This window comes from Pongo pygmaeus, chromosome 1, assembly GCF_028885625.2.
Source record: "Pongo pygmaeus isolate AG05252 chromosome 1, NHGRI_mPonPyg2-v2.0_pri, whole genome shotgun sequence".
NCBI classification, from domain to species: Eukaryota; Metazoa; Chordata; class Mammalia; order Primates; family Hominidae; genus Pongo; species Pongo pygmaeus.
Window position 1 is genome coordinate 48,873,804 of NC_072373.2, and position 144,179 is coordinate 49,017,982.

At 40.9% G+C, this 144,179-nt stretch overlaps 1 protein-coding gene across 9 annotated transcripts; it reads left to right on the plus strand.

The window, feature by feature from the left end:
- The first annotated feature begins 19,443 nt into the window (after positions 1-19,443).
- Positions 19,444-87,934, plus strand: KIF14 (kinesin family member 14). 9 transcript variants are annotated; one of them, XM_054449739.2, is made up of 32 exons: positions 19,481-19,540; positions 19,703-19,841; positions 20,579-20,701; positions 21,420-22,645; positions 24,651-24,905; positions 25,848-25,935; positions 31,315-31,413; positions 33,474-33,526; positions 34,382-34,412; positions 34,829-34,936; positions 36,129-36,245; positions 36,748-36,863; positions 38,016-38,188; positions 39,581-39,728; positions 39,972-40,035; positions 41,654-41,838; positions 46,253-46,355; positions 47,816-47,976; positions 49,782-49,929; positions 50,701-50,853; positions 53,826-53,952; positions 58,727-58,820; positions 59,637-59,766; positions 64,019-64,119; positions 69,495-69,589; positions 73,847-74,071; positions 74,260-74,444; positions 78,608-78,766; positions 80,028-80,150; positions 84,021-84,095; positions 84,867-85,005; positions 85,721-87,934. In XM_054449739.2, the coding sequence occupies exons 4-32, from the start codon at positions 21,534-21,536 to the stop codon at positions 86,098-86,100; spliced, it is 4,947 nt and encodes a 1,648-aa protein (XP_054305714.1). In that variant the 5' UTR covers positions 19,481-19,540; positions 19,703-19,841; positions 20,579-20,701; positions 21,420-21,533; the 3' UTR covers positions 86,101-87,934. The 9 variants fall into 9 exon arrangements, with proteins under 9 accessions (XP_054305725.1, XP_063503499.1, XP_054305714.1 ...); XM_063647440.1 differs by lacking the exon at positions 19,481-19,540 and having other exon boundaries at positions 19,547-19,841; positions 21,420-21,705; positions 21,790-22,645; XM_063647429.1 differs by lacking the exon at positions 19,703-19,841 and having other exon boundaries at positions 19,445-19,540.
- Positions 87,935-144,179: the final 56,245 nt, after the last annotated feature.

The following is a 144,179-nucleotide window of genomic DNA, read 5'->3' on the forward strand; positions in this document are numbered from 1 at the left end:
GAGGCTCACTCTGTCACCAAGGCTGGAGTGCAGTGGCACAATCTCCATTCACTGCAACCTCTGCCTCCCAGATTCAGGCGATTCTCCTGCCTCAGCCTCCCAAGTAGCTGGGACTACAGGTGCATGCCACCATGCCCGGCTATCTTTTGTATTTTCAGTAGAGACGGGGTTTTGCCATGTTGGCCAGGCTGGTCTCAAACTCCTGATCTCATGTGATCCACCTGCCTTAGCCTCCCAAATTGCTGGGATTACAGGTGTGAGTCACTGTGCCTGGCCTGTTCTAACTACTATTGATGAGTAATTTGTTTAATTCTGATAAAAGTTCTATGAAGTAAGTACAATTTTAAATCATCATTTTACAGATTTCAGAGGGGTCACCTAAGGTGCCCAAGGTAAGTGGCAGAGCCAGGATTCAGACTTAGGCAGTTTGGCCTTTGCACCTGTATACAGAACCACTTCCCTGTGCTGAGTTTTGATAGAGATAGGACAACATACACGTTCCTTCCTCTGTATTTTGGGTATTCCCATTTCTTCTGAAAGCAGGCACTGTATCCTCTGTCCAAAAACAAAACATCCGGGGCCAGAGAGATCACCTGGCCACTCTTCCCTAGAGAGGGAAAGTATGAATGTGTATGAGCCATTGGCAGCCCATAGACCCATTGGTGGGCCCAAGCCTTTGGACTTCTTCCATGACATTATTCTGCCTACTTTGTTAGTCCTCAGAATCCCTAGAACATGTCTGTGCTACGCTCTCAGTAACTGCTTAGAGAACTATTTATATAGTATATAACACAATAAAAATAAAACCTGTTTAGAACATTTATATAGTATTAAAATTTATATAAAGTAACATAATAAAACACTATAAATAATATAGTGTTTCATTTTTAAATTTTTAGATTTATAGTCATTAAAAGGAAAGCGAAATTCTGTAATACTGGGCAATATATAGAAAACATCCTTAAAACTGAATTCAAAAATTTTTTTTTTTTTAGATGGAGTTTTCACTCTTATTGCCCAGGCTGGAGTGCAGTGGCATGATCTCGGCTCACTGCAACCTCTGCCTGCCAGGTTAAAGTGATTCTCCAGCCTCAGCCCTCCGAGTAGCTGGGATTACAGGCATGCGCCACACCACCACACCTGGCTAATTTTTTTGTTTTTAGTAGAGACGGAGTTTTGCCATGTTGGCCAGTCTGGTCTCGAACTCCTCACCTCAAGTGATCCACTCGCCTAGGCCTCCTAAAGTCCTGGGATTACAGGCGTGAGCCACCGCACCTGGCCAAAATGGAATTCTGGATTGATTGATTTTTTTTCCCCTAAAATATTAGGAAGAGAATAGTTATGGACACTTGATTTAGGTTTTCTCATTCTCTTTGTTGATATATAATTCAGAAATTTATAAATATTAAACTCTCTGTTGTGACAAATTAGATTACTACTCAGCAAATAGCCATTTCCTTTTTCCTGCACCTTCTTGCTCCACTGACTTTGGGCTTGGCCAATGGAATGAAAGCAAACATGTTAAGAGCAGAGGTTTTAAATGATCTTGCTCCATGTAGCCACTGCCCCTTCAACCTGATCCCAGAAAGAGAGACCCATGAAGTGGACCTGAACCTCACCAGCAGCCTGAAATAGAGCCACCCCAGCCAACTCTTGGACCTATGACCAAGGAAGTGAATGCTTATTGGAAGCCATTGAAATTTTGGAGGTGTTTGTTATGCAGTATTATTGCAGCAGAAACCAGACTACCATGGAAATCTTTATAGTGGTAAAAAAAGGAAGTCATGTTTACTAACAACTTACATATGCCAACTGGTTTATATTCATTAACCCATATAATCCTTACAACAACATCATGTGGTAGGAACTATTACTATCCCATTTTACAGATGAGAAGACTGAGGCACAGAGGGGTTAAGTAACTTGCCCAAGATTGCATTCCAGGCGTAGTAAAACATGGATTTAAATCCAAGTCTATATAATTATAAAACTTATGCCTTTTTTCCCACTACTACCTCATATAAGTTTGCATTATTCTTTATTTTATTATATTATTATTATTTTTTGAGACAGAGTTTCACTCTGTTGCCCAGGCTGGAGTGCAGTAGTCTGATTATGGCTCACTGTAGCCTCAATCTCCCAGGCTCAAGCGAACCTCCCACCTCAGCCACCTGAGTAGCTTGAACTACAGGTGCATAGTACCACACCTGGCTAAGTTTTTTATTTTTATTTTTTGTAAAAACAGAGTGTGACTATGTTGCCCAGGCTGGTCTCAAACTCCTTGCCTCAAGCGATCCCCCCCTCTTAGCTTTAGTGCTGGGATTACAGGCATGAGCCACCATGCCTGGCCCTACATGATTCTTTGAATCCCAGGTATAAAACAAGAATTTTTAAAATAAAAATTATGTCTGGGCACCATGGCTCATGCCTGTAATCCCAGCACTTTGGGAGGCCGAAGCGGGCAGATCACGAGGTCAGGAGTTCGAGACCAGCCTGGCCAACACAGTGAAAACCCGTCTTTACTGAAAATACAAAAATTAGCCTGGTGTGGTGGTGCGCATCTGTAATTGCAGCTACTCAGTCAGGAGGCTGAGGCAGGAGAATCTCTCGAACCCGGGAGGTGGAGGTTGCAGTGAGCCGAGATTGCACCACTGCACTCCAGCCTGGTGATAAAGCGAGGCTGGATAAATAAATAAATAATAAATAATAAATAAATAAATAAATAAAATAATAATAAATAAATAAATAAAAATAAAATAAAACTTATTTAAAATAATACACAAATCAGTATTATTATTCCAACAATAATAAAATATTTTAAAAGGAAAATAACACCAAAGAGAAGATGAAACATTTGATTCTACTTGTTCAATGTTAAACATTATAAGAATAGAGACTCGTGGCAATTGGAACAAGCTATTAGAATTCAGACACCAGTAGCTATATCTGAGGAGTTAAAATGTTTCTTCGTGGGCATTATTAAAAACCAAATAAACCTGGAAGGGCTGTTTTCAAGTTTCCAGCAACAAGAAATAGAGGGTTTATTCTATTCTGTAATTCTTGTGACAAACTGTACCTACTTGTCTTGAGAGTTATTCATGCTTTTGTTCATCCAGACAGGCCTCGGGTCAGAACCCGCTCAGCAAATGACCCAGATGCTGTGGTAGACAAAGTCTGTGACATATGGTTTCTGCCCTCAAAAGACTTAAAGTTTCACTGGGAAGCCCAGAAGTAGGTTGAAGCATATTGGGTTGCTCTTCAAGCTGCTCCCGTTTATTTTTGGTGGAGGGTGATAGTGGAAGGCAAAGTGCGCAAGCTACGGGAGATGCTGACCCCAAGGGGCCCTTTCTTCAATTTTCCCTCAGCTGCCACTGCAGATCTTTTTCACTCTTTTCAGAGGCAGTGAGAGAACAGGTCTGTTGGCATTCTTTGCTGTCCAGTCCTACAGGGAGGGTAAAAGAAAGAGAAAGATGGGGCAGCAGGGACCCTGGCTTTCCAAGGACTGTGACCATTTTGCCTCATAGCTCTTCATACCTTGGCAGTGGATGGAGAGCCAAAGTAACCCTGGCACCTTCCCCTCCTTGTTCTGTGCCCATCTCCCTTCATGCAGTGCCATCCTCTCCTCCTCCTGGAGGCTGGCGCTCTCCTGCTGTGGCCTGACTGCCCAAACCCAGACCCCTCCTCCAGGCCTGCTTTCCTCACCAGCCCCAGTGCCCCATACCATGTCCTCCGATTCCTCATGACTAAAGTTTGCTCTCACTCCCATCAGAATGTCTCTGATGAGTTCATTCATACTGCGACTTTGGCAAAATGGCTCCCTTTATTTTTTTTCTTGTTTTTGTTTTTTTTCTTGAAGGAACAATTAAATGTCCTATTTGGATAAATCATAAATGGTGGGATTTCAGGAACCAAGAAATATGAAATGATAATAGCTAAATGTATAATACTATATGTCAGGCAAATGTACTATCTCATTGAATCCTCATAACAACCCAGTGAGATAGGCACTATTATTATGTCAATTTTACAGATGAGGAAACTGAGGCACAGAGAAGTTAATTCAGTTGCCGAAAGCCATGCAGCTAATAAGCGATGGAGCTGGAATTCAAGCCCAGGCAATGTGCCCTGGAGCCTCACCCTTAACATCTATGTGAAAGAGGCGAGAGATATTTCTGGTGTGAGTGTTTTCATGGCAGCCCACAGACCATATCTCTTGGGTGACACTATGCCATCCAAAGCCTGACCAAAGTCCTGAGATCAAATCCTAAGTGATGAACATTGCCTAACGCTGTCTACTTGAGGAGAATGAGTACAGACAATGAGGAAAGCCAAGGAACTCTGGTTCTAGCACATACCTGACATTATTTTGTTCAACCCCATCAGTTCCCACATGAAGAAATAGAATCAAAGAAGTTTAACTGATTTGACTGGACCTCCTGACACTTGTTCTGTGACCTGAAAGTGCCAGCCAGTCACCTCCGTCTTCCCCACCCCCACCATAAAATCAGTTTGCCAAATTATATTGATCCTCAACCTCAAAATGTCTGTCACAGCAATTGCCTTGTTTCTGCCCCTGATGCCAGTCAGGTTGCTCATTACCTCGCACTTGTCCCAGTACCTTCTCTGACCTCCCTGCCTGCATCTCTTTCCCCACCCCTCTCTATTTCTCATAACCATGCACAACTGTCGGCTGATGTTTCTCAAAGCCTAGCTTTTACCTTGAATGCAAACCTAGGGTACAAAGGGCCTGGATTCAAATCTCGATTTACCATTCTGTCACTGAACAGACTCAGCCATTGCGGTTAAACACAAAAACAGGCGAGGTGAGACCACAGAGGTTTAAAAGCTCAGCTCGCGTCACTGAACGGGACAGAGGCATCAACCTACAGCATTGGGCCAAAGTAGCAACCTCGATAAGTCAAAATCAGTACTGAGAGACATGTGAGTTATGAAACCCAGCAGTCTTATCTTTGTTCTGAGCACAGTCGGGGGTGGGGAAAATGAGGGCCACATGGAGCGGGTGGGCGGGATGGTGGGGAGAAAGGGAATCCCCACATCCGCTGCCTATTGCACTTCTCAATGAAAACGTCTCCCCTCCCTAGAAACAGAAGCAGAAATGAAACTTTAGCCAGAGCCAAGGGTTATAGCAGGGCAGGAAGACCAGAATTAGGAGAAAACTCTGTCTATGAATATGAAAACCAGCCTCCCCTCTTTACAACTCCAAGGCACTGAGTAGAGACAGCGAGGGAGCTTAGCTCAGAGGAGCCAGGACCAGGCAGCCTGCATTCAGATGCACACCTACCACCCCAGAAAAGCAGGACCTCTGTCCTCAGTGTGCGATTCTAATTACTCCACGCTATGTACCTTTAAAACAACGGGAGCATGGAGTTTACTGTGTCCTGAGGTAGGAAGCTAAGTTTACAGATGAATCTGTGATGAAGGAGTATCAGTTGCTTCATTCTAGGAATGGACCAGATTACTAGAGATTTAAACAGTTTAGGGAAATGGGCAGAAATGAGGCTAGTGAAATTCAGTCTCACAAAGCTGGAAGGTCATGCTTCAAAGTAGCATCCACGAGACATTTAAATGGAGCCCTAATAAGTAGAATTGCAGAAAATAATGAGGAAAGAGCCCTAGGGCTAGATAATAATATCATCAACAGTCTAGTTGCAAACAGGGGATTTCCTTGTAAAGCAAAGTAATAGTTCCTCTCTGTAAATGGTTTCTCACATCTCATTTAGAATCCTGGGTGCAATCCTGGGCTTGTAGCTACCCAGAAACTGAGAATTGTGTTAAAAAGGGAACAGAAGAGAAAAAAGGAAAGGTTGGTCTGGGACTCAGGAACATGCTATAATATTTTTTAAAGGCATTTTTTTTAACCTCTTCTCGAGCTGAGTACAAAAAAAAAAAAAAATCATTCCTTAAACTGTGGTTCAGGGGTCATGAGTATCAAATAAGGGTCCCCGCAATTATTTTATCTATTTATTAATTTATTTACAGACGGGATCATGCTCTGTTGCCCAGGCTAGAGTGCAGTGGTGTGATCATATGTCACTGCAGCTTCCACTTCCCCGCCTCAAGCGATCCTTCTGCCTCAGCCTCCCAAAGTCTTGGGGATTACAGGCTTGAGCTACTGTGCCTGGCCCACACAATTCTTTTTATGTCTTTGGCCTCACCCTTTGCTGACTTGGCACTTTTTACTGGCATATATTTTTGAGATAAGACTTCTAAATTATAGGGAGAGAGTGGCGGGTTTTAAGCTGAGAGAAAGGAAATGGAATAATTTTGAAGTTAGCATTAATTTCAGCACAGTCAGGTACATATAAAATCAGGTTATTGTAGAACCATCAGTTCAGGGTAAGCTCCAACTTCATGAAATCAGAAACGCTTCAAACCACAGCTCTTTGCCAGCAGAGATCAACAAAAGACCAGATCAAAGAACAGAAAGGCCATGGAGTTTGTGGCCAGAGAGACACTAGGAGATGTGGGGATTCCAGCCCTTTTCATCCAGTTAGAATGCAATTCTCTTATGATATTTAATACGTTTTGAATCCACATCCTAAGACCCTGCTATCTCTTTCCTGTATGCAGTGAGAGAAAGGGAGAGGGAGAGACTCCTTAGACCTGTGCCATCCAATATTGCGGCTATCAGGTACTTAAAATGTGGCTGGTCTTGTAAATGCTGTTAAGTGTAAAAATTTAACTGAATGCCTGAAAGAATGTAAAATATCTGAATTTTTTTTTTTTTTTTCCCGAGACAGTCTTGCTCTGTTGCCCAGGCTGGAGTGCAATGGTGCTATCTTGGCTCACTGCAACCTCCGCCTCCTGGGTTCAAGCAATCTCGTGCCTCAGCCTCCAGAGTAGCTGGGATTACAGATGCACACCACCACCCCCGGCTAATTTTTGTATTTTTAGTAGAGACAGTTTTCACCATGTTGACCAGGCTGGTCTCGAACTCCTGACCTCATGATCCACCCGCCTCGGCCTCCCAAAGCGCTAGGATTACAGGCATGAGCCACCGTGCCCGGCCATGAACATTTTTTTAATGTTGATTATGTATTGAAATGATAATATTTCTGATGTATTGGGTTAAATAAATTATTAAAATCAGCCAGATGCAGTGTCACACTCCTGTAACCCCAGCACTTTAGGAGGCCAAGTCAGGAGGATTCCTTAAGCCCAGGAGTTTGAGACCAGCCTGGGCAACATAGGGAGATCCACATCTCTACAAAAAAAAAAAAAAATAGATTAATTAAATAAAATAAATTGTCCCTTCTCTTTCTACTTTTCTTAAAGTGGGTACTAGAAGGTTTAAAATTCACATGTAACTCACACTGTCTTGGACAGTCCTGCTTTAGACTTTCAAACAGTGGAATAAATTCTTTTTTTTTTTTTTTTTGAGATGGAGTCTCGCTCTGTCACCCAGGCTGGAGTGCAGTGGTGCGATCTCGGCTCACTGCAAGCTCCGCCTCCTGGGTTCACGCCATTCTCCTGCCTCAGCCTCTGGAGTAGCTGGGACTACAGGTGCCCGCCACCACACCCGGCTAATTTTTTGTATTATTTAGTAGAGACAGGGTTTCACCATGTTAGCCAGGATGGTCTCGATCTCCTGATTTCGTGATCTGCCCGCTTCGGCCTCCCAAAGTGCTAGGATTACAGGCGTGAACCACTGCGCTCGGCCTAAACAGTGGAATAAATTCTAGGATAGCAGTTTGCATTGCCCTTGTTAAATTTCTGGGATAAGGGAGAAAACTGATAAAATGAGAGTTTGTTTTCATTTTCTTTTTTCAGGAATATAATCTCAAATTGCTCAGGCCCAATTGCTGTCAGTTGGAGTGGATGTTTGGGTTTAATGAATGCTTGTGGTACAGAAACTTATTAATAATATTTAAAGAAATACAGCCGGGAGAAATACAGGACACAGTGAATGGGCTCATTCTTTGGCATAATTTCATGTGAATTAAATGAAACCCATAAAGTCCACATAAACCTACACCATGGCTTGCAAAAACACTGTTTATCACAGAAGACAGAAAAATGCCATCATTTATTCGTCTTTGTATGCTAGAGGAAACTGAGAAAATGTTAGTCCAAATAGAACACTCAACTCTCTGTTGTACCCCAGACTGTTGTATCTGAAAAAGAAAAAAAAAAAGAAAGAGCAGAACTCTTTCTAATGGTAGATGTTTTTTTCCCCTGAGTGAATCAGAGAACAGCCTGTGGTCTAAACCAAAAAAAAAAAAAAAAAAAAAGCCTTATGTAAACGGGTAAAGACATGTGCATGGGTGTGGAATTATTCATGAAGCTACAAGACTGAAGAAAAACTCCCCTCTCTCCCCTCTAGAAAGACTGAGATGATGTATAATTCTTACAATCCAGGTGGCTTCTTACTTGACAGTTGCCCTTTTATATCCACGAACATGAGAAGCAATTACTTGACACAATCTTTTTTATGCTGTTTTTTAAATTAGAAAATTGATTTATGTGAATACACAAACTAAAAATTGATTATAAAAACAACTAAACATGTGTCATTCTAGGCAATTCTAGGCAGCCTAGACACTGCTAGTATTGACATGTACCACTGAAAAGAAATGAGATTATGAACTATTTTGGGGTTAGTACAGACAGCTGAGTGATTTGTACATACTCAACATTCTTATTGAGATCATCTAATACCTCTCTGTAAATTTGTTGAAAAGTAAGTGACTTGAAGCTTTTCATTATCAATTTTAGGAAAATACCTTCAAGTCTACTTGGAGGAATCCCCAACATTTTCAACAGGATGTCAGAATGACCTTGGGCTATGTTGGCAAAGCACAATGGGAAGAAGACAACCGATTGAAGGTCAAACTAGGCCTTAAAAAAAATTGTTCTTCCTAAACGAAACTTTATGTAAGACCCAAGCTTCCTTTATGTAAAAATAGGATACTCACTAGGCTTTGGGGCTGACAATGGTTTTTAAATCTTGCTAATCTTCCTGGAATGAAACCAGCATGACTCAAAGAGAAAAAGAGAGTCTATAATATTTTCGAATCCCTGAGTTCTTTTCTTTATATATTAAAAAGGATTACTAGGTTGGGTGTGGTGGCTCACGCCTGTAATCCCAGCACTTTGGGAGACCGAGGGGAGAGGATCACCTGAGTTCGAGACCAGCCTGACCAACATGGAGAAACCCTGTCTCTACTAAAAATACAAAATTAGCCAGGCGTGGTGGCACATGCCTGTAATCCCAGCTACTCAAGAGGCTGCGGCAGGAGAATTGCTTGAACTCGGAAGGCAGAGCCAAGATCGCACCACTGCACTCCAGCCTGGGCAACAAGAGTGAAACTCTGTCTCAAAATAATAATAATAATAATAAAAGGGATTACTTGCATAACATAATTGTTCTTTTAAAATTACTGGCAGTATTGCTGAATGTATTTAGATTGTTTCACCAAGTGACAACAACTGAATTCATAGAGATTCATCAACAAGACCTGATACAAAAAAAAATGTAAGCATATTATAGCGGATACTTCCAAGACTCTTGGTCTAACACGTATTAGAAAGTAGGAGCCCAGGCACAGGGGCTCCCGCGGGTAATCCCAAAGCTTTGGGAAGCCAAGGCAGGTGGATGGCTTGAGCCCAGGAGTTAGAGACCAGCCTGGGCAACATGATGAAATCCCGTCATCACAAAAAAAAAATGCAAAAATTAACTGGGCGTGGTGGCGCGCACCTGTAGTCCCAGCTACTCGGGAGGCTGAGGTGGGGGGATCACCTGAGCCCAGGGAAGTTGAGGCTGCTGTGAGTCATGGTCATGACACTGCCCTCCAACAGATTGAGACCCTGTCTCAAAAAAAAAAAAAAAAAAAGAAAGAAAAGAAAGAAAAAGAAAATTAGGGCCGGGCGCAGTGGCTCACACCTGTAATCCCAGCACTTTGGGAGGCCGAGGCGGGCGGATCACGAGGTCAGGAGATCGAGATCATCCTGGCTAACACGGTGAAACCTCGTCTCTACTAAAAATACAAAAAATTAGCTGGGCGTGGTGGCGGGCGCCTGTAGTCCCAGCTACTCAGGAGGCTGAGGCAGGAGAATGGCGTGAACCCGGGAGGCAGAGCTTGCCGTGAGCCAAGATGGCGCCACTGCACTCCAGCCTGGGTGACAGAGCGAGACTCCGTCTCAAAAAAAAAAAAAATAATAATAAAAGTAAAAATAAAGCAAATTAGAAGGAAAATACAAAATATGACAGATTTTAAAATACCTTTAGGTTCATGCAGTTTGTTTAACTCTTGTCCTTATTATAAAGCCATAGACATTAGAGATCCAGAAAGAACCTGTAAAAACAGTTGTACAGCGTAGTGGTGCAGAGTACAGGAAATGGTGTTTAATTTCCTGAGTTCTGAACCTAACTCTGTGACCCAATAGTTGTATAATGTCAGGCAAGCTATTTAACTCCTCGGAAACCCACTTTCCCTCATGTGTAAAACAGCGACAATCATAATACCTATCTTATAAGGTTATGGAGTTAAATTAGGTTATTTATCTTGCACAAAGAAAGGACTCAATCCTTGCTGGTTATGATGATTTAATCCAGCACTTTCGTTTCACAAGCGAGGGATCTGCAGTAAGGAGACTTATCTCTGGTCTCACCATTAGGTTGAGACAGATCCTCAGCTAGAATCCAAAGTGCTCTTACCACTTTTCCACAACTTTTGCTTTGTCCTTTGCATTTTAAAATTATTAATTTCCTATTGCACCTTTTCGTTATAGACCCCAAGTGCAACTAGATACAAACACCAGGAAAATACATACCACATCTTAATAATTTAAAAATTGTGAAATTGGCTAAATTGTAATAGATTTAATCTTAGGCCGGGCGCGGTGGCTCACGCCTGTAATCCCAGCACTTTGGGAGGCCGAGGCAGGTGGATCACCTAAGGTCGGGAGTTCGAGACCAGCATGACTAACATGGAGAAACCCTATCTCTCCTAAAAATACAAAATTAGCTGGGGTTGTGGTGCACGCCTGTAGTCCCAGCTACTCGGGAGGCTGAGGCAGGAGAATCGCTTGAACCTGGGAGACGGAGGTTGTGGTGAGCCAAGATCGCGCCATTGCACTCCAGCCTGGGCAACTAGAGCGAAACTCCGTCTCAAAAAAAAAAAAATTTAATCTTAAGAGATCATTAATTAGCATGAGTTAATCATTTTTCTTTAAATCTTACATAATCTAGAAAGCTTCAAACGTGCCAGCTTTACTGCGACTCTTTCCACGTTTTCTTTCTATTTGTCTCCCTCTGGTGGATTTAAAAAAATACTTGCTCTTATTAGGTTGGTGCAAAAGTAAATGTGGGTTTTGCCACTAATGGCAAAAATGCCCTCGACAGTTGCCCTTTTATATCCACAAACATGAGAAGCAATTACTTGACATAATCTTTTGTATGCTGTTTTTTAAATTAGAGTATTGATTTATGTGAATACACAAACTAAAAACGGTTAGAAAAACAACTACATTTTTGTGGATATAACTAATTTATGTGGATATAGAATGGCAAAAATGCCATTAATGGCAAAACCAGCAATTACTTTTGCACAAACCTAGTATTTTCAGAAGTACTGTATGGGTTATTTGGGATAGGTTTTACTCTTTAAGAGTTCACCTGTTGTCTCCTGGTTCACGGTACAGAACCTCTAGAAGACGGCCTTGCCTTAATGGAAGTCTTTGCAGAAGCTCCAATTCAGGGAGGGTAGAAACAGGCCAAGGACACCTGTTCCCTAAACCCACATGAGCACCATGAAGCACATGTGAAGGTGCATATGTTATATTCAGAGAACTTCAGTTGCTTGAAGTGACTGAGAAGAAAGTACAAGAAATTAGGGAGCAAAGGCTAGGGCAGGAGACCAAACACAAAGGGAAGCAGGGGCCAGGTCATGGGGCCTTTCAAGTTATATTTGAATTTTATTTTGTAGACAGGTAATGAAGGTTATATTAGTTAGAATTAGGCTGCAAAAAGAAAACTCAAATAAGTGGTTTTTTGAAAAAACAGATGTTGGCCAGATGCAGTGGCTCACACCTGTAATCCCAATGCTTTGTGAGGCCAAGGCAGGCAGATCACTTGAGGCCAGGAGTTTGAGACCAGCCTAGCCATCATGGTGAAACTCTAGTAAAAATACGAAATTAGCCAGGCGTGGGTGATGCGTGTCTGTAATCCCAGCTACTTGGGAGGCTGAGGCACGAGAATCGCTTGAACCCGGGTGGTGGAGGCTGCAGTGAGTTGAGATCGTGCCACTGCACTCCAGCCTGGGCAACAGAGTGAGACTCTGTCTCAAAAAAATAAGAAATACATAAATAAAAAACAGGTGTTTATTTCTGTCTTATGAAAAGAAGTCAGGAAGTAGAAAGTCCAGGGTTTTAAAGCAAGCTCCCTGTCATCAAGGATCCAGGCTCCTTCCAATTCTTCCCTTCCTAGGGTGTGGCCCTTGTCATCATATATATTTATCTAGTTGGACATCTACACTGGCAAGTGAATTTCTTTTTTTTTTTTTTTCAGAAAATAAACTAACCCATTTCTATCCTCATACCAGTTCTGCCGCTTTGTTCTCTGACTCCTCATTTTACTAGAAGAAAGAACAATGAAATGAGAGTGAGAAGAAGGTGTGGGAAACTGGAGCTTAGGAGAGTGAGTATCTCAGAAAACAATAGAGGAGTGCTTTAAACGATGTAGATTAGTCACATGAAGTCTGAAGCTTAGTTTTTTTTTTTTTTTTTTTTGAGATGGAGTCTGGCTCTGTCGCCCAGGCTGGAGTGCAGTGGCGCTATCTCGGCTCACTGCAAGCTCCGCCTCCCAGGTTCACGCCATTCTCCTGCCTCAGCCTCCCGAGTAGCTGGGACTACTACAGGCGCCCGCCACTACGCCGGGCTAATTTTTTGTATTTTTAGTAGAGACAGGGTTTCACCGTGTTAGCCAGGATGGTCTTGATCTCCTGACCTCGTGATCCGCCTGCCTCGGCCTCCCAAAGTGCTGGGATTACAGGCATGAGCCACCGCACCCGGCCTGAAGCTTAGTTTTTATTAGAGCTAGCAGTGAGGTTACTGGTGACCTTGGAGAAGGTGTGTCGGCACTTTTTTCGTAGAGCAGAACCCTGTTTAATGTTGAAGCTCACTGACTAGAATCATACCTTTCTTGCCTCTCACAATAATGTTAATGATGGAATCAAATCGTTGGGGAAGAAGTTAGCTGCCAGTGAACTGAGGAGTGAAGGGAAGGAACAAAAAGTGGGTAGAGAAAGTAAGAGTCAGCCTTCAAGAAATCTGAATGAAGAGGCAGTGGCCTGTCCTCATCCCTAATGTGCTCTTGACCCAAACAATGTTCCTTGGGATTAGCATCCAACATGAAAGAGCTGTGGACACCTCAGTTGTGTTCATGGAAAAAGTCGCAAACTCTCTTACTGATTTGTACCTTGTTTTTTGTTTTGTTTTGTTTTGTTTTGTTTTGAGACAGAGTATCCCTCTGTCGCCCAGGCTGGTGTGCAGTGGCAACATCTCGACTCACTGCAATTTCTGCCTCCTGGGCTCAAGCGATTCTCCTGCTTCAGCCTCCTGCGTAGCTGGGATTACAGACAGGTGCCATTACATCTGGCTAATTTTTATATTTTTAGTGTAGACAGGGTTTGGCCATGTTGCCCAGGCTGGTCTTGAACTCTTGACTTCAAGTTATCCACCCGCCTTGGCCTCCCAAAGTGTTGGGATTACAGGCGTGAGCCACCACACCCACCTGTACCTTCTGCTTCAGCTGCGTTCCCATGGTTACAGGGATCCTGCTTATTTGGGGCGTTGGTGGCCTCTACTTTCCCCTTGGTTTAATGAGTTTTTACTTCTCAGCACTTTCCTTAGAACACAGTCTTACTGTGTTTTTCCTTCTGGCTGCTACCACATCCAACAGAGCTAACAGCTCTGACCAAGCTTCTCTCGCATGAATACAAAGGGCATCACATCCCCTCTTGACCTGGTGTACCCTCTCTAAGAGGAACCTGAACATGAAGCAAGATAGATAGGGCAGGAGCTGGGGAGCAGGAAGGTGGGGGGTATCTTTTCTTATTTTTTTCAGATAAGAGAGATGCTGAAAATGGAGGGAAAGTAGGGGATATTTGATGCAGGGAAGTCCCTGGAAGACAGAGAAGATGAATCCAGGACACAGGTGTAGAACCGGCCCTACTAAACAAGGGCTTAAGTGAAGGTAAGTTTGAAGCAAAGGTGAATAAGATAGGAAACTAAGAAAAAAATATATTATCAGTAGAGTTATCTTAGATGACTGAAAATTCAATTGGTTCTGATTTAATTCACACTTATGTAGTCTTTATGTTTCATGCAATATACTTGGATGGAACATGAGATTATCATACACGTTATGTATTTTCATATACATTATCTATTTTAATTATCACATATATATAACTATATATAGTCAAAATGTATCAACTTAGATTTATATACAGTAATATGTCACATTTTATTTATTTTTATTTTTTGAGACAAAGTTTTGCTCTATCACCCAGGCTGGAGTGTAGCAGTGCAACCAGGCTCACCACAGCCTCAATCTCCCTGGCTCAAGTGATCCTTCTACTTCAGCATCCCAATTAGCTGGGACTATAGGCATGCACCACCACGCCCGGCTAGTTTTTTGACTTTTTTTATAGAGACAGAGTCACCCTATGTTGCCCAGGGTGGTCTTGAACTCCTGGTCTCAATCCATCCTTCTGCCTTGGCCTCTCAAAGAGCTGGGATTACAGTCATGAACCACCATGCCTAGCCCCATATGTCACATTTTAAAAGGTGTTTCACATATATTATGAAAATTTATTTTTCTAGCAATCACTGCTGTATAGCTGGGATGCTAGCCATTGACTCAGAAGAACTAAGCCTTGAAATGAACTAAGGAACTAAGGAACTAAGCCTTGAACTAAACCTTGAAATGAATTGAGAAGCCTTGAAATGAGTTGAGAAGCATCAGGTTGCCTGCCCTAGGAACCTCGTGCTGGACAAATCTTCATTTTCTAGGTTCCTTTTTCTTGTCTTCCTTCAAAGAGCATGTAAGATCTGAATTTCTAAAAAATTTAAGTAAATTGGAGCAAAGTGGAGATAAGGACTGCTCTCTCTTAGAGACAGTGTTTCATTGTTCTCTCCTGGTTTTTAATAGAGTACAGGGAGACCATTAAAAAAAGACTCACTATTTCATCTTGTTGGTTATTTCTAGGGATTAAATCATAATCCTCATCCTTCATAAAATAAAATATGTCATTATCATTATAACAGGGAGCCCATAAAATGCACAATCCCAGTTCCTCAGCACTAGCTTGAATAGAGCTTTTCAGTGCCTTGGAGAGTTACATTAGGATACAAAATTTAGTAGCTAACATTTATTGAGCATTAATCCTGTGCTGGGTTCAATGCTAAGCACTTTGCATATATTATCTAATTTAATCCTCATTACAAGTCTTCAGGGTAGCTAGTATTACCATCTGCAGTTTCCAGATGAGAAATTTGAGTCACCCAGAGGTTAAGTGACTTTCTCTGCTAGTCAGCTGCCAACAGGATTTGCAGAGAGAAGCGCCATCTCTGTGTAATAAATAACACATCAAAATCCATCTTGTGTAAACTGGAGGTGGCTCACAGGTGACCCTTGATACTATGGAGTATTAATCCTGTGGTTAGAATGAAATTGGGAGCATCTAAGAGAATAAGAATAAGAAGAGGGAAGTGGCCGGGTACGGTGTCTCACACCTATAATCCCAGCATTTTGGGAGGCCAAGGCGGGCAGATTGCCTTAGGTTAGGAGTTCCAGACCAGCCTGGCCAATATGGCGAAACCCTATCTCTACAGCTGGGTATGGTGGCGGGTGCCTGTAATCCCAGCTACATGGGATGCCGAGGCAAGAGAATCGCTTGAACCCAGAGGCAGAGGTTGCAGTGAGCCAAGATCGCGCCACTGCACTTCAGCCTGGGTGACACAGCAAGACTCCATCTCAAAAAAAAAAAAGGAAGAAGAGGGAAGTGTGGTTAGTGTTAGATGATGGCCCTAGGAAGGCTCCATGCCAGGCACTGGAAGGCAAGGGTGAGATAGACAAGGTCCTGCTTCATCCTGGGTTCACAGTCTGGTGGGGCCGATTATGATTTAGTCTATAGGCCAGGCATTGTCTGGTCCTATTTATATTTAATTCATAATTCTAATTTTAATGGACACTTCATAGTTGTAACAATTTATTAGGTTTTCCTCATTTTTATTCATTTAAACCATTCTCTCATGGTTGTGTAGTTCAATTTTTTTTTTTTTTTTTTGCCAGTTTGGGGCCAATATAGGTAGACAATATTCCTACATACTTTTTGGTTTCTACTAAAATATTTTCTTTTCTTTTTTTTTTTTTGAGACAGAGTCTTGTTCTGTTGCCCAGGCTGGAGTGCAGTGGCGCGATCTCAGGTCACCACAAGCTCCGCCTCCCGGGTTCATGCCATTCTCCTACCTCAGCCTCCTGAGTAGCTGGGACTACAGGCTCCTACCACCACGCCTGGCTAATTTTTTGTATTTTTAGTAGAGACGGCGTTTCAGGGTGTTAGACAGGATGGTCTGGATCTCCTGACCTTGTGATCTGCCCGGCTTGGCCTCCCAAAGTGCTGGGATTATAGGTGTGAGCCACTGTGCCCGGCCTAAAATATTTTCTTAGAATAAATTTCTGTAGTACATTTACTAGGTCAAAGAGTATGAATATCTTTATGGTTCTCCCAATATATTATTACATTGCTTCCTAAAAGGGGTTGTTATTTACTCAGCAAATATTTATCAAGCATCTACTATATATCAGGACTTATACTAAGCACTAGGGATACATTATAAACAGACATGGTCCCTGTCCTCAAAGAAGAATACCAATTTATGTCACTAGAAATGTATACTTTAGGCTGGGTACGGTGGCTCACACCTGTAACCTCAGGACTTTGGAAGGCTGAAGCGGGTGGATCCTTTGAGCCCAGGAGTTCTAGACCAGCCTGAGCAATATGGCAAGAACCCTTTCTCTACAAAAAATAAAAAAAAAATTAGCCGGGGCGGTGGTGTGTGCCTGTAATCCCAGCTGCTTGGGAGGCTGAGGCTGAGGCTGAGGCGGGAAGATCACTAGACACCAGGCTGTTGAGGCTGCAGTGGCCTGAGATCACGACACTGCACTCCAGCCTGAATGACAGAGTGAGATTCTCTCTCAAAACAAAAAAAAAAAAAAAGAAAAGAGAAAAGAAAAGAAATGTATACTTTTAAATTTTGGTGCAAATCACCAGCACCAAAATTACAATTTTTAAAAGCTTGTACCTAATTCTTTTCTAAAGTTGCACTTAATGGTCAGGTATGTGCATTCTATTTTTATATAAATTATTTTTATATGTATGTGAACTCTTTTCTTTCTTTCTTTCTTTCTTTTTTTTTTTTTTTTTTTTGAGACAGTCTTGCTGTGTTGCCCAGGCTGGAGTGCAATGGTGTGATCTGGGCTCACTGAAACCCCCGCCTCCCGGGTTCAGGCGATTCTCCTGCCTCAGTCTCCCAGCTAGCTTGAATTACAGGCAGGTGCCACCACACCCGGCTAATTTTTGTATTTTTAGTAGACACGGGGTTTCGCCATGTTGGCCAGGCTGGTCTCGAACTCCTGACCTCAGGTGATCCACCTGCCTCAGCCTCCCAAAGTGCTGACATTACAGGCGTGAGCCACTGCACCCGGCCATTAATTCTTTTTTGTGTGAAATACCTTTGTGCATTTTTATAGCCCATTTGATTTTTTATTCTATTTATGAGCTTATTTTCCTTTTAAAACTGAAAAAGGTCTTTATGTCTTCTGTCATGTTTAATATATATTTCCAGTTACCTTACATTTTATTTTTATTATTTCGAATTATACATATGTTTAAAATTTTTATGTATTTGAGTTTGTCAGTCTTTTCTTTGACATATCTTGCTTTGGTTCTAAATTGAATGATCATTTTCCCACAGATGTGATAATTTTTTTTTTTTTTTTTTCTTGAGACGGAGTTTCTCTCTTGTCCCCCAGGCTGGAGTGCAATGGTGCGATCTCGGCTCACTGCAACCTCTGCCTCCCCGGTTCACGTGATTCTCCTGACTCAGCCTCCTGAGTAACTGGGATTACACGGGCTCGCCACCACGCCTGGCTAATTTTTGTATTTTTAGGAGAGACGGGGTTTCACCATGTTGGCCAGGCTGGTTTTAAACTCCTGACTGCAAGTGATCCGCCCGCCTTGGTCTCCCAAACTGCTAAGATTACAGGCGTGAGCCACTGCACCTGGCCCTGATAAATATTATATTCTATTTTCTGATAGTTTCCTTATACCTTAATTTTAATTGAATTTTAGAATGATTTTTAGAGTAAGATTTAGAATGAGTACTTTATCATCTGTTTGGTTGGTCTATATAATTGGAGCTACTTATGGTCTCTATCTCAGTGAATACTTCTCCAATATCTCTGTACTTTTTGCCTGTTTAAAAAACATTGTTGCTTTACAATATCTATTTATGTAGTCTTTCTCATTTATCTGGTTATTTTTCAGAATGTGTCTCTAATTTTTTTTCAGATTTCAAAATCTTATGGGGGGCCGGGTGGCGCAGTGGCTCACGCCTGGCAGATTACAAGGACAGGAATTCGAGACCAGCCTGGCCAATATGGTGAAACCCCGTCTCTACTAAAAATACAAAAATTAGCTGGGCGTGGTGGTGTGCGCCTGTAATCCCAGCTACTCGGGAGGCTGAGGCAGGAGAATCGCTTGAACCAGGGAGGCGGAGGTTGCAGGGGCCACTGCACTCCAGCCTGGGCGGCAGAGCGAGACTCCGTCTCAAAAAAGAAAAAAAATAAAAATAAAAAAGGGAACTTTTACTGAAACGGAGTTACATTGTAAGGCGGCAAGAACCTTCAAGTTCTAGTTATGCCACTGCTAATTGTCTGATCTTTCACAAGTTTAACTCTAAACCTCAGTTCCTCATCTGTAAACGAGGGATAACATTAATATTTATCTCACAAGATTTTCAGGACTGTTTAAAAATTCATGTAAGACATTTAGCATATTTCCTACGTGAACGCCTTGCGTAGGAAACACTAGAAAAGTTAATTATTACGATTAACTTGGGGGCAAATATCCATTTACAATGTGAAGTCTTCGATGTAATGGCTTCTTTTAGATTAAAGATCGACAAGAGTGTCACTGTCATGCTTTTCGTTTAACACCCACTTCAACGAGGTGCCCGCTGCGCCCGCGACCGCCGCCCCTTCCTGTGGTCGGATTTAAAGGGGGCCAAGCTCCACGCTTTAGCAGAACCCGAGGAGGGGCGGGAGCGTCGCCTGGGAGATGAGGGTGGGGCGAGTCTAGCATTCAGAGAAGGCTACCGGAGGCCAACCACCGGCACTTCCGGGGGGCGGGAGGAAGCGAAGGCGCGGCTCCCGACGCGACGCCCAGCAGCCAATCAGAAGGCGGGGCGCCCATTCAAATTGCGGCCTTCTGGGGAGCCGGCGCTGGAGGTGGTGAGTGGCCTGGGGACTGTCTCGAGGGGGTGCCCAAGGTGCCGGACCCTGCGGAGGGGCGAAGTTTCGGCACTGGGGAGGGCGTGCGGACGCTTTCCCTACAGGCGACCGCTGCTCTGCGGGCGGGTGGCCTTAGCTCCGGTCCCCCATTCAATTCCTTAGCATTCCAGGTCGGCGGCGAAGGGGTCCCCGAACGAAGGGCGCAAGGCAGCGTCTCTGCTGGGACCGGGAAGCCGGACTTCAGGGCCTCTCGGCCCGTGGGCTTCTCCCCGAGTCTCCCCGAGTCGGTTAGCATTAAGAGGTAATTCTTAGTCATAGCCGCTGGTAATGACTAGCAGAGAAGGAACAGAATCACCGGATGTTTTGGTTTGGATTGTGCTTGTTTTCCTTGTGATTCCTTCCAGTCCTCTTTAAAATCTGATGGTGAAACTCTTCAAACAGAAACCGTATTGATTTGTGCAAATCGCAAATGGTTTTTAGTTGCAAGAGAATTTCCAGAATCTTCTTTTTGCCTTTAAATTCATTTTATAACAGGAAAATTCTGTATTTTGAGTTGAAACGTTGATGGGAGATGTTTATAACCTGACGAATTTTTTTTGTAATGACTGTTACTTATGTAAAAATTTAAAAGCCTCATTTAAAAATTACCTTCCATTAATTTGTTCCTCGATAGCAATAATCTTTGCAATAGTTTGAACCAGTGTAATTTTAAAGGTTAGAACGCGGCATGCAAATTTAAAGTCTTGTTTACATCCTTGTAAGGAGTTGGATACAAAGTTGACTAAAAGCCAGGTCTCTTAGCTGTCACTGCTGTTCCCTTTCTTTAAAACGTTAATACCTGATAGATATTGTTGCTGTATATTTACATACACCTCTGTCTAATTTGTTGTCTTACTGCTAAAGGGCAGGTTGTCTGTTTATCTAATCTTGCATGGTTTTTCTCAACACAATTAATTTACAGTACTTATCGTACTTACTGCCTGTGGTACTTGGGAATAATCTGCCTCGTGACACCAATCATTTTAATCTTCTCTATAGGCATTCCTGTATTCAACATACGTGGGCCGGACGCGGTGGCTCACGCCTGTAATCCCAGCACTTTGGGAGGCCGAGGCGGGTGGATCACAAGGTCAAGAGATCGAGACCATCCTGGCCAACATGGTGAAACCCCGTCTATACTAAAAATACAAAAATTAGCTGGGCGTGGTGGTGGGCGCCTGTAGTCCCAGCTACTTGGGAGGCTAAGGCAGGAGAATCGCTTGAATACAGGAGGTGGAGGTTGCAGCAAGCCAAGGTCGTGCCACTGCACTCCAGCCTGGTGACAGAGCAAGACTCCGTCTCAAAAAAAATATTTTTATAAAAATAAAATAAAATGAACCTTCTTATGGAACATTGGCAAAAAAAAAAAAAAAAAAATACATGTAGCAGGTATTTATAAAAATACTTTGCTCCACACTCTGATTTAGGTGCTAGGGTTTCCTTTAGTCCTTCCCACTCCGCACACTGGGAGTACTTGAAAATCTATGTTGGCATGCACTTTTTACATCTTCTAAGTCACTTGACACATTTGGCCTGATATATGGCTTATCAGTATATTTCTTCTAGACTAAAGAAATGGGAATTGTATTGTTGTCTTTGAAGTCTACAGTATCTATCAGAGGGCCTGGCACTAATGGAAACTTAGTCAATATTTGTTGAATAATGATGGTAAGTTCTCTGAGAGACTTGCCTGAAGCTGCTTGGAAGCAGTATCTGAGCTGCAGATTGTGACCTATTGTAATGTATGCCTCTGGGAATTTACTTACACAATGGGATGTTCTCTATATATTTTTAAAGCTTGTTTGTAGTCTATATGATCTAAATCTTTTTTTTCTTTCAGTTTAGCAGATATTTTCAGAAATGGATACATAAGAAATGGCTGGAAATCAAATGAATGTCCAAAGAAGAGCTTAGGGTCTTAGTAACATTCTTTTTTAAATAACTGTCTGCCAAAATGTCATTACACAGTACTCATAATAGAAATAACAGCGGTGATATTCTTGATATTCCTTCTTACCAAAATAGTTCATCACTGAATGCCCTCACCCACAGTAGCCGACTTAAGCTGCATTTGAAGTTGGATATGTCAGAATGTGAAAATGATGATCCATTATTGAGATCTGCAGGTAAAGTCAGAGACATAAATAGAACTTACGTTATTTCTGCCAGTAAAAAAACAGCAGACATGCCCCTTACCCCTAATCCTGTAGGTAGATTGGCACTTCAGAGAAGAACTACAAGGAACAAAGAATCATCTTTGCTTGGTAGTGAGTTGGAAGACACAACTGAAAAAACAGCAGAAACACGTCTTACATTACAACGTCGTGCTAAAACAGATTCTGCAGAAAAGTGGAAAACAGCTGAAATAGATTCTGTCAAAATGACACTGAATGTGGGAGGTGAAACAGAAAATAATGGTGTTTCTAAGGAAAGTAGAACAAATGTAAGGATTGTAAATAATGCTAAAAACTCTTTTGTTGCCTCTTCTGTACCTTTAGATGAAGATCCACAGGTCATTGAAATGATGGCTGATAAGAAATACAAAGAAACATTTTCTGCCCCTGGTAGAGCAAATGAAAATATTGCACTTAAGTACTCAAGTAATAGACCACCCATTGCTTCCCTGAGTCAGACTGAAGTTGTTAGATCAGGACACTTGACAACGAAAGCTACTCAGAGCAAGTTGGATATCAAAGTGTTGGGAACAGGAAACTTGTATCATAGAAGTATTGGGAAGGAAATTGCAAAAACGTCAAATAAATTTGGGAGCTTAGAAAAAAGAACACCTACAAAATGTACAACAGAACACAAATTGACGCCAAAGTGCGGCCTGCCTCAGCTTAAGAGCCCAGCTCCATCAATACTGAAGAATAGAATGTCTAACCTTCAAGTTAAACAAAGACCAAAAAGTTCCTTTCTTGCAAATAAACAGGAAAGGTCCGCAGAAAATACAATTCTTCCCGAAGAAGAAACTGTAGTTCAGAACACCTCTGCAGCAAAAGACCCCTTAAAAGTAGAGAATAGTCAAGTGACAGTGGCAGTACGCGTAAGACCTTTCACCAAGAGGTATGTGACGCCTTTTAAAATCTAAAGCCAAGCAGTTACATGTAATGTACCTTTAATTCCTCTCTGCCTTTGGAAGGTCAGTGTATTCATGCATCTTCAAACTTGTTGGCAATACTTTTATATAGAAAGAACTTTTAGGTCTAGTTGTAGTGTGTTGATAATTTTTGATCACTGACTATAAAATTAAAAAATTGAATCACAATATTTTGTATATTGAGTTTCTCTAGATATATTGCTTTTAAAAAGTCTGAATAAGTCACTTAGGTCTCTAATGAAATCTGCTTTCAGATCTGCAATATATGCTGGAATGTTATACCTATCCCTTAAAAGGAGCCATAACAGGCCAGGTGTGGTGGGTCACTCCTGTAATCCCAGTGCTTTGGGAGGCCAAGGCAGGCAGATCACTTGAGGCCAGGGGTTTGAGACCAGCCTGGCCAATATGGTGATACCCTGTCTCTACTAAAAATACAAAAATTAGCTGGGCATGGTGTTGAACACCTGTAATCCCAGTTACTCGGGAGGCTGAGACAGGAGAATCACTTGAACCTGGGAGGCAGAGGCTGCACTGAGCTGAGATCAGGCCACTGCACTCCAGCCCGGGTGACAGAACGAGACTGTCTCAAAAAAAAAAAGAAGAGCCATAACAAATTACTAGTTCCCTAAAGAGGTCCTTTCAAAACCCTTTCCAGAGTGGTGATTATCATCATCATTGTCTCTGATTACTATATAGTAGTTATAAATGCAGTGATACATTAGATTTGATTTTGATGGCAAAAAATCTCTCTCTAAAAGTGGTTGTGAGTGGGAAAGACACAGATTAAAGATAAGATTGGAAAAGATGGACATGACAAAATGTGAATGTGACAAAATGTAATTGTTTTAAAATATTTTAATGTAGTTGTTTAAAATATTTTAAGGGACAGTGAAAAACTTCACAGGGTTAGTAGTGTTTAACTTGAAGCTGTGTATCTAAGCAAATTAGAAGAGGATTTGGTGACCACTGCATCAGGGCAGGAACCTCCAGTTTGAACCTAAGGGGTCAGTAGTTAAAGGCAAGTTATACAGTACTGTAGAATCTTTTTCGTGCAAATGGGTTAGTATTAAGAGGGAGAACTGAGGGTGAGTTGGTTTGAGAGAATTGGAATGCCTAATAGAGCCTCAAGAACCATGACAGGAAGAGAAACAATAGAAAGAGCTGGTAGGGACAAAACGCAAGATGGATGACTATACTGAACTTAGTAAGGAACCAAGTGCCTGATTCCAAACTCATCAGACAAGCCTTGAAAGCAGGGCCAGGGTAGAGTACTTGTCAAATTGATGAAGCAGGTGTTTTTTCCAGAATAAATTCTGATTTAAAGCAGTCTCAGAGTCAGAGATGGAGCGGGGAGGGAGTGTATATCTGGAGCCAGACAAGGAGTGATGATGTTTTTCTGTAGATCTAAAGTAAATGAAAGATTTCCACCTAAGTCTCAAAGGGAAAAAGGGTATACAGGAAGATTCATGATTTTAAGGGAGAGAATCTAGAGGAAGGAGGAGAGATCTTTAGTAGTCAAGAGAGACTTATGATTCAAACTTATAGTCAACTGAGTTTGTTAAAATTATATTTGTATTTTACGCCAGCTTTATTTAGATTGGTACCCCCCCAAATTTGTATAATAAAGATGTTTCTAGATTTGAATGAAGAGTATAGGTAGATTATAGTAGGTGGGATGGGAAAAGGTATAGTTCAAGAGAAAAAAAAAAAGAGGAAAAAATCTTGTAAAAGTAGGATAGGTTTTCTGGAGAAATCTGGGATTTTCCCTTTGGTGGCACTGGAGCCACAGGAAATATATTTTGGAAACCCACTAGAATTATGTTTGCTTATCTGCATTTTCCACATAAAAATAAAGAATTATCTTGCCTTAGAAGATTGTTTAAATAGTTTTGAGGTATTTATTATGTTCTGTGAGAATAATACCCATGATAATTTTAGTTACTTGATTTTTTTCTTTGTGCTTCTTTCAAGAGAGAAGATTGAAAAAGCATCCCAGGTAGTCTTCATGAGTGGGAAAGAAATAACTGTGGAACATCCTGACATGAAACAAGTTTATAATTTTATTTATGATATTTCATTCTGGTCTTTTGATGAATGTCATCCTCACTACGCTAGCCAGACAATTGTCTATGAGAAGCTAGCAGCACCACTCCTAGAAAGAGCCTTTGAAGGCTTCAATACCTGTCTTTTTGCTTATGGTCAGACTGGCTCTGGAAAATCATATACGTAAGTTGTATTGGAAATGCAATTATCCAGAAGTGTTTAAATATACTTTTGTGAGAAGCAGCATGGGAGTGATAGAAAGAATATAGTTTTGAAACCACACAGATCTTGGCCCAAATCTCATCCATTTTATATACCAGTTCTGCAAACTTGGGCAATTTACTTAGCCTCTGGGCTTCAGTTTACACATTTGCCTTGATACAATTCATCTTGTAATTATCATTGGCCCTATTTTACTGTACTTTATATATTTTACATAAACTGAGGCCTAGAGAGGTTATCTTATAAGTATTTCGGTGAGAATTAAAAGTAAGGCATCTAAGCTAGATGTGATGGCACACACCTGTAGTCTCAGCTACTTGAGAAGCTGAGGTAGGAGGATTGCTTAAGCGCAGGAGTTCGAGTCCAGCCTGGGCAACTTAGTCCCCATCTCTTAAGAAAAAAGGGTGGGGGGGCATCTGATAAATGGTAGCTATGATAATAATACCTGTCCTAGAAGGAAATACTGAGCATTTTAACAGTAGCTAACATTTGAGTTCTTTTTTTTTTTTTTTTTTTTTTTTTTGTAGCAAGGTTTGTTGTGAAGAGTGAAAGAACAAAGCTTCCACAGCGTGGAAGGGGACCCGAGCGAGTTGCCCAACATTTGAGTTCTTACTATATTCCAGACACTGTGCTAAAGACTTTGCTTATATTCTCTCACAATAATTCTCTGAATTAGATAGTTTTATTATTCCCATTTTACAGTAGAGGAAATTGAAGTTTAGTGAGGTTAAATATCTTGGAGTCAAGATTTGGACTCAGGCAGATTTGACTTCAGAGTCCAGATTCTTAATTATGAGATTCAATGAACTTGCTTCCTACTCCCTTCCCAGCCCATTTCCCCAAAAAGAATTTTAAAAAAATGAATTAGTTTTATTTCCCCCTTATTCATAATGTATTTTTCAGGATGATGGGATTTAGTGAAGAACCAGGAATAATTCCAAGATTTTGTGAAGATCTTTTTTCTCAAGTAGCCAGAAAACAAACCCAAGAGGTATGTTCTTATAATACCTGCAAGCTTCTTATCAGAGTAGAAAATAGTCAAATCAAGTTCAAATCAGTCATGGCCACTAAGGAAATACTTAATGGAAGATCAGTTCTAATTTATAGATCACTCTTCTTTGGAACAGTGGTATGGAGAGAGAGGGTGGAAATTCTAAATTCAGAATCAATTTCACCTGGTGGGCAGTGATAGTGAAGTCGTCTCTTCTCCCTTGTCTTCTCTCCCTTGTTTTTGCTTTACTTTTGTGTATATGTAGAGGCTCACAAACATGGTAGCTATGTGCTATTATACATGTCTTTATAGTCAGATAGGTGCACAGCTTAACTAAGGACAGCAGGCATAACCTTTTGGACAATGTGACTCAGAAAGAGTAGTGAAATTGGGATTTGAACCCAGAGTTGACTTCAAAAGCCATGCTTTTTCCACTGTTCTACACCTGAATAGGCTGTACTGGCTTCCTGTTTCACTTATTCATTTACACATTCAGCTACTTTTTACTGAGCATTCTGCTGTTGCCAGGCAGCTTGTTAGATCAAAATTTTTTTTTCTCAAATTTTCTTGGTCATAAGAATCACCAGGGATTCTTGGCAGGGACATATATGTGCATGTGTATGTGTATGTACACACTTGCTAAAAATCTCTTCTGGGGGTTCTGAGTCAGTTAGTCTGGTGTAGAGCTTGGGATTTTATAATTTTCATGCTTTTCCTCCAGTATTTTTTATGATAAAGGAAGCTGGGAAAATTGTGCTAGATTAGGGGTGTGGAGTTAAAAGACCCAGTCCCTGTATTCAAAGGAGTGTAGTGAGAGAAATAAGTCAGTTAATAGCCAAGTACAATCAATTAAATGCTAAACAAACTAAAGTAGATGCTCTAATAGAACATGTAAAAAAGAACATAGAAGGTTGGAGGGAGACATTCTCTCAGAGGAAGGAGCAGCTGAGCTTATTTTTGAAGGATACATAGCATTATTAGCTTGGTGAAGAAGGGGAGAAGGACATTCCAGGAAGAGGGAGCAGCATGTACCAAGATTTGAAAGCAAAAAAGTAGGGAGCCTTTGGGAATCTATAAATTGTTCACTTTGTTTTGAGCATGGAATTTGAGGGTGGAGAGCGATAAGAGAAGAAACTAGACACTGGGCGTGGTGGCTCACGCCTGTAATCCCAGCACTTTGGAAGGCCAAAGCGGGCGGATCACCTGAGATCAGGAGTTTGAGACCAGCCTGGCCAACATGGTGAAATCCTGCCTCTCCTAAAAATACAAAAATTAGCCTGGTGTGGTGGCACATGCCTATAATCCCAGGCACCTGGGAGGCTGAGGCAGGAAAATCACTTGGAACCCGGGAGATGGAGGTTGCAGTGAGTCAAGATCGCGCCACTGCACTCCAGCCTGGGTGACAGAGAGCATGACTCTGCCTCAAAAAAAAAAAAAAGAAAAAGAGAATAAACTAGAGAGGCCTGCAGAACTTGGCTCATGAAGGACAGTCGTCTTAGTAAGTATAACTGGTAAGACTTGCTGATTATTGGAAATGGAGGATGAGGGAGAGAGAAATCAATGTTTCTGGTTGGACAACCGGATTAGATATCGATGTCATTTTTTGAGATCACAAGAGGAAAAGCAGATTTAAGTAATTGATGAGTTCTGTCTCTTCTGTGGATATACTGCCTCTCCTCTGTCTTCTACCCTCATCCTCTCATTCCCAGTAATTAAATTGAAAATAGGAGGAGTATGGGGATCAATAGAAACATGGTGGTCTTGAGACTATGAGATGAAATATGATTCAAGTCCAAGTTTAGTGGGCATAAGAGAGTGAGAAAGCTGTGGGCTTGTGGGGCAGATTCCTCTTGGCTGTCCAGATTTTAGAGGGATAGTAATTTGAAGGTAAAGCCAGGAAGAGATAGATAAGTGAAGTTGAGGCAAAGGTCTTTGGAATGATTTCAAAGGACTGGGAGGCTCAGATTTTGCATGGAATGACTACGTCATTGAATAATATAGGGTAATGAATGCTTAAGAGCATGGTCGGCCAGGCACGGTGGCTCACGCCTGTAATCCCAGCACTTTGGGAGGCCGAGGCAGGCAAATCACTTGAGGTCGGGAGTTTGAGACCAGCCTGGCTAACATGGTAAAACCCTGTCTCTACTAAAAATACAAAAATTAGCTTGGTGTGGTGGCAGGCGCCTGTAATCCTAGCTATTTGGGAGGCTGAGGCGGGAGAATCGCTTGAACCCTGGAGGTGGAGATTGCAGTGAGCTGAGATCATGCCACTGTACTCCAGCCTGGGTGACAGAGCAAGACTCTGTCTCAAAAAAAAAAAAAAAAAAAAAAAAGAGCATGGACTTTGGAGATACATTATTTGAATTTGAATCTAAGCTTCATCACTGCAGTAGAAATGTGATCTTGAACAATTTACTTAATGTCTCTCTGTGTTTCAGAATAGACAATAGAGATGACAATTGACAATATCTCTCTCATAAGTTTGTTGTGAGGATTAAATTAGTTGATCTATACAAAAGGATTTGAAGAGTGCCTGGCACATAGTGAGCCCAACTAACTGTGGTTATATCAACTTTGGAATTACCCAGGATGGTAAAGGATAATAGTATGTGAATGGGAGTAATAGAAGGTGGTATAGCGAGCATGATGGCAGGAGCCTCAGAGGAGAAGAAAAAAGTAGGTCCCCTCCAATGTGGCCCTAACTACCTTTTCCAATTCGTTTCCCACACTACATTTTCATTTCTAAGTCCTCTTGGAGCCTCTATAACATAAAATACTATTTTACATAAAATAAGCGTTATTACATGTTTATTGAATTCTGACAGCCCCCATCCCTGTTCATAGCATTTGTCAATGACCTTGTAATTACTTGGTGTTCCTTTATACCTGGTCTCTTTGGAAGTGTTTTGTTTCTCTCTCATGACACCTGCTATATTCTGCCTTGTATTACTCATGTACTGTATTGCATCTCCAATTAGATTCTGAATTCTTTCAGGATAAAAACTATGTCCAGTTCATCTCATATTTTTCCACAGCTCCTAGAAGAGTGCTTTGTACCTAGTAGGGCACAATAAATATTTGATGGATTGAACTTAAATCTCTTTGACACTCCCTTGAAGCTTCCAATTCTGTTAGATGCTTGCTTACTCACTTCTGGGTCAGTGGATGAAATTTATTTCTCTAATAAGGAAACCATTCCCTAACTGTCAGAAGAGCTGTTTGGAAGCAAAGTTTCCCCTTTTTGGCCTCTACACTGTATCTTTCAGAGTCAAAAGGAGGAGAAGCTCAGCCCACTTAGTCTAATGATTGCTTTCTTTCCCAATGAGGAAGAGTTGTTGATTTAAGGTTCCATCTTACCAGATCAAATGTCAACCTACAGGGTGTCTTTCCTATTCTGAGCACATGCGATGCACAGATGCTGCTGTCCTTACCCAAGAATGCCCTACGCCCTCTTTCTGGTTCAATCTACTCTGTCTCTCATGCCTCACATTCTATTTACTCCTTCCCTGTTCTCTGGCCATCCTAAATTTTCCCCTTTCTGATTAGTCATATTTATAGTCATCTCGTTTTGATTCTTAAATTAATTTTCTATTGCTGTGTTTTATCTATTGGAAGGTAAGTTATATTTCTCTGAGATCTTAGCCTCATGGGCAAGAATCTTGTCTTACACTTCTTTATGTCCTGACAATAACCTAAAGCCATACACACAGTAGGTAGGTACTTAAGAAATGCTTATTGGATTGAATCGAACCTTATGCAGAAGTTAAGAAGAAATGCAAGGACTTTTGATGTTGTTCATATTAATTTTTTTTTTTTTTTTTTTTTTTTTGAGACGGAGTCTCGCTCTGTTGCCCAGGCTGGAGTGCAGTGGCGCGATCTTGGCTCACTGCAAGCTCCGCCCCGCGGGTTCACGCGATTCTCCTGCCTCAGCCTCCGGAGTAGCTGGGACTACAGGTGCCCGCCACCACGCCTGGCTAATTTTTTGTATTTTTAGTAGAGACAGGGTTTCACCGTGTTAGCCAGGATGGTTTCGATCTCCTGACCTCGTAATCCACCCGCCTTGGCCTCCCAAAGTGCTGGGATTACAGGCGTGAGCCACTGCGCCGGGCCAAAATTTTTTTGTTGAGATAAAAGTCACATAACATCAAATTAACCACTTTAAAGTATACAATTCAGTGGCATTCAGTACATTTATAATGTACAACTGTTACTTCTAGTGCCAAAAAATTTTCATTGCCCTCAAAGGGGACCCTCTACCCATTAAGCAGTCACAATCCATTCCCCCTTCTTCCCAATCCCTGGCAACTACTAGTTTGCTTTTGTTCTATGAATTTACCTGTTCTGGAAATTTTATATAAATGGAATCATGCAGTATGTGATATTTTGTGTCTGGCTTCTTTCACTTAGCATAATGTGTTGAGGGTCATCTACATTGTAGCACATACAGTACTTCATTCCTTTTAATTTTTGACTAATATTTAATTGTAGGCATATTGCCAGTTTTGTTTATCCATTCATCAGTTGATGGACATTTGGGTTGTTTATACCTTTTGGCTATCGTGAATAGTCCTTCTGTGAACATTGGTGCATGTTTTGTTTGAATACCTGTTCTCAATTGTTTTGGATGTATAGGAGTGGAATTTCCAAATTTCTATGGTTATTCTTTATTTTTTTTGAGACGGAGTCTCGCTCTGTCGTCTAGGCTGGAGTGCAGTGGTGTGATCTCAGCTCACTGCAACCTCCGCCTCCCAGGTTCAAGTGATTCTCCTGCCTCAGCCTCCCGAGTAGCTGGGATTACTGGCACCCGACACCATGCCCAGCTAATTTTTGTATTTTTAGTAGAGATGTGGTTTTACCATGTTGGCCAGGCTGTTCTTGAACTCCTGACCTCAAATGATCCTTGGCCTCCCAAAGTGCTGGGATTGCAGGTGTGAGCCACTGTGCCCGGCCCAGTAATTCTATTTTTAACCTTTCAAGGAACTGTCAACTATTTTCCACAGTGGCCGCACCATTTTACATCCACTAGCATTGGAGGAGGGTTCCAGTTTCTCCACATCCTCACCCACACTTGTTGGTTTCCACTTATTATTATTATTGCCCTCCTAGTGCGTGTGAAGTATTTTTTCATTGTGATTTTGATTTGCATTTCCCTACTGAGAAATGATGTTGAGCATCTTTTCGTGTGCTTGTTTGCCATTTGTACGTTCTTCTTTGGAGAAATGTCTATTCAAGTCCTTTGTGCATTTTAAAATTGGACTGTTTGTCTTTATGTTGAGGATATTTTTATGTATTTATATATTTTGGATACTAGATCCTAATCACAGATATGATTTGCAAAACATTAAAATAAATTATATGCTGCGTTTCTATTCCTACTAGGTCAGCTATCACGTTGAAATGAGCTTCTTTGAAGTATATAATGAAAAAATTCATGACCTTCTGGTTTGTAAAGATGAAAATGGGCAGAGAAAGCAACCAGTAAGATTAAAACAATTTATTATTTGTTTTGAATTTCTTTTCTTATAAATGCATCTAATTATTTGAGTTCTCTGGATGATATAGCTTAAAGTTTTACTAGAATTATATGATAGCAAATGCTTGGATCTACAGTCCAATTAGATTATTTAGAAAATAAGCAGAACACTGGCCGGGTGCAGTGGCTCACTCCTGTAATCCTAGCACTTTGGGAAGCTGAGTGGGGCGGATTGCCGGAGCTCAGGAGTTCAAGACCAGCCTGGACAACACGGTGAAACCCTGTCTCTACTAAAATACAAAAATTAGCCGGGCATGGTGGCTTGCGCCTGTAGTCCCAGCTTCTCGGGAGGCTGAGGCAGGAGAATTGCTTGAACCTGGGAGGCAGAGGTTGCAGTGAGCTGCGATCGAGCCACTATACTCCAGCCTGGGTGACAGAGTGAGACTGCGTCTCCAAAAAAAAAAAAAATAAAAATAAAAATAAAGAAAAGAAGCAGAACATTATCACTAGTAGAAATTAAATTAGTTATTAGATTTAACCTCTTTATTTTAATGAAGAATTGTGTAAAACTAAAGATAAAATATTTGTTCCAAGATTTAGTTGGACCATGTAAGTTGAACACCAGATCCCTAATAGTCTATAAGCCAAAACGTAGTAAAACTTTTTAAAATTATATTTTTATTATAGAATATGTATTTCAGTGGGTTATTTAGCAAATTCATACCTTGTAGATAATCTGTGAAATAGAAAGTTTCACAATGATATCATCTTTTTAAAAAACTGCTATTCGAATTTAAAATTTTTAATTTTGCAATGGACCTTGGAGCACAATAAACAAAAATCTAAAGAAGACGGCTGGGCATGGTGGCTCACGCCTGTAATTGTAGCACTTTGGGAGGTCAAGGCAGGTGGATCACTGGGTCAAGAGATGGAGACCATCCTGGCCAACATGGTGAAACCCCGTCTCTACTAAAAATGTAAAAATTAGCTGGGCATAGTGGCGCATGCCTGTAGTCCCAGCTACTCAGGAGGCTGAGGCAGGAGAATCGCTTCAACCCGGGAGGCGGAGGTTTCAGTGAGTTGAGATTGCACCACTGCACTCCAGCCTGGCGACAGAGTGAGACTCTGTCTCAAGAAAAAAAAAGGAAGTCAGCTGTCTTCTTCACTTGCCCATGGTTGTGCAGTTTACTATTGGCAACATCAAGAAACTTAAACAAAACTTGACCTTTGCTTCTATGATTTCTATATGTTTAAAGCTTCTGGTCACAAAGTTGAAAATGTATAATGTAACAATAAAGAAAAATTTTAATATCTGAAATTTAATGAATATGTTTTAGAGAGCATTTAAAAGTATATAAATCATAGCTACTGCAAGATTTAACATTCAAATATCTTACTGAAAAACTAGAAAGACAAGCTGGGTGCAGTGGCTCACGCCTGTAATCCCAATACTTTGGGAGGCTGAGGTGGGCGGATCACTTGAGGTCAGGAGTTCCTGATCAGCCTGGTCAACATGGTAAAACTCCTTCTCTACTGAAAATACAAAAGTTAGCTGGTGTGGTGACACTGTCTTGTAATCTTAGCTACTCAGAAGGCCGAGGTAGGAGAGTTGCATGAACCTAGGAGGCAGAGGTTGCACTGAGCCAAGACTGTGCCACTGCACTCCAGCCTGGGCAACAGAGCAAGACTCTGTCTCAAAACAGACAAACAAACAAACAAAAAAACAAAAAAACTAGTAAGACATCTGATGCTAAAATATATTGTTCTAATTATTGTCTATTAGACAATTCTAATAGCAGTTTTTTAAGAATAAAAAAACTAATAAGACTTGATGCTACAATATATTGTTACATATTGTGCTACCATAAACAGTTTTTTATATTGAAACTGTTTCCTAATGCCTTACAGATTTGTTTTTATGAGACCTTTTGTGTTTTTTTTTTTTTCCTGGATAAAATAAAGACAAATCTCTTACCTTAAACTCAAGATATAGAAAAAGCGATCATTTAAAATTATATGAAATATCTGTCATACTCCTAACGATGCATGTATTTGCTTCTTCTAGCTGAGAGTGAGGGAACATCCTGTTTATGGACCATATGTTGAAGCACTGTCAATGTAAGTATTTGGCTCAGCAAGGGCAAAGAGGATAAAACAAATGAATAGAGTGAATATTACTCTCCCATAATCTTTATTGTATTCTCATTGGCCTTCCTAACTTTGAAACCCTGGGTAACTATTTAGCCTTCTACCCTTGATATTGTCCAGTTAGGTTTTCCCTCTCTTTCCATAGAGTGTTAGTTACTTGTTTTTATACTTGCATCTATCTTTCATAGTACCTGTAAAGTGTCTGCCATGGAGTATTCATTATAGTGAGTATGAAGTAAATATTTGCTTTTTCTTTCTTTTACCCCTTCCTTTCATCATTAATTAAATCTTCCCTCTCAACCTGCTTTTTATACCTATGACTCTAAGCTAGACAGGGAAGAAGGTAGTAAGAAGAGTTAAGAGTTTGATACATGCCAGGAGTCATTTACTTTCTTTTTCAACACTCCAAATGCTTTCTTAAAGGAAAGGAAAAGTGATTAAGTATTAACTCAGCTGTGTTTAATACATCCGGGATTATATTGGGACCCATATACACCCACATATAAATATACTTACGCATATACATATGTGTTAAAGTATATCTTTTGGTATTGTGACTTAGACTTGAATATTATGTTAAGATGCTAAGGTGCTTCATTGTATTAAGAAAAATCATATTTTTGTTAAAATTAAAGCATTATTTTATTTCCTGTCCTTTAAGAGTGGGGAAAATAAAAGATTCTGGGAGAATCAGTAAAATAATATTCATGAATTAGTCCATTGTGATCTTCAGCATAAATATGTAATTGAAATATTATTGTTTTATGAGAGCAAGAGTATAATCATCAGTAAAATTGATTTTGTCTTTTCACTTCTTAAAAATAGGAATGTTGTCAGTTCTTACACTGATATCCAGGTAAGATTGATTGTATTTTGTTTTCTTTTCACTAGATAGAAATAGCATAATCCTAAATATTTATAAGAATATTTTTTCTTAATTGCTGTTTTACAAATAAAAGGTTAGTTTCCTTAATTTATCACAAACTGATTTTGTTTGTTAAGTTTTAATCAAAATAATTGCTCTTCTGTATTAAAAATATTGACCTTCATGTAAGCTTAAAGTTATGGAAACAGCCTTTTAAAGTTATTATTTCCTGCCTCAGATTTCTATGACAGAAAAAAAGGCAATGGGAATACAAATTATTAAAAGATAAATATTTACTCACTTCATTTTATAAATTAATTATAAATGTATATATAATATCTCTCTTAATTTTTATACCAATGAGTTACAGTCTGCTGATCTGATCTTCCTTCCTTTTTTCTTGTAAGAGTTGGCTAGAATTGGGAAATAAACAAAGAGCTACTGCTGCTACTGGTATGAATGATAAAAGCTCCCGATCTCATTCAGTTTTCACCCTGGTGATGACCCAGACCAAGGTATTTTTTTCCACAGGCAAGATAGTAAATACATTTAAGCTTCATGTTTTTCTTATTGTCTTCTTTAAATCAAAAGGTAAAAGTACAGTCATATAAATATATAAACTTAATTTGATTGTAGGAAATATACCTTAGTTTCAATGACTTTTGGTCAATGACCAAATGACTTATGGCAATATACTATTTACCAGATTTTTAAATCAATAATAGATGCTTGTTATGATACCATTGATATGATCATACCAATATATAATAGTATATTTTAATATATAGTAATTATGCAGAGTATTTAGAAAAACATCAGAAAGTAAAAGATTTTTAAAAATTTAGCCATAGGTTCCACTACTCAGATAAACCCCTCTAAACATTTTGGTATATAATCTTTGAATTTTTTTACCATCACAATTAAATTCACTTAAAATCACACTGTTAAAATCTGTAACAATTTTATGTTATTAAAATTTTTATAAAATAATATTAATAGCTATATAATATTCCATTAACTATTAGAGTTCCTCAAGTTTTTCTCTACTGTTGGACATTTATATTATTTTTAAATGTTTTGCTATTATAATGCTGGGATAAGCAACATCTTTGTGCATTAAATTTTTTCTTTATTGTTATTTCCTTAATATAACTGAGTGGTTATGGATTTTAATCTCTTTAAGGTAATTTATTTTATTTTGGCATAATCTATCCACTGCTCAATATATTCTTTTCAGTAGACCGTGTGAATATTTTTGTGTTATAAATTATCACAGATTCATGAAGGGATGATTTTAGGCCAGGTGTGGTGGCTCACGCCTGTAATCCCAGCACTTTGGGAGTCCGAGGCAGGAGGATCACTTGAGCTCAGGAGTTTGAGACCAGCCTGAGCAACATAGTGAGACCCTGTCTGTACTAAAAATAAAAAAAAGTAGCAGGTGTAGCAGCACGTGCCTGTAGTCCCAGCTACTCGGGAGCCCGAGGTGGGAGAATTGCTTGAACGCAGGAGATCAAGCCTGCAGTGAGCCGTGATCATGCCACTACACTCCAGCCTGGGCAACAGAGTGAGACCCGTTCTCAAAAAAAAAAAAGGGACGATTTAAAAAATAAAAGAGTGGTGTGTAATCTTTTACAACTTTCCCTTTAAAAAACCCATATTGATTGCAAGTCATAGAACTTAAATTAATTTAATATCATTTTGCTGTAGACAGAATTTGTGGAAGGGGAAGAACACGATCACAGAATAACAAGTCGAATTAACCTAATAGATCTGGCAGGCAGTGAGCGCTGCTCTACGGCTCACACTAATGGAGATCGACTAAAGGTAAATGGAATGCTTTTTCTCCTTTTGATGAAATTTATTCCTGGGGTCATTATTTTAAGGAGAATACAAACTGAATACACTTAGCCCCCCCAAATATATCTTTATCTGCAGTTTGTAGACTGCATTGCTGCGGTTGAAAAATAGATATGTACTTTTTGGTTATGATTAATTTTTAAAGAAAATACGTTTGAGTCATAAGAAAGTTGGTAGTTTATAGAAAAAAGTATTTATAGACAGGCGTTATGGCATGTGTCTGTAGTCCCAGCTACTTGAGAGGCTCAGGTGGGAGAATCGCTTGAGCCTGGATGGTCGAGGCTATAGTGAGCCATGTTTGTGCCACTGCACTCCAGCCTGGGCAACAGAGTGAGACTCTGTCTCAAAAAAAAGAAAATAAAAAAGTATTTACTCAGTAATTATATGAGGGGAGAAATATATTTTGTGAAATAAATTTTTTGCTGAGAAGTATTTTAAGTTAAAAAAATTTTTTTTTTCTTGCATGCAGGAAGGTGTGAGTATTAATAAGTCCTTGCTAACTTTGGGAAAAGTTATATCTGCCCTCTCTGAACAAGCAAACCAAAGGAGAGTTTTTATTCCTTATCGTGAATCTGTTCTTACATGGCAAGTATCTTTTGAAGTATAAAGAATTGTATAAAATTTAGTGAATACTATGGGGAAAAGAATGATAGACTGACTTCATTAACTTTGGGATGGAGAAAGGTCGTAAGCATTATGAATTCTAGAGCCAAACTACCTGGATTTGAATCTCAGCTCAGCATCTTATAAGCTCTGTGACTTTGGGCAAATTACTTAATATTCTAGCCTGTTTCCTCATCTGTAAAATAGGAATAAAATCAATACCTTTTAGGGGTGAGAATTAAATTATTAGTGTACAATTCTTAATACATAACATGTACTATATGAGTGTAAATAACTATTCTTGTGCTTAACTATTATTTGTGCCTGATGTTTGAACATATATGGTACTACCAAACATATTGCTAGTTGTATAAAGAGAAATTGAATAATTTTGTTTACTTACTACACAGTGACTAATACATGGGTGCTCAATAAATGTTTTCATTGTATATTTAATTTTCAGTATGTTACACTCAGATTACATCTGTATGGATTTAATATTCAGTTCTGATAGGCATTAATATACAGTTACGATAAGGACTGCATCTTTACTTGAGGGTAATGTGTCTTTATAATTGATTTATTATAATGTGGTTGCCACCTTGAAACCTATAAGGGAAAATCTGATTTTTTTCATGTCTTATGAAAGTTAAAAATAGTGACATTCATTCTGTACTAATATATGTTTTAAGTCTCATACTCTTTTTCTCTAAAATAGATTTTGCTTTTAGTACAATATAGAATTTTTGTTTCAATGTTCATTCATGATTTTCAACATTTATTGAGCATCTGCTTCAAAAGGTTGTGGTAGCACTGGAAATACAAAGATGACCAAGACACATAGTCCCTTCCCTATGGTAGCTCACAGTCACGAAATACTTGATGATTAACCACATTTTAAAATCTCTGCACAGATTATTGCCTCCTGAAACAATATAAAAAGTGTAAGAGAGAAAAAGTGTTTATGAGATCTAGAAATAGTTGCAAATACCAGAAAAGTTTTAAATGGTATTTGAGTAGAGTATAATAATACTGTGTCATATACCCTATTAGTTTGTTTTGTGCTTTCTAGATAATTACTGTTATTAAGTTGTTGTAGAAGCAAAGTCTTATTATGACTTTTTTTTCTTGCAGGCTGTTAAAAGAAAGTCTGGGTGGAAATTCAAAAACTGCAATGATTGCTACGATTAGTCCTGCTGCCAGCAACATAGAAGAAACATTAAGCACACTTAGATATGCTAACCAAGCCCGTTTAATAGTCAATGTTGCCAAAATAAATGAAGATATGAACGCTAAGTTAATTAGAGGTGAATATTTTCTCAGAATTTAAAAATTGTTTTGCCGCAGTTTAGTCTCGGATATTAGTTGCAGTCTTAAAATATGCAATTTATGAACCTCAAAGACTTTTTTCTATACCTATTTTAATAGATTCTAGTCATCAGCCTATAGTGATGGAGGATGATAGGTGGAAGGACAGAGAATAAGTAATAAGGAGAAAAACAATTAGAAAAAGAACATAGAAAACAGAGTGTGGGTAAGGGGGAAACAGTAAGCTTTAAACAATAAATTTACACAGTCATAGATGTGTGCAGCAAAATACCAAGAAAACTATTTACTATTTTTCTTTTATGACCTCTCTTCCATTGACATTTTATGTACTAGCTCTGCTCATGCTTAGTTCTTTGATCCAAAGGCAATTTGAGCTTGAGTTTCTAGTGTAGGCTGAACTTCATTTACGCTAAATACTGCTTTCTATTTATCTCTGGGTAATCATCAATTTAGGATAGACTTTAATGCCTGCAAGAAATCTTGATTTGTACAGTTTTATCTTTGCTGATGTAGAGCTATCATCTTTTCATGCCCCTTTGTCCTCTGGCCCTTTTTAGCAGCAGAAGGTGATAGACGCTTCAGATGTATGAGCCAGAGAGGAATCTGTTTTCTCTATCCTGGTCCATCCTTTCCCTTTTGGATCCCTTCTGTTTCACAAGTGGGACTGTTTTCATTAAAAATAAGTACTCTGGGTCGGGCGTGGTAGCTCACGCCTATAATCCCAGCACTTTGGGAGGCCGACACAGGCAGACTACTTAAGGTCAGGAGTTCGAGACCAGCCTGGCCAACACGGGGAAACCCTGTCTCTACTAAAAATACAAAAATTAGCCAGACACGGTGGTGGGCGCCTGTAATCCTGGTTACTCGGGAAGCTGAGGCAGGCGAATTGCTTGAGCCCGGGAGGCAGAGGTTGCAATGAGCCGAGATCATACCACTGCACTCTAGCCTGGGCGACAGTGAGACTCTGTCTAAATAAATAAATGTTCTGAATTCCAGCTTGAAAAATCTTTGATCTTGGCTGTTCTGCCTAGTGAATAACCATTCTTTTATTTCTTTACTTTTTAAATAAACTTTCACTTTAACAATTCCCCTTTTGCCTCTCAAAAGTGTTCCACTTTGGTCAGTACATTATACAGCTTTCCTACTTATGAACAGGGGAAGTTCATTAGTATGGGAGCATATTTTAGGTTAAGACTAAGTAAAGATTTATAGGTTACATAAAGTAGAGCTGATTTCTCCAATATTCTATTTTATTTGGTAATACTGTATTTAAAACTTCAAATGAAATAGAAGATTGGAGGATTATGCTTACTGTGGAAATTATTATATATTAAATGTTATTATTCATGCATCTTTGTATAAATCTTCAGAATTGAAGGCAGAAATTGCAAAGCTAAAAGCTGCTCAGAGAAACAATCGGAATATTGACCCTGAGCAATACAGGCTCTGTCGGCAAGAAATAACATCCTTAAGAATGAAACTGCATCAACAGGAGAGAGACATGGCAGAAATGCAAAGGTAGAGTACAGTCAGTAGTCTAAATGTTAAGTGTGTTGCTCTGGAATCATAGAAATGGCAGGGACCTCAAGAGGATACTGAGTCTTTTCCCCTACCTTCCTTATGAATAGAGCAGCCCACTCCCAGATTATCATATTTTAAATATTACTAGGTAGTTCCCTAATTTTCATTGATTGTCTCTTGACTCTCAATCTTATACATCTGGATGTTTTTAACTCTATTATTTTCTTTGTCTTTGGAAAGAGTGTGGAAAGAAAAGTTTGAACAAGCTGAAAAAAGAAAACTTCAAGAAACTAAAGAGTTACAGGTATTATTTCAACTTTCTAAACTGATTTGAAAATAAAAGAAATATGCCAAGAAATAAATATTGCCAATATGCCAATGCATGTAAATTTAATGTTTCAAATATTTACTGTATACTGACTGTGCAAAGCAATACCATAAGAAAAATTAATATAAAGAAATGTTAAGATCAAGACTGGTTGCTTAGAGCCAGCCCATAAGCTAGTTGGAAAGTTAAAATATGAATAAACCATCTTGTTATATTTACTTTGGTTCTACAAATATATATTAAATATCTATGCTGTGCCAGGAACAGGGGAAGCCAAGGTGATTAAATACAGTTTCCTCCCTCAGAGAGCTTGTGATCCAGAGAGAGATTTGCAAAACGTAAATAGAAGACTGAAATGCAATGTGATTTCATTAGATTGAGCCATAAGCAATTGCCATTTTTGTAGGTAAAGCATGGTTGAACACTGGCAGTTTCATATGGTTGAACCTAATGTAATGAAAAGTATTTCAAGTGATTGATAGTGGGGGAGTACTATAAGAATTCAGGAGAAGGAGGGAAAATTCCTTGGGCATGGCCAATCCAACCTCATAAAAGAGGTGGCATTTGAGATGGCCTTTGAAGTTTGGGTAAGATTTTAATAGGAAGAGAAAAGGAAGAGCACATTCTCAGAAGAGAAAATTCTGTGAAAGTAAAGGTAGAAAAGTTTGAGGTGTCTTTAGAAAGGGTATGTAGATCAGTTTTATTGGAAGCAGTTTATATGAGATCATAAGGAGATAAAATTGGAAAGATATGTTATGATTACTTTACGAAGGACTTGATTTCCAGGCCAAGGAAAGTAAGTTTTATCCTGTAGGAAGTGAGAAGCTGTTGAAAAGTGACCAGGGAATTTACATTTTGAGAGTACCCTTTCAAGAGAATTAACCTGGCATAGGATATAAGATGGATTGAAAACAGAAGCTGTTGATGGTTATCAAGAGGCTGCTTCAGTAGTTTTGGTGTGAGTTGACAGGGGCCTAAGGTGATGGCGATGAAGATGCAACAAAACAAAATGATCTATTCTAAAGACGGTCAGTCAATAAGAAGACACAATTTGGTGATGATAGATTGATATATGAATAGACTGAGGATGGTGAAGGACAAAGAAGGTAGGGAGGTCACAAAGGAGAGATTCTAAGGAAGGAAGAGAGAGTCTAAAAAACCTTTATGGCCAGGCACGGTGGCTCATGCCTGTAATCCCAGCACTTTGGGAGGCCGAGGTGGGTGGATCACCTGAGGTCAGGAGTTCGAGACCAGCCTGGTCAACATGACGAAACCCTATCTCTACTAAAAATACAAAAATTAGCCGGGCGTGTTGGCATGCACCTGTCGTCCCAGCTACTTGGGAGGCTGAAGCAGGAGAATCGTTTGAACCCAGGAGGCAGAGGTTGCAGTGAGCCGAGATCGTGCCACTGTACTCCAGCCTGGGTGACAGAGCGAGACTCCGTCTCAAAAATAATAATAATAATAATAACCTTTAATTTAGTGAGACTTCATATAGAATTGTTCTAATGTTTAATATAGACCATTTGTTTTAGGTGAATTTAACAATTTCATACTGTGATTAAGATTAATTTCTTTTTCTGACTTCTACCAGAAAGCAGGAATTACATTTCAAATGGACAATCATTTACCAAACCTTGTTAATCTGAATGAAGATCCACAACTATCTGAGATGCTGCTATATATGATAAAAGAAGGAACAACTACAGTTGGAAAGTATAAACCAAACTCAAGCCATGATATTCAGTTATCTGGGGTGCTGATTGCTGATGATCATTGGTATGTTAATCCTCTAAAAAAAAGAAAAGGCACCTGTTCTGTATCTTGATAACATGTGGTTTCCTTCATACGGCATACTCATTGATACTGATCGTTTGGTAGAATTCTTCAAACCCATGGTTTAGTCAGGAAAAACATACATTCTGAGTGTGTTGTAAGGATATAGGTCAGTTACTCTCAATATAAAGTACAGTGTAATGCTCTCTCTGTTTTTGTTTTGGCATACTTGATCTGTTGGTTGAAGAATAATTTATTTTCTTGCAATTATAATGATGCACATGAAAGTAAACTATCTATCTTACATAACAGAATTTTTGGTTGAAATGACCAATTTAAAAATGTTACTTTATGTGAATTTTGTTCATATGAATGGAATACTTGTATATATTTTTGGAATGATAGTGTATGTAAACTTTTTTGATTCTGCATTGTGTTTCCAAGATTTGTGTACATTGGTTCCTGTTTTATTTTCAATGCTATGAAGTATTCCATTGTATGAATTTCTCTCTTATAAAGTTTAGGAAGCGCTTTTAAATTGTATGTCTGAGAGTAGAGATACTAGGTTGTAGAATATATGCATGTTCAACTTTAGTAGATAATTTCAAATTATTTTCAAAATGAATTTTTACTCCCATTGGCCTTGAGAATACCTGTTACTCCACATCCTTGCCAGTACTTAGTACTGTCAGACTTTATGCCAATCTGATGAACATTAAATAGTATATCATTATGGATTCATTTTACATTTCTTTGATTAATAATAAGGTTGAACATCTTTTCATGTGTTGATTGGCCATTTTTGTTTACTATTGTGACTTGCCTCTTCATATCTTTTGTTGATTTTTCAACTGATTTGTTTATTTCTTAATAATTTGTAGGAGTTGCCAATCCTTCGTGAGCTTTTTGGTATAAATATCTTTTTTTCTAATGTGTAACATCTTTTTACTCTCTCTGGTGCCTTTTGATTGATTGAAGTTCTTAATTTTATTGTAGTACCTGGCATCAGTCTTTTCCTTTATGATTGTCAGTTTTTATGTCTTAAAGAAAGAATGTTCTGGCTGGGCGTGTTGGCTCATGCCTGTAATCCTAGCACAGGCGTGTGGGCAGATTGGCTCAGGAGTTTGAGTCCAGCCTGGGCAACATGGCGAAACCCCGTCTCTACTAAAAATACAAAAAATTTTCTGGGCGTGGTGGTGCCCGCCTGTAATCCCAGCTACTCAGGAGACTGAGGCACGAGAATCACTTGAACCTAGGAGGTGGAGGTTGCAGTGTGCTGAGATCATGCCACTGCACTCCAGCCTGAGTGACAGAGCGAGACTGTCTCAAAAAAAAAAAGAGAAAGAATGTTCTGGCCAGGCGCGGTGGCTCACGCCTATAATCCTAACACTTTGGGAGGCTGAGGCGGGCGGATCACTTGAGACCAGAAGTTCAAGATCAGCCTGGCCAACATGGTGAAACCTCATCTCTACTGAAAATAGAAAAATTAGCCCGGCATGATGGTGGGCACCTATAGTCTCAGCTACTTGGGAGGCTGAGGCATGAGAATCACTTGAATCTGGGAGGTGGAAGCTACAGTTGGCCAAGATGACCCTGCTGTACTCCAGCCTAGGCAACAGAGTGAGACTCTATCTCAAAAAAAAAGAAAGACTGTTGTACATTGAGGTCATAGAAATGTTCTCCTAAATTTTCTTCTAGATGTTTTGAAGTTTTGCTTTCACATTGAAGTTATTGAATGTCTGGAATTTTTTATTTGGTGTGAATTAGGGATCTAAATTCACTTATTTTCCACATGAATAGCCATTTCTCCCAGTACTAAATAGTAAATAGTTTATTGCTTCTTTTGGAATCTGTAGTGCTCCTACAAAAAATTTCTAAAAATATCGGAATCTGTTTCTTCCTGCTAATACCCCATGGTCTTAATTACTTGAGCTTTGTAATGAATATTTATTTATTTATTTATTTTGATTCAGAGTTTTGCTCTGTCGCCCAGGCTGGAGTGTAGTGGCGCCATCTCAGCTCACTGCAACCTCCTGGGGTCAAGCAATTCTCCTGCCTCAGCCTCCTGAGTAGCTGAGATTGCAGGTGTCTGCTACCACGCCTGGCTAATTGTTGTATTTTTAGTAGAGATGGGGTTTCACCATGTTGGCCAGGCTGGTCTCAAACTCCCACCTCAGGTGATCCGCCTGCCTTGACCTCCCAAAGTGCTGGGATTACAGGTGTGAGCCACCATGACCGGCCTGTAATGAATCTTTATATCTTTTTTTTTTTTTTTTTTTTTTTGAGATGGAGTCTCACTCTGTCACTCAGGCTGGAGTGCAGTAGTGTGATCTTGGCTCACTGTAACCTCCGCCTTCTGGGTTCAAGCGATTCTCGTGCCTCAGCCTCCCGAGTAGCCGCCATGCCCAGCTAATTTTTGTATTTTTAGTAGAGACAATTTCATCATGTTGGCCGGGCTGGTCTTGAACTCCTGACCTCAGGTGATCCACCCACCTTGGCCTCCCAAAGTACTGGGATTACAGACGTGAGCCACTGCATCTGGCCATGAATCTTTATATCTGTTAGGGCATATCCTTTTGTTCTTTAGGTTCTTTTGCTCTTTTATTAATTAATTATTTTCTTTAACAAATAAATACAGTATTATTAACATCTGTGGCAAAGATACAGAACATGCTCTCAAAGAGTTAAGAGTGCAGTAAGGAACTTGGAAGCCTCCTGCTTGCCTCTCTCTACTTCCATTTTTTGTACCTTCCTCAGTTTATCTCATTCATTAGACCATGAACTTTATGAAAGCTGGTTTCATGTCTGTCTTCATTGCTGACATATACCTGGCTCTTGGAGGCTTAATGAATAAAAGAACTTCATGGCTGAGGCTGGTCATGTGAAAGAGAAAAGAAGAACTTCAGTATCTATTAGTGCATATTAAGTGTTATATGAGTACTGCATACTTACTGCTTAAAAGTGAAGAGAAGGAAGAGTTGACTTCTAACTTAAACCCTAAAGAACAGCTTCTTAGAGGACACTAAGTTGGGCCTTCAAGAATGGTTGCAAGAAGGGAGAGGATGTCCTATCTGGAGGGAATGATTCAAAGAAAGGAGGAAAGCTGACATTAAGGCAAATTCAGAGTATTCACATGGTTGACTGAGTGTGAAATGGGGTTCTTATGGGAAAATAGTGGCAGATGAGGGAGGTTGGTGGTTGAAGCCATATTATGGGGAGTCCAGAATGGTAGGCCATGGAATTTTGAGAGCAGAGTAGATAGAATTAGGAGAGGAAAGGGATCAGAACAAGTACACATTATATAAACCTTCACCTGGATAAGACACTAGACTGGTGGGAGGGATGTAGTGCCTAAGGATGAACTATTTTTTTCATATACTTTTCTCTAGATGCTTTAATTAGACTATTATTCTCTAATCACAGATCTTGGAGCCTAATCAACAGCTAAAAAGATCTTTGGTTAGGACTCAGCTTTTGTTGCAGTTTTTCTTTCTATCCAGTTAATCCAAAGATGAATTGGACTTTGGAATTTCTTTCCTATTCTCTGAATAAAAAGACTCAAATATGTAGCACTTATAGCTGATTTTCCACAGTATCACCTTATCATCCAGTTAATTAGATGTCTTAAGGAGTACACTTGATCTCCATGTTTTTCCTTCCTCTGTAGTACCCTACTTTTCAAAAGGGGAAAAATATTTGTTCTTTCTGTTATTAAAGCTCATATGTAAAACCAGAAGCTTAGAAAATTAAAAAAACACTTAAAACTGTTTTAGTCATAAGAAATCACTGGCAATATGTTAATGTTTTTTGCTAGAGTTTTTTTTTTTTTTTTAATTTTTGGGGGAAGGTTTTTGTTTTCAAAGAAGTTATAATAAAAATACACCCAATGAAGAATGTTCCCACCACAGGTGGATCGGATTGCTAGAGGCCAGGCTTTTTTCACCAAACTTCAAAATCTAATTGGAGGCTTGAGGCAGTGGCTCATTCCTGTAATCCCAGCATTTTGGGAGGCCAAGACAGGTGGATCACTTGAGGTCAGGAATTAGAGACCAGCGTGGCGAACATGGCAAAACCCCATCTCTACTAAAATGCAAACATTAGCTGGGCAGGGCATGGTGGTGGGTGCCTGTAATCCTAGCTACTCAGGCGGCTGAGGCAGGAGAATTGCTTGTATCCAGGAGGCAGAGCTTGCAGTGAGCTGAGATTGTATCACTACACTGTAGCCTGGGCGACACAGCAAGACTCCGTCTCAAAAAAAAAATAGTTGGAGGAAAATAAAATAATTTTAAATTATTGTTACATATTGGTATGAACCTTAACACCAAAGGAATAGCCCAAGCAGAATTATCCCATATTGCCTTTTTCTTACTTTCTAGTGTGTTCTATAATTGTAACAATGTGCTTCTTATTTTAACAGTACTATCAAAAATTTTGGTGGGACAGTGAGTATTATCCCAGCTGGGGAAGCAAAGACATATGTAAATGGAAAACATATTTTGGAAATCACAGTATTACGTCATGTAAGTGGATGGGTGCTACAATATAAGAAACTGACTTTGGACAAGTCATTTAATTTCTTTGAGTTCTGGTTTTCTCTATAAGATAAGGGTGTTGAAGCAGATTAAGGACTTTTTCATTTCAAAAATTCTTTTTCCTATTAATTGCCTTCTTGTGCAATGACAAAAGTTACATTTATATGAATCAGTACCTGAAGAGCTGACCACTAACAGCATCATTATGTGTCCTATAAAGAGCTAGGCTTTAGAATCAGACAGACAGGGTCGAAATCCTGGCTTTGCCATTTGCTCTGTGACATTTGGCAAGTTATTTAACTAGGTAATTAAACAATATCACCCAAGTCAGGACACTTTTGAGATCATTATTAATAATTACGTCAAGAGAACAAACATCAGCAGTGTGTTACAGGCAAACCCAGACCTATTGTGACTCTATATATCCTGCCTTTCAGAGATAGTGAAGGATGAACTGAAATGATAATTTGTGTATATAGTTCTTAGAGTAGTATCTGCAAATAGTAAGCTCTCAATGAATGTCTCTTGTTATTATTAAGCTTTGTGCTCTTTAGTTTCCTCATTCCTAAAATTGGGATGAGTATATGTATCTCACTGAGTTGTTGTGAATCGTAAATGAGATAACATAAAGTCTTGCACTTCATAATGATGTTTTGGGCAATGAGGGACCACATATATAACAGTGGTCCCATAAGATTATAATACTGTATTTTTACTGTATTTTTTTCTGTTTAGATATACAAATATTTACCATTGTGTTACAGTTGCCTATGGTATTCAGTACAGTAACATGCTGTACAGGTTTGTAACCTAGGAGCAATAGGCTATGCCATATAGCCTAGGTGTGTAGTAGGCTATACCAATAGGCTATGCCATATAGCCTAGGTGTGTAGTAGGCTATACACATGGAATGTGTAAGTACATTCCATGATATTCACACAACTATGAAATCACATAACAGTGTACTTCTCAGAACTATCCCTGTTAAGAGACATATGACTGTATATGTAATGTGCTTAATGCAGTGTTTGGTATATACAAAGTAATAAATGCTGGGAGGCCGAGGTGGGTGGATCATGAGGTCAGGAGTTCGAGACCAGCCTAGCCAACATGGTGAAACCCCATCTCTACTAAAAATGCAAAAATTAACTGGGCATGGTGGCGCACGCCTGTAATCCCAGCTACTCGGGAGGCTGAGGCAGGAGAATCACTTGAACCCGTGAGGCCGAGTTTGCAGTGAGCTGAGATTGTGCCACTGCATTCCAGTCTGGGTGACATAGTGAGACTCTGTGCCAAAAGAAAAAAAAAAGTAATAAATGTTAATTGCTATGATGTGTATGTTTATCATTAATACTAGACTATATTGAATTGTTGGGCATAATAAATTTTCTCATTTAATTTTTTGGTTGAGACTCACCTCAAGTAGTACATTTTTGTGTGTGCTTTAGGGTGATCGAGTGATTCTTGGTGGAGATCATTATTTTAGATTTAATCATCCAGTAGAAGTCCAGAAAGGAAAAAGGCCATCTGGAAGAGATGCTCCTATAAGTGAGGGTCCAAAAGACTTTGAATTTGCAAAAAATGAGTTGCTCATGGCACAGAGATCACAGTAAGTATTGCTGTTGATATGAAATAGTAAGTGTATGAGAGAGATCTACAACAGAGTTAATCATATTGTGCCAGTCTCTAGTAATTAACTCTTTGGGTGCTGGTTTCTAGTGATATAATTTTTTCTCCTGGTATATATATTAGTTCAGCAAATATATATTGACCATCTATTATGTGTCTGTCACTATACCAAATGCTGGGGTTATAAAGAATAAGGATTGAAATTTAGCTCATGTGCTGAAGGAATTCATCATCTCGAGGGGCTGACAGTTATAACAGTGCTATGACACAGTTCTCTGACAAGAGTCCTGAACTGTCTGGTGTGGAAGCTCACGGGGTGACACCTGACCCTGACCAGTTATCAGGGAAGGTTTCTAGAAGATGAGAAGATGTCCCATAGAGGAGAATCCCAATAGACCATTAGAATTTAGACAGAGGAAGACTGGGAGAGTATACTTTTGTTTTTCTTTTCTTCTTGTGCCCCAGTTTTAGTTCATGCAGTATTGTAGGATTTCTGGCATAAGCAGTATCCTTGTAAGCTAAATGGTAAAGTATATACAAATAAAATGCTAAAGAGTTTGGACTTTATCTTAAAGGATAAGGGAAACATTAAAGAATTTCGAGTAGATGTGAGACACTCATAATCAGAATTACATTTTTAGAGAGATCACCAGCACTCAAATCTGGAGAATGTATTAGAGATAGAGCAAGCTTAAAACCTGCAAATGCAGCTAAGAGACTATCGAAGTAAGGTAAATATAGCGTGATTAGGTAGGAAGGAAACATAAAGGAGATAAGATTGACAAGGCCTGATGACTAAAGAGGGTGAAAGGAGGAGGAATCAAGAAGAACTGGTTATAGGCTAGACTAACTGCTTGGTCACCTTTTAAGAAGCCTCAACCTGCTTTTGCCCTTTAAAAAGAATTTTTTTTTATTGAATACAATATAAATAGCACAAAATTTACCATGTTAGCCATTTTTAATTGTATAGTCCAAAGGCATTAAGTACCTTCACACTGTTTTGTGTTTTTTTGTTTTGTTTTTTTTTTTTTTTTTGATATGGAGTCTGGCTCTATCGTCTAGGCTAGAGTACAGTTGGCATGATCTCGGTTCATTGCAACCTCCGCCTCCTGGCCTCAAGCCATCCTCCCACCTTAGCCTCCCGAGCATGTGAGACTACAGGTGCACACCACCACGCCCAGCTAGTTTTCGTGTTTTTTTGTAGAGATGGGATTTCACCATGTTGCCCAGGCTGGTCTCGAACTCCTGAGCTCAAGCAGTCCACCTGCCTTGGCCTCCCAAAGTGCTGGGATTACAGGCGTGAGTCACTGTGCTCACCCTAGTGCCTTCACATTGTTGTGCAGCCATCACCATCCATCTCCAGACATGTTTTATTATTCCAAACTGAAACTCTGTATTTGTTAAACAATAGCCATTCTCCTCTCTCCCTAGCTGTGATATCCACTAGCCTTCTTTTTGATACTCTTATTCTTTTTTTCAGCAAAATTGGGAATGGAAATTTCTGTATAATGTAGTTACTAAGGCACTGATTTTATTTAAATGTCAGGCATCTGCAATAGTAACTAAGTTAGAAATAAGCAATTTTTCATCCTGTGTGTTTAAATTTTGAGTGTAAACAATGTAGAGCCAGTGAAAATTTTAAAAACACTGTTGATAGAATGTCAGAAATCAAGTTTTATGATTTAAATTTTTGTTCAATGGAAAACTTTTCAGTAGGATTAAGAACTATTATGATGTATAAAGAATTCTTAACATGTACCCTGTAAACATCTTGCTACATTGTAGACTCGAAGCAGAAATAAAAGAGGCTCAGTTGAAGGCAAAGGAAGAAATGATGCAAGGAATCCAGATTGCAAAAGAAATGGCTCAGCAAGAGCTTTCTTCTCAAAAAGCTGCATATGAAAGCAAAATAAAAGCGCTGGAAGCAGAACTGGTAAAAGGCAGAATTAGTTTTTTTTTTTTTTTCCGACAGTGTACCCCAAGTGATGGGTTGCCTATAAAGTTGATTATGTCCCTGTAAGGGAACTGGGAGAGATCAGAGATTAGTGAATCAAAGCCACAGTGAGTCTTGGCCCTCTTTAATTTTACTTTAAGAAATAAGTCAGGGCTGGGCATGGTGGCTCATGCCCGTAATCCCAGCTCTTTAGGAGGCTGAGGCCGGCAGATTACTTGAACCCAGGAGTTCAAGACCAACCGGGGGCGATGTAGGGAGACCAGTCTCTCCAAAAAGTTTAAAACATTAGCTGGGTGTGGTAGCATGTGCCTGTAGTCCCAGCTACTCAGAAGGCTGACATAGGAGGATCATCTAGCCCAGGGAGGTCAAGGCTGCAGTGAACCTTGACAGAGTGAGACCCCGTCTCAAAAAAAAAAAAAAAAAAGAAAGGAGACAAGTTGGTGGCAATAATAGACAATGGCTACTGGAAGAAAAATAAAGAGAGACTTCTGTCCTCTAGCCACTTGAGTCATGGCTGTCTCCATGGTTTATTGGAAATCTTGGGTTCCCAGAAGCCCATTTTAGAGAATACTCTTAAGAAGTTTGACTAGTGATATTTATTTTTAGTTAACCTGAATGAAGTGGAGAAGCTTTAATAGGGCAACTTTTCTATTAGTGAGTAATTTCTTGTATATTGGTTTTAGAAAGGGACTTTTGTACTTTTTTGCTACGGTTTTTGCCTGAGTTATTTTTTATTATCACTCTTTAAAGAGAGAAGCGTCTCAAAGGAAAAAAATGCAGGAAATAAATAACCAGAAGGCTAATCACAAAATTGAGGAATTAGAAAAGGCAAAGCAGCATCTTGAACAGGAAATATATGTCAACAAAAAGCGATTAGAAATGGAAACTTTGGCTACAAAACAGGTAATTTTATTGTATAACCAGTTAACTCTATTCTGAGAAAAAGCTGTATTTTTTTTTTTTTTCAAAGAAGTTGCTTATGTTATGTTGACAGAAGAGAGCCAAATCCAGGTTTGTAGATGTGTAGATGAGAAAAGTACTTCTTGCCTGAAAGCTTATATCCTGGTACTGCTCACAGATCTGCTCACACATCACACAGAGATTTTGAAAGAGACAGAGTTCTTATTTCCATCTAGTTCCACTCCGGTGTTCTCTTTTTACGCATCTACAACTATCTGGTCATCAGTCATGCCAAGTAATTTAGATAAGTGGAATAGTACTAGGTCACATATGAGGAAGGAAAAAAGGCACAGCTCTTATACTGGGTCACATCCTGATGTCACAATGAAACATCTGCCTGTGGAAAGAGCAGCAAGCAGCCTGTTTCCAGAACTCACAGTAGGGCATTCATTACCTCAGTCTTATGAGCTCAGGCACCTGACTGCTTTTATCATGTCATTGAGGATAGAGGCATCTTTCATGGGCTACCTCAACTAATCAATTTCACAAGCCTAAGGGATAAAACCAGAATGTTAATACCTTCAAGCACCTTACTGTTAATATTTTGGGCCATTCTTTCTATTAGTGGTTCTTGAAGGGTGGTCCCTAGACCAGCAACATCAACATCACCTTGGGAACATGTTAGAAATGCAAATATTTAGGCTGGGCATGGTGGCTCACACCTGTAATCCCAGGACTTTGGGAGGCTGAGGCGGGTGGATCACGACGTCGAGATCGAGGCCATCCTGGCCAACATGGTGAAACCCCGTCTCTACTAAAAATACAAAAATTAGCTGGGCATGGTGGCGCACGCCTGTAGTCCCAGCTACTCAGGAGGCTGAGGTAGGAGAATCTCTTGAACCAGGAGTCGGAGGTTGCAGTGAGCTGAGATTACGCCGCTGCACTCCAGCCTGGTAACAGAGCAAGACTCTGTCAAAAAAAAAAAAAAAAAAAAAAAAAAGCAAATTTTTAGGCTGCACTCCAGAACTACTGAAGCAGAAACTGAGAGTGGGGCACAGAACCTATTTTAAGAAGCCCTGTGGGATGTTCTGATGAACACTAAAGTTTGCAAGCCACTGTTTTGATTCCTTATATCTTAATCTTAAGGTTTTACTCTCTCAAATGGCAATTTTATTTCTCTTTTTTCCAAGTTTGTGGGGTCAGGGAAACCAGGGTGGGAGTTGGGGGTAGAATAAAATACTCCTAGTAATTGTAAAGTATTGGTACCATAATACAGTTATTATACATCTACTAGTCAACTCCTGGACACAAAGTGGCTAGTGAACCACCTCAGAGAGTTTTAGGAGAAAAACATAGAACTGTTTAAATCTTGAAAAAATATTATTATTATTATTATTATTTGTTTTGTTTTGTTTTGAGACGGAGTTTCACTCTTGTTGCCCAGGCTGGTGTGCAGTGGCGTGATCTGGGCTCACTGCAACCTCTGCCTTCCGGTTTCAAGCGAATTCTCCTGCCTCAGCCTCCCGAGTAGCTGGGATTACAGGTGTCTGCCACTACGCCTGGCTAATTTTTTTTGTATTTTTAGTAGAGACGGGGTTTCACCATGTTGGCCAAGCTGGTCTCAAACTCCTGACCTCATGATTCTCCCGCCTTGGCCTCCCAAAGTGCTGGGATTATAGGCATGAGCCACCGCACCTGGCCGAAAAACAATTATTATTACTGGGCTTATAATGCTTATTTGTACTAAACTAGATTTCTTGTATCTTTTAAATTTAACTTCTTTATTTAGTCAACAAGTGTTCTTGGATATGGCCTTTTTTTTTTTTTTTAAGTTTGTCCTTTTTTCTTTTTTTTTCTGCCTTTTTTGGGTTTTCTTATTTTTAATTTATTTTTATTTCAATAGCTTTAGAAGTACAAATTGCTTTTGGTTTCATGGATGAATTACATAGCGGTGAAGTCTAGGATTTAGTGCACCTGTCACCTGAGTAGCTTACATTGTACGCAATAGGTAGTTTTTCATTCCTTGCCCTCTCCCACTCTCCCTCTTTCTGAGTCTTCAATGTCCATTGTACCAGGAGTGCACACAGTTCACAATTTAGGTTGCACACTCCTTATGAGAATCTATCTGATGATCTGAGGTGGAACCGTTTCATCCTGAAACCAACCGCTGTGCCTCTGTCCGTGGAAAAATTGTCTTCCACGAAACCAGTCCCTGGTGCCAAAAAGGTTGGAGACCGCTGCATTATACCACTCTATATGCTTTTGCATACCCATAGCTTAGCTCTCACTTTTAAGTGAGACCATGCTGATATTTGGTTTTCAATTCCTGAGTTACTTCACTTAGAATTATTGCCTCCAGTTCTATTCAAGTTGCTGCAAAAGATATTTCGTTTTTTATTGCTGGGTAGTATTTCATGGTATATATATATATACCATATTTTCTTTATCCATTCATTGGTTGATGGACACTTAGGTTGAGTCCATATCTTTGCAATTGTGAATTGTGCTGTGATAAGCATACGCATGCAGGAGTCTTTTTGATATGACTTCTTTTCCTCTTTTTTTCTAGTTTGTTTTTTAATTTCTATCAATGGGAAGAAAAAAGATTAATTTATTTCATCAAAAATTCCTAATGATATTGTTGTGGGGAAAAATTATTTTGTAAGGAAATTTTATAAATCATTTTTAAAAGCTTTTCATGTTTAATAAAACACATAAAACATGTTAAGTATATAGGCTTAATAAAACATGTACTATAAAATGAGGTTTACTGTAATGTGTTATCATTATCAATCTGTTTTTTTAAAATAGGTTTTGTTGTGTATATTTAAGTTATACAATGTTATGGGGTATATAAATTGTAAAATAGTTACTATAGTGAAGCAAATTAACATATCCATCATCTCAGTGTGGTGTTATAATTTCTCTCTTTGCATATTCTCACATGTGGGTCTGTATGAATGAATATCAATTAGGCTTTAGAAGACCATAGCATCCGCCATGCAAGAATTCTGGAAGCTTTAGAAACTGAAAAGCAAAAAATTGCTAAAGAAGTACAAATTCTACAGCAGAATCGGTATAATAGGGATAAAACTTTTACAAGTAAGTGTGTGCTGATTTTAGCAAATATTTTCTAAAATTGTGCATGTTATATGTAATATAATTACTAAAATATTAGCATTAGTTGCCTTTACATATTCAAAATATTTTATTCTAATTGTTGACTTTTCTGGATCTAAATAAATTTGTATGAATGGTTGTTTTTGAATATTCAGCTTTTAGAATATTTATTATATCAATGCTTTAGACTGAATGTTTGTGTTCCCCCAAAATTAATATATTGAATTCATAACCTCCAAGGCAGTGGTGTTAGGAAGTGGAGGTCTTTGGCAGGTGAGTAAGTCATGAGGGTAGAGCCCTGATAGATAGAATTAGTCCCCATGTGAAAGAAATTGCAGAGAGTCCCCTCTCCTCTTCCACCAAGTGAGGACATAGCATGAAGATGGTAGTCTGCAACCCAGAACAGGGCCCTCACCAGAACCTGACCGATGCTGGAACCCTGATCTCAGACTTCCAGCCTCCTGAACTGTGAGCAATAAATTGCTGTTGTTTATAAGCCACCCAGTCTGACAATTTGTTAATTGTACTGCAACTGAGCAAATAGTAAGCAAAATTTCAATGTGCAGCATGTTTTTAAAAAATATATCTTATTCTAATTCTTAATCCTTGTTTTATATCTGTTAATAGTTGTGCTTAGTCATGGATTACTTTGTTTTCTTTTTCACTTAGACATTTTTTTCTTAAGAGATTTTTTTTCTAGCTTTACTGAGGTGTAATTAACAAATAAAAATTATTTATATTTAAGATGTACAACATGATGTTTTTACATATATTGCAAAATGATTACCATAATCACCTCACCTAGTTTTTTTTTTTTGTCATGAGGACACTTAGGATATACTCTCTTATTTCAAGTATACAATACAGTATTATTAATTATAGGCAACTTTCTGTACATTAGACCTCCAGAGTGTATTCATCCTGCATAACTGAAACTTTGTAGCCTTTGACCAACATCTTCCCATTCCCCTATCCTGTATTTCCTGGTAACCATCATTCTACTCTCTGTGCCTATGAGTTCAACATTTTTAGATTCCACATATAAGTGAGATCATATAGTGTTTATCTTTCTATGTCTGGCTTATTTCACTTTTGGTGGTGTTATTAGAGTTTTCTATATATAAGATCATGTCATCTGTAAACAAACAATTTTACTTCTTCCTTCTCAGTTTGGATACCTTTTATCTCTTTTTCTTGCCCAGCTGATTTTGTTAGGACTTCCAGTACTATGTTCAATAGAAGTGGTGAGAGTAGTCATCCTTGTCATGTGCCTGATCTTAAAGGAAAAGCTTTCAGCTATTTGCCATTGAAGATGTTAGGTGTGGGCTTGTCATATATAGCCTTTATTATGTTGAGGTACATTCTTCTATACCTAATTTGTTGAGATGTTGAGAGTCTTTATCATAAAAGGATGTTGTAGTTTGTCAAAGCTTTTTTGCACCTATTGAAATGATCATATGATTTTTATCCTTAGTCTGTTAATGTGGTATATCACATTTATTGATTTGTATATGTTAAACCATCCTTGCATCCCAGTGATAAACCCCACTTGATCATGGTGTATGATCCTTTTAATGTGCTGTTGAATTTGGTTTGCTAGTATTTTGTTGAAGATTTTTGGATCTATGTTCATCAGGGATATTGGCCTGTAGTTTTCTTTTCTTGCAGTGTCTTTGTCTGGCTTTAGTATCAGGGTAATGCTGGCCTTGCAAAAGGAATTGGAAATGTTCCCTCCTCTTCAGCTTTTTGGAAGAGTTTGAGAAGGATTAGCATTAATTCTTCTTTAATTGTTTGGTAGACTTCACCAGTGAAGCCATTAAGTCCTGTGAGACCTTTTTTTTTTTTTGAAACAGAGCCTTGTCTGTTGGCAGGCTGGAGTACGGTGGCGCGATCTCAGCTCACTGCAACCTCAACCTCCGCCTCCCGGGTTCAAGCGTTTCTCCTGCCTCAGCTTCCCAAGTAGCTGGGAGTACAGTTTTTGTATTTTTAGTAGCGATGGGGTTTCACCATGTTGGCCAGGATGGTCTCTACCTCCTGACCTCGTGATCTGCCCACCTCAGCCTCCCAAAGTGCTGGGATTGCAGGTGTGAGCCGCTGGGGCCTGGCCCAACTTTTTTTTTTTTTTTTTTTTAAAGTCTTTTTGTTGTTGTTGCCCAAGCTGGAATGCAGTGGTGTGATCTCGGCTCACTGCAACCTCTGCCTCCCAGGCTCAAGCGATTCTCCTGCCTCAGCTTCCTGAGTAGCTGGGATTACAGGCATGCACCACCATGCCCAGCTAAGTTTTGTATTTTTAGTAGACAGGGTTTCACCATGTTGGCCAGGCTGGTATCAAACCTCTGACCTCAGGTGATCTGCCTGCCTCAGCTTCCCAAAGTGCTGGGATTACAGGTGTGAGCCACCATGCCTAGCCAAGTCCTGGGAGACTTTTGATTGTACTTTTTTTGGTACATTTCTATGTAAAACACAGCATATTTTTAATATAAACTTTTTTATATATGGAAAATTTTAAACAAACTATAAAAGTAGAGATTGCTGCAGTAAGCCTTTATATATTTATCCAACTTCAATGATTATCAACACATGTTCTGTCTTGTTGCCGCTATCCTCAAACTCACTGCTTCCCTGGACTGTTTTGAAGCAAATTCCAGACATCATATCATTTAAGGTGTACACACTTCACTGTGTATCTCTAAATTAGATAGGACTCTCTTTTCGCTCTCCCTCTCTCTCTTTCTCTGTCACTCTTTTAAGCATTGCCATAACTATATTAATAATAATTTCTTACACATCACATATTTACTCCATATTCATATTTCCTGGATTGTTTCATCCTTTTTTTAAAAAAAAAAAACTTGATTTGTTTGAATCAGGATACCAACATGATCTACACATCGTGTTTGGTAGATGTGCCTTTTAAGTCTCTTTTAATCTGTAAATTCACTCTTCTCTTTCATCTAGTAATTTGTTGAAGAAATCAGATGATTTGTCCTGTAGAGTTTTTTTGGATTCTGGATTTTGCTGATTGTGTCTCCCTGGTGTTGCTTAACAGGCTCCTCTGTTCCAGTATTCCCTAGAAAGTGGTAGTTAGATCTACAGGCCTATCAAATTCAGGTTCAGTTTTTTAGCAAGAATACTTGGTAGGTATGTTGTGTACTTTCTATAACTTCTTTAAAATAACTTTTAAAATATTAATACTCTTTTTTTTTTCCTGAGACAGAGTCTTGCTCTGTCACCCAGGTTGGAGTGCATTGGAGTGCAGTAGCGCAATCTCAGCTCACTGCAACCTCTGTCTCCCGGGTTCAAGCAATTCTCCTGCCTCAGCCTCCTGAGTAGCTGGGACTACAGGCATCCGCTACCACGCCTGGCTAATTTTTGTATTTTTAGTAGAAACAGTGTTTCACCATGATGGCCAGGCTAGTTTCAAACTCCTGACCTCGGTTGATCCGCCAACCTTGGTCTCCCAAAGTGCTGGGATTACAAGTGTGTGTCACTTCACCCAGCCAATACTCTTTGTATCTATTGCCAGGAGGCAATACTTTTATTCTTCTGAGGGCCTAGACAGTGCCTTACAATGATTACTTGATTTTTTAATTCATGTGAATAATGAGTTTATCCTTCCAGAAAGCTATTTTTAGTAGATTACTGGTTATAAGTTTGCCTGAACAATATAGAAGATGTTTATGATAAAATCTTTTTTTTTTTTGAGACAAAGTCTTGCTCTGTCACACAGGCTAGGGTGCAGAGTGCCATCATAGCTGACTGCAACCTCAAACTCCTGGGCTCAAGTGATCTTCTTGTCTCAGGCTCCCCAGTAGCTAGGACTACAGGTGCATGCTTCCTTGCTTGGCTAATTTATTTTATTTTCGAGAGATATGGTGCCACTATGTTGCCCAGGCAGGCCTTGAAATTCTGGCCTTCAAGTGATCCTCCTGCCTCAGCCTCCCAAAATATGGGGATTATAGACATGAGCTACTGTGCCCATTCATAATCTTAAATTCAAATTAGGAGCTGGGTGTGGTGGCTCATGCCTCTAATCCCAGCACTTTGGAAGGCTGAGGCAGGTAGATTGCTTAAGCTCAGGAGTTCAAGACCAGCCTGAGCAACATGGCAAAACCCCATCTCTACAAAATATAAAAAAGTTAGCTGGGTGTGGTGGCATGCACCTGTAGTTCCAGCTACTTGGAAGGCTGAGATGGGAGGATCACTTGAGCCTGGGGAGGTCAAGGCTGCACTGAGCCATGCTTGAGCCACTGAGACCCTGACTCAAAAAAAAAAAAGAAAAAAAAGGAAAGTGAAATTGTGCACTAAATTATTTTCCTTTTTATTTTAATGTCCTGACATATATATATATAAATTTTTTTTTTAATTTTTAGGCAAAATACAAAAGGACATGTTTCTACATAAGTAAGACTATAGAATACTCAATACTTGAAAGAATTTAGAAATGAGGAAGAAAGAAAAAAGACATTAGAAAAAAATTTTTTTTCTAGATATTAGAAAGTAAAGCATTGTCTTTGGCTTATATTTTTAATATCAACTTCCATTTTCTTACATCTTCCCACAGGCAAAAACCTCATTTTATAGGAAAAATGTTTTATTTCACCAAATTACTCAAATATCACTTACCCTTCTGCAATATAGAGTTAAAACCATTCATTTAAAATCAGTAATTTTTTTTTTAGGAATTATTTTGCCTAATGGTATATGTTAGTGCCCATGTATGTATTTTGAATCTTTTCTGTGTGCTTTGTATTAGTGCAGACAACTTGGAGCTCTATGAAACTCTCAATGATGATTCAGGAAGCCAATGCTATCAGCAGCAAATTGAAAACATACTATGTTTTTGGCAGGTGAGTAATTAATTATCCTGATTATAAATGTTTTAAACAAGTTGGCCTTTATATCATTTAGTTTCTCTTTTTTTTTTTTTTTTTTCTGAGACAGAGTCTTGCTCTATTGCCCGGGCTGGAGTGCAGTGGCATAATCTGGGCTCACTGCAACTTCCACCTCCCGGGTTCAAGCAATTCTCCTGCCTCAGCCTCCTGAGTAACTGGGATTACAAGCGTGCACCACCACACCCAGCTAATTTTTGTATTTTTAGTTAGAGATGGGATTTTCACCATGTTGGCCAGGCTGGTCTCAAACTCCTGACCTAGTGATCTGCCTGCCTTGGCCTCTCAAAGTGCTGGGATTACAGGCGTGAGCCACTGCGCCCGGCTATCATTTAATTTCTCTAAAGTCCATTCTACAGCTATGGGAAAGAGCTGGTATCAGAATCCCCAGAATCCCCAGTGAGACTTTACCCTTTCAGAGGTCATTCTGGATTAAGAGAGATTTCAACAACTAACATACTAGCATATTTATAAATAAAATAATTTTAGTTGTTTTAGGAATTTGCTAATTTTCTTTTGAGTTGAAAATGTATCAGTATTTCATTGTTCAAAAGGAACATACCTTATTAGAAATTTTTGATTTTAAAAAATTTTTATGTTATTTTTATATGTTTTATACTTATATGATTATTACTATAATAAAAATACTTAACTGTGGAAAGACTTAATCAGTGGATGGAATTTTTAGGGAAATTATTCTACCCCAGAAAACTGTTAGTATAAATGGATGTGTATGTTTCAGGATAAGCTTTTTTTTGTTTGTTTTTCTTTCAGACATGATATATCAGATAAAAGTAGTTCTGACACTTCTATTCGGGTTCGTAACCTGAAACTAGGAGTCTCAACATTCTGGAGTCTGGAAAAGTTTGAATCTAAACTTGCAGCAATGAAAGAACTTTATGAGGTTTGGAATATTATTAAAATCTCTACAAATTTTTTAAAATAAAAAAGTATAAAAGTTCAAGTACCTGCTTTTGGTGAAAAAAATATATATAAAAGTGACATATTCTCCGTATAGAAAATTTGGAAAATAAAAGGCAATCTATCAATTACCTAAACCAACCAGTATTAACAATTATATATATTTATTTTTACATTTAAATGGAGTTTTATTGGATTGTTTTAATACAGTTATAGGTATAATAGAGAAATTTGAGTGGAATCTATTGTCATAATTGTATATTTTTAAAATTTTTACATTTAAGCTTAAGGAAAGAGGAAATTTGATAGACATAAATCATATTACATCATTTGAGATGATCTTTCTATGCCTAATGTACCTTTTTGCATATTTACATTTCTCCGATGCTGTGCTTTGAGTGCTTCCAACTGCCTGCGGCCTGTTATAGTCACAACTAAAAAATCTCTGTACATAGTAGTTTTTAATATCTTATTTTGTCATCTTTTATTTTCCAAAATGAAACTAAAAATATGAACTTTTTATTACACTTTGATGCTCACCGACAAATTGCTTGCTAGAAATATTGCCATTTACTGATGTTACCAGTTTGCATTTTATACATATATATATATATATATATATATATATATATATATATATATATATATATATTTTGAAACGGAGTTTCGCTCTTGTCGCCCAGGCTGGAGTGCAATGGTGCAATCTCAGCTCACTGCAACCTCTGCCTCCCGAGTTCAAGCGATTCTCTTGCCTCAGCCTCCTGAATAGCTGGGATTACAGGTGCCTGCCACCAGCCCCAGCTAATTTTTGTATTTTTTTAAAAGAGACAAGGTTTCACCATGTTGGCCAGGCTGGTCTCGAACTCCTGACCTCGGATGATCCACATGCCTTGGCCTCCCAAAGTGCTGGGATTACAGGTGTGAGCCACCATGCCTGGGCTTATTATTATTCTTTTTTAATAGAGACAGAGTCTTGCTGTGTTGCCCAGGCTGGTCTTGAACTCCTGGCCTCAAGCAGTCCTCTCACCTTAGCCTCCCAAAGTGTTGGGATTACAGGCGTGAGCCATTGTGTGCAACCTATACTGTAATAACTAGTAAATCTAGGGATTTCACTGTTGTTTCTTTATGGGTAAAGTATGCGTTCATTCCCTTTGAATTTTTTTTTTTTTGAGATGGAGTCTCACTCTGTTGCCCAGGCTGGAGTGCAGGGGCACAATCTTGGCTCACTGCAACTCCACCTCCTGAGTTCACGCCATTCTCCTGCCTCAGCCGCCTGAGTAGCTGGGACTACAGGTGCCCGCCACCACGCCTGGCTAATTTTTGGTGTTTTTCGTAGAGATGGGGTTTCACCATGTTAGCCAGGATGGTCTCGATCTCCAGACCTTGTGATCCACCGGCCTCGGCCTCCCAAAGTGCTGGGATTACAGGCGTGAGCCACCGCGCCTGGCTGAATTTTTTGTTAAATGAAATGTAGGAAATTAATATAGCTATAAAAGTTATTTACATATTTTGATAAGCCTTTATATTTATCATACATCTTTTTTCCTGATTATATCATCTTTTTGTTGGTTTCATTTTGTTATACAGGCATTTTTAATTTGGTAAATTTGAATCCATCTATTATTCCAGAGATCTTACTTAAACATTGTACAACCCCTGCATTTTCTTTTAATTAAAAAAAAAAAGTTCACATCTTTGAATCACATAGAATTTATTATGGTGTTTTGTGAGAGGTATGAATTTAAAGTTTAAAGTTCATATTATCTAATTATCCATAAATTATCCCTAAAATAGTTGCAACATGTATTGTTGCATTGCTACTATTTGTAAAATATACTACCTTTAAATAATGTGACTCCATATGGAACTATATACTACTTAGATCATTATAGTAATGAAGGTATCATATGGAAAAACTTAGAGGATGCTGCCAAATTGTAGCCTAACACTTGAATTGTTTAATGGAAAAATGAAAATAAAAACAAAATAAAACAAAGGAAAGCAATGAAAGGAATCATGAGATAAAAGCAATAATGAATTAGAAATTAATAAATATAAGCTCTTGTTCTTTGAAAAGATAAATGTGATCTTAGAAATGAGAAGTGGCATTTAAGTAAACATAGAACATTTAAAAATTATGTTACCTATAAAACTTTATGCTAATAAATTTGACAATTTCCTTCAAATAAAAGACTTTAGAAAAAGATAAATTATGAAAGTTGACTTCATAGGTGAATAACCATGCAATAATTTGAAACGTTCATCAACAAACTGGCCTCAAAAAAAAAACAACAACAAAGTATAGGAAAAGAAGGTGCTAATCTCAGACACTCTTATGGGTAAGCTCTTTTAAACTGGCAAAGAACAGATAAATCTTATTCTGTTTAAACTATTCTAGAACATAGCAATAAATAGAAAGTGTCACAGTTTATCTTATGCTAGAATAACTGATTAAAAACAAACAAACGAAAACCACAATAACTGAAAAGATGACTCAGAAGAGAATTACCAACCAATCTTTTTTTTTCTTCTTTTTTTTTTTTGAGAGTCTCACTCCGTCACCAGGCTGGAGTGCAGTGGTGCGATTTCGGCCCACTGCAACCTCCGTCTCCCGGGTTCAAGCGATTCTCCTGCATCAGCGGTCTCAATCTCCTGACCTTGTGATCCACTTGCCTCAGCCTCCCAAAGTGCTGGGATTACAGGCGTGAGCCACTGTGCCTGGCCTACCAACCAATCTTAATATCAACACAGCTATAAAAATCCTAAAGGAAATGTTAGCAGGGCCGGGCACGGTGGCTCACACTTTTAATCTCAACACTTTGGGAGGCCAAGGCTGGAGGATCACTTGAGCCCAGGAGTTCAAGAACAGCCTGGGTAACATAGTTTTTGTTTGTTTGCTTATTTGTTTGTTTGTTTTGAGACAGAGTCTTGCTCTGTTGCCCAGGCTGGAGTGCAGTGGCACAATCTCCGCTCACTGCAACCTCCACCTCCCAGGTTCAAACGATTCTTGTTCCTTGGCTTTCTGAATATCTGGGATTACAGGCACATGCCACCATGCCCAGCTAATTTTTTTTTTTTTTGTATTTTTAGTAGAGTCAGGATTTTACCATGTTGGCCACGCTGATCTCAAACTCCTGACCTCAGGTGATCCGCCTGCCTCAGCCTCCCAAAATCCTGAGATTACAGACATGAGCCACCATACCCAGCCGACCCTGTCCCTTTTACCAAAAATCTGAAAATTAGACAGATGTGGCGTTGCGTGCCTGGAGTCCCAGCTGCTTGGAGGGCTGCAGTGAGAGGATTACTTGAGTCCAGAAGGTCAAGGTTGCCCTGTAATCCCAGCACTTTGGGAGGCTGAGATGAGAGGATCACTTGAGCCCAGGAGTTCGATACCAGCCATCTCTCTACAAAGGAAAAAAAGAGAATTCTTACACCATGAAGAAGTAGGGTTTATGTCATAAACGTGAAGTATATTCATAATAGAAAATCCAAAAAGGCTGAAAGCAATCATACCAAAGCATTGACAATGTTTATGTGAAAATGATGGGTTTATGAGTGGTTTTAACTTTTTTCTTTGTGTTTATATGTATTAATAATTTCCAAATTTTCTACAATTAATATGAATTGCTTGTGTTTTTAGAACGACAAAAGTAGTATGGAGGTCATTTGATTATTCTTGCCTTGATATATACTTTAAAACCTAGTGGTTGAATTACCCTAGGTTTAACTTACCTCCTACTTTTAACCATTCATTGCAGTTTTTAACTTATTTTTCTGTAAAATTATACTGTCTCTGAATCAAGTTCTATGTAGCATTTTGCTAGAACTGTAATTGTTATTACATTAAATTTGTAAAATATAGACTATAATCCTGATCAATATATTCAACCAGGAAGTGACTACATCTTAACTTTGTCAGATTATTCTTTTATGTTTCTCCTGCGGATTTTATTGTTTATGTTTTTACTATTCTTATAAATCTCAAGTTTATTATTCCTGAATTATTTAATGATTTCTATTGTTTTTATTAAAAGTAGATGTCTTTTAATATCATTCCTATCATTGTGTGATTGACTTTTAATTTGATCAGGAATGATTTTTTAGACTTATCAGATAATATATAATCTGCTAATTTTGTGGTTTAAATGTAACAAAGGATTTAATCTTTTTTTTCTTAGTTGCTAAACATTTTTTCACCCCAAATTTATTGAAACTATATATTATATTTTTCTTAGAGTAATGGTAGTAACAGGGGTGAAGATGTCTTTTGTGATCCTGAAGATGAATGGGAACCCGACATTATGGATGCACCAGTTTCTTCACTTTCTAGAAGGAGGTAAAGACATTTTTGTTACTGGTTTTCTTGCTTTTTGTGTGTGCATGCATGTGTGTGTGTGTGTGTGTGTGTGTGTGTAAATTGTATATTATATATATTATTTCCTTATTTTAAAAGAACCATTGTCATGATAGATGTCTGGACAGGAAACCCAGAACTATAAGAGGAATAATATGTTATTGGTCAAATTACAGCACTTAGGGCATTAAATTGTTTATTAGTTAGTTAGAAGAGAAACCAGTTTTTCAGTGTTTCATCACATAAATCTTAAGAGCAACTTAGAGTAGCATAAATTAAATTTTCCGTAAAAATGAACAGTATTTATTACTTTTAAATTATTTTCTCTGGCCGGGTGTGGTGGCTCACGCCTGTAATCCCAGCACTTTGAGAGGCCGAGGTGGGTGGATCACGAGGTCAGGAGATCGAGACCATCCTGGCTAACACGGTGAAACCCCGTCTCTACCAAAAATACAAAAAATTAGCCCGGTGTGGTAGCAGGCACCTGTACTCCCAGCTACTCGGGAGGCTTAGGCAGGAGAATGGCATGAACCTGGGAGGCGGAACTTGCAGTGAGCCGAGATCGCTCCACTGCACTCCAGCCGCTGCACTCCAGCCTGAGCGACAGAGCGAGACTCCGTCTCAAAAAAAAAAAAAAAAAATTACCCTTTCTCAAGAACTTGACATATTGATGATATTTTCTTGTAAGTTACAGAATTTTAAATACAGTAAAGCTAGTATGAACTCCACAAAAGAATAAATCATAGTGATAGACAACTTCTATATATGACAAATGTTGCTTGTTAACTCAAAACATAAAAGACCTCCATAGTGAATAATATATGCTTTTCAAGGAAAAACTAGTTCTGCTTAGACCTCAGATGCTTAGATTATAGAGAGGCAAAATGGTATTATGGAAAGGCCTTGGAGCCAATTTAGCCTCCTAGTTTGGTCTGGTTTTTAAGCAAGTATTTCTTTGATGACTACTGTCTGCTGTGTCCTCAGGAAGCAAAGATGAATACAAAATACCCTCTGTCCTGAAAGACCAGGAATTGAGGAAAGTAGAGGCAGGAGCAGTTGATAAAAACCTGAACTGAGGCTAGACAGAAGGATTTTAAATGCAGTGAAGAGGAAAGTCGAGTTTTATACATACTCAGGATGCAGAATCAACAGGATGCAGAGACTGGTTGTGGGGCTGAAGGTGTGAAGGGTGCAAGGATGACTCCTGGTTTTAAATTGGGTGACTGACTAGGGGAAAGTCTTGTTGCCTGAGATGGAGCGTTTAAGAGGAGTTGAATTTTGAACATGAAGAATTTGAGATTCTCAGGGAACATCCAGGTGTATATTTGGGTTTAGAACTTTGGTGGATGGAGCTGGGGATTTTCAGGATGTAAGGGTCAATAGTATTTATCTGTCAGAAGAAGCATCATTGTTATTAAGAGCATTTATTAAATGCTTACTAAGCCTTATCTCACCTAGTACACACCACAAACCTATGAAGTAGACATTGTCATTACCCTCATTTTACAGATGAAGAAACTGAGAATTTAGAGAGGTTAAGTGACTTGTCCAAAGTCACAGAGCTGATAGGAGGAAGAGCCATTACTCAAATCCAAGTTTGGGTGACTCCAAAGCTCCTGATTTTCTTAACTGCTATGCCATATCGTCTCTCCATTGTATACGAAATAGTAGCATCCTTCTGTTTAAGCTAATTGTTTTTTGTTTTCTTAAACTTCATTGCCTTCAGCTGCAGATCAAAATCCATTTGGGTTTCTAAATCATTTTAGGCCTATAGCCTTGTTTTTGACTTGGCTTATTTTAAACTCTTTTATGATTTTCCTCAAAGAGATGAAACTATTTTATAACAACTTTCCCCCATTATTTCTGCTTTATTGGTCACATGGTAACCTCTAAGCTATGGTAAGAAATTGCTAATACATAACAAACATTATCCTGAATGAAATACAAAGCATATGTTTTACACAGAAATGAGCTCCTTGAGTGTAGGGAACATGTCTGTATCCCCCTACAATATAGCATAGCAAAGAGGTCACAAGGTCTAATATCAGGGTCCTGGGTGCTACTCCATGCTCAGTGTAGTCATGTACAAGTGACATTACATCCCTAGGCTTCAATTTTCTCATCTATAAAATGAAGACAGTAATATATACCTACTTTACAGGGATTTACTATTAAGATTAAGTGAGGTCCTATGTATAGAGCAGCTGCTGCTCCTGCTACTTCTACTATGACCACCATGATTGACAACATCGGGCTGATGATGGTTATGTTGCAGAGTTGTTATGAGGATTAGAGATAGTGCATATAAAGCTCCTATTACGGTGGGTGGGCATTCAATAAATGGCAGCTCTGATTATTATTGGATGCTTAATATATATTGAATAAGATTAAATCTTAGAATACAGAGAAGCTATGATTTCTGTCCAGTACCAGTAACAGATGGTAATATCTTCAAGTGATTTGTCTTGAGGACTTGACAGAGTTGGCCTTTGGCACTGAAGTGAGCTAAATATGGTCCTTAGGTGAAATTGGGTAGATAGAGCTTGAGATATTTAACCCAAAAATTTAAATCAGACCAATAAATTCATCAGAGAATGATTTATGAATATCTTTGGATTTTAGGATTACTAGTTTTGTATTATTTTTATTATAAACAGATTTAAACTTTGTATATTTAGAATTGTAAATCACAATATGACCATTAATAATGAGCATTAAACTTTTAGCCTACTGGGGCTGGGTGCGGTGGCTCATGCCTGTAATCCCAGCACTGTGGGAGGCCGAGGTGGGCGGATCACGAGATCAGGAGATTGAGACCATCCTGGCTAACATGGTGAAACCCCGTCTCTACTAAAAATACAAAAATTAGCTGGGCGTGGTGTTGGGTACCTGTAGTCCCAGCTACTCGGGAGGCTGAGGCAGGAGAATGGCGTGAACCCAGGAGGCAGAGCTTGCAGTGAGCCAAGATCGCGCCACTGCACTCCAGCCTGGGCGATAGAGTGAGCCTCCATCTCTGAAAAAAAAAAAAAGACTTTTAGCCTCCTGGATGTTGGCAATTTACATCTTATTTTTTGTTGACTTTTAAGTTAATAATTAGGGAATCAGCAGAAATTTAAGATGTTACCAAAAATCAAAACATCTCAATGTTTTTTAAGATTTTGAAATTGGATGTTTTCATTTCACAGAGATTTTTGGGTACTTCTAAATTTAAAAGTATCATATTTTTAAAAAATTGCTCTTAGTCTGAGACCTTGTATATGAAGTTTTAGCCTTGTAAGAATGTTTATGACAGAATTCCAAACTCTGAGAATGCCTGCAGGTAATGGAAACACTGACAGATTCTTAATTATAGAACTTCTACTAGGCAATGATATGCCACAGTCGTTCTGCAATAAAATAGACTGGTTTGGCTGCCTATAAATTTTGATATATACTGTTGACAGTTAAAAATAAATTTCCCTCTGAGGTTAAGTAAAAACTCTTTGAAAGGAATATGACAAGCATTTTACTTGGGTTTAAACATTGTTTAACTATGATACTGTTGCAAGAATAACTATTTTCCTAGTTTAGACTTGCTGTAATAATATACTCTTTTTTCACCCCTAAGCAGAAAAACTGTAATATTTGAGAATTGATATTTCCTTTCCCTTTTATCAGTCCTATTTCTGTGTTTTTCTTGTAAGAGTTCATGGGGGAAATTTTATATTTGAAACATTTAGGCTACTAGTGATAGAATGCTTTGGCTTAATAATCTTTTCGACAAATAGTATTTTTCTTTGAGTAGCCAACTGTAATAGAGAGTTCTGTTAGGAAAAATACTTCAAAGGATCCACTAAATTTAGATCTAGATCACTGCTCTGTTAGTTTCATTGACATAGGAATTGGAGTTTGGGTTTAGAAAATTTATAGATGAACGGCAATATGGAGGTAGACTGCTTTCTCAAGTAGCAGAAAGGGTAGCCTCCATTTTCAAGAAGCAAACAGAAAGAAAGAAAATAACAGCTTAGGCAGCCAAGCAAACTCAAAGCAGAAATTGGGGCTTTTTTTTTTTTTTTTTTTTTGAGATGGTGTCTTGCTCTGTCGCCCAGGCTGGAGTGCAGTGGCATGATCTTCGCTCACTGTAAGCTCCTCCTCCCGGGTTTACACCATTCTTCTGCCTCAGTCTCCCGAGTAGCTGGGACTACAGGCACCTGCCACCACGCCCGGCTAGAAATTGGGGCATTTTTATAGGTTGAGGAAAAAGAGGTCAGCAAAAAGAGCAATTGGAGATAGAAACATTTCTTCCATTCGTACCACTGCTGCACTTCACAGGTATTATGCTTTGTACACAGTGTAGCAGATACCTGCTTAAATGTTTATTTACCTAAATCACTTCCCTGTTTAAAATCTTTCCTTGAAACATTGAGTACACATGGACACAAAGAAGTGAATAATAGACACTGGGGCCTATTTGAGGAAGGTGAGGATTGAAAAACTCTTTAATACCATCAGGAATTATGCCTGTTACCTGTGTGACAAAATTATCTGTAGACCAAACCCCCACAGCATGAAATTTACCCAGTAACAAACCTGCACATGTACCCCTTGAACCTAAAATCAAAGTTGAAAGAAAATAAATAAATCCCAACTCGGCCACTTAAAAAAATAAGATAAAATCCTTCCCTGGATAATTTGCTCAGGATAAAATCCAAGCTTTATTGACATACAAAGACCACCTCAAGCTGGCCCCTGTGCACCTCCCAGCTTAATCTCTTGCTGCTCTCTCTCTTACATCATAGGCCACAGTCCTTCTGAACCTTGTTTGGTTCTTTGCATGTACACTACTTTCATTTATCAGGTCTTCTGTTGCTTGTGTCTGAGACACTATTCCCTGCTTCCCAAGCCTGCCCTCTATTTGGCTAAGTTTTACTTATCCTTGAGGGTTACTGCTCAAGGAGGCCCCCCTGACTTCTTGGGCCAGGTCAAGTTCTTTTATAGAATCTACCACAACACTGTATGCTTTCATCACATTCATCACTTTATTGTAATTATTTGCCTAATTTATCTCTTTTGTTCTAGATTTTAAGCCTAGTGAGCCCAGAAACCATGTTTGCCACATTTTACCACAATATCCAGAGCCTGCAAATAGTAGTGCTTAATAAATACTTATTCTATTTAATTAACTATCTGCCTAGAACACTGCCTGTAAATAGTAAAATTCTTGCTAAATTAACCAAATGAATTTTTCCTTTGATGAAAATTTTTAATGAAAAACACACACATGAATGTCCATTTTCTTTAGAGAAGTTATAAATATTCTTAATAATATTATTCCATGTGGTATAGAACTGCTAATCTTATGGTTTGTCTTTTTTCAGGAGTAGGAGTTTGATGAAGAACAGAAGAATTTCTGGTTGTTTACATGACATACAAGTCCATCCAATTAAGAATTTGCATTCTTCGCATTCATCAGGTATTTTTTTCTTCACATTTCCTGTATGGCGAGAAAAGCATTGAGTCTTGGTTCTACCATTATATTTTTTCTTATCCGTGTGCAAATCATTTCATTTCCTGGAAGCTTCTGATTCCTCTGTAAAATGAGGAGGTTGGATCAATGACCCCTTCCACTTCAAAAATTCTGTGCTCTGTGATTTATTTCAAAGCCTTTTAGTAGAGTAACTAATTCAAATGTGGAAGGTGTGTATGTTCCAAAATGTATGAGAATATTACTTCCTTACAAGTGAAAAAAAGCAAAGTGCAGCGGATTATGTATTTTATTCTATCATTTGTGTGAGGAGGAGAAAAAAGAAGATGTGGACATAGATGCTTGTAAATGAATAAGATCTCTCTGGAGAACTACACCAAAACCCCAAAAGTGCTGGTTGTACATGGGAGCTTGGGGATGGAGACAGGACAGGAAGGAAGGCACCCTTTTCACTGCATACCCTTTGGTTTCTTCTGAATTTTACATAATGATCTATGTATCATCTATCCCAAAATAATTTCAATATTTTTTAAAAAGTTAAGGAATTATTCCTCTGAATAATTATTTTTTACCAATATTTATTATAATGTTATTTTAAAATGTAGGAGGAGAGGATACACTGTAAATTTTATATGTGTGACTACCTGTAATAATTACAATTTAAAAATTACTGCCTGCTGGGCTGGGCACGGTGGCTCACGTCTGTAATCCTAGCACTTTGGGAGGCCGAGATGGGCAAATCACCTGAGGTGGGGAGTTCAAGACCAGCCTGAACAACATGGTGAAACCCTGTCTCTACTAAAAATACAAAATTAGCTGGGCGTGGTGGTGCATGCCTGTCATCCCAGCTACTCGAGAGGCTGAGGCAGGAGAATTGCTTGAACCTGGGAGGCAGAGGTTGTGGTGAGCTGAGATGGCACCATTGCACTCCAGCCTGGGCAACAAGAGTGAAACTCCATCTCAAAAAAAAAAAAAAAATTACTACCTGCTAACAATAGACTACTATGCAGCAATAAAAAAGAAGGAATGACTGATTCACACAATAACCTGGATGAATTCCAGAAACATAATGTTGAGTGAAAGAAGCCAGATCCAAAAGAGTATATACTACATGATTACTTTTATATGAAGTTTAAGGATAGATAAACTAAACTATGGTGACAAAAGCCAAAGTAGGTTAGAATTGAATAGTGGTTACCTCTGTTGGGAGTTAGTAACCGGGAAGAGGAAACCTGTTGGGATGGGATGGTGGAAATGTTGTATACATTGAGCTAAGTGGGTTTTACAGACGTACACATATATAAATCAGCTGTACACTTAAGATATATGCACTTTACAGTACACATGTTATACTTAGTAAACAAAAATTTTAAAATAATTATGTAACAATCTATTTGATAAAGATTCTAATGGAATATGAGTAGTCATAAAAGGTATTATATCTCATCTTGACTTTAAATTGTAGAAATTAGGGTTTCTTTTAGGAAGATAATTATGATCCTACTACTTATTTAATCTAAGGTAGATTAAAATATGCTGTGGGTTTTTTATTTACCAGCAAAATAAAAAGATATGTATCTGTGGTAGCAACTTATTTATTTGGTATTATCTGAGTAAGATATTTTACAAAAATAATTTTAAGGGAAGTCAGATAGAAAAGGTCTTTGCTTATTTGCGGTTTTCAAAGACAGTAATGGAAACCCACCTGTGAACTTAGTAGGACCCCCGTCTGGGCAGCTGTGAGTGGTGGAAGGGGGACCAGGCCTGGGGGTGAGGGGCTGTACCCCAGTGTCTAGCACTTTCTAGCTTTGGGAAGTTGAGCAAGTATCTTAACTTCTAAAATTCAGGGCCATATATTTTACTGTATTTTTGCAGGTCTTTCTAAAATGTTTTTGTTGGATTTTAGAATGCATTAATACAATTATCTTCTTAAATAGAGAATATATAGTTAACTCTTCTCGATGACTCTACTATAGTCATTATCATCATAATGATATTGAGTCATCGTTACCTTACTGTAGCTTTGGGTTTTGTAGCTTTTCTTTTTCTCTTTACAAACCAAACTCTTACCTTTGTTCTAGTTTTTTAATATTCCCCACCCTATGCCTTTATTCTACCTCCTTTTAGTTTGCTGCTTTTAAGCACCTATGAAGTAGACCAGAAAACTTAATCTTGTCTATTAAATAAGAATAATTATACTCAATATATTAGGACTCCAGGATAAAGTTATTTCCAGAGGCTCTGAATGAGTCAAGCTTCTCATTTATTTCTGATTTAGACAGTGCTTAGAAAATCCATCCCTCAGAGATGTGCTGTATTAACCGTAGATAATCAGTTGGTTTTAGCCTATCTTTTTTTTTTTTTTTTTTTGAGACGGAGTCTTGCTGTGTCTCCCAGGCTGGAGTGCAGTGGCACGATCTCGGCTCACTGCAAGTTGCGCCTCCCGGGTTCACGCCATTCTCCTGCCTCAACCTCCCGAGTAGCTGGGACTACAGGCGCCTGCCACCATGCCCGGCTAATTTTTTTTTTTATATTTTTAGTAGAGGCGGGGTTTCACTGTGTTAACCAGGATGGTCTCGATCTCCTGACCTCGTGATCCACCAGCCTCAGCCTCCCAAAGTGGTGGGATTACAGGCATGAGCCACCGCGCCCAGCCGGTTTTAGCCTATCTTGATTGTAGTATACCTCAAGGAGAAACTATTGTAAAGTAGAAGTACTGAGACATTACGTTTTTTGTTTTTTTTTTTTTGAGACAGAGTTTCGCTCTTTTTGCCCAGGCTGGAGTGCAATGGCTCGATCTTGGCCTACTGCAACCTCCTTCTCCCATGTTCAAGTGATTCTCCTGCCTCAGCCTCCCCATTAGCTGGAATTACAGGTGCCCAGCACCATGCCTGGCTGATTTTTCATTTTTAGTAGAGACGGGGTTTCACCGTGTTGGCCAGGCTGGTCTTGAACTCCTGGCCTCAGGTGATCTGCCCACCTTGGCCTCCCAAAGTGCTGGGATTACAGACATGAGCCACTGCGCCTGACTGAGACACTACTTTTAATGTAGTTTATCATTGCCTACTTTTCCAGTTTATGAATCCAATTATATTTCTAATTTTATGTAACTGTCATTGTTTTCATGAATTACAGTTCTTTAGGGAAAATTAATCCCACCAGACATAGTGGTACATGCTTGTCGTCCCACCTACTGTGGAGGCTGAGGCCAAGGGATTGCTTGAGCCCAGGAGTTTGAGGCTTAGTGTGCTATGATCACGCTTGTGAGTAACCACTGCATTCCAGCCTGGGCAACAGAGCAGGACCCTGTCTGTCTCTCTTTTTTTTTTTGGAGACAGAGTCTTGCTTTGTTGCCCAGGCTGGAGTGCAGTGGTGCCATATCGGCTCACTTTAACCTCTGCCTCCTGGCTTCAAGCAATTCTCCTGCCTCAGCCTCCCGGGTAGCTGGAACTACAGGCATGTGCCACCATGCCCAGCTAATTTTTTTGTATTTTTAGTAGAGATGGGGTTTCACCACCAGGATGGTCCCGATCTCCTGACCTCATGATCTGCCCGCCTCGGCCTCCCAAAGTGCTGGGATTACAGGCGTGAGCCACCGTGCCTGGCCCAACCCTGTCTCTCAAAAAAAAAAAAAAAAAGAAAAAGAAAATTAATTCCTACCAGAAAGTAAAGGAAGAGATTAAACCAATGGTTATATGGGATATTTGGATTCTCTATTGTCTCATAGTACAGTCAGGGAGCTACTAAATCTATGGATTGATGCTGTTGAGAGGTTAATTGATCCATGAATGGAATTGTGTTTTCACTTTAGCATATAGAAATGAGGCTGAATTGAAATAAGTATAGCCTACTTTGAATTTATTGATCAGTGATCCTATAATATGCTTACATTAAAACATTTGTTTGAAAGTATTATGCCTGAACATTTTTGGAAGAGCAATAGTATACGAGTAATATTTGCAAGCAGCAGAGGGGTAGTTTCTGCAGAATTAACATTATGGAGCACCCTGGAAATCAACATACGCAAGTATAGCATGGAAGATATACTTCCAAGTACAGCATAGCATACGATGTTATATATACTAATAGTTTTGTTTTTCTAATTCCACAGTGAACACAAAAATGCTTTGTTGTTGTAATACATTTCAGTAATGCAGAAGTACATAAAGTAAGGATCCCTTTTTTTTTTTAAAAAAGTATTATTCCTGAAAACAAGCTTAAAATGGCTATTTTCTGTTGATGTAGGTTTAATGGACAAATCAAGTACTATTTACTCAAATTCAGCAGAGTCATTTCTTCCTGGAATTTGCAAAGAATTGATTGGTTCTTCATTAGATTTTCTTGGACAGAGTTATGATGAAGAAAGAACTATAGCAGACAGCCTAATTAATAGTTTTCTTAAAATTTATAATGGGCTATTTGCCATTTCCAAGGCTCATGAAGAACAAGATGAAGAAAGTCAAGATAACTGTAAGCAATCTCACTGCTTTTGTTAACTCACATCAATGATTATTTTCTGCACATTGCACTTTGTTTTGAATGATTATTTGGCACATCTGGCATGCATCTTTTCACTGTGTTAAATGTTTTAATGATGATCATATATGAGTTCTTTTATTTGGATAATATTTCATTCAGTAATTTTTCTTCTTTCAAAGTGTTTTCTTCTGATCGAGCAATCCAGTCACTTACTATTCAGACTGCATGTGCTTTTGAGCAGCTAGTACTGCTAATGAAACACTGGCTGAGTGATTTACTGCCTTGTACCGACATAGCAAGACTTGAGGATGAATTGAGACAAGAAGTTAAAAAACTGGGAGGCTACTTACAGTTATTTTTGCAGGTAAATTGATTTGCTTATTATCATTTGAAGGATTCATTTAATAATTATTTATTGGCTTTCTACTGTCTATATCTTCCCCAAAATTAGCTCTGTATGATTTTCAAAAGTACATTCTATTTTGAAATCCTGAGACTGTAGTTGTCTGTAATTGATTTATTGAACAAAGACTTACATGGCTCTCTATGTACGAGTAGTTCTAAGTGATTTACAGATATTAACTCATTTAATCCTTATAACAACCCCAGCAGTGGGCACTGTTGTTATCACCATCTTGTAGATGAGGAAATGGAGGCACAGAGAAAATAAATATACCATCCAATGTTACCTAACTAGTAAATGACTGAGTTGGATTTGGACCCAGGTAGTCTTGGGCCCAGTTCATGCTCTGCCATTGTACCATGCTGGCCCTCAATAAGGGATACTGGGAAGAGAGACAGAGTCTTTCTCTGGGTATGGGATTGGGTTTCAACTCAGACTGAATTGGCCACAATCCTGCTGACATAGAGACAAGGAAATAATTTTGTTTTCCTGCTTATCTTGTGTCAGATAAGATTAGGTTTGGCTGTAAGAAGAAGATGAAAGCTTATTCTCTCTCACATAAAATCTAGATGTAGACACAGTGGCTGTGATCCACAGAGTCCTCAGGATCCAGGTTCCTCCCAGTGGTCCCCTCCGCCATGCCCAAAGTGTAGCCCCTGATTTCATGACCCACCATGGAGGAGCCTCATCTGAGCTCAGTGCAGCAGGGTGGAAGGAGTGGTGAGAAGGACAGGGCGAAGTTTGCCTTTTTTTTTTTTGAGCTGGAGTCTCACTCTTGTCACCCAGGTTGGAGTGCAGTGGCGCGGTCTTGGCTCACTGCAACCTCTGCTCCTGGATTCAAGCGATTCTCCTGCCTCAGCCTCTCGAGTAGCTAGGATTACAGGCACCCACCACCATGCTTGGCTAATTTTTGTAATTTTAGTAGAGATGGGGTTTCACCATGTTGGCCAGGCTAGTCTCGGAACTCCTGACCTCAGGTGATCCGCCCCTCTCAGCTTCCCAAAGTGCTGGGATTACAGGCATGAGCCACCGCGCCCAGCTGAAGTTTGCCTTCTTTTAAGGGAGGTTTCTGGAAATCACCATATGCCACATCAATTTATATATCTGGCTAGAATTTTATCATTTGACTACATCTAGCTGCAAGTATCATGAGGAAATGTATTTTTTAAAAAAATTCTGGACACCTATGTGCCAAGCCAAAAATCAAGGGATCTGTGGAAGAAGTGGAAAATTGATATTGGAGAATACTTAGTCATCTACCATATTAACAAATTCCTTTATAAAAATTCCTTGATATGCAAAAGGAGCAGATAAGAAATTTAATGGCCGAGTACAGTGGCTCATGCCTGTAATCCTAGGACTTTGGGAGGCTGAGGCAGGAGGATCAGTTAAGCCTGGGACTTTGAGACCAGCCTGGGCAACGTAGTGAATAATAACAAATATCCAACTTGTTAGATACTTTGTCTCTAAAAAAATAAATGGTGACATGTACCTGTGGTCCCAGCTACTTGGGAGGCTGAGGTGGGAGGATTGCTTGAGCCCAGGAGTTCGAAGCTACAGTGAGCCATGATTGCACCACTGCACTCCAGCCTGGATGACAGAGTGAGACCATGTCTCAATAATAATAACAAAAAATAAACAATTTTAAAAAAGAAAATACTAAGAGGGTTAGATTTCACTTTTAAAAAAGGATAATTAGACTGTGCAATAAAATATTCTAGAACAATTGAACAAATTTAATGTTATGGTGCCCACCAAAAGACTTTCCACATTCTATTATTGCTGTAGAATTTTTGTTGTGTCAAATACTTCCTGAATGGGCTATTTACTAGCTGGGATTTGGAAATCTTTAACTGATCTAACTAGTAAACTTGAAATCAGATGATTGTTTTTAATGTCCGTTGTTCTCCCTCGGTAGTATTTTCTAGGTCTCCCCAAGACTTGGTTAGGCACCTGTCTTATTTGCTTCTCTAATAACCCTAAACTTCACCCGTTATGACTTTTAATATAACATACTATTTATAAGCCTGTACATCTCAATGGACAGTTAGCTCTAAGAAGGTAGAGGACAATGGGTGTCTTTTTTCACAAGGCCCCATTATGTGATAGATGTTCGGTTGGATACTTGTTATTGAATTAATTATAAATTCATATGGGATGAAGGATGACTTTGGATATAGGTAATGAGGAAATAGGATGACTAAGACAAGGGGTGGGGGGTGGTGGACTGCAAACAGGTGTGGATGAAGTAGTAGATGAAGGAGAATTTCTGACAGCATAGAACCATGAAAATGAAAGGTAGGATTGGCCAGAGAGCAAAGCTAGAGAGTCAGAAGCGAAGGGTCTGACTTAAGTTTGAGCCTAGAAAAGGAAGCTTGTTGAAGGATGGTCAGTGCTTAGTTGGCTCTCAGATTTTAGAGGCAGTACTAGAATAGTGGGAGAACACACACAAAACAAAAACTCACTACTGGCACTTGAAAAACTGATGTTTGAACCCATGCTAAATTAGTTGTGCGTCCTTGGGCAAACTGCTTAAGTTTTTGAGTCTCCTGTTTCTCACAGGAAAATAAAGCTAGAAATGCCTACCAGGCAGGATCGCTGTGAGGATCAGATGAATTAATGTTATAAGAATGTCTCTCTTAGAGTAGCTGGTGTGTAGTTTCTTTCCTTCTTTTCATTTTCTGAAAAGAATACTTTGAACTGAACTTGTGGGTTTCAACTCATAGCCCTGTGGGAAATCTTATACAAGGAATCAAGGATGGAGAGACCAGGTGACTTGGAGGGGAAGTTAGATTAAGCTCAGGAGAGACTCGTGTTAAGCTAGCAAACCTGAATTTAGTGACTACACTTTCTACTAAGTATGGTTTGAGAATCCTTTTCTTGTAGCAATACAATTAGCATATTCCCCAAAGCAGGCCAGGAGAAATATTTTGAAGAGGCACTTCAGCGGGCAGGTAACAGAAAGAAGAAAAGCTCAAGAGAAGCTTCCTCATTCCTTTTTTATATGTGTACTCTGAGTGCATGTGGGAAGTCTTTTGTTTGAAGGTGTTTGGGTTTTTTTCACCCCTTTTGCTTCCCCTTCCTCTCCCTCTCGCTTTCTTTTCCCCTGAGAAAATCATATCTTTATTAACTGTCAGATGGTTATCAGAACAGGAAAAGTTCAGATGCAAAAGAGCCACCCTTCTTTTTCTTTCTTTTGGCTTTTACTTATTAATTCTGTCTTATATGTAGTTAATTTTATACTTACATTATGTCTCCTATTAATGTGTAAGGTCTTTGAGGGTAGAGACTATATCTTACTCATGTTATCACCTTTAGCAGCCACAGATGTTTTCTGGTTCTGACTGAGGCATTTATGAAGTGAGATCACTATATCAATAAATGCAAAATTTATTTTCTCCGGATGATTTCTCTTTTCTTTTTTTTTTTCTTTTCTTTTCTTTTGAAAATCAGCGAGACAGAGTCTCGCTCTGTCACCCAGGCTGGAGTGCAGTGGCGTGATCTCGGCTCACTACAATCTCCGCCTCCCAGGTTCAAGTGATTCTCCTGCCTCAGCCTCCTGAGTAGCTGGGACTACAGGCGCCTGCCAGCACGCCTGGCTAATTTTTGTATTTTTAGTAGAGATGGGGTTTCACCATATTGGCCAGGCTAGCCTCGAAGTCCTGACCTTGTGATCTGCCTGCCTCAGCCTCCCAAAGTGCTGGGATTACAGGCGTGAGCCACCATGCCTGGCACATTTTTCTTTTCTTTTCTTTCTTTTTTTTTTTTTTTTTTTAAGATGGAGTCTTACTCTGTCGCCCCGGCTGGAGTACAATAGCACGATCTCAGCTCACTGCAACCTCTGCCTCCTGGGTTCAAGCAATTCTTGTGCCTCAGCCTACTGAGTAGCTAGGATACAGGCATGTGCTACTATGCCTGACCAATTTTTGTATTTTTAGTAGAGACAGGGTTTTACCATGTTGGCCAGGCTGGTCTTGAACTCCTGACCTCAGGCAATCCACCTGCCTCAGCCTCCCAAACTGCTGGAATTACAGGTGTGAGCCACTGTGCCCAGCCCTTATCTTTTCTTTACCACCTGTTATAATCTCATATATCTGATATACTTGTCCATTTTTATCTTACAGGGATGCTGTTCAGATATTTCATCAATGATAAAAGAGGCTCAAAAGAATGGAATCCAAATTGTACAACAAGCTGTAAAGTATGTGGGGCAGTTAGCAGTTCTGAAAGGGAGCAAGCTACATTTTCTAGAAAATGGTAACAATAAAGCTGCCAGTGTCCAGGTAATTTAGCAATGTTAGTTTAGACAGACTTCATCTGAGGGAACATTAGACTTTTGATAATAGTACAGTACTAAACATGGCAAGTTATCTTTAAGTTTTCAAAACAGCTTGTACTTTTAGTAGTTTTGCAATAAGATTTAAAACTGTTTGGGCGGGATGTGGTGGCTCATGCCTGTAATCCCACCACTTTGGGAGGCCGAGGCAGGTGGATCACTTGAGGTCAGGAGTTCGAGATCAGCCTGGCCAATAGGCGAAACCCCCGTCTCTACTGAAAATACAAAAATTAGCCAGTCATGGTGGCCCACGCCTGTAATCCCAGCTACTCAGGAGGCTGAGGCAGGAGAATCACTTGAACCCAGGAGGCAGAGGTTGCAGTGAGCTGAGATTGCGCCAGTGCACTCCAGTCTGGGTGACAGAGTAAGACTCCATCTCAAAAAAAGCCCAACAAAACCAACCAAACAAAAAAACTGTTTTAAATATATTGGATTATTTTGCAAACCATATTTTACCTTTCGGATCCTTAATTTGATGCTAGTCATCTACGGTGGAGGGTTTTCTCAGCCAATCAACATATGAAAAACCCTGTAATACCAGATAATTTGTATTTGGTTGCTTTCACTATTTATGCTATTGAAAACATTGTATTATATTAGAATGTTGCTGTGTTCTGGCTGGGGGCGGTGGCTCATGCCTGTAATCCCAACACTTTGGGAGGCCAAGGCTGGTGGATCACCTGAGGTCAGCAGTTCAAGACCAGCTTGGCCAACATGGCGAAACCCCGTCTCTACTAAAAATACAAAAATTAGCTGGGTGTAGTGGCAGGTGCCTGTAATCCCAGCTACTCAGGAGGCTGAGATAGGAGAATAGCTTGAACCAGGAAGGTGGAGGTTACAGTAAGCCAAGATCGTGCCATTTCACTCCATCCTGGGCGACAAGAGTGAAACTCCGTTTCAAAAAAAAAAAATGTTACTGTGTTCTAGCAATATAGAGCCCTGCTTAAAGATGATAAACATTCTTTGCAATATGTTATATATGGGATACTAAATTACAGATTTGCTAATTTTATTTCTTTATAGACTACAGACTGTTCTTATTCTAGCTTTAGTTGAACTTAATAAACTTGGAATATATTATAGTCCTAAAGTAAGCAGAAAACATAACTTAATTACTTGATAATTTAAAATATATAAAACCTAAATTTAAATAAATTAAAATATATAAAACCTAAATTTTCTAGTTAATGCTTAAATTCTTTTTCTAGGAGGAATTCATGGATGCTGTCTGTGATGGTGTAGGCTTAGGAATGAAGATTTTATTAGATTCTGGACTGGAAAAAGCAAAAGAACTTCAGCATGAACTCTTAAGGCAGTGTACAAAAAATGAGGTAAGATGAATAAAAGAATATTCCGTACAGTACTAAATAATATATAAAGTTGATTTTTTCAATCAACAAATTAGATTTCTATAAATTCATATGTTTTAATTTGTTTTGAGTTATTTTTCACTAAGAGGCTGACATCATGATCTTATGCTGATATTTTCCCAAGTTATTCTTAAGTCGCTGCAGCCTCTGTTGTTAATATTTTGCTTGGTCCTGTTGCAGCTATTTTCAAGAATTCAGTCTGTAAACTCCTAAGCAGAGAGTGGAGTGTGGTAGTGACACCTAGTGTTCGCTTTCTGGTTGTCATTTTCTTCCTTAGCTTTGTTTAGTCCTCTCCTCTTCTAAGAATGGAAACTATTAGTAACATTTATTGATTCAGTATCTTGAACTAAATATTTTTCTGGGGCATTCACATAAGATATTTCATATCAAGATACAGAACCAATAAGCATTTCAGTGATTTCCTAAAATATGTGTCCTCCCATCCTCCAGCTAACATTACTTAGTACCTTAGGAAAGATCTGGGTTTTAATATTAGAAGACATGTATTTGAAACCTGGTTCTATCACTTTCCACTTATCATTTAGCAAGTCACTTAATGCTCTGACCCTGTCATGTAAGCATACCTACACCACAGGCTGTAAACTATTTATTGATTAATTTCCTCTGACAGTTACTAGACTAGGTGCTTTACGTGTAACAGTGTAAATCTTAGCCATTTCTATAATGGGTTTCTACTTTGTCAGTAAGAAAAAGCCCTATGAATATCATATTTCATATTCATATCACTTTTCAAGGTAGGAATTTATATTCTTCATTTCATTGAATTGGAGTACTTTGCCTAATTACCCAACTATTAAGCCCTGAGCCAGGATTTTATATTCTGCCTGACTCCAAAACTCAACATGCTACATAAATAAGTTTTTAAAACTATTGTTCATGCATAAATTTTCTTTATTGACAATTACTGTTAGTGAAGTGGGGATTAGGAAGATACAAATTCAAATTCTTATGAGACTGAATTTTAGAGACTTGTCTGTTTTAGAGTCTTGTAACAACATATTAAAACCATCCCTCGCCAGGGATGGTGGCTAATGCCTGTAATCCCAGCACTTTGGAAGGCCAAGGCAGGAAGATAGCTTGAGCCCAGAATGCGAAACCAGCCTGGGAATCATAGCGAGACCTTGTCTCTACAAAAAATACAGAAATTAGCCAGACATGGTGGCATGCACCTGTAGTACCAGCTACTCTGGAGGCTGAGGCAGGAGTATCACTTGAGCCCAGGAGTTTGAGGCCGCAGTGAGCTGTGATTGCACCACTGCATATCAGCCTGGGCGACAGACCAAGACTTTGTCTCAAACAAACAAACAAAAACCATCCCTGTCCATTCCATTGCTCTTGCTGGAGTCAGGTGGCTGGGGCAGTGCTACCTTACCTGGGGACGTTTAGGTTCCTGAGATCTTAGCTACTAGGATGTCTCCTCATTTATGTACATATTGATTGATCTAGAAAAGTAGATCATGTGGAAGACTATTGGCTTCTGTCCCTCTGGGTGGTTGTTTCTGGGAAGGCATGGAGTAAGTTAGTTTTTTTGTTGTTGTTTAGAAAAACTTTGCTATTAATGTACTTCTAGCTCATCTTAGAATCTGAGGTGAAACTATGTGTAAGCCACAGAAGTTCTCCATCCCTTTGCTCATACTACAGGGTTATATAGATTTCTCTCTGCCCAGAAAAACTCTATCTCAGAATAGGGGAAAGACATAGAACATTAAGCTGCTCTCCTACTTCCTATGTAGCCTTGAACAACTTACCTGAGCCTCAGTCGTTCCATTTTTAAATGAGGATGATCATACTTATTTCATAAAATTGTTCTGAGGATCATATGAGATGAAGAAACAACGTATATGAAAATGCTAAAAATGTAGTGCCTGGCAAATCTTAAGTCATTCATCTTACTTGCACGTGTTCTCTTTTTCTCAATATATGTCTGCCTCTCTCACTTTGTTTTTTTGTTTTAAAAAATAATAACACGGCTGGGTGCGGTGGCTCATGCCTGTCATCCCAGCACTTTGGGAGGCTGAGGTGGGCAGATCACAACATCAAGAGATCGAGACCATTCTGGCCAACTTGGTGAAACCCCGTCTCTACTAAAAATACAAAAATTAGCTGGGCATGGTGGTGCACACCTGTAGTCCCAGCTACTTGGGAGGCTGAGGCAGGAGAATCGCTTGAACCTGGGAGGTGGATGTTGCAGTGAGCCGAGATCGTGCCACTGCACTCCAGCCTGGCAACAGAGCAAGACTCCATCTCAAAAATAAATAAATAAATAAATAATAAAAATAAAAACACATTGTTATTAAATTTAGGAGCTCATATTGTCACTAAATCAAGCTTGTGCTCAAATAGGCATGAAGCTGATTTCAGTTCCATAGTGCAACTTTGAAGAAAGGGACATATTGGGCTGTCAAAGGCTCATTCAGACTACCACTGACATCTCAAATTTGGTTTTGCTCAGCAGCAGCACCATTTATCACTAAAACACTTCACCATATTTGCAAAGTGATACCACTTTTGCAGTCTATCACTATTGCAAAGAATTTCTGCTGGCAATAAGTGCAGAAGGGTATAGAATAAATTAACTAAAAGTATAAATGAAATAATATATGGGAATGTGCTTAGTAAGCTGTTGAAGTAGGTGCAGGTGTTAGCCTTGGTATTGTTTTGAGGAAATAAGCAGCAAAAGGGCCAGGCCCATCCTGTATACAATTGACCCTATCTGCATACCCTCCTTTCTCTCATTTTCTTTCTGTAGTATGACAAACCTGTACTTTCTTATTCATGGTAGGGTTTTAGTTTATCTATTCTTTTAAGTTAAAACTTCTCTAAGAACCTATAGAAGAATAATAAAATATCTAAAGAAATAGAAAATAAGCTGAAACATAAAAGGCATGGAGCTACAATTTTAAAGCTGGAGTCAGAAAGGAAAAATAATTTGGATATTCTTTTTTTTTTTTTTTTTTTTAAACCACATAGAGCAAATCTGAATTAGAGCTAGGGAAGCACTCTGTGAGTAAAGCCAATTAAATACTGAAAAAGAATCCCCTGGCAGAAATTGAGCAGGAAAGCACCTTAGGGGGCAGCATTGGATAGAATAAAAGCAACGCTTAGAATTTAGATGTGGGCTCCCACCCTAGTTCTCAGTCTTAGGAGTTAGGAACCAAGGTCTGTTTCCTTACCTATAAAATGGGGTATATGATGGGCAGCATAGGACTATAATGGAGAATCAAATAATAAAACATTTGTAAAGTTCTTAGAGTATAGTATTTGCTTGATATGTTACTCCCTTCCAAGGGAAATTTAGAAATTTCATATCTATCAATATTTAAGTATAACACAAAATCTGTTATTATAACAAATATTAGAGGGTGTCCATATTTAATATAGAAATCAATGTGCAATTTATTTTGAAAGAAATTATTAGTGAATACAGGTGAATTAGACTGATTATTTTCCCATGTCACAGGTAAATAGAAAATACAGACTAAGTATGTGATCAGTGTGTTTAAAAGGAGAGTAATTGCTATGGCTTGAAATTTTTTATGTAAATAAAATAAATGAGAGAGATTATAAAGTTGAGCTCTTAAAAGTGAAATAAACTTATTTGGAAAGAAGTCAATGTGCAATTTATTTTTGAAGAAATTTCACATGTATGATTTAAGTACTCTCAAGCTATTTAATTGCAATCCCAGAAATAGAACTCCAATCTTTGGGCTTCTAGACTAGAATATTTTAAAAGTCTGGTCCCATGCGATTCTATGATTTTTGTACTTCTGAATAATAAAGTATAATAAAATATCTTAACATTCTCTATAGGTTACCAAAGAAATGAAAACTAATGCCATGGGATTGATTAGATCTCTTGAAAACATCTTTGCTGAATCGAAAATTGTAAGAGAAGCTTTAAATTGATTTTAATTTTGCTTATTTTTTATCATTTCGCTTGGTTCAAATGTAGATATTTTTATTTCAGTGTTTATCCTTAGCCAGAGACAACTCTTTTGTATATGTTTAATTGTAGCATGTAAGATCGCTCTTTGTCTTTTTTATGTGTGTCATAACTTAGTAGTTCTAGTAATGGATAAAGGACTGTATAGAGATTTATTAATATATCTGTTTCTTATTGCTACTGGTTTAATAACTGTCAGCTTTTGCTTGGATGGTCATTATAGGCTAAAAAATTGTGTTTAATAATCATTGTGCTCAAAGATTTTAAAATACAGGTGAATTAGATAGATTATTCCCATGTCACAGGTAAAGAGAAAAATTAAGTATATGATCAATGTGTTAAAAAGGAGAGTAATTGCTATGGCTTGAAAATTTTTATTTAAATAAGTGAGAACTATTATAAAGTTGAGCTCTTAAAAATGAAATAAATGTATCTTTTAAGGTATTGAATATAAATGGCACTGTTACTTTATTCCATTCTCATGTAATAGGATGACAGACTTTGAAAATTAATTGAAAATTCTGATTTCTTTTGAAAACAGTAATTACTATTGTATTTTGGTCTTGTTTATAGAAATAGAGTTAAGCACTGGTGAGGAAATTAAACTCTCTTTCTTAAAGAGAAGATTCTGGCAATTAAAATCATATTGACTGAGCCTTACTGCCATTGAGCCTGTTAATGTATTATTTTAAATATTGACTTTATTTATACAGAAAAGTTTCAGAAGGCAAGTACAAGAAGAAAACTTTGAATACCAAGCTTTCAAGAAGATGGTTAATCGTGCTCCAGAATTCTTAAAGTTAAAACATTGCTTAGAGAAAGCTATTGAAATTATTATTTCTGCACTGAAAGGTATATTCTCCAAATGGAGTTTATCATCAGAATTTTATATTTTAAGGAACCTTAGACATCTTTCCTTTTTTTTTTTTTTTTTTTTTTTTTTGAGATGGAGTCTCGCTCTGTCACTCAGGCTGGAGTGCAGTGGCTCGATCTCAGCTCACTGCAACCTCCGCCTCCTGGGTTCAAGTGATTCTTCTGCCTCAGCCTCTCGAGTAGCTGGGATTACAGGCATGCGCCACCATGCCTGAATAATTTTTATGTTTTTAGTAGAGATGGGGTTTCACCATGTTGGCCAGGCTGGTCTCGAACTCCTGACCTCAAACAATTCACCCACCTTGGCCTCCCAAAGTGCTGGGATTACAGGCATGAGCCACAGTCCCTGGCTGACATCTTTCCTTTTTATTTCTAACCTTTTCATTATTTTAGTCATTAACTGAAGCCTACCCAAAGCTACTTCACTGATATTAGTTACCCATATAGGAACTTGTATTTATAATTAAATTCCCACTTAATATGTGTATCAGTACTTCTACCTAAATAATTAGATCATGAAAAACCAAGTGCTTATCTAACAAATAAACACTTCAGTTGACTAATCTTAAGTAGTTTGGAATTGTTTTGATAGGGTCACTTTGACTTGAAAGATATCTAGAGTCTATAAAAGTCATAAATACCTGATGAAAACTGAAAAGGCTAATTAACTTTTCCCTCTCTCTCTTGCACATAGGATGCAGTAGTGATGTAAATCTTCTCCAGACTTGTGTTGAAAGTATTCGTATCTTGGCCAGTGATTTTTACAGTGACTTCAGTGTGCCTTCTACTTCTGTTGACAGCTATGAGAGTAGAGTAACTCACGTTGTCCACCAGGAACTAGAATCTCTAGCTAAGTCTCTCCTCTTTTGTTTTGAATCTGAAGAAAGTCCTGATTTGTTGAAACCCTGGGAAACTTATAATCAAAATACCAAAGAAGAACACCAACAATCTATATCAAGCGGGATTGACGGCAGTAAGAATAAAGGTGTACCAAAGCGTGTCTATGAGCTCCGTGGCTCATCCCCAGCAGTGAGCTCAGAGGAATGCATACCCAGTAGGATTCAGTGGGTGTGAATACTGATGTGTAGGCACTTTTATGACCACCCATGCATGAAAGAGAACACTTGCTGGGCAATTTTCTTTATGCAGGAGAGTTTAAGAGAAATCAGTACAGATATTTCAAAAAAGTCCATGTCTTTTTATCTTTAAAATATCTTTTTATCAAAGGCTGGAGGTGGTGGCTCACGCCTGTAATCCCAGTACTTTAGGAGGCTGAGGTGGGCAGATGACGAGGTCAGGAGTTCGAGACCAGCCTGGCCAACATGGCGAAACCCCGTCTCTACTAAAAATACAAAAATTTGCCGGGCATGGTGGCGCATGCCTGTAATCCCAGCTACTGGGGGGCTGAGGCAGGAGGATCGCTTGAACCTGAGAGGCAGAGGTTGCAGTGAGCCGATATCGTGCCACTTCACTCCAGTCTGAGCAACAGAACGAGACTCAGTCAAAATAAATAAATAAATAAAATATCTTTTTATCTTTAAAGTGTTTAACTTTGGTATACTATCTGTAGTTGGTTCATTAGTCTGTTTATAAAGGGTTATTTTCTCATGAGTGGAAACCTGAACAATCAGTTACCTTTGTGCCTATGCCTTCTCTCTCCTCAGACAGCTGGGATGATGTTTATGGTGAAATGGCCTATACAAGTTTAACTAAGACAACTTAACTTGCGTTGTTAATCAAAAACTCTTTTCTCAAAGGGTTAACTGGTTGCCATTTTGAATAGTATGTTCAAGGGTGTAGCTTCCTGTTTCTTTCCAAATTATAAGTAGCTACCAAAATACAGTATGATTATATATTAATAATATGGCTTGGTGGCATAATAGTTTACCCTGTTATCTGTGTTCCATAATAGGGGCTGTGTGAATATTATTTAAAACTAATTAAATGTTGCCAGAATTATACTAAACTGTTGAATGAGTTTAGATCAGAGGCTGGACCTTCTCTTGATAATGCTTGTTTTGTTAAAGGTATAATGAAATAATTTGTATATGATTTGATGAAGATTAAAGATCCTTATATTCCACAGCTTTAAAAAAAAACCTTTATTTATGATCAAGTAATAAAGATAATATTCTACTTGTGGGAACTTACATTAAGGAAATAGTTTGACATTTTTGACCTCAAGAGTATGTATAATTTGAAGAGATACTTAGTAACTATGCTTGGGTGATATTGAGCAGTTCCTAAAAAACAATTCATTTAAATGACCTGATCCTTTCATTTGCCCTTTTCAAATTTACAGATACTACTTGTACATTTGGCATAACTAGTTGAAATTGGCCATTAGTACCATGAATAAATCTGATAGTTACCTTGTTAGGAAGAGATTGTAAGTAAACACGGTCATTGCAGTCAGAACAGTATTAGTGAACCTTGTGTGGTGTTTTCAAGCTCTTTAAAATGGTACAGTGTAGCACATTTACTTTCATTTCTTTTTTATTTTTGGCATTTGACCTTGTATTCTTTCTGAAGCTCTGTATGTATTTTTATTAGACAATACTTTGGCAAGTAGCACTTTGCCTGTCCAGTTTGCTGGAGTGTAGATGTACATATGAGGATTTCCCAGGAGGTGCACCTCTTTGAAGAACTTCCTGAAGTATGTGTATAGTAGTTTTCATCTTAATATTCAGTATTTAATCTTCAGTTTGTGCTTTGTAAACTCACGACTTAATTGGTCAGAAACTTTTTAGTGTCTTCATAAAATTTTATATATATATTTATACTTAATACATTGTGATACTGTATTTGAATGAATGGTGAAAAAATATTTGCTATTGGAATTATGTGCACTGACAAGAAATGTTATAAAGAAAATGCCTTTAATAAATCTTTTCAGCATTAGAATTGCCTCTTGGTCTATGCTGTTTTATTTTACTGATTTTCTTTATTTACTTTACTCTTCATTCAAAATAGCTCTGCCTTGATAATAGCTAGGTTAGTGTTGCAAATCAAGTTAATAATTAGGAAACACTAAACAAATATTAATATTGTCATAACTATTTTTTTTAACATTGTTCTGCCTCTCTTTAATTGATTCTGCCTGGAATAGATTTATCACCATGTGGTATGTGGAAAGAGCATGAGCTTTGGAGTTTGACATATTTTTCACACGTTTGGAGTGTGAATCCCAGCTAGGCTGCTTAGTAACTACATGACCTTAGACATGTTACTTACTGTCTTCACTCCCATTCCTTCATCTGCAGAAAGAAAAGTAATACTCACCTCATGGACTATCTATCTATGAGCATTTAGTGAGAAAAATGTGGGAATAACTCCTGGCAAATAGTAGGCCGTTAGTGAATTTATTTTCTGTCCTTTTCATTACCAGCTACAAAACCCTTGTTATGTATATAAGATCACACTTGGTGCAGGCATATGCCATTTATAACATTCTGCCAGTGTACCAAATTGTATTGCAGTCCTTTATGGCATACTTGAAAATATATCTGCTGTCATTTTGTTCCATGATAATAAATGGACAATAAAGATAACTAAACATTATCTTACTGCTCTTAAAGAAGGTATAATGTGCTGCATGTCCTCCATGGAGTCCATCTGAAAGTTTTAGCAAAAGGTTGTTTTGTCTAGTTAGCTAACTAGCATACTTGAGTTTACAGAGCCTAACTATGTGCCAATAAGCATTTCAAGGTTTTCCCTAAATATGGAAAGTAAGAATTAATCACAGGTGAGGGGAAAAGGTATCAGTAGTTTGGTTCAGTTAAAAAAAAGGTTATGTGCCCAGCTTCCTGTGCATGATTCATCAGGTAAGTTTGTGCTCTGGATTTTGCAAGTTATCGTCATTGCATGATACAATCAAGACTGAGCTTTTCCATCTTTCTTCCTTTAGCCAATATTAGTTTATGGGATTTTTAGATGTGGAGCACAGCCATTTAGTTTGTTTTAATATCTGATAGCTAGGTTCATTCATTCATTCCAATAATTACTTAATTCTAGGTATGCTGTTGGTGTTAAGCTATAGCAACCTGAAAAAGATTAGATTGCCTCATGGACTTTTGAAAGGCCCATCTTGTTGGATCCCGGTTGTTCATAACATTTTCTCAATGCCAAAGACCTCTAAACACGCTAAATTCAGCCTGGTGCAGTGGCTTATGCCTGTAATCCCAACAGTTTGGGAGGCTGAGGCGGGTGGATCACTTGAGGCCAGGAATTCGAGACCAGCCCAGCCAACATGGTGAAACCCCATCTCTATTAAAAATACAAAAATTAGCCGGCATGGTGGTGCATGGCACGCCTGTAATCCTAGCTACACAGGAGGCTGAGGCAGGAGAATGGCTTGAACCCGGGAGGTAGAGGTTGCAGTGAGACTAGATCGCGCCACTGTGTACTACAGCCTGGGTGACAGAGCGTGACTCTGTCTAAAAGTAATAAACAGGCATGGCAGTGCATGCCTATAATCCAGCTATTCGGGAGGCTGAGGCATGAGAATCTCTTGAACCTGGGAGGCGGAGGTCGCAGTGAGCCAAGATTGCGCCAGCCTGGGAGACCAAGGGAGACTGTCAAACAAAAAACCAAACAAAAAACATACTACACTCGAACATACAGGAGAACCACCAGAGAATCGGTGACTTATTCAAGACAGAATTCAGGGGTAAACTTTTGATTAAGCAGATGGCAACTGGAAACTGCCTATTTCCTGTTGCTGAATGGTCCTAAGCTCAGAGAATCAGATTTTTAAAGAATTTAGCCGAGCACAGTGGCTCACGCGTGTAATCCCAGCACTTTGGGAGGCTGGGGTGGGTGGATCACCTGAGGTCAGAAATTCGAGACAAGCCTGACCAACAAGGTGAAACCCTGTCTCTACTAAAAATACAAAAATTAACCGAGCGTGCAGGCACGCGCCTGTAATCCCAGCTACTCAGGAGGCGGAGGCAGGAGAATCGCTTGAACCCGGAAGGCAGAGGTTGCAGTGAGCTGAGATGGCCAAATTGCACTCCAGCCTGGGCGACAAGAGTGAAACTCCATCTCAAAAAAAAAAAAAAAAAAAAAAAAAGAATTAAAATCTATTTTGTGGTAAGTCACAGGCTTTCGTTTCTCTGGCTAATATTCAGTGAAAACCTCTGAATTTGTCTAAACAGTGAGCATCTACCCATTAGGGGGCCTCATTTTCACGAAGAGCAGATTGTGCTGTCCACTAAGAAGATGGAGAATCTCTGAAATTTGGAACATGGATATCATTTTCTATGGCCCTACATCCCCCTCTTTTTAAAATGGTGGCTCACATCTGTAACCCCAGCACTTTGGGAGGCTGAGGCAGACAGATCATGAGGTCAAGAGATCGAGACCATCCTGGCCAACATGGTGAAACCCCGACTCTACTAAAAAATACAAAAATTAGCTTTGCCTGTAGTCCCAGCTACTCGGGAGGCTGAGGCAGGAGAATCACTTGAACCCAGTAGGCAGAGGTTGCAGTGAGCTGGGATCGCACCACGGCACTCCAGCCTGGTGACAGAGCGAGACTCTGTCTCAAAAAAAAAATATATATATATATATGTGTGTGTGTGTGTGTGTTTACGGGCCAAGCGTGGTGGCTCACACCTATAATCCCAGCACTTCGGGAGGCCGAGATGGGAGGATCACTTGAGCCCAGGCATTCGAGACCAGCCTGGGGAACATAATGAGACCTGGTCTTTATTTAAAAAACAAACAAAAAAAGTCCAGGCACTATGGCTCACGCCTGTAATCCCAGCACTTTGGGAGGCCAAGGTAGGCAGATCACCTGAGGTTGGGAGTTCAAGACCAGCCTGACCAACATGGTGAAACCCCATCTCTACTAAAAATACAAAATTAGCCGGGCGTGGTGGCACATGCCTGTAATCTCAGCTACTCAGGAGGCTGAGGCAGGAGAATCACTTGAATTTGGGAGGTGGTGGCGCCATTGCACTACAGCCTGGGCGACAAGAGCAAAACTCCGTCTCAAAAAAAAATAAAGTTTTTTCCCCAGTTTTATTGAGGTGTAATTAACAAATAAATTGTGTATATTCAAGGTGTACAATGTGATGATTTGATATACAAACACATTGTGAAATCATTACTACAATCAAGTTAACACATTCATCACCATACATAGTTACTATTTGTGAATGTGTGTGTAGGGGGTAAGGACACTTAAAATTTACTCTTAGCAAATTTCAAGTATACTATACAGTATTATTATTATTTTTTAAATTTATTTTTTAGACGGAGCCTCACTCTGTCACCCAGGCTGGAGTAGAGTGGCAGGACCTCGGGTCACTGCAAACTACACTTCCCGGGTTCAAGTGATTCTCCTGCCTCAGCCTCCTGAGTAGCTGAGATTACAGGCGCCCACGACCATGGCCGGATAATTTTTGTATTTTTTAGTAGAGACAGGGTTTCACCATGTTGATCAGGCTGGTCTCGAACTCCTGACCTCGTGATCCGCCTTTCTCGGCTTCCCAAAGTGCTGGGATTACAGGCATGAGCCACCGCGCCCGGTCTACTATATACAGTATTATTATACACCTTGCTATACATTAGACTCCCAGAATTCATTCATCTGATAAATGAAAGTTTGTATCATTTGATCAATATCTCTCCATTCTCCTCACCCCACCCCCAACCCCTGGCAAACACCCTTCTCCTCTCTGCTTCTGTGAATTTGACTTTTTAAGAATCCTCACACAAGTGAGATCATACAGTATTTGTCTTCCTGTGTCTGCTATTTCACTTAGCACAACGTCTTCAAGCTTCCTCCACGTTGTGACAAATGGCAAAATTTCCTTTTTTAAGGCAGAATATTCCTGTTTGTGTGTGTGTGTGTGTGTGTGTGTATGTAACATTTTCTTTATCCATTCATCCATCAATGGACAGTTAGGTTGTTTCCAGATCTTAGCTATTGTGAATATTGCTGCAATGAATATGGGAATGCAGCTATCTCTACAGGGTGCTAATTTCATTTTCTCTGGGTATATACCCAGAAGAGGGATGGCTGAGTCATATGGTAGTTCTATTTTTAGTTTTTGAGGAACCTCCATACCTTTTTCTATTTCTATAATGGCTATACATTACATTATATTCCCACCAACAGTGTACAAGGGCCGCCTAATTTATTTTCTTTCTTTTCTTTTTTTTTTTTTTTAGACAGAGTCTTACTCTGTCACCCAGGGTGGAGTGCAGTGGCATAATCTCAGCTCACTGCAACTTCTATCTCCCGGGTTCAAGTGATTCTCCTGCCTCAGCCTCTTGAGTATCTGGGATTACAGGCGCATGCCACCACGCCTGGCTAATTTTTGTATTTTTAGTAGAGATGGAGTTTCACCATGTTGGCCAGGCTGGTCTCGATCTCCTGACCTCATGATCCGCTCATCTCGGCCTCCCAAAGTGCTGGGATTACAGGCGTGAGCCTCCGTCCCCGGCCGGGCCCCCTATTTTCTACATCCTTGCCAACACTTACCTCTTGTCTTTTTGATCACAGCCATCCTAACGGGTGTGAGATGAAACCTCATTGTGGTTTTGGTTTGCACTTCCCTGACGATTAGTGATGATAAGCACAAATTGCGATGCCAGATATTTGCCCATTTTCTTCTCCCTTTTTGTCTCTTCAGGCTCCTGTTTTGGGTGCTGTGATGGGTGATCACCATTTTCCCCTCCTTCTCTCCCCAGTCACCCCACTGCCCTCTGCCTCCCCCAGCTGAAACTGCTCTCACCAAGGTCTTCAGTGAACTTCTAATTACAAAAGCCAAAGGAATTTTTCAGTCTTAATCTCGCTTAATTGCTCCCTTTCTTTGGAAATTCTTTCCTCTCATGTCTCCATAGTAGAATATGCCTGAGTTTTCTGATTGTTCTTTTTTCATCTCTTTCATGAGCTTCTTATTCTCCACCAGGTATTTTAAACATTAGAATTCTGTGTGTTGGTTGAACAAAAATGTATTGTACTTGAGAGACGGACACCCTAAGTACCCTAAGTTACTTGTCACTACGCATTATATACATGTAACAAAATGTCATGTGTACTTCATGAATTCCTACAGAAAAATTCGGTGCCCAGGCCAGGAGCGGTGGCTCACGCCTGTAATCCCAGCACTTTGGGAGGCCGAGGCGGGTGGATCACTTGAGGTCAAGAGATCAAGACCATCCTGGCGAACATGGTGAAACCCTGTCTCTATTAAAAATACAAAAATTAGCTGGGCGTGGTGGTGTGCACCTGTAATCCCAACTACTTGGGAGGCTGAGGCAGGAGAATCACTTGAACCCGGGAGGCAGATGTTGCAGTGAGCCGAGATTGTGCCACTGCACACTGCACTCCAGCCTGGGCAACAGAGCGAGACTCCATCTCAAAAAGAAAGAAAGAAAGAAAAAAAATTTTGGTGCCCAGTGTGACCTTTTCCTTGCAGTCTCCTTACTTTCCCTAGAGATCAATGCATAGTGAAGCTGTTGAGGGTGTGGATTCTAGAGGTTCTGCTTCTTACTCCCTACCTCTCTGCTCACTTCCTTAACTCTTAGAACTTCTGTTTTCTTATTTCTAAACTGGTACCTTGAGGGTCATGGTTTTGAGGGCTAAGTGACACAACACCTCACAGACACAAGCACTTAGCACAGAAAACCCGATGCATGATAACTCAAGAAATGGTGGCCATGATTATTAATTTTATCTCCTTGAGTGATGTAACCACTGTTTATAAGCTGATACTCCCAAATGTACATTTCTTTCTTTTGAGCTCTCTTATTCACTTGTCTACTTGGCCATAATATAAGCACCTTAAATCTAAAGGTATCTAAAGAGTTAACTCATACTCTATATCTTTTTCTTTTTCTTTTTCTTTTTTTTTTTTTTTTTTTTTTTGAGACAGAGTCTCACTCTGTTGCCCAGTCTGGAGTGCAGTGGTGCTATCTCAGCTCACTGCAACCTCTGCCTCCTGGGTTCAAGCGATTCTCCTGCCTCAGCCTCCCAACCCTATAATTTTTAAACCTAATTCTTCCTGTATTCCTTATCTTAGCTGAAAACGCCACCATCCACAAAGTCACCCAGACCAAAAATCTTAAGCTTATTATCTATTTGACCACACCTGATCCTCAAAATAACCCCAGGAGGTGAGTGCTATTATGATCCCCATTTCGCAGATGAGGACAATGAGGCCTCTTGGCTTTGCAGTACAGAATCTCAGAACCAGAATTCTGGGGCAAAGTCCATGCTCTATATCCCTTTCTTCTAAAATAAGTTCCTGTTGGAAGCTAATTAAACAGCACACTTGCTGTTGCCTCTGCGGGGAACGCTCTTCCTCCAGGAATCCCTGTGGCTCCATCTCACTTCCTATAGGTTTTAACTTGTGTCATTTCCACGAGGCCTCCCTCCCTCCCCTTCCCCCACAACCCTCTGTCCTCTTTCCCTGATTTAATGTCTTCTTGGCTCTTTTTACCAGCTAGATACTATGCCATAACTTTTCCTTATTTTTCTTTTTTTTTGAGACGGAATCTTGTTCTGTCTCCTGGGCTAGAGTGCAATGGTGCGATCTCTGCTCACCGCAACCTCCGCCTCCTGGGTTCAAGTGATTCTCCTGCCTCAGCCTCAGGAGTAGCTGGGATTGCAGGTGTGTACCACCACACCCGGCTAATTTTTTTATTTTTAGTAGAGACAGGGTTTCACCATGCTGGTGAGGCTGGTCTCGAACTCCTGACCTCCTGATCTGCCTGCCTCGGCCTCCCAAAGTGCTGGGATTACCGGCGTGAGCCACCGCGCCAGACCTATTTTTCTTATTTACTGTTTATCTCCTTTCACTAGAAGGTAAGCTCTGTGGGAGCAGGAATTTTTCATTTGTTGTGCACACTGTTGTATCTCTAGCAGCTAACAACACCCAGCACGTAGTAGGCGCCAGTAAATACCTGTTGAATAAATAAATGAAGCAAACGAACAAAACAAATTGTAAAGAAAAGAAGAAACCCTAGTTACTGTTTGTGTGATTAAAAAATTACCATCTAAGAGGAACTTTCTGGATCCATAGTCGTTTTTAAATTACTATTATTATTTTTGAGACAGAGTCTCACTCTGTTGCCCAGGCTGGAGTGCAGTGGTGCGATCTCAGCTCATTGCAACCTCCACCTCCTGGGTTCAAGCAATTCTTGTGCCTCAGCCTCCCGAGTAGCTGGGATTATAGGCATGCACCACCACACCCGGCTAATTTTTGTATTTTTAGTAGAGACAGGGTTTCACCATGTTGGCCAGGCTGGTCTCAAACTCCTGACCTCAGGTGATCCACCCACCTCGGCCTCCCAAAGTGCTGGGATTACAGGCGTGAGCCACTGTGCCCAGCCTAAGTTATTATTATTATTATTATTATTTTGAGACAGAGTCTTGCTCTGTTCCCCAGGCTGGAGTGCAGTGGCGTGATCTCTGCTCACTGCAACCTCTGCCTCCTGGGTTCAAGTGATTCTCCTGCCTCAGCCTCCTGAGTAGCTGGGATTACAGGCATGCACCATCACATGTGGCTAATTTTTGTATTTTTAGTAGAGATGGGGTTTCACCATGTTGGCCAGGCTGGTCTCAATCTCCTGACTTTGTGATCTGCCCACCTCGGCCTCCCAAAGTGCTGGGATTACAGGCATGAGCCACTGAGCCCAGCCTAAATTTTTTTTTAATTGAAGAAAAATTCACATACAAAATATGAACATATCATAAACCTTTAGTTCAGTGCATTTTGACAACTGTATTTGCCCACATAATCACCACCCAAAATAAGGTATAGAACATTTCCATCATTCTAGAAAGTTATCTTATGTCCGTTTCCAGCCATTTCTCTCCTCCCAATGCCCAAACCACTTTCTGATTTCTATCACAATAAATTAATTTTACTTGTTCTTGGACTTCATAAAAACGGAATAATTCAGTATATATTTGCTTTTTTTTTTTTTTTTTGGGACAGAGTCTGGCTCTTTCACCCAGGCTGCAGTTCCGTGACATGATCTCAGCTCACTCTAGCCTTGACCTCCTGGGATCAAGCAATCCTCCCACCTCAGCCTCCCAAGTAGCTGGGACCACAGGTGTGTGCCACCATGCCTGGCTTAATTTTTGTATTTTTTGTAGAGATGGGACTTTACCACATTGCCCAGGCTGGTCTCAAACTCCAGGGCTCAAGAGATGTGCCAGCGTCGGCTTCCCAAAGTGCTAGGATTACAGGCATCAGCCACCATTCCCGGCCACAGTATATATTTAGGTATGTGTCTGATTTCTTTTGCTCAACAAAATGTTTTGTGATTTATCTATGTTGTTAAATGAACCTGTAGTTAGGCCCTTTTATTGCTTAGGAATATTCCATTGTATTGCTATACTGCAATGGGTCTATCCCTTCACCTGCTGAGGAACACGTGGGTTATTTCCATTTTTGAAAACTTGCCCAGATGGATCACTCTGTCTTTTTGTAGTTGTTGTGCTGTTGTTATTTAAGTTTGGTATTATACTTAGTGCAAGCTCAGCTCTTAGGATTTGGAAGTCGTTCTTCTTGCATTTTTTTCTTCCAGATCATAAAGGTCATATCTGTTAATAACCTCCTTAGACCTCCCTCTAAGCTTCTCAGAGCCCTGTAATGCTCTCCCCTTCCCTCACATCCCCTCTCCTCCATCCCACTTCTGGGCAGTTGGGCTCCAACAATGCCCCCATCTCCTTCCTCCCTGATCCACTTGCTTGCTGCCCAGAACCTGCTGCTTCTGAGAGCATCAGAATAGCATCTCCTATATCCTCCAGGTGATCTCCCCTACTGGAAACCCCTTAGGGATTTTTTTTTTTTTTTGAGACGGAGTCTTGCTCTATTGCCCAGGCTGGAATGCAATGGTGCAATCTTGGCTCACTGAAGTCTGCCTGGTTCAAGTGATTCTCATGCCTTAGCCTCCTGAGTAGCTGGGAATACAGGCTCGCACCACCATGCCCCGCTCAGTTTTGTATTTTTTGGTAGAGAGAGCGTTTCACCTTGTTGGCCAGGCTGGTCTCAAACTCCTGACCTCAAGTGATTCACCTACCTCAGCCTCCCAAAGTGCTGGGATTACAGGCGTGAGCCAACACGCCAGGACCCCTTAGGGATTTTAGATAAACTTCACCTATTTACTATTCAAGAACAGAAAAGGGAGAAAGACTTCTTTAAGCTTCTTGATTGGAGTTCAGGTTCTTTCCCTACTTTCCTCTCTAAAACCAAACCTCCCTCCCCTACTACATAATTTAGAAGAAACAAGTTGGTTCAAGTGGATAAGAAAGGAATTTAAGAAAAAGAAAACTGCTTCAACCCCAGGCTATGATGTAACGCACAGCCTCCTTCTGGGAAGGAGTTAGCATTCCTGATACAATGCTTGAGGAATGTTCTACTGGAACAAAAAGAGATTCTGAACTTCTGGGAAGCCAGGGCTACCCACTCACCTGACTGACTACACACTCTTTCACTAGATTTTTTTTTTTTTTTTTTTGAGATGGAGTCTTGCTCTGTCACCCAAGCGAGAGTGCAGTGGCATGATCTTGGCTCACTGCAACCTCCGCCTCCCAGGTTCAAGCGATTCTCCTGCCTCAGTCTCCCAAGTAGCTGGGGCTACAGGCGAGTGCCTCCCTAATTTTTGTATTTTTAGTAGAGATGGGGTTTCACCATGTTGGCCAGGCTGGTCTCAAACTACTGACCTCAGGTGATCCACCTACCTCGGCCTCCCAAAGTGCTGGGATTACAGGTGTGAGCTACCGCACCCGGCCAGACTTTTTTTTTTTTTTTAACCCAACCTAGAGGCTGAAGTGAGAATATTGCTTGGGCCCAGGAGTTCAAGATCAGCCGAAACAACATAGTGAGACCTTGTCTCTACAAAAAAAACGAAACAAAACAAAACGAAAAAACCCAACAACAAAAAAACTTAGCCAGGCGTGTTAGTGTGCACCTGTGGTCCCATCTACTTGGGGGGGTAAGGTGGGAGGCTCACTTGACCTGGGAGGTTGAGGTTGCAATGAGCCGTGATCACATCACTGCACTCTAGCCTAGGTGACAGAGCAAGACTCTGTCTCAAACACACACACACACACACACACACAATGATTCTCTAACCATCCTCTTCTCTTTCCAGAAAACGTCTCTACCAAAAAGGACTCGTTGAACTGACTTGCTCAAAAACCTCGTCCTGGCAGCAACTTTGAAATCAAACTTTGACATGGGCTCACAATCACTTGACACATTGCATGGCCATTGTGAGGGGATTCTGGGTGATTATTTATATAAAGTGGAGGCTAAAAATAGAACTCTTTTTTTTTTTTTTTTTGAGACAGAGTCTCGCTCTGTCGCCAGGCTGGAGTGCAGTGGCACGATCTCGGCTCACTGCAACCTCCGCCTTCCGAGTTCAAGCGATTCTCATGCCTCAGTCTCCCAAGTAGCTGGGATTACAGGCACGCACCACCACACTCAGCTAATTTTTGTATTTTCAGTAGAGACAGGGTTTCACTATGTTGACCAGGATGGTCTCGATCTCCTGACCTCGTGATCTGCCCACGTTGGCCTCCCAAAGGGATTACAGGCGTGAGCCACCATGACCAGCCAGAACTCACTGTTTACAGATTTAAACTTTTAATTTTTTTTTTCTTTTTTTTTTTTTTTTAGTGCTTCCTTGTTTTCACTCTTCACAAAGAAAAATTATGAGTTTGGGGAGAAGCGAAAAAGTATACAAGAAAGGTTGGAGCAGAGCACAGTGCTAGGGCCTCTGCTGCCCAAAACAGCTTATGAGAAAAGACAGAAACAGGCAGAGGGTAAAAAACCAAACACAAAGAAACATAAAAGCGCAAGCAGAAAGGGCAGAGTTTAGGGAGGCAGCACCGAGTGGCAAGAACTTGGGATTTTGGGCCGGCCAGATATGGGTTGGAGTTTCTGCCCGGCCTTTTACTGCATGACTCTGGACAAGCTGCAGCCTCCCTGTATCCCACTTTTCTTGTGGTCCCCAGAGATGATCATACATCCTTACGGGGTCATCGTGAGAGAACTGAAATGTTAAGCCATGTGAATTGCTTAAGAGAGTGACTGGCAAGCAGGTTTCACTACATTTATTATTACGAGTGTATTAATATTATTTACCCAGTTTCCAGCCCCAGACCCTGCCTGGACTGTCTCCTGTCCCTGCTGGGCCCGGCTGTGGCAGCCAGGTGCCTTAGCCCCCGACCTGTGCCAGGGGAGGCCCAACTCTCCATCTTCACCTGCTTCTCAAGGCTTCATTCCCTTCACTCCCTGTGTTTTGTGCTCTTTATGCCTACACCTGTGCTTCCTCTTCAGGTTTTTCTGGCAGGCTAAGTCCCAGTCCCTCAGTTCTGAATCAGCCATTTTTTAAGCATTCTAACCCAGAAAAAGACTGCCAGGGCTGGGCATGGTGGCTCGTGCCTGTAATCCTAGCACTTTAGGAGGCTGAGGCAGGTGGATCACTTGAAGCCAGGAGTTCAAGACTAGCCTGGCCAACATGGTGAAACCCTGTCTCTACTAAAAATATGAAAATTAGCTGGGCATGGTGGTGCATGCTTGTAGTCCCAGCTACTCAGAAGGCTGAGGCATGAGAATTGCTTGAACGTGGGAGGTTGCTGTGAGCCGAGATGGCGCCACTGCACTCCAGCCTGGGTGACAGAGTCTAAGACTCAGTCTCAAAAAAAAAAAAGACTTCTAGCCTCTTCACCACTTCTCCTGGTGACTTACCAGCCCGATCAGCATAGAATGTCCAGTGGGCATTGTTTCCTTTTAGGAGTTACTGGACACACACATACATTAACGGCATTTACCTTCTGGCCATAGGTCCTCCCTGACAAATACAGACACAGCTAACACTTCCTGAGAGCTTGCACTGTGATGTTGTTGAGTACTTACATGGGCTAGTGTCTTACAAACATGACCTCATTTAATGTTCACAATAATTCCAAATAACACGCAATGTACCATTATTGCCACCATTTTACAGATAACAAAATTAAGGCTCAGAGATGTTAAATAACTAGCACAAGATCACACAGCTGGAGGAGGCATAAAGATTAAGATTTTGGTTTGTTGAATACCAAATTCTGTACTTTTTGCTACTACCTTACACTGCTACAGTTCATCATTTGTATTGTATTGTATTTTATTTATTTTTGAGATGGAGCGTTGCTCTGTCACCCAGGTTGGAGTGCAGTGGTGCAATCTCAGCTCACTGCAACCTCTGCCTCCCAGGTTCAAACAATTCTCCTGTTTCAGCCTCCCAAGTAGCTGGGATTACAGGGATGTGCCACCATGCCCAGCTAATTTTTGTATTTTTTAGTAGAGATGGGGTTTCACCATGTTGGCCAGGCTGGTCTTGAACCCCTGACCTTGTGATCCACCTGCCTCAACCTCCCAAAGTGCTGGGATTACAGGCGTGAGCCACTGTGTCTGGCCTATAATTACTGTTGTATTTATGTTCAAGTCTGGCTCCTGCCCCCCAACTCCCATTTCAATTACTTTTAGAGGGAGGAACACAGTTTGCAGAATCCTTAGAATGACACAAAAGCCTTAGTACTAGTCTGAAATTTTTGCTTATATAGAGATCTTTCTTTCTTTCTTTTTGCATTTCTCTCAGTTTCCATATCCTCCCTAACCAATGGGTTGTCACATTATCCTGAGGCTAAGTGATTAAGAAATGTGAAGAATGGGCCGGGTGCAGTGGCTCACACCTATAATCCCAGCACTTTGGGAGGCTGAGGTGGGTGGATAACCTGAGGTCGGGAGATCGAGACCATCCTGGCTCTTGATCTCGGTGAAACCCCGTCTCTACTAAAAAATAAAAAAAATTAACCGGGCATGGTGACGAATGCCTGTAGTCTCAGCTACTCGGGAGACTGAGGCAGGAGAATGGCATGAACCCAGGAGGTGGAGCTTGCAGGGAGCCGAGATGGCGCTACTGCACTCCAGCCTGGGTGACAGAGCGAGACTGTCTCAAAAAAAAAAAAAAAAAAGAAAAGAAAAGAAATGTGAAGAATGTGTCCCCATTGCCAAGTAAGTTCACATTGGCCCAGAATATGTGACCAGAAACTTATCACAAGCATAAGCACTCAAGTGATATTCACACAGATTAGAATATGGGAAATCCCTTCTGAAGTAAAATAAAATGTATTAGACACTAAGGGAAATTTCCAGAACAGCAACCAAAGTTCCTACTAACCCATGTGCAAATCAGCAAGGAGTTTCTGAGTTATTTGCAGAGCGGTACTTTCAGAAGGGTCTTCACAAGAAAAATGAATAATCTCTGGAGCTTCTGATGCTCCTTGGTCTTTCTGCAACATGGCATCCTTAATTATTCCGTCATCTGCTCCAGGACATCTCCCCTCCTCTCCATCTTATCCAGTCCTAGCCATCCCTCAAATTCTACCTGCTTTATGAAAATCTTTCAATCAAATATGCATGGAATGCCTGTGGTGTGCCCTGCCTGCCACTGAGACACTGAGAATACAATGGCTGTGAGGAAAGGTAGAAGGTTCCAGTCCTCTCTCTCTCTCTCTCTTTTTTGAGATAAGGTCTCCCTCTTTCACCTGGGCTGGAGTGCAGTGGTGTGATTATGACTCACTGTGGCTTTGAACTCCTGGGCTCAAGCAATCATCCCACATCTGGGCTCAAGCAATCCTCCCACCCGAGCCTCCCGAGTAGTAGCTGGAATTACAGGCATATGCCACCTTGTCCAGTTAATTTTTTTTATGTAGAGATGGGATCTTACAGTGTTGCCCAGGCTGGTCTTGAACTGGCCTCAAGCAATCTTCCCATCTTAACCTCCCAAAGCACTGGAATTACAGGTATGAGCCACCGTGCCCAACAAGGCCTCTCTTTTTGTTTGTAGATGGCCGTCTTTTCTGTCTCATTACATTGTCATCCCTCTATGCATGTCTGTCTCCCAATTGTTCCTTCTCCCTGCTTTTTTAATTATTTATTTATTTATTTTTTTGAGACAGGGTCTTGCTCTGTCTCCCAGGCTGGGGTGCAGTGGTGTGAACATGGTTCACTGCAATCTCAACTTCCCAGGCTCAAGCAATCCTCCTGCCTCAGCCTTCTGAGTAGCTGGGATTACAGGCACATACCACCACATCTCATTTTGTATGTGTGTGTGGAGACAGTGTCTTCCTATGTTGCCCAGTTTGGTCTTGAACTCCTGGGTTCAAGCGATCCTCCCAACTCGGCCCCCCAAAGTGTTGGGAGTATAGGTGAGAGCCACTGTGTCCAGCCAGGCCTCTCTTTTTGGCTTGCAAATGGCTGTCTTTTCCTTGTCCCTTCACATCGTCATCCCTCTCTGTATGTCTGTCTTCCAATTTCCCCTTTTGATAAGGACACAGTCATGTTGGATTAGCATCCACCCTAATGACCTCGTTTTAACTTGATTACCTTTGTAAAGACCCTGTCTTCAAATCAGACCACATTCTGAAGTACTGGGGATTAGGATTTCGACATATGAATTTTGAGGAGAATACAATTCAACTCATAAGAGGAGACACAATAAACCTAGTTTTAGATTTGTTGATGTGAGGGATCTTGGCACTGCCACGGTGTGATATGCAGTGGAAGGTGAGAATATCTGTGAAGGGCGCTGCTTTATAGGTCTTTTATATTCCCGTACTGTGGCATAGCTCTCCTTTTGTCATACAAACCTTGTCACTCCGATAAGTGGATACTTTGCCTCAGGGGAGTTTGATGAATCATCTACTTCTCTCTCTCTCTCTCTTTTTTTTTTTTTGAGACAGAGTCTTTCTCTATTGCCCAGGTTGGAGTGCCGTGGCTCGATCTCGGCTCACTGCAACCTCCACTTCCCAGGTTCAAGCAGTTCTCCCTGCCTCAGCCTCCCAAGTAGCTGGGATCACAGGCATCTGCCACCATGCCCAGCTCATTTTTGTATTTTTTTTTTTTAGTAGAGGCGGTGTTTCGCTATGTTTGCCAGGCTGGTCTTGAACTCCTGGCCTCAGGTGATCAGCCTGCCTTGGCCTCCCAAAGTGCTGGGATTACAGGCATGAGCCACCACACCCAACCAGCTGAATCACCTACTTCTCATAGTAGTTTCATAATGTAAAGATAGCACTCTCTCCCATTTTACTAAAGAATAAACAAAAAATGTAGAGAATTTTAACTATTTGTCCAAGATTGCACAGGCGGAAAGAATTAGAATTAGGTCTCAAATAGTGTTTCATAAACTCCAAATGTCACACTTCTTTATAAATCTTCATGGATGAAGCAGTGATGGTAGGAAGAGAGGGTTGAATGATGAATGGAGGAATGCGTGGGTGGACAAGTGGGTGGATAGATGAAAAGGTGGATGGTTGGGTGGGTGGATGGATGGATGAATGGGTGGATGGGTGGATGGATGGATGGATGGATGGATGGATGGATGAGTAGATGGGTGGATGGGTGAATGGATGGATGGGTGGGTAGATGGATGGGTGGATGGATGGATGGGTGGATGGATGGATGGGTGGATGAATGGACAGGTGGATGAGTGGATGGGTGGATGGATGGGTGAATGGGTGGATGGGTAGATGGGTGGGTAGATGAATGGATGGGTGGGTACATGGATGAATCGGTAGATGAATGGATGGATGGATGAGTGAACAGATGGCTAGATGGGTGGATGGATGGGAGGGTGAATAGATAAATGGGTGAATGGGTGGATGGATGGGTGGGTGGGTGGAGGGTGAGTGGATGGATAGATAGATAATAACAAGAGCTTGCATTTGTTGAACACTTACTGTTAGGCAACACTTACTACTACTAAGCTAAGCAGTGTATATGCAACTGCTCATATAATCATCAAACAACTCTATAAAGGAGGTACTATTGTTATCTTTACCAGCCTGGTTAAAGAAACTGAGACTTGGAGCAGTAATTCTTCTAGGTTATAGGGTGAGGAAGTTGGTAGGGCCCAGATTAGAACTCAGGTTTGTTGGAGAATTTTGATCCTCTCTGCTAATTAATGCAGTACTCTGAAAGTATAGATACCACTCCCAGACTCAAATCCTCTCTGTTTTCGTTTGAGTATGTGGTTAGTTAGCAAGCATTTTTTTATGTTTGTTTGTTTGTTTTTTTGTTTGTTTGTTTTGAGACAGGGTCTCACTCTGTTGCCCAGGCTGGAGTGCAGTGGCTGATCACAGCTCACTGCAGCCTCGACCTCCCAAATTCAGGTGATCCTCCCACCTCAGCCTCCTGGGTAGCTGGGACTACAGGTGCCTGCCACCACGCCCAGCTAATTTTTTGTATTTTTTGTAGAGACGGGGTTTCTCCATGTTGGCCAGGCTGGTTTTGAATTCCTGGGCTCAAGCTATCCTCCCACCTCGGCCTCTCAAAGTTCAGGGATTACAGGCATGAGCCACTGTGCCTGGCCTGTTTGTTTTTAACTGTAGGTGGGCAAGACTAAACCAACTTCCAGAGGGAAGCCCCTTCCTTTCTTTGCCCCTCTGATTATCTGTCCTGCTGTCACTCTCTATATCATCATGAAGTCATGAATGTGCTTATCAAGAGCTTTAAAGCATTCCTGTTTTAAATATCTCATTTTTTAGTCTGCCCCAGGCTTATCATGCTACTTTGCATGCTCAGTTTTCTTCAAATAAACTTTTTAATTGAGGCATACCAAATATATAAAATACAGAAACTATATGTGTCCTACAAGAATTTCCACTCTGTGAATGCATCAGTGTAGCTTCTACTTAGGTAAAGAAACAGAGTATCACAAACACTGGAAGCCCTTCTGATGCCTGCTCCTAGTCATTGATCCCAAACGTAACCCCCACCCTGACTTTTAACACCATCATTAGTTGTGCCTGTTTTTGAGGTTTCTGTAAGTAGAATCATACCTATGAACTCCTGTGTTTAACCTCTTTGCTTAATATTATCTCTGTGAGATTTAAGTTGTTATGTATAGTGGTAGTTCATTTTCATTGCTGTATAGTATTCCATTGTATGACTGTCACAGTTTATTCATCTAATAATAAATTAGACTTATTATTGCATTAATAATAAATGGTGATAAATCGCTTGCTTTTTTTTTTTTTTTTTTGAGATGGATCTCACTGTGTTGCTCAGGCTGGAGCACAGTGGCGTGATCTCAGCTCACTGCAACTTCTGCCTCCCAGGTTCAAGCAATTCTCCTGCTTTGGCCTCCAAAGTATCTGGGACTACAGGCACACACCACCATGCCTGGCTAATTTTTGTAATTTTAGTAGAGATGGGGTTTCACAATGTTGGCCAGGCTGGTCTCAAACTCCTTACCTCAGGTGATCCACCTGCCTTAGCCTCCCAAGGTGCTGGAATTACAGGCATAAGCCACCATGCCTGGCTTATAAACTGCATTATTGACCATTCTTCCTGTATCCATACCCTTTGTCATATAACTCTTCAATGCCTTCCCACTGTGGGCACGGTGCAATTCCCTGCATGGGTTTGACCATATGATTCGCTTTGGTTACAAGGATATTAGCAGAAGTTATGCCATCTTGAAAAAAATGCTCTGAAGATTTGTTTTGCTAGCTCTTGTCTCTCCGCTGTTGCCATGAGGCAAACAGGTGCAAGCTAGTCCTAGGAGCGGGATGAGAGATGTGTAAAGCAGTGCCTCCCCTGAACCCTCCAGAACCCAGCCTAGATGAGCCAGCCATAGAAGCATGAGCTAAAAATATGCCATTGCTGTATGCCATGGGGATTAATGTGGCCATAGTTAATTGACACCCCATTCTATAGTTGATGGACCTTGGTGTCATTCTCTGTTTTTGGTAATTACAGTAATGTTGATATCAACATTCTGGTACATATCTTTTGGCGCACACATCTACAGTTTTCCCCATTGCTCAATAATGTAAAAATTAATAACATGTCCTTATGCAATTTCCATTATTAATTTTATTATGAATATCCAAAAAGTAAAAGCAACATCTATGTGTCTTTGTTTTCATCTAAGCCTCTAGAGAGATTTATAGTAATTGCAAACAATAATTTCTATGGCAAAAGTGGTTAAGACCTCACTCTTTAACTGTGTGCGCAGCTGCTTACTTTCCTGCAAATAGAAGGCCTTGGGAGGCCAGTGGGAACATGGCCTGGTGGGATCTAAGTTGTGTTTCTCTTTGCCTCTACAAGCTAAACCGAACCCACTTTGAACTTGTTCTCTCCCAGTTAGTGCCCTTGTCAGGGCCATACATCACCAGCATGCTTCCCCCAGACGACCATTTCAACTATACCTCATCCGAGTGAGCTGGGGCTCTCTTAACGTATTGCTCTTATACATCAACAAAGTGAGCTGCGGCTCCAGTAATCTATTAGTGTAATACACCACTAGGGTGAGGCATATTGATAGAGCAAAGCTGGTCGATCTGTGAATTGTGGATATCTAGGAGTTCGGGTCAAGAGAGTAATGCAGATTTCAGGTTGGATTGATGTGGCTATGAATGGTATTTTATGATATAAAGTTTACCTCTGATTTAGAAAGTAATTTAATGTGGGTGACAGCTCAGGTTCGGGCTAAGAGAGGTCGACGTGGCAGATATCTGTAACTCTTGGAAGATGTATTTCAGGAATAAATTACTGTTCTTGATACTTTTATTTCATTTTGCGATATGTCATGGGGGGCACCAGAAAATTGGCCTGGGAGGAAAGTTTTGCACATAAAGCAAAATGGGCTCATTCTGCTGCCTGCCAGGTAAATAAATATGAGGGGAATGTGGCCTTTGGAAGGCTCAGTTACCATCTGTTTCAGTTGGTCAGAGCTGCATTCTCAGGGTCTTGCTCTTGACCTAATGTTTATGTAACAAAGCAGCACAGCAGTTACAATGCATAAATTGTTATCAGTTTCTGCAAGACTTCAGAGATCAAAAGAATTGTAGCGTTTAGGAAGAGGAACAAGGGAATACAGAAAGTACAATGACCAGACCCCAATGGGTGGTTCAAATAAATTAGGCCCCACATCAGGGGGACATAGCTACATTTGTTGCTCAGGACAGAGGCCGCTCTGTTCTGTACCATAGGCATAACAACCATATACATAACTGACAGCTTCTGACGAGACATGGAAAGAATTTTCTGGAGACTCTCAACGGTTACCCACAACTTCATTAGCTATAAAAACAATGGTAGCAAACACTTACTAAATAATTATCAACTGATTCACTTAATCCTCACAACTGCCTTATGAGTTAGGAGCTATTAGCTGTCTCTGAAAGTTCAGAAGAGTGAAGCACAGAAGGGTTGAGGGACTTGCCCTGTGTCACACAGCTGCTACAGGTAAATTATGAAGATGGGATTAAGCCAGGTAATCTGGATCCAGACATTCTGCTTTTAGCCACCAAGAGCAGAGTCCCAAACCTAGCTGCACATCAGTAACACCTGGGTAGCTTTTTTTTTTTTTCTTTTCTGAGACAGAGTCTTGCTTTGTCTCCCCAGGCTGGAATGCAGTGGTCGCGATCTTGGCTCACTGCAACCTCCACTTCCCAGCTCAAGTAATCCTCTAGCTTCAGCCTTCTAAGGTGTTGGGATTACAGGCATGAGGCACTGCTTCCAGCACTGGGTAGCTTTTTAAAAATACTAACACCTGGCTAGGTGCAGTGGCTCACGCCTGTAATCCCAGCACTTTGGGAGGCTGAGGTGGGAGGATCACTTGAGGTCAGGAGTTCGAGAGGAGGCTGGCCAACATGGTGAAACCCCATCTATACTAAAAATACAAAAAATTAGCTGGGTGTGATGGCTGGTGCCTGTAACCCCAGCTACTAGGGAGGCTGAGGTATGAGAATCACTTGAACTTGGGAGATGGAGGTTGCAGTGAGCTGAGATCGCGCCACTGCACTCCAGCCTGGGGACAGATTGAGACTCCGTCTCAAAAAAAAAAACAAAACCCTGACTCTCAGAGATTTTGATTTATAATTGGTCTGGGGTAGGAATGGCCTATACATAGGTTTTTGCAGCTTATTTTCTATTGTGCAGGCAAAATGAGAAATAACTCGATATCTGTCAATAAATGGTACTTACTTTTATTATAATATTTTAATGCAAATACACCTGAAAAGGGCAGAAGTCACTTTCCAATCAGCAAGCGCGAGGTAGCGCCACCTGGGTAGTGAGGCAGTGCCACCTGGGTAGTGAGTCACTCATTGGCTCAATGGCGACACCCACAGGCGAAGTAAACAACTGCAGATTACCATGCATTGCCTAGCTTAGACATCAGATGCCAGCGGCCTCACAGGGCCTAATATAAGTCATGGGTCCCTTTTAAAAGTAGAAAGTGGGCTGGGCGTGGTGGCTTATGCCGTGTAATTCCAGCACCTTGAGAGGCCAAGGCAGGAGGATCATTTGATGTCAGGAGTTCGAGAGCAGCGTGGCCAACATGGTGAAACCCTGTCTCTACTAAAAATACAAAAATTAGCCGGGCATGGTGGTGGGCACCTGTAATCCCAGCTACTTGGGAGGCTAAGGCAGGAGAATTGCTTAAAAGAAAAAAAAAATCCTGGAGGCAGAGATTGCCGTGAGCCAAGATTGCACCGCTGCACTCCAGCCTGGGCAACAGAGTGAGACTCCACCTCAAAAAAAAAAAAAAAAAAAAAAAAAGGAGAAAGACTTTAAAAGTAAAAGTACTTTTAAATTTAACACCAATTTTTGGAAAGATTTTAGAAATTTCTGCTTATCTCAAAGGCAATGAGTATTTTGTTCCAGTGGAGATGCCTTACATAGTTCATATCAGTCGTGACAGAGCTTGTGTTCTGCCATGTCAGGCAGCTGAGTCAGAACCACGTGCCATTTTTATAGGGGCTCCCTTCCCGTGGGTGTGCCCACTCGCCCCTGTGTGGGGAATCTTTTTTTTGTTTGTTTGTTTTGTGACCGAGTCTGGCACTGTTGCCCAAGCTGGAGTGCAGTGGCGCGATCTCAGCTCACTACAACCTCCGCCTCCCAGGTTCAAGCGATTCTCCTGTCTTGCCCTCCCGAGTAGCTGGGACTACAGGCGCGTGCCACCACACCCGGCTGATTTTTTGTATTTTCAGTACAGACAGGGTTTCACCGTGTTAGCCAGGATGGTCTCGATCTCCTGACCTCGTGATCCGCCCGCCTCGGCCTCCCAAAGTTCTGGGATTACAGGCGTGAGCCACCGCGCCCGGCCCCTGTGTGGGCCTTGTTCTAGTTCTCACTGGCTGACAGCTCCAATCTACACTGCAGGCCAAATGGAAAATGGCACAAACCCAACTCATTCACACATCCATTTGGCATTTGCAACAAAAATCAGGAAACATGGTCATTCTTCCAAGGGTTTTCTATGTAATGAGGACAGAATGCAGATACAAATTAACATCTTAATATTACAAATTCTTTGAACAATATATTAGTGTTTCTTATGCAATATAACCAGGTGAAATTACCTGAAACTGACCATTAAGCTTTTCAGTGCTAATACAGAGTGTAGATCTTTCTGTACAACATTTGATTTTTGCCCAAAGCTTTAAACCCTATTAGCATCTAAATGGTGAATAAGGCTATAAGATACACATATATAATTTTGGAAACTGAAATAGATAAGCTTTTAAAATATAATGGATGACACCTGTAATCCCAGCACTTTGAGAAGCCGAGGTGGGCACATCACTTGAGCCCAGGAGTTCAAGACCAGCCTGAGCAACATAGCAACACTTCATCTCTACAAGAAATACAAAAAAAAATTAGCCAGGCCTGGTGGCATGTGCCTGTAGTGCCAGCTACTTGGGAGGCTGAGGTGGGAGGATTAACTGAGCATGGGAGGTTGAAGCTCTAGTGAGCCATGATCATACCACTGCACTCTAGCCTGGGCTACTGAATGAGACCCTGTATCAAATATATATATAATTGAAAAAATCTAAGATGCCCACAAAAATCTTAATTTCATAACTGTTCTGATATGCATTATATATAATAGTTATACTATATCTGATAGTGATAAGTGCTATGGAGAAAATAAAGACTGCAAGGGATAGAAAGTGCTAGGGTAGCCTGGTGCAGTGGCTCACACCTGTAATCCCAGCACTTTGGGAGGCCAAGGCGGGTGGATCACCTGAGGTCAAGAGTTCAAGACCAGCTTGGCCCACATGATGAAACCCTGTCTCTGCTAAAAATACAAAAATTAGCAGGGCATGGTGGCAGGCCCCTGTAATTCCAGCTACTTGGGAGGCTGAGGCAGGAGAATCGCTTGAACCCAGGAGGTGGAGGTTGCAGTGAGCCGAGACCTCACCATTGCACTCCAGCCTAGGTGACAGAGTGAGACTCCGTCTCAAAAAAAAAAAAAAGGAAGAAAGTGTGCTAGTGTCATATGAGTAGGGGTTGCTATTTTATGTATGGTGGTCAAGGAAGACCTCACTGATAAGATGTTAAGAGCAGAGACCTGCAAGAAATGATGAAGTCAGTCACGCAGATACCAGGGAAGAGCATCGGAGGCAGAGGAAACAGCAAGTCCCAAGGCCTGACACAGCACGGGGTCCTAAGCGCTCAAGCTGGGTGCATGCGGGAGTGGCAGCAGATGAGAGTTCAATTAGTAAGGGGAGAGGACAGAGCAAAGAGGGCCTCACAGACATTTGTAAGGACTCTGGTTTTTCTGTCGTTGTTTGTTTTGTAGAGACAGGGCCTTGCTGATTTTGCCCAGGCTGGTCTCGAACTCCTGGGCTCAAGGGAACTGCCTGCCTCAGCCTCCCAAAGTGCTGGGATTACAGGCATGAGCCACCATGCCTGGCCAGGACTTTGGATTTGACTCTGAGTAGAGAACCACTGGAGGGTTGTAAGTAGAGGAATGACAGATCTGCCTTTTTTTTTTTTTTTTTTAGAAGATTCTCTCTTTCTGCTGTATGGGGAATAGACTGTTGGGGATAAGACCAGAAGTCAGTAGATACACAAGGGGAGACAGTGGTGGCCATCAGGTGTTGTCGTCTCACAAACTCCAATAGACTGTTCGCCAGTCACACAGGACGAAACTCACAGGGTTCATAAAAATGAACCTTTGGCAAGGATGTTATCCCAGCACTTGAAATAGTTCACATACTTATCTGGGGGTCAGGAAATCTTCCCTTGAGGCTCTGTTGAAGTCTAAGCTTATTAAACAACCACGAAATATTAGAAACCAGTACCAGGATTCAACTAGGGAGCAGCGTGGGATCCACAAAGTTTGGGACAATTGGCTGTGTTTTGTAAAGCAGGAACAAGTTATCCACATTGGTGTCAACGTGACCATGGATTAAAAACCTTGAGTATGGTGGCTTATGCCTGCAATCCCAACACTGTGGGAGGCCGAGGCGGGTGGATCACTTGAGACCAGGAGTTTGAGACCAACCTGGCCAACATGGTGAAACCCCATCTCTACTAAAAATACAAAAATTAGCCAGGCGTGGTGGTGGACATCTGTAATCCCAGCTACTTGGGAGGCTGAGGCAGGAGAATCCCTTGAACCTGAAAGGTGGAGGTTGCAGTGAGCTGATATTGCACCACTGCACTCCAGCCTGGGCGACAGAGTGAAACTCTGTCTCAAAAAAAAAGTGTCTTCAGTATGATACACCCACACAGGAAGAATTGATTAACTGTTGTTGTTAATTAGACGACAACAACAACAAAGTCGAGTGGGCTTTGTGGAGTGTGCTACCTGAGAGTTCATTTGGTCAGGGACCTAACTGGCCTGATGTGATCCCATAGTGAGGGAGGGAGCAGGGGAAATGACTGCCTAGTCCTCACTCTCCTGCCTCCCTCCAGACTCCCCCTGGGGCCAAATCCAACAAGAAGCCAGACAAGGGAAGGGAGCCCCCTGGAATGGGCCATATGGGTCAGCCTCCCCAGCATACAGCCAAGTGGAAGAGGATTTAGTTTAGACCCAGAAAAGCAAACAATTTCAAGGTCCTATTGGGAGTGTGGAGCAAATGCCCTTCCCAGTCTCTTCCCCCATTGGAGGGGGAATTCAAGAATTAGGATAGATAGGCCAGGCGTGGTGGTTCATACCTGTAATCCCAGCACTTTGGGAGGCTGAGGCGGGCAGATCACTTGAGGTCAGGAGTTCGAGATTAGTCTGGCCAACATGGTGAAACCCTGTCTCTATTAAAAATATAAAAATTAGCCGGGTGTGGTGGCGGGTGCCTGTAATCCCAGCTACTTGGGAAGCTGAGGCAGGAGAATTGCTTGAACATGGGAGGCGGAGGTTGCAGTGAGCCGAGATTGCACCACTGCACTCCAGCCTGAGCAACAAGAGTAAAATCTCCATCTCAAAAAAAAAAAAAAAAAAAAAAAAAAGAATTAGGATAGAGAGATTGGGCATAGTGCCTGCCTTCCAGTGTGAAATTAATGGAATAGGACTTTGTAAGGAACGCTAGGTGGGATAGGGCACAAATGTTTCATTCACATAATAAAGTCAAAGTCATGTTAATAGAGGAGTCGATCTTGAATGAAGACTTGATGAGGCTTATTAATAGGATTGACTTTCCCTTTTCCTAAGTGATAATCAAAGAAAAACAAATGGAGGGGAGGGAATCTACCAAACTGCAACAAGGAGAAAAGGAATCATCCCACATCATTTGTTCCCTGCCCCTTTCCCCTCCCTCTTGGGACTAGAAGCTGCTCCATCTCCTCTACCCAGCAGCGAAACAGAGAGGGAGGCTGGGGCCCACCCTCCCACCAGAGGCTGTGAAAACATGCAATACCCGTGAAACCTGTTCACTTCTGGGGGAAAAAAAGTCTGCAGAGAGCAGAAGGAGACGGGTCTTCAGAAAGAGAGGGCATAAAGGGAAAAGACCCTTTTGTCTGTTGCAGGAGGAGGGAGACTGTGTGAAAGTGACTTAGCACTGTGCCCAGGTGCAAAGTTAGTGCCAAATAAGTGTTAACTGTGGCTTTCTTTCTTCTCTCTCCTCTCTCTCTCTCTCACACACACACACAACACACACACATGCAGGCACAAGCAGATTCTACTACAAATGCCTGTCTTCTGCTATAGGACCATACTCTCACCTGACATCATACTCAGGGAAGTGACATGGGCGAGGTGTGGGAGGCTTTAATAGTGTCCTCTCTGAGATCTCCCTGGGATAGGGCATGGTAAGGCAGCATGGATGCTGATCTCACCAGCCATTACAAAATGCAAAATTTTGCTTCTTTGGAGGTTTTGGCTTAATGTGGGCTCAGTTCCACTGCACCTCTATGGAGTGCAGAGGATGTGGTGGTGTGGCCTAGATGCTTTGAACTAGCTTGAATGCAGGAGCCCAGGGCCCCGAGGAAGGATCACAGCTGCACTGTGGGGACGCAGCGGGTGCAGCTGCTTAGCTGAGCAGAATAGGAGTGGCTGCAACAGCCTGTAAAGTGCTTGATTTCAGGGTCTTTATCCAAATAAAATATGGCTTGCTGACAGGTTAGGGAACACACCTCACTTCACACATAAAGCAGCACTGACATGTTCATTTATTTCTGTAAGGTTTGCAGTCACCTGATGGGGTCAGGTTTACAGGGTGGCCCTTTAGCCCCCGCATCTTTTTTCCCTATCAGGTCAAGAAGACTGAAATTCCTGTTGCAAACACCAAAGCCTCTAGGAGAGGCAGAAAAATGACATAGAGCACAGAGCCAACCAATGCAATCCACAAAAATGAGAGTGTATATGCTTAACCATTCCGGAAATATGATAAACACATTTATTTTATTTATTTATTTTTTGAGATAGAGTCTCACTTTGTTGCCCCAGCTGGAGTGCAGTGGTACGATCTTGGCTTGCTGCAATCTGTGCCCCCCGGCTTCAAGTGATTCTCCTGCCTCAGCCTCCTGAGTAGCTGGGATTACAGGTGTGCACCACCATGCCCAGCTAATTTTTGTATTTTTAGTAGAGACGGGGTTTTACCATGTTGGCCAGGCTGGTCTCGAGCTCCTGATTTCAAGTGATCTGCCTGCCTCAGCTTCCCAAAATGTTGGGATTACAGGCGTGAACCACCATACCTGGTGGATAAGCACATTTAAAGAGATGCCCACACACTCACATACTGCCTGACACTGTTCATTAATCTTTACAGGAGCCCTTAAGCTCACCATTTTATACACAGAGAAGAGGTTAAAATTCATACAGCTAACAAGGGCCAGGGCTGGGATTTGAATCTAGTGCACTCTGGTGAGAGGTCTCACCTTCAAACATCCTACCTTGCTGCTGGAGATGACCACTTAGCAACATTTGCAAAAGGTGCTACAGTTTAGTAAAACACAAGTGCTTCCTGATTACCTTCCATTCTTGTTAGTCATTTCTTAGGGTCTGCCAGCTTTCATCACTGGTTAAAATGGTAACCACTTTTCATTCTAAATGAATCCTGCCCTCTAATTAGGAGCTTTAGTAATCTTAGAAGGTGATCTAATGCAGGTAAAATTTAAAAAGATTTTTCACACTTCACTTTTAAAATATGAAATCATGCAGGCAGCTTTGAACCAGTTTTATAACTGTTAGGTTTCCCCCCAGCTGTATAATACCCAGGAAATCAGGCCATCTCACCTTTCTGAGCTTTCAGAACAAACAAAAACTCCAGTAAATCTGGCTTGCTTTACGTTAGTGGCTCTAATTACAGCTGAGGGGTCCTGTTCCCCTCTTGCAGCCTCTTTGAGACCTTATGTTAATGGGAGAGCTTCACAGAGTCACTCATGGTGTTTTCAGTTATGCAGTTTTTTTTTTGTTTTTTTTTTTTTGAAACCTGATTTTCTGCTGACACTTACTATTTCTTAAAGTGGCTTTGCACTTCTCTTCTTTTGAGTTTGAGCCATGGATGGAACAACTAGGCAGCTAGTTGTCAGCTCTGGGCTTGGTCTTTATTCTTTGAAAGATGCTCCTCAGTTCCCATGGGCAAGGACAAAGCAGGGGACTGTCCTGGGCTGGGACAATCACTCACAGCCATGTGATTCATGTGCTCAGTCCAAGCTGGGCGTGGCCCAGTGGCGGCGATTTTCATTTGAGTAGACCCGGCTTCGATAAGGATACCTGGAGGGCAACCACCTAGCTTTTGTGGAGACAATCCCAGAATAAGGTAACTGATCCCACACTAAAGTAATGATAGAGTTAACTTCCCAACTCTTTAAAGCGTAAGTGCAATTTGAACAGAGTTACTAAACAGAGTTCAATGACAGCATCATCCTAGTTCCCTTAGCAAAGACCACATGACGTCTAGGACTGATGAATCACAGAAGAGTGGATATACAAAGAACACGAAAGTCATGTGCTACACCTCTTTATTTTATTTTATCTTTATTTATTTATGTATTTATTTATTTATTGAGATGGATTTTTGCTCTGTTGCCCAGGCTGGAGTGCAGTGGCGTAATCTCGGCTCACTGCAACCTCCGCCTCCCGGGTTCAGGCAATTCTCCTGCCTCAGCCTCCCAAGTAGCTGGGATTTTTGTATTTTTAGTAGAGACAGGGTTTCACCATGTTGACCAGACTGGTCTCAAACTCCTGACCTCAGGTGATACCCCTACCTTGGCCTCCCAAAGTGGTGAGATTACAGGTGTGAGCCACTGCGCCTGGCCTATTTTATTTTATTATTATTATTTTTTGAGATAGGGTCTTGCTCTGTTATCCAGGCTAGAGTGCAGTGGCACAATCAGGACTCACTGAAGCTTCAACCTCCCCAGCTCAAACAATCCTCCCAGCTCAACCCCCCACCCACATACCCCCGCCACTGAGTAGCTGGGACTACAGGTGTGTACCACCATGCCCGGCTAAATTTTTTTTTGAATTTTGGTAGAGATGAGGTCTCACTATGTTGTCCAGGCTGGTCTCAAACTCCTGAGCTCAAGCGATCCTCCTGCCTCAGCCTCCAAAAGTGCTGGGATTACTGGCATGAGCCACTGCACTCGGCCACTTCTTTATTTTAAAGTACCCAAAGTCACATAGCCAGTTGGCAGTCCAGCAGGCACAGTAAAATTCTTGTGTGATTGGCTATAAATGTTGTGTCTCTAAGAAGGAGCATAAGAAATCACAAAAATGCCTTCAGGAGGGGCAGTAGAAAGGCATTGTGTAAAACAGCTGAGCCTCAGGAGGATGGGCTTCATAAGACATGACTGACAGCCAGCCAGATATCTGTGGCGTGCCTAATGAGGGTGCTCTGAGTGTCTCTGTCATCTGGAGTACTGTGGGGCACATTTTTCCTGAGAGATTGAGGATGGATGGCCACGGTAGCTGAGAGTAGAATCCCCAGTCTGAGAAGCTCCCGAGTGTCTTGTACTGAACAGTGATTTTTTTTTTTTTCTGTCTAGCATCCCTCATGCATTTGGTGAACTGCTTTTTCCTTATTCTAAATCATGTGAATCTGATTCCAATTGCAGTGTTCCATCCTTGGCCATGGTCATGTGGCCTAGGCCTGACCAAGGAAAGGGAAAAAGAAACAGAGGCCTAAGGATGTCAATTGAGTTCCTGGATCCAGCTGTGTCTGAAGAGAGGATTTGCTCTTCTGGACTTTTGGGTTACATGAGGCAATTAAGTTTCCATGACTAATAACCAAAACAGTGCTAATGTCTGGGGGTTGGGGAAAAGTTGCTGAAGGGGCTCAACTGGTACATGTGGTCATCACACCGGGCAAAGAGGCAAGCAGTTCCATGATAGGACAGAGTCCAGACAGCCCATTTCTGCCCACAGCCAGGCCCAGAAGCCCCCAATGTGGGTGCCTGGCAGGCGGTGGGCCCCTCTCTGAACCTGGTCACCTATTGCCTGAAAAGCCTTTCCTATCCTAGGAAAGACAGGGCTATGGGCTGGAGCAAGTATCTTTAGCTTTTCCAGGAAACAGCATGGTGGCTGGTATGGAGACAGAAAGCAGTACAACTCTACTGGCAGCTTGTCTAAGGAAAGATGAGGCTTCTTCTGACCTCTAGTCCCTTGGGGGAACCCAGGAAGACATACAGGCCTTGACTTCTCGGAGCTTGGCTTTCAGAGTGGAGAGGAGGTGCGGGTGTCAGAGCTGCGGGGGTGCAATGCCTCCCCAGGCTCCCAGGTTGAGTCACAGGTACACCAGTTCTCAGCTCCCCATGGGGGACCAGCAGATGGGTAGTGAGCCAGCTGTTGGAACAAGCACAGCCCAATTTGTTAAGTTTTTGGTGGCCCTGAGGAGTGTTTCTAGTGATTGCCCTTTCTGTTGCAAAACACACCTTCAACTGTTACGCCCTGGCATCTGCTGCAGGTGTAAACGTGCTTCTTAGCACTTTATCATTGTCCTACAGTGGGGCTGGGTACTCTGTAACCTACTGTCAAAAGGGATGCTTTTTCACTTATTCACTTTACGTCATTGTAAGGATGTTCTGATATTTATAGGATAACCCTTCCATGAAGGCCTAAAACCTGGATCAGATGACTCTTGTAAGTGCATTGCTGCTTTGGCATCGAAGGATGGCTGAAATTTCATATATTTGATACCCATGGCCCAATACTCAGAAAACACTGTTGGGAAACACATGCAAAATGTCAAATTTGATTGAAGGTTATATCAATATTTTCACTAGGCCAGGCATGGTGGCTCAGAGAGGGGCCCACAGCCTGTAATCCCAGCACTTTGGGAGACTGTGGCAGGCAGATCACGAGGTCAAGAGATCGAGACCATCCTGACCAACTTGGGGAAACACCATCTCTACTAAAACTACAAAAATTAGCCAGGCATGGTGGCACATGCCCGCAGTCCCAGCTACTCTGGAGAATGAGGCAGGAGAATTGCTTGAACCTAGGAGGTGGAGGTTGCAGTGAGCCGAGATTGCGCCACTGCACTCTAGCCTGGCGACAGAGAGACTCCATCTCAAAAAAAAATTCCAGGAAACACTGTAAGTGAAGCTACCATGTTTCTGGTGAAACCTAGATCAATTTGGACCTTGTTGGTCCTGGGATTAGTCAACTGGGTTAGTAACAAATACACGAGTGCTTCCCAGAGGCTCCTGCCCTATTTTATCTGTGCTTAGAATTTTCCAGTTTACCCTCATTGCCTCTGAAGTAGGCATGCAATTGTCAGAAAGTTCAGTGGTTTCTAGAACAGTAACAGTTCATGTTTCTGTAGTTCTTCTTTTTTCTTTTTTTAAGAATTAGAATAACCACAACAACATTAATGAAGTTGACTCAGCAGTTACAATGCTGTCTTCTCAGTGGCTGGTTTCCCTGCCTTATTCTTTAGAAGAAATTGAAGTATTGGCGGTGACACGTTTTAATCTACCAGCCGCAGAATATAACCCTGGTAATCATTGTTGGAAAATGCACACATTGTGATGTAATAGATTTTTTACTCACTAGGTATTTTCTAAATCCTCAGAGTAAGAATGGGTCTCCTTTGAAGTTCCTAGTGATTTATGCAGAGAGACTTGGCTCCTGGATGTCCCTTGAGCAATAATCACACAGTATTAAAAAGGCATTTGGGGAAGAAGTCTGGGGAAGTCATCTTTGCAGGGATTTTTGGCAATGTAGAGAAGCCTTTTACTTAAAAGAGCACACGATGGGAACCAGAGAACTCCAAAGGTTTTTCTTTTCTTTTTTGTCTATTCAGCTAACTTCAGAATAGATTTGTGAAGAGAAAAGGCAGGGCACTAGTTAATGAGGCATGATTTACAGGCAACCAATGCTATTCTTGGTGAGGCCTGGAATGCTCACTTAGCCTCTTCTCCATCAAATCCTCTTGTCTCTCCTGGAGTCACTTCACTGCTCCTGAAGGTGTTCTTCAAAAATCCTCACCTCCAGGTTCCCAAGTTCAAACATGACAGGCTCTTGGCTGACGCAGCCTTCTGCAGCTGGATGCTGGCTTACAAAGAGAGACTGTTTACCATGTGATGTGATTGCTAGGGGATTGGAAAGATCTCTCACTCTGCCCCCCCCAAATATCTAAGTGGCCTTCTCCGGTGCTAGGATTTCCACCATTAGTCATGACTTTGTGACTGAACTTAGGTCCCTAGCAGAGGTTGCGGCAGGTGGGTTGTGGAAGTGAAAAGATTCCTGCATCCAGGATGGGGTTTTATTTTACTTTTATTTTCATTTATTTTAGTTTTTGAGGATCAAATATCTTTTTTTTTAATTTTTTAATTTTTATTTTTTGAGACAGAGTCTCACTCTGTTGCTCAGACTGGAGTGCAGTGGCGCAATGCACAGTCTTGGCTCACTGCAACCTCCACCTCCCAGGTCCAAGCGATCCTCCAGCCTCAGCCTCCTGAGTAGCTGGGACTACAGGCATGAGCCACCACACCTGGCTAATTTTTGTATTTTTAGTAGAGACAGGGTTTTATCATGTTGGCCAGGCTGGTCTTGAACTCCTGAACTCAAGTGATCCACCCGCCTCAGCCTCCCAAAATGCTGGAATTATAGGCATGAGCGATCGTGCCCGGCCCAAGTATCTTTCTAAATTATGGAACTCAGTACAAAATTAAAGGCTAAATTGGTAGATGTCAAAGTCTGGAGAAAAGTCAAAGCTGTTTTCAATTTTTTTCCTATTCTTTCCTTATCTCCCTTTCTCAAATTCTTGCTTCTTAGAGGTAACCACTTCCCAACCACCCCACGGCACCTAATATAGGGCCTCCCTCACAGCCAGCACGCTCTCAAAAGCTCCTCTGAGCTCTTCACCTGGTTGTCCTTCCTCCAGAGACCTGGAGCCCACCTGCTGCTACAGAATATCAGGGAGCAGTTATGAGTAGAGGAGGCACCGGGAGGCGTTTGTGAATTAGCAGTTGTTTACTCACTCAGCTGCAGTACTCCAATCTGGATAGGCAGTGACTTGGTGCTGAGTAGAAACTGCAGTTTCAGGGAAGAAAAGTCTGGCTAAACTTACTCACGTCAGGAAGGGAAGCAGTGGCTCGACCTTTCAGACATGCCCAGCAAGGGGACACTGGGTGCCAGGGTCACCTGGGTCTCCATCGTACCCCATTCTATCCTCCATGTTACAGCCATTGGAGTGGTGGCTCATGCCTGTAATCCCAGCACTTTGGGAGATTGAGGTGGGAGGATCCTTTGAGCCCAGGAATCCAAGACCAGCCTAGGCAACATAGTAAGACCTCCATCTCTACAAACAAACAAACAAACAAAAAACAAAACAAAACAAACAAAAAAAAACCCATCCAGGCATGGTGGTACACACCTGTAGTCCCAGCTACTCAGGAGGCTGAGGTGGGAGGATCACTGGGGCCCAGGAGGTTGCGGCTGCAGTGAGTGGTGATCACGCTACTGCACTCTATCCTGGGTGACAGAGTGAGATCCTGTCTCAAAAAGGAAAAAAAAAAAAAGAAAGAAAACCAGGTTAGGACAACTTTAATCTAAAAACAGCATAAGAAAGAGAATCAGTGACCTGAGCTTAGGTTCCAGCTCTGTATTTTTTTTTTTTTTCTTTTTTGAGACAGAGTTTTGCTCTGTCACTCAGGCTAGAGTGCAGTGGCGTGATCTTGACTCACTGCAAACTCCACTTCCCCAGTTCAAGCAATACCCCTGCCTCAGCCTCCTAAGTAGCTGGGATTATAGGCACATGCTACCACGCCTGGCTAATTTTTTTATATTTTTAGTAGAGATGGGGGTTTCACCATGTTGGCCAGACTGGTCTTGAACTCCTGACATCAGGCAATCCACTCGCCTTGGCCTCCCAAAGTGCTGGGATTACAGGAGTGAGCCACTGCACAGGGCCTCTTTTTTTTTTTTTTTTTTTTTGATATGGAGTCTTGTTCTGTTGCCAAGGCTGGGGTGCAGCGGCACGATCTCAGCTCCCTGAAACCTCTGCCTCCCAGGTTCAAGCAATTCTCCTGCCTCAGCCTCCCAAGTAGATGGGATTATAGACATCCACCACCATGCTTGGCTAATTTTTGTATTTTTAGTAGAGACGGGGTTTCACCATGTTGGCCAGGTTGGTCTCGAACTCCTGACCTCAGGTGATCCACCTGCCTTGGTCTCCCAAAGTGCTGGGATTACAGGCGTGAGCCACTGCTCCTGGCCCAGCTCTGTATCTTTCTGTGCCATCTTGGGCAAATAACATTTCCTTGTGGTTACTTGAAACTCCACATTGCAGAGTTGTAAGGACCACGTGGGATGAAGTTGCAAAGTGTTTTGAGAGGCTGCTTATGAGATCTGCAGTTTGGTGCTTCTCACTCCATAGTGTGCTCACCAATCACCTGGGGGTCTTGTTAAACTCAGATCTGACTCGGTGGGTCTGGGGCAAGACCTGAGTCCGCCTTTCTAACAAGCTCCCAGGTGACGGCAATGCTGCTGGTCTATGTATCACACTGTGAGCCGCCAGGATTATCTCAAAGGTTTTTCACAGGCTAGACACATCGTTAAGTGTTCCAGAGGTGGTGGCTATCATTACCAGTAATATCCAGAATAGCTTTGCTCTTATTTTGATCTAGAGAATTGCTTTAGGATTAACCTCCCACCTCCACCACTAATCTGGGTGATAGAATATTTTGTAGTCCTGGCTGGGCACAGTGGCTCACGCCTGTAATCCTAGCACTTTGGGAGGTCCAGGCAGGTGGATTGCTTGAGCCCAGGAGTTCAAGACCATCCTGGGCAACATGGTGAAACTCTGTCTCTACAAAAAATACAAAATTAGCTGGGTGTGGTGGGGTGTGCCTGTAGTCCCAGCGACTTGGGAAGCTGAGGTGGGAGGATCACCTGAGCCCAGAGAGATTGAAGCTGCAGTGAGCTCTGATGGCACCACTGCACTCCAGCCTGCGTGACACAGTGAGACCCTGTCTCAAAAAAAAAAAAAAAAAAATTGCAGTCCTGAGGAAAATTTATAGCACGAGCTCTTTTTCCTGAACGCCCCTTGGACAACCCCTTGAGAGTGAGAACTTTCATGATTATATTTCTAGAAGGAAGGGTTTTTTCTTTATCCCTTGCCATTATCTCTGTCTTTGAATGGGTTAAGATGTATCAAATCTAGATTTCTGTGAGGCCCGAGCTTGGAATAAATCTTATGCCACCTTCAGAGGAGATGTGACAGTTTTCCAGGTTAGACAAGGTACCTACTTGGGGATCTGTTGAGACAGGACTCTGTTATTTGTGTTCAATCTTCCATAGTCCAGTCAACATTGCTTGGGAAGATGTGGCTTCTCCTAGTCTGACACAGAATAATGAATACGTGCAGAACCCAGTAATCTCAAGGGCCTCAACAAAGTCTGAGGTATGAGGTATTTTCCTAACTCACCTTTAATCATTTTTTAAAAGTTAAAATCCAGATCCCACACAATAATCATTTTTAAAAGTAAAATTCCATATTTACATTGAACCTGACAGGCATGCAAAAATGTTGTCATGGGTAAAGTAGAAAGGAACTTTGTTGGCTGGACACGGTGGCTCACGCCTGTAATCCCAGCACTTTGGGAGGCTGAGGTGGGTGGATCACCTGAGGTCAGGAGTTCGAGACCAGCCTGGCCAACATGGAGAAACCCCATCTCTTTTAAAAATACAAAATTAGCCAGGCGTGGTGGCCCATGACTGTAATCCCAGCTACTTGTGAGGCTGAGGCAGGAGAATCGCTTGAACCCGGGAGGTGGAGGTTGCAGTGAGCCGAGGTGGTGCCATTGCACTCCAGCCTGGGCAACCAGAGCGAAACTCTGTCTCAAAAAAAAAAAAAAAGGCCGGGCGCTGTGGCTCATGCCTGTAATCCCAGCACTTTGGGAGGCTGAGGCGGGTGGATCAGGAGGTCAGGAGATCGAGACTGTCTTGGCCAACATGGTGAAACCCTGTCTCTACTAAAATACAAAAAATTAGCTGGGCATGGTGGCACGTGCCTGTGGTCCCAGCTACTCGGGAGTCTGAGGCAGGGGAATCGCTTGAACCTGGGAGGCGAAGGTTGCTGTGAGCTGAGATCGCGCCACTGCACTCTAGCCTGGCGACAGAGCAAGACTCTGTCTCAAAAAAAAAAAAAAAAAAAGAAAGAAACTTTGTCCCTTTACCACCTCTCTCAGACAGGCATTGTTCCTGTTTTATCTGATTTAATCCTTCCAGCATGGCTGTAGCCTCAGTTGTATTACTAACATTCTCATTTTACAGATGAGAAAACCGAGGCTTGTGCAATTCAGGTGACTTCCCCAGCAACAGCTAATGCCTGTCAATTGACCAGGAAGATGCATTCGTTGGCCGCAGGCTCTGAAGAGATGATAGAGCAGGCTGAGGTGGGATTCTGGTTCCTTCTGGACAAATGTGGATTCATTCTTTCTACTCCTTCCATTTGCTAAGGGCTGGGTGCCTCTACCTTTTTCCTTGATTGTCCAGTGACTGGTTTTTTTTTAAAATCTGCATTCCTCTGGTAAAATTAACCTCTTTTTTTTTTTTTTGAAACAGGGTCTCACTCTGTCACCCAGGCTGGAGTGCAGTGGTCCCATATCAGCTCACTACAACCTCTGCCTTCTGGGTTACGGCGATTCTCATGCCTCAGCCTCTCGAGTAGCTGGGACTACAGGTGAGCACCACCACGCCCAGCTAATGGTAAAATTAACTTTAAAAGACGCTCTGAGGCTGGGCGCGGTGGCTCATGCCTGTAATTCCAGCACTTTGGGAGGCCGAGGTGGGTGGATCATTTGAGGTCAGGAGATCGAGACCAGCCTGACCAACATCGTGAAACTCTGTCTCTACTAAAAATGCAAAAAATTAGTTGGGCATGGTGGCACATGCCTGTAATCCCAGCTACTCGAGAGGCTGAGGCAGGAGACTCTCTTGAACCCTGGAGGTGGAGGTTGCAGTGAGCTGAGATCATGCCACTCTACTCCAGCCCGGACTGCAGAGCAAACGTCTTCTCAAAAAAAAAATAAATAAATAAATAAAAAATAAAAAGAAAAAGAACCTCTGGGCTTCCTGTCCATCTGGACTGTGCACCATTTAACAACTGCCACTTTTCCCCCTAGAAGAGGCTGCGTTTCAGTAGCAGAGAATGTGTCCCCAATATATAATTTATCTATTCTTTTATAAAGCACTTTAAGGTCTTTGGGGATTGTGAGGGCTGTGTAAATATGCTATTTATTATTCATTAACTTTCTCCTCCTAATGGTCCCCCCCAACAGGTCTGAATCAATCGAGAGGCGTCAGGTTGCAAGAAATGCCACACAACCTCCTTTGTTGGTGAGAGGCTTGGCCACCACCCACACATTTCCACAGGATAGGATGTGTTCAGGTGAGCAGCTGACCCCAGGTGCTTATGATCCCTGCAGCAATTCTGTTCATCACAGAAATGTTGTTCAAAGCACAGGAACCCTCAATTCATCGGTGAGTAGGGGAGAGCAATGGTTTAGCAAATTGAGTATTTTTGTTTCAGCACTTCAGAGTTGCTGGATATCTTGCTCAAATTTATTGCTCCTAGCTAGTAGAGTACACTAAATACAAATAAATCTTTCTTTCTTTTTCTTTTTCTTTTTTTTTTTTGAGATAGGGTCTCACTCTGTCACCCAGGCTGGGGTACAGTGGCATGATCACGGCTCACTGCAGCCTCAATCTCCTGGGCTCAGGTGATCCTTCCACATCAGCCACCCAAGTAGCTGGGGCTATAGATGTGTGCCATCACACCTGGCAAATTTTTGTATTTTGTTTGAGATGGGGTTTTGTCATGTTGCCCAGGCTGAAATCTTTCTAAAAATTAGACTTTGTGTCTAATTATGAAAATATTAGGTCGGGCGTGGTGGCTCATGCCTGTAATCCTAGCACTTTGGGAGGCAGAGGCAGGCAGATCACCTGAGGTCAGGAGTTCGAGACCAGCCTGGCCAACATGGTGAAATCCCGTCTCTACTAAAAATACAAAAATTAGGTAGTGCGCGCCTGTAATCCCAGCTACTCAGGAGGCTGAGGCAGGAGAATCACTTTGAACCCTGGAGGCGGAGGTTGCAGTGAGCCGAGATTGCAACATTGCACTCCAGCCTGGGCAACAGAGCAAGACTCTGTCTCCAAAAAAAAAAAAAGCTCATTTGTAAAAATGTAGATAAGAAAAAGAAGAAAATAAATATCACCAATAGTTTTTACTGCACAGAAATAATAACAGCTTTAAAATTTTAATTTCCTTCCAGTCTTTCTCACATACACACAAAAGATGTTTGGCATGCTGCATCTTGCCTTTCTCATTTAACATTTTATATTTCATGCACACTTTCCTGTGTCATCAAATATTTCTCAGAATATGATTTAAATGTCCTTATATGGGCATGCACAAGCAGATCTTTCCTTGGTAACTTAGGCTGTGTGCACTGTCATTATTCCAGAACATTAATTTCCATTGATGATGTCACAGGGCTAGGTGACCTGGCTGAAAATGAAGTGTCAGCAGAACTCACACTAAAACTTAAGTGTATTTTAATATACCACTTAATAAAATATTTCTCATAATAATGAGTTTTTCCCCATTACCAGAAGAAAATAAAAATCCTAGTCAATTTAGATTTTTCCTGAGGCTTGAAGATAGTAAAATTGAGAGTACACTGGGCAAGAAGCCAGAAATTACATTAATAAAGCCCACCATAAGCCAGGTGCAGTGGCTCATGCCTGTAATCCTAGCACTTTGGGAGGCTGAGGTGGGAGGATCACTTGAGCCCAGGAGTTTGAGACTGGCCTGGGCAACATAGTGAGACCTTGTCTCAACAAAAAATTTAAAAATCAGCCAGGTGTGGTGGCGCATGCCTGTAGTCCCAGCTACTTGGGAGGCTGAGACAGGAGGATCGCTTGGGCCCAGGAGTTCGAGGCTGTAGTGAGCTATGATCGCACCACTACATTCCAGCTTGGGCAATAGAGTGAGACTCTTTCTCTAAAATAAATAAATAGGCCAGGCGAGGGGCTCATGCCTGTAATCCCACCACTTTGGGAGGCTGACGCAGGTGGATCACCTGAGATCAGGAGTTCAAGACCAGCCTGGACAACATGGTGAAACCCTGTCTCTACTAAAAATACAAAAATTAGCTGGGCATGGTGGTGCGCAGCTGTAGTCCCAGCTACTCAGCTAGCTGAGGCGGGAGAATCGTTTTAAGCCAGGAGGCAAAGTCGCAGTGAGCCAAGATCGAGCCACTGCACTCCAGCCTGGATGACAGAGCGAGACTTCATCTCAAAAAAATAAAATAAAATAAATAATGTAAAGACCATGATAATGCTTTGTTAGTGGCCATGATAAATTCACAGAATCTTCCAGCTTCGGTTCCCTGATTTGTGCTGCTATACTCCAGGGACATCAGACATGAAGTCTTGGACCACAGGTCTGCTCTGAGGCATCTCCTCTGACAGTTCTGTTCTTATTCCTGTGAGACTCATTGGATCCATAAGTACAAACCCGTATACTGCGTTTCTTTTAGAAGAACAAATTAGAACTGGTCAAGTTGTAACGCAAAGAAAACAAACCTAAAATGATTCATGACACACAAACGTTTGAGAGCCCGGAGTGGGAAGCACGGCAGGGCAGAGCTCGGTTCTGGGTGGGAGGGAACTCCCGGCCCTCCAGCTGCCCATCACTGGCTTGTCTTAGTGGGGCTCTTGTTTGGGCCTCTCCTCTCACTAAGGTTTGATTCTGTCCCAAGCTCCTGGCAGGCAGAGGCCATATCTGTGTAAATCACTGTGTACAGTACCCAGCCAAAACCCATCCACAAATGTCCCCGATAAGAGGCTTTATTTATTCATTTCCTTAAGAGGTAATACATTCATCTGGTTCAAAAATCCAAAAGGCAGCCGGGTGCGGTGGCTCACGCCTGTAATCCCAGCACTTTGGGAGGCCAAGGTGGGCAGATCATCTGAGGTCAGGAGTTCGAGACCAGCCTGGCCAACATGGTGAAACCCTGTCACTAGTAAAAATATAAAAATGAGCCGGGGGTGGTGACACACACCTGTAATCCCAGCTACTCGGGAGGACGAGGCAGGAGAATTGCTTGAACTGGGGAAGCGGAGGTTGCAGTGAGCCGAGATTGTGCCACTGCACCCCAGCCTGGGCGACAGAGCAAGACTCCGTCTCAAAAAATAAAAATAAAAATAAATCCAAAAGGCACAAAAGGGTGGCAAAAAAAGCCTTCTTCCCTCCCCAGCCATCTAGTTTTACCAGTTTTTTGTGTGTCGTTCCATAGATATTTATGCATTTATAAGCAAATATATATAATTTTCACCTTTTAAATCAAATAATGTGTTCTGTGCATACTCTTCTCTACCTTGCTTGGTTTCCATAGCAATGTCTTAGAAATCATTTCAAAAGGAGTTCTTAGAGAGCTTCCCATTCTATTTTACAGCTGCCTAGTATTCATTTGTCTAGGCCATAATATAGTCAATCCATCCCTTATTATTCTATTATTATTATTATTATTATTATTATTATTATTATTTTCAGACAGATTCTCTCACTCTGTTGCCCAGGTTGGAGTGCAGTGGCAGGATCATAGCTCACTGCAACGTCTACTTCCTGGGCTCAAGCAATCTTTCCACCTCAACCTCTGGAGTAGCTGGGACCACAGGCACACACAACCATGCCTGGCTAATTTTTGTATTTTTTGTAGAGACAGGGTTTTGTCGTGTTGCCCAGGCTTGTCTCAAACTCCTGGCTTCAAGTGATCCTCCAGCCTTGGCCTCCCAAAGTGCTAGGATTACAGGCGTGAGCCACCAAACCTGGCCTCACCCCTCATTAATTGACATTTAGATTTTTCCATCTTTTATCATTACAATACTTCAACGAATAACAGTATAATTCATTATTTTATATGTATGAGGGAATAATATATGCTTTGGCCTCTCACTACATGGATCTGGAAGTTTGAAAAGCATGGGATGAATTGAGGCAAATATCATTTCATGTTGAAATGAGGAGGAAGGCAGTGTTCAGCAATTTTTTAACAAAACAAAACAAAATTAGCCTGCCCAGGTGAGTGTCTAATAGGGTAAATAGCATAGCATAGGCATTACTGAATTCAGTGCTTAGCTCTTTGCTATCTGATCAACTTAGAGAGGTACAAAGCAGTCAATCTGAGGTACTTGCATTCTCCAAGACTTTTTATTTTATCCTTTCTCTTTACTCAATCCCATTTTCTTGTATTTTTAAAGAATCAAGAATAGGTATCAAACACTCTAAACACTGGAGTGCTACCAGTCCTCCGCCTTTAGCTTCAAAAGGAACCCGAGCCTCCAGCTGTCGGTGAGCTCTATTCCCTCCCTTTTCCTTCCTCCCTTCTTTCCCCTTCCGTGCTTCCTTCCCTCTCTTCCTTTTTTCCTTCCATACCACCAAGTAACCAGCCTTTACTGAGTGCCTGTCCTATGCAAGCTCTGTGCCAAAATCCCTGTTCTAAAGGATCTTGCTACTAATCGGAGAAGAAGAGAGGGCGGCCATTATGGTTGTGTAGTTTGGAGGACACTTCCTGGAGGGAGGTGGACTTGGAGAAGACCTCATGGGCAGAATGGGAGATCCCAGGCCTTGTTCCCTGCAGGTGGATGGAACAGAACAAATGAGAGCGAGGGGGAAGTGTGCTCCCCAGACACAGAGAACATCACAGCAATGCTGGAGAGAGGAGCAGGCAAGATTGGGAAGGGTGGTTTGGGGTCAGATTGCAGGTCTTCGAGATACTGGGGACCAGAGGTTGTGTGAGCAGTTGCAGGGGAAGAGGTCAGAGCTGGAATGATGTCCTGGCTATACTCTGTAGATTGACTGCTATTTCAGCCTGGGCGACGGAACGAGACTTGGTCTAAGAAAAAAAAAAATTCCCATGTGGGGCAGTGCTCAGTGACTCAAACTTATAATCCCAGCACTCTGAGGGGCCAAGGCTGGAGGAATATTTGAGGCCAGGAGTTCAAGACAAGCCTGGGCTACATAGGGAGACTCCATCTCTACAAAAAATAAAAAAATTAGCCAGGTGAGGTGGCACACGCTTATGGTCCTAGATACTCCAGAGGCTGAGGCAAGAGGATCACTTGAGCTCAGGAGTTTGAGGTTACAGCAAGCTGTGACCCCATGACTGTACTCCAGTGCCTGCGCGACAAAGCGAGACCCTGTCTCTTAAAAAAAAAAAAAAAAAATCCCATGTGGACTCCAGATACCACATCATAAACAATGGGAATAATTTTTCTGAAAATGTCATTTGGATATTTTTTGAGTAAGAATCATCTGAAAAAGAATCCCAAGAAATGTGTCCTCCACTTCCCAAATATATTAAAGATCACTTCAAACTAATGTTGAAGGAACAAAAGCCACACCAATTGTTTTTTTAAAATGTAAATGTTTTTAAATAATTGAGTCCTGCTGTAGGAAAATTTAGAAAGGTAGAAAAGCAAAAAGAACAGAATAATCATCCACAATTTTACTTCCCAGGGAAATTATGTTAACATTTAGGAATCTTTTTATATCTGTTTAGGTCTCGAATGTAATATATATGTGCAAATACATGTACATATATATGTAATATGTACCCTGCTTTTCTTTACTTATTATCAGCATTCCCTCATAGCATTCAATATTCCTTTAAAGCATTATTTTTACTGATGGCATAAATCCATTTCTATGAATGCACCATCATTTATTTAACCATTCTTCTAGCTTGGGAGATTTGTGTTGTTTCCAATTCGTCACTACTACAGATAATGCTTCAGCAAGCATTTTGGTACATAAATACTAACATCTCTGATTATTTCCTGAGGATATATTCATAGAAGTGGGATTATAATATCCAAGGGTATGGAATTTGTTTTTTGTTGTTGTTGTTTTGTCTTGAAACAGGGTCTTGCTGTGTCATTCAGGTTGGAGTGCAGTGGCACGATCACGGCTCACTGCAGCCTCAATCTCCCGGGCTCAAGCAATCCTCCCACTTCAGCCTCCTGGGTAGCTTTCCCAATTACAGGCAAGCACCACTATGCCAGCTAAATTTTACATTTTTTTTGTAGAGATGGGGTCTTGTCATATTGCCCAGGCTGGTCTTGAACTGATGGCAATCTTCCTGCTTGAGCCTCCTAAAGTGCTGGGATTACAGGTGTGAGCCACTGTGCCTGGCTAGATATGAAATTTGCAAAGGAGTTTAATATACATTAATAAATTTATCCTTCCATCACCATTATATGAAAACATCAGTCTCAACATAGCTTTATCAACAATAAGTATTATCATTTTTAAAAATTTTAAGCTGTTTGATAGGTGAAAAATTACATCTTACTTTTGGTTCACTTTCATGCTTCAGTTATCAATGAAGTTACACATTTTTTCCACGTGTTAATTGACTACTTATATTTTTTCTTTTTCTTTCTTTTTTTTTTTTTAATTTTTTGAGATGAAGTCTCTCTCTGTCGCCCATGATGGAGTGCAATGACGCAATCTTGGCTCACTGCAACCTCTGCCTCCCGGGTTCAAGTGATTCTCCTGCCTCAGCCTCCCGAGTAGCTGGGGTTACAGGCATGCTCAACCATGCCCGGCTAATTTTATATTTTTAGTAGAGACGGGGTTTCTTCACGTTGGTCAGGCTGGTCTCGAATTCATGATGTCAGGTGATCTGCCCGCCTCAGCCTCCCAAAGTGCTGGGATTATAGGCATGAGCCACTGCATCCAGCAACCACTTATATTTTTTCTTTTATGAAGAAATTGTTTATGCCTTTTGATCATTTTTCCATTAAGCTATTTATGGGTTTTCATTTGGTTGTTATTTTAGTTTGGCTTTTATTTTGGTTTGTTTTTATGGCTTTATTTACATTAAGAATATTACATTTTTATCATATGTATTGCAAGTATTTTTTCAGTTTTTAGTTTGCCTTTTATTATATTTTTGAAATTCAGTAATTTAAAATTTTACAGGGTCAAAACTGATTGGTATCTTGTTCCATCGTTTCATTGTTTCTTTCCTTTATTTATTTATTTATTTAGTGAGATGGATTCTCGCTCTGTTGCCAGGCTGGAGTGCAGTGGTGTGATCTCGGCTCACTGCAACCTCTGCCTCACAGGTTCAAGTGATTCTCCTGCCTCAGCCTCCCGAGTAGCTGGGACTACAGGTGGATGCCGCTACACCCAGCTAATTTTTGTATTTTTAGTAGATACGGGGTTTCACCGTGTTGGCCGGGATGGTCTCTATCTCTTGACCTCGTGATTTGCCTGCCTTGGCCTCCCAAAGTGCTGGGATTAGAGGTGTGAGCCACTGAGCCCAGCCTCTTTCCATAAATTTTATGCTTAGAAAATCTTTCATCATCTTTGGATTGTATAAATAGTCATCATCATATTTTTCTACTCTTTTTAATGCTTTCACTTGAATTTTTTTTTTTTTTTTTTTTTTGAGACTGGGTCTCACTTCAGTCCCCCAGGCTGGAGTGTAATGGCACAGTCAGGGCTCACTTCAGCCTCAACTTCCCTGGGCTCAGGTGACTCTCTCACCCCCAGCCTCACCAGTAGCTGGGACTACAGGCACACACCACCACACCTGGCTAATTTTTTGTATGAGATGGAGTCTCACTATGTTGCCCAGGCTAGTCCCGAACTCCTGGGCTCAGGTGATCCTCCCACCTCAGCCTCCCAAAATGCTGAGATCACAGGCATGAGCCACAGGGCCCATCCCACATTAAATTCTTTAATGTATTTGGGGCTTGTTTTGCTGTGTGATGAGTTCTAAAAAGGATTTTTCCCCAAGTAGTTAACCATTTGTAAAAACCATATTTATTTCACACTCTATCCTTTCCTCATTGATTTGTGATTTTAAAAATACCATACCATATCCTAATAGCTTAAATATTTTAGGGTCCATTTTAGAACCATCTTTTGTACTTCATTGATCTATTTACTTATTCTCGTCTCACTACCACATAGTTTCAGTGAATGTGCCTTTCAATTGGCTTTAATATCTGGTAAGGCAGATCCTTCCTTACCATTCTTCTCTGTTAGAATTTTCTAACTATTCTCAACTGTCTATTATTTCAGATATATGCTAAAATGATTTCGTCAAGTTTAAAACATTTTGAATTTTATAAGCCTACGCACCAATTGAAATAAAGCGTTCTCCCATGAGTGTGCCTGCCTCTTTTCTCAGGTGTCTTGCTAATTCTAGTCCAACAGGAGAAAGCCTCTTAAAAGTCCCCGGCAGATGACAGAGAGGAAAATTAGAGGCAGATAATAGCTCTCTTGGGTGACTAGTATTGAACATTATGTATTTCCTTGTCAGAACAATTAGAAAGGAAAAAAAATTAGTAGATGCCTTAAAACCTACTAGAAAGTTAAGTGGGCAACTGCAGAAGTAGAATTACTTGCACATGTATGTAAAAAGAGTCAAAATGGCTTTAATTGTAAATAGATTGTACACATTCAAGAGAATGGCCACAAGCTGTGTTTCCTTCATAATTTGGAATGCTCTCTGTGCAGGTAGTAAAGAGCTTGTGTCAGTATAAACCCAGCTGCACTGTGTTTTGTGCCCTACACCCCTCCATTCTGTGGGTTGATGTGTCACCAACAGAGTTAAGCATGATTCGCTTAGCTGAGTCAGGATCAGATGCTGGGGATCTTAAAAATAGATGTGTTGGAGAGCAGACTTAGCTTTATTTCATGAAACATGGAGTCTTACAGGCTGCATACTAAACCCTGATGGAAACTTTAGCATTTTAAGCCGACTGAGCAAAAACTCTTTGTCCTTTCGTCTAACTCAGCTTCAGTGGAAATCTAAGAAAAAGAAAGAGGGAGAGAAGTTCCCTGATTTTATAAAGACTGCCCAATGATTGTGTGAGCTACTTATAAAAGTAAATCTAAAGATCTTTATTCACTTGCACAGGGTTTAAGTTAAAGTGGTAACAATGTTGGATATCTTTCTGGTATAGAGAAGGCAATATTCACAATTTCTTTTTTCTTTTTTTTTTGAGACGGAGTCTCGCACTCTCGCCCAGGCTGGAGTGCAGTGGCGCGATCTCGGCTCACTGCAAGCTCCGCCTCCCGGATTCTCGCCATTCTCCTGCCTCAGCCTCCCAAGTAGCTGGGACTACAGGCGCCCGCCACCACGCCCGGCTAATTTTTTGTATTTTTAGTAGAGACGGGGTTTCACCGTGTTAGCCAGGATGGTCTCGATCTCCTGACCTTGTGATCCGCCTGCCTCGGCCCCCCAAAGTGCTGGGATTATAGGCGTGAGCCACTGCGCCCGGCCAATATTCACAATTTCAAAAGGACTATCTGGGAGTTTTAGTAGTCTGGGCAAGCTGACTGCTCTAACAAACAACTCTTACACTGAGCAGCTTAACACAATAAAACTTTATTTCTCACTCATGTTACATTTTTATGTGGGTCAATGGGGCACTCTACTCCACGCAGTCATGCAGGGATCCAACTCTACCTTGTGGCTCCACCCACCTTTAGGTTCTTGGATCTTCTCCTTCCAGCCAGCAGATGGGAAAAGAAAAGGAGCATCCCATGTAGAATGTTTTAATAGGCCAGGTCTAGACATAATGTTTCCAATGGGTAGAATTTAGTCCCATGTCCACACCTAATCTCAAAGGAGACTGGAAAATGCAGTCTAGTAGTGTGCCCAGGAGGAAGTGAGGAGCACAGATATTGGCGATTACTAGTGGTTTCTGCCATAGGACTCATTTCTTTCTTTCTTTCTTTTTCTTTTTTTGAGACGGAGTTTCACTCTTGTCATCCAGGCTGGAGTGCAATGGCACGGTCTTGGTTCACTGCAACCTCTACCTCTCGAGTTCAAGCGATTCTCCTGCCTTAGCCTCCTGAGTAGCTGGGATTACAGGCACCTGCCACCACACCTGGCTAATTTTTGTATTTTCAGTAGAGACAGTGTTTTCCCATGTTGGCCAGGCTAGTCTCGAAATCCTGACCTCAAGTCATTCTCCTGCCTCAGCCTCCCAAAGTGCTGGGATTACAGGCGTGAGCCACCGTGCCTGGGCAGGACTCATTCATTTCTTTATGCACTCATTCATTCATAAATACTTACCGAACAGTCATTATGTGCCAGATACCAGCTAAGAAGATAGGACGGCAGAGTATCTGCCTTCAGGAAAATATAGTCTTGGTCTTGCATCCTCACCTACTGGCTGTGTGAGTTTCATCTGTTTGAGCTGCTAGGTAGGGATGAATGGAGCTTTCAGTGCCATTGTGAGGGCTGCATGAAATAACATATACGAAGCCCCTATCATGTTTACATACATGTAAATGACCTATTCTGCATTGATCATATGTCTTCAATATTATTTGCTATTACTGTTAAGAGACAGAATTCACACAATGCTTGCTTTCCCCTCAAATCTCAAAATAGTAGATTTGTGCTGTCACTTTCACTGTTTACAAAGTAGCCGGGTTTTCCTTCTATCCAAATACCATTTTTCCAAATATAAAAAATAATGCTTCAACCCAAGTAGTTTATGGTTTTTATTATAGCCCATTTGTGCCCTTCATATTGAGAAAAGAAAAACATTCATTTGAGAGTCTAGAAGCTATTGGCAGTATAATCAGTGGGAGTACCAGCGAAAGGAATCGCATAGGTTTGCGAGTTTGAGGGACAAAGCGGTCTACCCATCCAGTGTTGTGTTCACATTGGCCACTAGATGGCAGTGTCTCACAGGAATATGATGACCCACTCTGGGGCACTAATGGGTATTTGCTCTTGGACTTCAAGTCTTAACTTCAAAACAAACTAAAGAGATAAAAGAAGCAGCATAAAAATATTAATTTTTTGTTCTTAAACTTGTGAAAAGAAATATCTGTAAACACTCTCAAAATGTTCTCTTGTGACATTTTATATACATTTTTATACCTGGAGGCCAATAGAAATAATGCAGTTATTAAAGTTTATGAACACTGACTGTGTATGCACGAGGCTCTTAGGGTTTTCTGAGTCAGTTTCTGAGTGCCCTTTGCGCTGGGTTTCTATTCTTGGTTTTCCATGCACATTTGGGAGCTGGTCTTGATTGAGGCTGCTGATAAAATTCTCATTTTTTTCCTGGTTAAAAAAAAAGGCTGGGCGCGGTGGCTCACGCCTGTAATCCCAGCACTTTGGGAGGCTGAGGCAGGCGGCTCACGAGGTCAGGACTTTGAGACCAGCCTGGCCAACATAGTGAAACCCCGTCTCTACTAAAAATACACACACACACACACACACACACACACACACACACACACAAATAGCTGGGCGTGGTGGCGGGTGCCTATAATCCTAGCTACTTGGAAGGCTGAGGCAGGAGAATCACTTGAACCCGGGAGGCAGAGGTTGCAATGAGCCGAGATCGCGCCACTGCACTCCAGCCTGGGCGACAGTGTGAGACTGTCTAAAACAAACAAACAAAACAAAACAAAACGAAACACAAAAACATCAGGCATGGTGGCTCACGCCTGTAATCCCAGCAATTTAGGAGGCCATAGTGGGCGGATGGCTTGAGGCCAGGACTTCGAGACCACCCAGGTCAACATGGTGAAACCCTGTCTCTACTAAAAATGCAAAAATTAGCCGGGCGTCATGGCGGGCGCCTGTAGTCCCAGCTACTTGGAAGCCTGAGGCAGAATTGCTTGAACCCAGAGGGCAGAGGTTGCAGTGAGCTGAGATCGTGCCGCTGCACTCCAGCCTGAGCAACAGAGCGAGACTCCGTCTCAAAAAAAAAAAAAAAAAAAAAAGAATGAGACATTCACTCATTCACTCAGAGACATCCAGAGATACTGTAAACTAATGGGAGAATTTCTAGCAGTGTTTATCCTTGAAGTGCTCATAAGACTGTCCAGCCTAGAATGGAAGTTAGGTAATGTTCTGTTTGTTGCTTAGTTTTAATTCATAGCTATGTGTTTTCTTTTTCAGAGAACCAAATACTGAGTGGCAATTCATTAGACATGGTTGGAGATGATGCCTTAAAAGAGAGCTTTATTAATAATAATAATCACAGAAGCTGTTGTTTACTGAGACATCACTATATGTCAGGCACTGTTCTAAAGGCTTTACGTATATTATGTCATCTAATCCTCACTCCAGCCAGGTATGAAAAATACTATTGTTATTGTTACTTTACAAGCAAGGAAACCGAGAGAGAGAGAGGTTAAGCAACGTGTTCAAGGTCACAGGGCTAGTAAATAGTAGATTCAAAATTTGAACATGGGTTTATCTGGCTCCAAAGCCAATTTTAAAAACCTAAGCCCTGGTTTTTTTTTTTTTTAATATGTCATATTTCTTTTCTTTTCTTTTCTTTTCTTTTTATCTTTTTTTTTTTTGAGATGGAGTCTCTCTTTGTTGCCAGGCTGGAGTGCAGTGGCACGATCTCGGCTCATTGCAACCTCCGCCTCCCATGTTCAAGCGATTCCCCTGCCTCAGTCTCCCAAGTAGCTGGAACTACAGGCGCCCGCCCCCATGCCTGGCTAATTTTTTGTATTATATTAGAGACGGGGTTTCACCATGTTGGCCAGGATGGTCTTGATCTCCTGACCTCGTGATCTGCCCGCCTTGGCCTCCCAAAGTGCTGGGATTACAGGCGTGAGCCACTGTGCCCAGCTGTCATATTTGTTTTCTTATTGGATTGTCTCCCTGCCTAGACTGTGTACTCCATTAGGGCAGTGATGATATATCTATTTTGTTCATCATTTCCAGATGTGTCAGATACCCAGCAGGTATCAAGAATGATTTGTCAAAGGAAGAAATGTATAGTGACCATGTTTCCGAATAAAAATAGTCATGTGTTTCTAGAAAACGGTTTTTATTGATTTGTTCATTTACTTATATAAAGTCCTGTAAAACTTTGAGCGTGGTGGCTCACGCCTGTAGTCCCAGCACTTTGGGAGGCCAAGGCAGGCAGATCACTTGAGCCCAGGAGTTCAAGACTGCAGTGAACTGTGACTATGCTACTGCATAATCATATGCAGTATGACTTCCTTCCTTCCTTTCTTCCTTCCACTCCAGCCTGAGTAAGACCCTGTCTCTAAAAAAAAAAATAAAATAAAAGAGAAATAAAATAAAAATAATAAAAAAGAGAGAGAGTGGGTTTTGAGGAGGGAGGGTGTGAAGGAAAGCCTCAGAGTGGTGCAGGAGGGCAGGTCACTATGGGTGGCCTAGAATGGGTACAGTTTACTAAGTCAGAAAGAAGGGTGTTGGGTCACTCATACTCCTTCCACCCCCAATGCCCCATCTGCTGCTTTGTCTCAAGTAGAAATAAGTATGACAGAGCTTGCAGCACCTACCTTCTCTTGCAAGTTCCCAGTTTAAACTTGTGCACTAAATCTCACCTTTAACGAGAAGCAGCTTTTGGTGTCTCAGCAATAGTTCTGGAGCCTCCTCCTACCGCTGTCAGGTTTGTGGGTTTTATTTTTGTGTGTGTAATTGGAAAATTCCCCTGTGAGACTGGAAAAAGGCATCAATGTCGCTACAAAAATGGTCTCCGGATCCAACCTATGGGATTGGGCAAGCTTCTGAAAGTGAAGCCCATCAGAGAGGTGAGGGTCAGGTGGGTAATTTCACTCGTTGCTCTGGTCGGACATTGGTCTTTGTTCTGTACAATTAGGAGATGACAACAGCCTGGGGACGATGAGGCTGCAGCTAGCAACATAACACATAAAACAAATTTACGACACCTCCCGTGGCAGAGCTGGGTGGCGGCTGGCGGCATCCAGGCAACAGGAGCAGTTTTGTGCTGTGCCTGAGAGATGCCATTGCAAGCTCCCAAAAGGGTATTGGGGTCGCTAAAACGAGCTCCTCGTGTCCAAATACCAATCTGCAGATCTTTCTCCTTCCACATCTCCTCACCTCCTTTTGCCTTGTTTATATTTTCTTCACCAAAGACAAAAAGAAACCATCGTCAAATGTCTTCTCTCGCTCTCTCTTTTGTCCACCAAAGCCAAATTCTCTTCTCCATGATCTTCAATAATTTATTCTGGAAAATTCACCAGGAGAATTTATTTTGTATTTCAATGTCTCCATGATTGAGTAGTGTGTGTGATGTCTAAGCATGGTCACTTGCACTGATAGATGACTAGAAAAGATTTGCTTATGAAGCAAGGAAACATTTCCATTTACAAGAGCATCTCTCCTCTCTTCCACATTCCTGATTTTTAGCAAAGTGCCCTTCACTTGCCAGAGATTCGACTTGCATTGCTTGTAGAGAAATCGCCCGCTTGCCTCTTGGTGTAAGACTCACTTCCCCTCCCATCTCCAGTTTGCATGTCTCTGAATTCCCCAAATCTTCTGGGCTCATATGTAATGTACCAGTGTACATTAAATCAATGCCTATAAACCGTTCACTTGAGAATGGGAGCTGGTATTTTTTATGACTCAAAGGACAGTAAAAGCAGCCTCCACATAGGACAACCACACGTTTTGTGATTGAGTTATTAAGTTCTTGTTAGATCCATCCCAGTCCTGACATACTGCACATCTCCTGTAGCCTGTAATTTCTCTAGTAGGAAATGAACTAAAAGACAAGCAAGCTCCATCTGAAACACCCTGGAATCTCAAGTACACTTGCAGTTCAAGAAATAATTCCAGTCTGAGTTTCTTATAACAGCAAGAATGAGATGTATTAAGTGTGGGATGAAGGAAATAAATTATACCCTAATATGTCTTTTGCTATATCAATATATTTATTGAGTTCTAATTTCTTCTCTTTCTTTCTTTTTCTCTTTCTTTCTTTTCTTTCTCACTCTCTTCCTTCCTTCCTTTTTTCCTTCCTTCCTTCCTTCCTCCCTCCCTCCCTTCTTTTCCTTCCTTTCTCTCTCTTCTCTTTCTTTCTTTCCTTCCTTCCTTTTTTCCTTCTTTCCTTCCTTCCTTCCTCCCTCCCTTCCTCCCTCCCCCCCTTCCTCCCTTCCTCCCTCCCTCGATTCCCTTCCTTTCTGTCTCTTCTTTCTCTTTCTTTCTCTCTCTTTCTTCTTTCTTTCTTTCTTTTTCTTCTTGCTTTCTTTCTCCTTCCTTCCTTCCCTTCTTTCTTTCTTTATTTATTTCCTTTCTTTCTTTTCTCTTTCTCTCTTACAAGGTCTCACTCTGTCACCTGGGTTGGAATGCAGTGGTGCAATCATGGCTCACTGCAGCCTTGACCTCCCAGGCTCAAGTGATCTTCCCATCACAGCCTCCCGAGTAGCTGGGACTACAGGCACCTGCCAGGACCTATTTGTTTCTTAAAAAGTCCTTCTAGAGCAAGGGTCAGCAAACAATGGCCTATGAGCCAAATCTGACCCACTACCTGTTTTTGTGTTGCCCAAAGGCTAAGAATGGCTTTTACATTTTTAAAGGTTGAAAACAAGCAAAATAATAATATTTCCTAATGTGAAAATTATGTGAAATTTAAATTTTAATGTCCCAAAATAAAGTCTGATGGGAACACAGGCATACTTGTTCGCTTTTGTCTTGTCTGTGACTCCTGTGCTTCCACAGCAGAGTTGAGTAGTTGCCACAGAGAGCGTATGGCTTGCAAAGCCTGAAATATTTGCCATCTGGCCCTTTACAGAAAAAGTTTGTAGAGTGCTATTCTAGAAAAACAAAATGATGCTTTTTTGTTCACAAATAAATTCTCAAAATGTGAGTCTCCAAAAGGCAATTTTTTTTTCATGTTCAGGGAGTGCCATTTCACAGTGATCCCTTCTGAGCTAGGTCCTACCTAATTTTATGCCAGGGTTCTTCAGAGTAGATGGTTGCCTCCTTGAAGAATGTTGCTTGGCAAGTATTATTTCCTAGTGTTACTTTTCAATAGGAAATAAGTGTTAGTTTCACTATAGTAATAAGTGTTACTTTTCACAATAGTAATAAGTGGTACGTTTCAATAGGGACACAACTCTTTATTTGAAGAAACTATAAATCAGTGTTTTTCATCCCTGATGGTTCTTTAGAATCACCAAAGGAGCTTTTAAAAATCCCAATAGGCAGGTTGTACCCCAGACTTAGGCAATTTGAATCTCTGAGTGTGGGGCCCAGACATTTGTATTTCTCTTTTTTCTTTGCTTTTTCTTTCTTTCTTTCTTTTTTTTTTTTTTTAAGACGGAGCCCTCCTCTGTGTCCCAGGCTGGAGTGCAGTGGTGTGAGCTCAGCTCACTGAAACCTCTGCCTCCTGAGTACAAGTGAGTCTCTTGCCTCAGGCTCCCGAGTAGCTGGGATTACAGGCACACACCACCATGCCTGGCTAATTTTTTTGTATTTTTAGTAGAAATGGGTTTGCCATGTTGGCCAGGCTGGTCTCGAACTCCTGACCTCAGGTGATCTACCTGCCTCAGCCTTCCAAAGTGCTGGGATTACAGACGTGAGCCACCGCGCCTGGCCGACATCAGTATTTCTTAAAGTACCCTAGGTGATTCCAATGTGCAATCAAGGTTGACTACTGTGACAGTTCAGCTGTACAAACGGAAAACCTTCTATTTAGAAATTAATGTTTTAATTGCTGTAGCCAACTCCATTGGAAATTCAAATATTTACCGAATGCCCACAAAAAGCTAATTGTTCTGGAACCTCCCTCTCAAAAAGGACTGAAACATCTCTTCACTCTCAGTAATTTAGCAAGGCATATCATTGGCAATGGATTGAGTGGCCCCCTTTTCCCCATCTAGACCACTATCTAAGTCATCATTTCTGGGTGCTCGTTAAATATGCAGAATTAGGTATGTAGATATATGAATGCCAAAAGGAGTTGCGGGAACCTTCAATTTTATCATTAGAAGCATCATCATCACAGCATAAAGCTCTTAGACGCTCCCACTTACCAGCTAACCAACCCTGAGCACATCCCTTCATTCTTTTAGATTCGTTTTCTACTTCTGTAAAATGAGGTAATTATAATACAGTACCTACATCACAAGGTTGTTGGAAAGATCAGATGGAGTAATACCCATAGAAGCTCTTTTATGGCCAGGCATGGTGGCTCACGCCTGTAATCCCAGCACTTTGGGAGGCTGAGGTGGGAGTATTGCTTGAGCTCAGGAGTTCAAGAGCAGCCTAGGCAACATGGCAAAACCTCATCTCTACAAAAAAATACAAAAATTAGCTGGGTGTGGTGGTGCACATCTGTGGTCCTAGCTACTTGGGAGGCTGAGGTGAAGGGATTGCTTGAGCCTGGGAGGTAGGGCGTGCAGAGGTTGCAGTGAGCTGAGATTGCACCACTGCACTCCAGACTGGGCAACAGAGCAAGACCCTGTCTCAAAAACACAAACAAACAAAAGAAGAAGAAGAAGACAAAAGAGGAAGAGGAAGCAGAAGCAGCTGTTCTATTACTAAGAGTTCTATTCACTGATTGGATACATTTTCACTGGGAGTTACACTGTAGTGGGAGAGACAGAAATAAGCAAGGAAACTGGTAAAATATGAACAGGTGCCCATGGTGGTAAGTGCTGTAGAGAAAAATAAAGCAGGGGAGGAAGCAGGAGTGTTGGGGGAGGGGTGCTGAGGGTGATTTTTCAAATGGTATGGTCAGAGAAAACTCACTAAGGAGACCCAATGACTGTGAGTTATCATTACGATATTAATGGGAAATGATAAACTACCTGACATGCCTCTGAAACAACTTGTAACTGACAATATTAGAGGCCCCTTATAATTCCTTGTAGAAAATGGGTCAAGGACATGAAAACTGGTAGGATTAATGGAAGTGGCTAAAAAAACATATAGAAAAGCTCACCTCTCCTGGTGACCAAAGAAAGGCAAATTAGAACAAGATAACGTTTTCAACTTATTGGACTGGGAAACTGGCATTGGCATCAACTGCTAATGGGAGTCCGAACTGATACCTCCTTTTTGGAGGGCAATTTGTCAGTACCTATCAAAATTTAAAGTGCATGCATATTTAGACCCAGAAATTCCATTTTTAAAAAGGAAATGATTTTCTAGAAATATTCACACGCAAGTATATAAGAATATGTGTATAAAGATATTTATTTATTATTATTATAGCAAAAAAGGTGGCTCATGCCTGTAATCCCAGCACTTTGGCAGGCTGAGGTGGGTGAATCGCTTGAGTCCAGGGGTTCAAGACCAGCCTAGGCAACATGGCGAAACCCCATCTCTACAAAATATACAAAAAATTAGTCAGGCATGGTGGCATGCACCTGAGGTCCTAGCTACTTGGGAGTCTGAGGTGGGAGGATCACTTGAGCCCAGGAGTCCAAGGCTGCAGTGAGCTATAACTCCAGCCTGTACTCCAGCCTGGGTGACAGAGTAAAACTCTGTCTCAAAAAAAAAAAAGGTAACAAAGTACAGATAATCTGTGTATCTCAGGCACTTGATAAATGTTTATTAAATGAATAAATGAATGCATAGATAAATGATTTTTTTTCTGAGGTGGAGTTTTGCTGTTGTTGCCTAAGCTGGAGTGCAATGGCGCAATCTTGGCTCACTCCACCTCCCAGGTTCAAGCGATTCTCCTGCCTCAGCCTCCCGAGTAGCTGGGATTACAGGCGCCCACCATCACTCCCTGCTAATTTTTTGTATTTTTAGTAGAGATGGGGTTTCACCATGTTGGTCAGGCTGGTCTTGAACTCCTGACCTCAGATGATCCACCTGCCTTGGCCTCCCAAAGTTCTGGGATTACAGGCATGAGCCACCGCACCCGGCCGGATAAATGGAATATTATAAGGCAATTATAAATCAGGTAATGTGTGTGCACAAACAGAGGAGGATGACTGTATTAGCAAATGCAGAAGCCCATGGGGAACAATATTAATATATAAGGCATAAAATACATGCAGACATACCATGCTGTAAGAAGGTCTGGAAAGCTACCAGTCAGACCACAGAAATCGAGTGTGTTAACAACAGCAAAGAGTATTTAATTATAGTTTCTTTATATGCTACAGAATGGGAGATCAAGGAGGTACTGAGGGAGGGAACATTTTCACATTTTCATTTTCTACATTTCGGTATTGGTAGAAATGTTTTCAATTATCATATACGACTTAGGTACATTTTAAAAATTAAAATGATTCGTATTTTTAAAAATGTCTCTTAGAAATATAGACATTTTAGCTAGGCAAAAGCTACCACATTCCTCACTGGCACTCATTTGCTATCCACTATAACTAACTGAAGGTGGGAGGCATCCACTCAATGCCAGGTACTTTACATGTGTTATTTCATGTCATCTTGCTAGATGGGGAAATGGAAGCTTTCAGAATTTAAGCAACTTGCCACAAGTCACCAGCTGAATGCTGTAAAACTTGTCTGGTGTCAAAGAACACAAGCCCTCTTGTTGCTGACCAGTAGCCATGGAGGAGTTCAGGGTCCTGAAAACACTGGCCACCAGGCAGAAATAAGGACCTGAGGTCATATCAAGGCCCTCTCAGTCACCCAGGAGCAATACTGAAGGCAGAGACGTAAGGGATAAACTTTACCTTTCTCGCATTTTGCCCAGGACCAATCTTTGTGCAATTAAAATGAAGATACTGCTCTAGAAATTTTTGAATCATATTTGAACACCATTAAGGCCAGAGACAGGTGCCCATGAATGAGTTCAAACCTCACTGAGTTGCATTTCAGCCGCTGAGCCACAGGAACTGGAGACAGCCATGAGAAAACCAGTTCTGATTTGCTGGAAAACTGTTTTCTAGGAAATTGACCATTATATTCCTCAAAGTCCTGTGTCTAAGAAAGATTCAAAGGAAGCATTTCTTGTAGAACCAAGTGCCAGGACAAAATTGGTCACCCAAGAAACTGCTACACTTTCTCATTCAGATAACTAGAGCCAGTAATCTATATTGCCCTTTTTGGCTCTGGTTGTAGAAAACCCAAGAGCAAATCTGAAGCTCAATTATTACAGCTGTGAGTCCTTAGATGTAGCAGATCTTTTGACCTAAATATTTTCTTCCTGGATTTTCTAATTTTGTTTCTATTATTCTACCATGACTTTTGCCCATAGAATCAAAGCTGAAGTCCTAACAATGCCCTGCAGGGCTCTCCATGGCTTAGCTCCTGACCAGCTTCCCAGCCTCTTGTCCCGTCATTCACTCCATCCATGACTGGCTTTCTACAAACACACACCAAGCTTAGAACTGCTTCCAGCTTTTGCGGTCATTCTGCCTGCTTCTGGACTTCTGTTTCAGCCCGTTTCTTGGCTGGTTCTCTCTCACCAGGTCTCAGGGAAAGACCTTAGAGAGACTTTCCTTGACCTCTTCCCACTGAGCACCAGTTACTTTGCCCTGGATCACCATGTTCATTTCCTTCAGAGCACTTATCGCTGTCTGTATTGATCATGTTTACTTACTGATTGTCTCTCATCATTGAAGGAGTTCAGGACCTGGTCAGTCTTATTCATCTCTATATTCCTAGAGCTTAGAAGAGGCAGGTAGTAGGCTGTCTTTGTCCATTTGGGCTGCTACAACAGAATACCATAGACCAGTTGGCTTA

Excerpts from the sequence above, each read along its gene's own strand:
- KIF14 (XM_054449750.2), top strand. The coding sequence starts at position 21,534 with ATGTCATTACACAGTACTCATAATAGAAATAACAGCGGTGATATTCTT. Across the intron at positions 22,646-24,650 it reads GTAAGACCTTTCACCAAGAG|AGAGAAGATTGAAAAAGCAT; the intron begins GTATGTGACGCC and ends GCTTCTTTCAAG. Across the intron at positions 46,356-47,815 it reads AAATCACAGTATTACGTCAT|GGTGATCGAGTGATTCTTGG; the intron begins GTAAGTGGATGG and ends TGTGTGCTTTAG.